A 116175-nucleotide genomic window follows, 5' to 3' on the forward strand; every position below is an offset into this window, starting at 1 on the left:
CTGAGACACGAAAGGGCAAAAAATAGGAAAAGAGGCCTTTTTAAAATACAAACTGCTAAAAGGGCTCTTGTGTCTGAAGTCTACCACAACCTCTTAACATTAATTCCAGGGACAAATACAGATCTTAAAAATCTCCACAAATATTAGTAACTATAAGGTATTTGTGTGTGTGTGTACACACACATGTTACAATGTATATATGTTATAAATGTGAGATATTTTTCTACCTCTGGGTGTTACTGATAAAATTAATTTGTAAAACAGTCCTTTGTAGTTGGTTTAAAAGCAAGCACTTGTAGGTTTGGGTATTCTAAAAATTTCAGAAAGATCTAAACTAATCCAAATGTTTTTCAGGTTCACATAATCTGGGAAAATATTCAGTATTAAAGCAAATTTAAGGTTGTTGGTTTGCCTACAATAGACATGTCTTTAGAGTTATCAGCATTAAATATAAAACGTTTATTCTGCCTGGATTTACTGAAAGTCAAAAAAGTTCATATTATTTATGTTGCAAAATTTGCCAGAAAAAATAACTTAGAATAATGGTTGACTTTGTCTAATGTGTAATGAAGTTTTTGTGAGTAACCTAAACATAAGAACAAGTAAATTAAATAGATGTAAATAAGATAAAAAGGTTTTAGATAAACTTTCTAAATAGTTTCCCCCAAATCTTTTTGGTAACCTGAAATCTAAAAGTTTCATTAAGGGATGAGTTAAGTTCATTAAATATCTAAATTATTTCCAAGTAAGATAATATAGTGAAACATTAATTATTGAACATTAGTTTATTTACTTTTGGTTTCCTTATTACAAAGAAACTAAAGATAAATCTTGAACTGTTGATAAACATGTTTTGTGCTTTTTCAGAGATGATACAATGAAGAAGCACATTTCTAGAAATTATAAAATGTATTTGTAAATTTATCTAAAGAATACTGGTGTAACAGTTCACAATTTCTTACTTCTTAGCTTCCACTAGAAATTAGTTTCTAAGGGTTAAGAATTCTAATTAATATATGTGGTTAAAGCAATTAGAAATAATAAGAGAAATATCTCTATCAAGAAAAGTAGGATGTGTGTTTTCTGTAAAAGAAGGTATGGGAAACGGAAATGCATTTTTGTTGAGGGAAAAGAAAGTAATTTTGTCCTGAAGTGAGGCTGGTTGTTTAAAGAGGGAAAACTTAGGACAAAATCTGAATGTAAAAAGAAAGTTGTAGAAGATTTAAGAAAAAGCAATCCTTGGAAAGAAGTCTTATGTATGGTCAGTACTGGCTAAGATTAAACTAAATTTAGTTAGGTAAAGGAGTTTTAATATCAAAAAAGTATACTGAGGCAAAATTAAAATTTTGTTTTCTCTTTGGTAAGAGGACAAAGTTTTCTTGAACTACTGGTCTGCTCTTAGTAAGAAATTGTAAACAATAGCTTTTCTTTACTTTTAAAGTTATCTGCTTAGAAAACAGGAATTCTGTGCTTTGCCAAAATAATTTCTTATGTTTATTAGGTCTTTGATTACTTAAGAAAATTAAGTCTTAATATTAAAAGAATTAAACTTTGTTCACAAATATATAACCTTCTGCATTTGCCTTTAAAATCTTTTATTGTCACTTAGATTAAATGGATAATTAGGTATTGTTTCATAATGATCTGTGATTCTATTTAATCAGATGTTGAGATCTTTTGCTATTTTTGACATACTTCCAAAATAAAATTCTAAAACGAAGTCTTTTGACCGCAGTCTAACTGAGGAGATCCAGAGGGCCCTGGAACATTTCAAGGTTTTGTTTTCATCGTAAGTGAGAGATAGTAAGCTAAATAGGCTTATTTAGTATGTTAAATTACATGGGAAACATTGCCAAATAAATGATGCTAAACCTTCTTTGACTATATTTGTGTAGGTATACGTCATTAAAATAAGTGTTCTAGAAATTGTATGAAACTCCCAGAAACCTGATCTTTCCTAATATGCTATTAACGTAAAGTGTTGTGTGTCATAGACATAATCAAATTTCCTTGTCAATTTCATTGTAATGAACTATCAGATCTTTAGCCATGGTCACTTTTAAGTCCCTTGTCATTTACAGTTATTGTTTTACTCTGATGCTTTTGCAAATGTGTCTTTTCCAGTGAAATTCATGGAAAGGAAGCTGACAAGTACTGTAGAATACAGATTTCTGATAACCTTCAGCTTATACAACGAACTGGCATTTAGAAACTCTCAAAGGCTGTCCTGGAATCTCCTTGGAAGGGACTCTACTGGGTCCTCTTCACTAACATATGGCAGCCCAACTTCAGGGACTTCACCTTGCCAATACACATCACAGCTGAAGAAGGCTCCACCTGACATCTACTACTATACAAGAGTTGAAAACCTCCAAATCAAACTGACCCGGAAGAGAAGTAGCTGACGTCAATGTAGACTGCTTCTGCCCCAGGTTCTGAGTCGACGTCATACTAACTAAACATGAAACCCTTGCTTCCCCTTCTTTCTTTTACTCTGACCCTGCCCTGGAAAGATCATGCCATCATCGGCATTTTCCAGGCTATTGCTAAAGGGGGTGAGCTTTGCCTTTCAGGCTGCTGGATTTGTCATCAAAAACTTCAATCCATCCATTAACAGGGCTGCATTAGTGAAGGTGCCTGGACAGGGTTTTGTCTGTGTCTGTGGTGGTTATCATTCCCCTTGGGTCTCTGAATGCCCGGTTGCTGGTGGCCAGGCTCAGCAATGATTCCTCCATTGTGCCCCTCACTTTTCACAAGCAAACTGAGACATCTCATGGGTCAACTCCCCTGGATTTACATTGTCTTGTTAAAAAAAAAAAAAAAAAACGGACTAGGAAAATTTTAAGACCCAGGATTTGCTTCCTTTGGCAGGGCCCTACTTCCTTGGTTAGGGGTAAATGCAAATGAGAATATGATCAGGAACTTCTCCTTCACGCTTAACTATATTGCAGAATCCATTGCTAAGACAATAGCTGCTGGACAAAGATCCTTAGATTTTTCTGGCCAAAGTTGTTCTTGATATTGGATAGCACCTGATGATCTTTTAGCCGAGCAAGGAGGTGTCTGTGCTCTGGCCAGCAGCACCTGCTGCACCTGCATGAACACTTCTGGGGAAGTTCAAACACAATTACATAAGATCGCCGAGCAAGCCACTTGGCTTGAAAAGGAGACTCCAACAGGGTCTTTCTTTTACTTCTTTGATTTTGATTGGTTTGGGTCTTGGAGACCATGGCTTCAAAATGTACTCCAGACATTGGGAACCATCCTGCTTTTAGTAATCATCCTAATCTCCCTGGTGCACTATATTCTCTCAAAAGCTTTAAATGCTTGTTCACAGCTGCTAACATCCAGGCAAATGATCTCCCTAAGACACGAACATCAGAAGAATGGAGAGGATGATGGACTTAAACATTGAGAGTGAGAAGTCATAATCTGTGACTCTTACAGAGATGAAGCAAAAATGTCATGACCTGTGAATAACGCACAAAACAAAAACAACAAAAGCTGGGAGAACTCTGGAACGGTAACTGAGGATGGTGTTAATGCCTTAAATTTTGATCACATTTCCAGTAGGCTGAGAGCCTGATCAAAAAGGAGGAATTATTAAAAAGAAAACCACAGGGCCATAATGGAGTTCCTTATGTTAAGGTTGCAGGGCAGTAAACCAAGACTTAATACCTAAGCTAACTGCAGTTCCAACCCCCCAGGAATGCAGCCTTTAACCAGTTAACATGGGAACTTCCTGGTCAGCACTAGGAAATGCACTGATAGACCCCTTCCACTCCCCTTAGGAGGGCAACCCCGCCTAAAACAATGGCTTCTTTGCTAATCACTTCCTTTTTTCTGCTCCCTCTCTACCTTTAAAAACCTTTCCTTTTCGGTTCTATTTGCTAGATGGGGATGCTGCCCCATTCATGAATCATTTAACAAAGCCAGTGAGATCTTTACATTTTACTTGTTTGAATTTTTGTTATTTAACAGTGTGAGCCACAGTCAGAACTGCTTCCCCAATAGCCCACAAACTGCAATATACCTTCCATGTTAGAAAAACTGTTTAACAAGAGACAATTCTACCGTTTCTGAGAATTTTTCCACTTTTCTAACAAACATAAATTGTCTCAAATCATGTGGAACTAGGAAAGATAAAATAAATTAATTAAAATAAAATAAACTTAAAGTCATAAATGTGTTTTACATGGGATATCCTTGTAATGGGAAATAGGAAAAGACCCCAAGAAGTTGGGTAATGATGAAGGAAATGGAAGAACTGCTCAGTAAGAAAACAATAATCAGTGTTTGTGTATGAGCACTAACCTAGGTCCAGGCAAAGCGGTAGGCTGTTTCCGTATTTAATCCTCTCAATAACCCTACCAGGTAGCTATCCTTACCTCCATTTAACAGATGGGGCAACTGAGCCTCAGAGCAGTTATGTGATTTGTCCAACCAAGGCCATGGAGTAAATAAGTGGCAGAAGCAGGCATGGAATCCAGGTCAGCCTGAACCCACAGCCCATGTGCCCAGAGCTGGTGAGAGGCCTGTGGGGGATCTGAGGCTTTCATTAAGTGCCTGCACAACATCTCCCTCTCAGAGAGAATGGAATAGCAACACCAGGCATGTGGAGGAAGGTTGGAATGGCCTGGGAGGAGAGTGAGGAGGTAGATTAAGGGGCATCAAGGCTTCACAACAACTGTGTATTGGGAAAACAATTTTGTTCAAGAGGGCTATTTATAGGGATGTTTTTCCTCAGCTCTCCCTTCCCCCATCTCCTCCCTTTTGTGTTAAAAGGCGCCTGGCAGATTGGTAGAGGGTTACAGGCAATGCACAGGAAACTCTGGAACACAATGCACGGGGCGGGGACAGATCCCCACCCACCTAAGAACATCGCTAGCTCCGGTATTCAGAGACCCTGCAGGGGGACAGCTGGAGCTCACAGACGGGTCTCTGCTCCTCTTATCATCTTTCTCCCAGACAGAAAGAAGGCACCATGCCCAAGGGGGTGCAGAACAGAGTAAAATTAGGAAGCAGAGGCAAAATAAGAGGCAACAGAACAAAGCAAACAAACACCAACATAACTGAAATCGGCCAGGTAGCCAAGTCATCCGCTATCCAGAGGACTCCTGAATTCTATGAGGAGTCCAGCTTTTTCCACCCAAGTCTCTGTTCAGCTTTCAAACTCCCAAGACACAGAGTGTGGAGTGGGAGAAGTGATCCCAAACCCAGCTGCTGAGAGGGACCCCAGAACCTCCTGGACCCTCGGGACAGACCCAGCCAGGCCTGTGGGGACAGCTGCTTACAGGAACAGCCTCTCACACTCTTCTCTCTGGGCCACCAGACAGGGGCCCCCAGCCAAATAGATCCACATTCAGACTTAGAGGTTAAGGCCAGACCCTAGGCAGATTCAAATGTCTGTCTACTAGTGATTCAACCCACAGCACTTGGCTCTCCCTCTGGCCTTGTGAAGTCTCTCTACATGAGACTGGGAAGGATGCTTCCTGCGGCTGTTTGGCAGCGTCCCGCGCCCCTGCTGGAGTGGGACAAGGCCGTCTTGTGCTGCCTGGTTTGCTCATCGCGTCTGAAATACTGAAGACTCATTTAGCGCTACGCTGTGCATCATGGGTCAAATGGCATTACAGTTTTCAAAACACTCTGCAGAACACAAAAGATTTCCAAACCTCTTGTGTTTGAACAACATTCAATGCAAAGAAATTAGAGTCTAACTAAAATACTGGTAGCAAAAGACATTTCTCAAATAATTTCAAACAGTGTGTGCAGATGTCTCATCTAATTTCTAGGCCTAACCTCTTCACTCCTACCCAGTCCTGCATTTTACACAAAGGGCATTTCCTCCTGAAAGCTCTGATAGTGTCACCAGCTGGACCCCAAGACCTAACCTTTACTGCCTACCTGCTTGGACTCACTGACTTTTGTCCCACATTTTTTCTTAAGCTCTTCTTTCCAGCTTATCTCTTAACTCAGGCAAAAGACCCAATGGGCATAACATCCTGTGATGGAAACCGAAAGTACTTCTCAAGCAATAAAGACTGGCTCAGACAAAGAGCTCCTGCTGGCCCAGACTACCCAGACCAGTATGAATTTAACCCCGACTCACACTTGCCCAGATGGACCGAGGGACTGACAGCTACCTTTACCTCATTCTAATAGTCAAATCTCCGCCCAAGGAGCACAAGCCTCCTTTACATAACATACAATTTATGTAAAGGCATGATTCCTTAAGGTGCATGCACCACCTTCTGCCTGCCTCTACATATGATGACAAGGCTCCCCGACCTAAATATTCATCCTAACCCTAAATAAAAGGAACCCATTCACCCTTGCTGGGGAGTCACGGCTTTGGAAATTATTCCCCATGATCTCCTTATTTCCTGCAAATAAAGTTTCCTTTGTGCAACAACTCACTTGGTGTAGTTTCTTTTTCTTTTTTCTTTTTTTTTTTTAGAGAGACGGAGTGCATGCAAGCACGGAAGCAGCATGGGGGAAAGGGCTGAGGGGGTGGGAGAGAGAGGAAGAATCTTCAGCAGCCTCCACACCCAGCACAGAGCCGACTAGGGGCGATCCCATGACCCTGATGAGCTGAAATCCAGAGTCAGATGCTGAACCGACTGAGCCACCCAGGCACCCCTGGCATAGTTTCTATCTGCGACTCACCACAGAGTGAACTCATGTTAGTTTGGTTACAGTAGGGCCCTTGACATATAGAGAAGTTTTATCTTTCTGCAAAAAAATAATTTTTACCCTCACCAGCCCCCAATCTTTTTTAAAGTTTTTATTTATCTATTTATTTAGAGAGAGAGAGAGAAAGTGCATGCACAAGCAGGAGGAGGGACAGAGGGAGAGAGAGGATTCCAAGCAGACTCCTCACTGAGCCTGGAGCCCAATGCTGGTCTTGATCTCACAACCCTGAGATCATGACTTGGGTGGAAACCAAGAGTCAGATGCTCAACCGACTGAGCCACCCAGATGCCCCACCAGCCTCCAATTTTATAAACTTGGGGTCATCTTAGACTCTACTCTCTCCTACATTTACTCTTTTATTTTATTTTTTTAAAGATTTATTTATTTATTTATTTGACAGATAGAGACACAGCGAGAGAGGGAACACAAGCAGGGGGAGTGGGAGAGGGAGAAGCAGGCTTCCCGCCGAGCAGGAATTCCGATGCGGGGCTCGATCCCAGGACCCTGAGCTCTAATTTATTTTGAGCTGAAGGCAGACGCTTAACCAACTGAGCCACCCAGGCGCCCCTACATTTACTCTTTTAAATAAAAGTCTGAGGTTCTTAAATATTAGGTAGGGGTACTAATCAATGCAATTGCTTTTATTTAAATTCAATTAGCCAACTTACAGTACATCATTAGTTTCAGATGTAGTGTTCAATGATTCATCAGTCTCATGTAACACCCAGTGCTCATCACATCACGTGCCCTCCTTAATGCCTGTCACCCAGTTACCCCATTCCCCCCACTGATCCAAGCAATTTTATTATAAAAAGTCAGTTAGACTTTATTTTTTTATAATTAAATCTTTTTTCTTTTTCATTATTCCCTCACTGTCTGCCCTTTCTATCCCGAAATGCCTAGCTGATGGTGAAGCCACTGAACCCCATTCTCAGCTGGGGAACTGGCTGCAAAGCAGGGTTTCCCCATGCTTTTTTCTCCACCTGAGTAATGCAGCTTTGCAGTTCTAGGAACTGAAGGGGAACTAAACTAGACAATGCTTCAGAGAGAGAGAGAGAGAGAGAATATCATGTGTAATAATAACTATGTCTGCTCTTCAACTTTTGAGCTAGGAGTAGGACCATGTAAGGCCCTCCTCCTCTGTTCTTCTCACTGCAACGGCTTGCTTTTGGAGGCCTACTTAGAGGCAAAACTGACTTTCGTGGGCATAGAGGTGGTGGAGCAACGGGAGCCCAGCTGGCATGTTTCAGGGTGTATTGCTAGCGGGCTGCCTCTGCTTCTGGGCCTGAGACACTGATTCTGGTTCCTGTTCCTTCTCATCCGTCAGGGGCCTCTCTTCCCCTCTGTTCTGTTTGATTCGACAATGGTAATGTGGACCTCTTCCAACCCTACTAGGGAACTTAGCCTACCTCATTTGAACACTTAGAGGCCACAGTTTGCAGCATAACCTAGATCTGGGAACTCATGGCATAGACAAATGCAGTAATGGAACTTGGGATATATAACTTTCTAGAAGTCCTTTTGCTCTGGCCATCCTCATCCTCTACTAGCTTTCAGACCCTCAGGGCACTGGCGTCCGGGCCCAGGGTGGGCACAAGACCTGTCTCATAGAAGAGCCTCACCCAATAGATTAGTCTGCTAGAGCTGCCGTAACAGAATACCATAGACTGGGGGGTGGAAACAACAGACGTTTATTTTCTCACAAGTTTTGGAGGCTGGAAGTCCAAGACTGAGGCATCACAGGTTAGGTTTCTCCTTGAGGCTTCTCTCCTTGCCTTGTGGACAGCCACCCTCCCACGGTGTCCTCACACGGTCTTTTCTCTGTGGTTCACATTCCTGGTGTCTCTCTGCATCTTCATCTCCCCTTCTCACAAGGACACTAGTCAGACTGGATTAGGACCTACTCTAAAAGCCTCGTTTTAACTTAATCTCCTCTTTAAAGGCTTTATCTCCAAATACAGTCAGATTCTGAAGTCCTGGAGGTTAGGGCTTTAATACATGAATCTGGCAGGGGAAGCACAATTCAGCTGAAAACACCCAACAACCGGTGATAAAACCAGCATTTTTAAGCTGGAAACAGGGAAGACGAAAGGAGAAGAGAAAACGTACCCAGCAGGAGGATGAGCTGACATTCTCTAACCCAGAACAGAGAATTCAGAACACTCTAAAACTGCTGATTGCTGGGGCGCCCGGGTGGCTCAGTCGGTTAAGCGTCCGACTCTTTTTTTTTTTTTTAAAGATTTTATTTATCTATTTGACAGAGAGAGAGATAGCGACAGCAGGAACACAAGCAGGGGGAGTGGGAGAGGGAGAAGCAGGCTTCCCGCCAAGCAGGGAGCCCGATGTGGGACTCGATCCCAGGACCCTGGGATCATGACCTGAGCCAAAGGCAGACGCTTAATGACTGAGCCACCCAGGCGCCCCTAAGCGTCCGACTCTTGATTCGGCTCAGGTCTTCATCTCAGGGTCCTGGGATGGAGTCCTGGGTCCTCATCGGGCTCTGCAGGAAGTCTGCTTGAGGATTTCTCTCCCTCTCCTGTGCCCCTCCCCCCACTCATGTGTGCATGCTCTCTCTCTCTCTAAAATAAATAAATAAATCATTTAAAAAATAAAATAAAATTGCTGATTGCCAATTCTAGTTTTATGGCCAAGTAAAAGAAAAGGCTACCCCACACATGACACTAAAATCTCCCCATACCCACTCTCTGTCTTCTGTATCTAATTTATTTATGGCAGAGAAAATTACTAACATCATTGGCGAGGGAAGCAGATGGCACCCTTTGATAGGCAGCAGTCTTAGTTGCCGATAAGATAAATCGTAGGCAACAGCAAAACCCAATGGTGGGAGCTCCATGTGAGTGCAGTGCTTTTTGTCCTATGATAATCTACTGAAGGGATCATTTATACTACCGTCAAACAGCTTAGTCCGTCCTCCTATTAGCGAACATTCTTATGCAATCTCCATATAATCTTACTTTCTAGGAAATCCCAAGCCCAACGGATAAACCCTTTGAAACCCAAATCTGATTTTCTTCATCAGACCCAGAAAAAGGCACACATCTTCGGGTAAGCAAGGAGAAAGAAAAATGAGAAGAGTAAGAGATAAGCAGAGGAAGGAAAGAGAAAGAAAAGTAGAGTGTCCAGAACAAGGGCTAGATTCAAGTTTGGCATCTATCACAGGGCATACTCAGCAATGAAAGGGGACAGGGACAAGTGGGGAGGGGGACAGTTTTCCAACTTCCTGAGTCTTGCTGTCACTATGTGGCTTCATTATCTGGCTTGAGAAATTGTGAGTTCTTCCAACCAGAAGTGTAGATAATTGAGAGTTATCAAATACAGACAAAGAACCACCATGAACATGTATCAGATGTTTGTTCAATCAGCCCAGGCATCATGGACACCTTGGCCAGCGCTCAGTTTTACCTCAACCCTGAACGCAAAACAACTTGAACCCAACTTAACATGACTTATCACTAAGCAGGGACCAAAAGGTCTCAGGCTGTTCTAGGATGAAACTTCTAGGATTGCGGCATCCCCCTGGGGAATCCTCAGTGAAGCACAGAAGAATCTTAGGGCTGTGTCAGGGTCACCAGCTTTCTCAGTTCACCTAGGCAGTTCTGTTTTGTGACAACCTACACTTCTGTGTTTGTTGGTGATTGAGGGGATCTGGTACACAGTTAATATACTGTGAAGTGTATGAGAATTATTTATAAATTACTGGTGGACTTTATTGTGAGAAAGATTATATTTAACAAAAACTATATGTAATTAAAAATTAATTGATATTTGAATAAGGGCTGTTGATTAGTTAATATTATGGTATCAGTATTAATTTCCTAATTTTGATAATCGTGCTCTGGTTATAGCAGATACTAATATTTGGGAAAGCAGAGTGAAGGGTAATGGGAATTCTTTGACTATTATTTGCAAATTTTTTATAAGCTGAAATTACTTCAAAATGAAAAGTTAAAAGATTTTCAAAGATTTAAGGAGGTAATTCAAGAACTTTATCCATATTTTGTGTTCTGGGGGCCTGGACCCAGGAAAAAAACACCTCTTTGGCCTCTCTCCTTTGCTGCCAAAGTGATGAAATCCACTGTAGGGTAGATGAAATGAACGAACATGAAAGTCCTCGCTAAAGTAAACTCCTAAACAAATGGTAATAGTAATAATTATTGTCTCATATGGAAATGCTTCTCTATAAATAGAGGGAGGAACAAGCCATCATACTGAATACCCTACCAGATAGTCTCTAAATAGCTTACAAAAAGCTTAGAAATTGCTGTCCTGGGGATCCATTGACCGGTTTTGAACAAAGCAGGCATATAACAACAATATTTCAGGAAGGGTCATCAAGCCTTTAGTACATAGGATGGATGGAGTGGGCAGAGCCCAGACTCAGCAAATGCCACTATGAGTTATTCTAATAACTGAGGAGTGAACAATCCTTACTGAATGGGCGTGGAAAAGAAGAAACCCAGAGGAGAGGCATTTTAAAGGACTAGCCTGGAGGTGGGGGTGAGAGGGAAGAAATGAGTCAGTGGTTACTTGAAGATGTCTAGCCAAGATGACTACAGCAATGCTGGTGTCACTGAGAGACGGATGGAAAATGGAAGGAAGGAGACCCCATACACAGAGCTTGGGTTGGGAACTCAAGTGGCTCCAGAAGCCAGGCAGGTGCAAAGGGGGGAAGACAGGCGGTGGGAGCTGCAAACCTGAAAGGGGGCTGTCACAGCTGGGCATCAGCAGTCCTTGCCCTGTGGGATTGCACTTTCTTTCCGTGTTACCAGATCTCCCATTTTTGCAAGAGAAGCTAGAAACTCAGATCTCTTAAATGAAATCTCTTAACCCTTTAAAGTTGGCAATTAACTTAAAAAAACTTTAAAGCATTGTGTTGCCAAACCAAACACATCTGTGGACCAGATTCGGAAGGCAGGCTGTCACTTGTGACCTTTGGCAAAGACAGAAGGTTAAGGGTCAAAGTTCACTGTCACTGTGATACATAGGGAGTTAGGTGACTGTAAAGGGATTCAGTAACTAAAATACTGTACTTAAAGTTTCCATCAGCAATCTGAGCTGTATGAATGTCCCTACCCTTCAAGTCTATATATGGATTTGAATTTATACAGGAAGTTTAATCTAATCTTCAAATGGTTAAATCACAAGAATTTGAGTGCTTACTGTGTGCTGAGTACACAGAAGTCAAGGAATTTCAGATCTAACTGGAGAAGAAAAAATCAAGTCCTCCTGAAAACTTGAGACAAATTTTGGAACAGCCCGGGAGACTCCTTTCTCCACATTATGCTAGAATATCAGTCACCTTAAATCCTGGATACCCCGCAAATCACTTCCATTTGGCAAACTTGGAATAATGCGTGTGTGGGATGTGGTGTGGGGGTGGTGTGTATGTGTTTGTGTGTGTGTGTGCGCGCGCGCGTGAATCTGTAACCAGAAATCTGATTTCCCGGGCAGTGGTTACCAGGCGGCAGCCCCCAGTCTTCCCTCAGCGTAGGAGAGGAGCTAACTGGGTTGGGGGTACCCGGGCGCAGGAGAGGAGGATGGGAGTGGCTGGCTGGCGGAAAACCGCTCGCCGTCAGGTTTCTCCGCTGGAATCCCAGTCTTTGTCTCTGTCACTACAAGTGTTTGTGTAGGTTCTCCTACCAAAATAGAAAGTGTCAAAGAGAAGGTGACAACGAGGATAAAAACAAGGCAGGACTTTTTCTCAGTTCCACCTAGCGCCCTCCGTCCAGAAGGCCAGCGCGCCTCCTCCTGCCGTCCTCCGAGAGCCGCGGTGGGGCAGGAAGCGGGCGGCTGGGGCTGCGGGTCCTCCTGGGAGCGCGGCGGTTTCCTCCCGAGCTGCCCAGTTATCTCCAGAGCCGCAGACCAGCTCTCGGAGGAGCGCGTCCTCCCGCCCCCCGCCCCCCCTCCCCGTACTCCTCAACCCACCCACCTACTTCCTCCGGCCCCGTACACACGCAGCACGGAGCTGCCAAAAATTTCCACCCTCCGCCCCCCTCCCTAGCTAACTTCCTTCCAGCATTTCCTGAGCTGGATGATCCTAGGATTTGTAAGACAGGAAAAAAAGGAAGGCGTGAGGGCGGGCGAGAGAGACAGGATGCTTGTTTGTCGCGTTCCCAAAGCCATCTGAAGGGAAGACAGCGGGCGCAGGGCAGAGGAGCCACGCAGCCCCGGGGCTGTCTCCTCGCCCCCCGGCTGCTGCCCGCTTCCCGCGCTCTCGTCCTCTGCTGGGCATCTGCAGAGGCGGAAAGGAGAGCTCGTCCTCCCTCCGAGGCGGAGGAAAACACCCGAAGACACCGCAGGAGCCCGTGAAAGTCCCTGGGACTCCAAGTGAGGAAGTGACACTCCCGCCGGCCGGCCCGCGGCCGCCAGCTCCGCCCGGCCTCCGGCCCCGCGGCCCTGGAGGAGCGCGCCGTGGACTGCAGGCTCCGCGGCCGCGCCGGGCTCAGCGCCCCGCGGGGTCCATGCGCGCTGCCCCGGGCCGCACTTCCTCCGCGCGCCCATGCGGCCCCCCAGAGCCGCGCCGCAGCCGGTGATCTGAGCCCGGAGACCATCCTAGGCGCGGTGCCAAGCACAGGGGAGGGGGAGACGGAGGGGCAACCTCTTTGGGACTAACTCATGAAGAACAAGGGTGCCAAGCAGAAGCTGAAACGAAAGGGAGCCGCCAGTGCCTTTGGCTGTGACCTGACCGAGTATCTGGAAAGCTCAGGACAGGATGGTAAAGTGCCTTCGCTTCCCCCCCCCCCCCCGCTTTTCTTTTTGTTTGAGGGCGAGATGCATTCAGTTCACAAGTTAATGTAGTCTAGGCCTGTGGGCGCAGTGTACTTTTTTTTTTCTTTTTAAAGAACACGTATGATTCCTAAGGTGCACGGCGCTGCCACCCCGACGTGCTGAGGTTGTGGCGGTCCTTCCGTTGGTCGCACACCAGCCGTTAATGGGCGGTGCTGCTTCAAGTTTAACCGGCTACCTCTGCGGGCTGGGGGTGGGAGCTCCAGAGGTCCTGATCGCAAGTTTTGGATGTCGGAGGGGAGGGATGCGGGCTGGACTTGTGGGATGGTGATCAGTGGGCTTCTCTGGGTACATAATTATGACCGCCTTGGGTGTCCTTCCCGGGATCTCCAATTTCATCTGCTCACATCTTTTTTTATTAATGTGCTGGAAGGCAGGGGGTGCGGTGGATCCTGGCTGGGGGAGTGGTTGCACAAACATTTTCTGAATTTCTGAACTGATGCCAGATATATATAGTACCTCCCTCCCTCCCCTTCCCAACCCCCCAGACCCTTTACCTCCTCTTGGCTTTCAGATTAGCATTTGGTGTGTCAGACAAGAAGAGTGCTGTAAAAAGGTCAGAGGGCCTGGATTTTAAAATAGTTTAGGGTATATAAAAGAAAAGGAGAGCCAGCGTCTCTGTTTTCAAGGTCAGATTGGATTTTTTTTTTTTTTTAAAGGGAATCCTGCAGAGTAGAGACAATTTAAACATTTGTTGGGGGAGAGGGAAAGAAAACAAGCTAGAATACAATAACAGCACTTGAAGTTAGAAGTTTTTAATCATAGGAAAGTTGTGGAAATTGAGCAGAAAATGACTCCTTTTGTAAGGTTGACTGGTCTTGTGCATACCGTGACAAAAAGGCCTTGTCTTCAGAAACTTAAGTGAGAGAGAAGATAGTCCACTATATAGGCCTTGTATTTACACATAGATAGCTATAACAAAGGAGGAAACTGGAGGGCTGTTTAACTGGGCAGAATAATTCTGCCTCCAGGAAAATCATCTCAAAAGCAATTTGATCAGCTCATATCAAACGTGCATCTCAAAAACGGTGCAATGATTTTGTTTCGATTCCGTTTTTGTTTTTTTTTTTTTTTTAAAGACTCAGCACCACCTAGTAATTTGCAGTGGTGTGATATTCCTGCGGTATTCTAGACTTCAGCCTCTGCTGTGTCATTAGGACAAATGGCTTAGTATCTTAGAGCTTGGGGGACCACAGGTTTCAAAACTGCCTCTTTTGAAACCAAGGTATAACAGTCAACTCATTTCATCCTCTCCAATAATCTGGGAGAGGGCAATTTGAAATAAAATTGGACTGAACTTTTTTGAATGTGATAGAACTCCAAGAGTGCATCTTAACCTCTGCCCTCAGAAGTTCAGAAGGAAATGTTTCCCTCCACCTGTTTTTGTGAGGAACTTCAAGTTTAAGTCCAGGTTCACTACAAATGCTCCTGGGATGCGCCTGCCTGCCATGTTGGTGTTATTCTGGTCCCCCCTTCAAGCATGAGAGATGCATGGGGGTGCTTGCTGGTCCCGCCCCATTCTTAGAATGTTATAAATCATAGGATGAGCCAGGAATCCCAGCATTCTGTGAAGACACCTCAAAGGCAGACTTTGGCAGCTCTTCTTTCACATGCTTTATAGTTTGGGCTTCCATACAGGTTTCGTTTGGAAAAAGAAAAAGGGAAGGGCGCTACTGCTTAAAGAAAAAAAATTGAAAACCAGTACCCAGTGTTCCCAGCCTTGAGTGGGGCGGGGGAAGCAAGGAAGCCCGAACAGGTAAATTGACCTGCCTAAGGCCATACAGTGAATGACAGAGGGTGCAGAGGGACCTGGCTTACCAGGCTCCTCTCCCCTCCCTAGTTTTCTCATCTAGGCCAACATTCTCCTCTAATGATTTTTTTTTTCCTAAATTGAAAGCAGACAGCCCCGTCACAGGATCAGCAAACTTTCAAGTCTGACATACCTGAATACAGTTTAGCTTTGAAACAAAAGGAAACTGACCCAGTTAATGATCTAGACACCATTCTTGTGCCACATGAGAATTAGGTGCGCAAAATAAACAGCTTATATAAATGAGAGTGATTAGGATTTCTTTTTTGCCACATCTAAAACTAGTTATGTAGTTGTCTCTTATTTTTCCTGTAGCATCAGTAAGCAAAATGCTAATGGTTTTTTCTCAAAAAATGTGTTTTCCTCACGGACTTTTTGAAACATGTATTGGTTAGTAGACAAGGCTTGGACTCTGCTTCCAGGGAGGAAAAGCTGATCTGGGCACTACCCCTCTGCCCACCACCTTGGAAGTTCAACCCAGAATCCTGAGGGTGACAAATCAGCATGGTAAAGAAACCAGAAGGCTGGGGAGGGCCTCACGAGATAGACATGATGATTACTGAATTCTGGAGTCAAGGGTAAGGTGATGATCCTGCAAAGAGACAGAGAAAAATGGATCCAGGTCTGGGAACATAAGGGCAGAAGAGGACAGAGATGTAGGATGCCAAGAGAGCCGTTGCGCTTGGCCAGGGAGGGAAAGCCCCAAGCTGGGGTGGAGGACAAAGCTGGTGACAATTCACTGTGCTCAGGCCGTCTGAAAATGGGGAAGCTACACCCCTGAGGCCAAGCATAAAGGATGAATGCCATCCACTTCCATCATTTGCTCTGGCCAGCCCTGCTACCTTCAGCTGGATAAATCTGCCAGGCCAGGGTGTGTGGGTGACAAATAGGTGTCCAGCTCAGAGCGGAAGCTGCTCAGGGCCAAGTGTCGTCTTTAATCTTTAGGAAGCTGATGAAAACCAGAAGCCCTTTCTCATAGAAATGTATGCTCGTGCGTGCATACACACACACACACACACACACACACACACAAATCGTGTATACAGTTTCTGTGGGCATCCACACAGATGCCAAGTTCAGACCCTGCTGTTGATCATCCCATCTGCACACAGGCCTGATGTGAAGGGTCAGTTTCCCCCTTTCGCTTCTTTGACCACTTTCCTCCCGCCTGGTAAGAACACTCAAGAATGGCACAGAGTTGCTCGTGGCCAGCTTGACCAGCAGAGTGCCTGCCACCCCAACCCTCAGCTCTCCCCTGGGAACCAGATAATGTTATCTTCCTGGCTGGAGTAGAGGGAGAAGAGCGTCCCTCCCTCACTGGTATGCTGAAAATAGTTTTGGGGGTCTTCTTTTTGACCACTGAATGAGAAGGCCATTGCTTGCATCTATGTAATAAAACCCCATCATTTTGTCACCTGTGGTTGGAAGCCTGCGAGTGAAGCCCTGTGAGGCCAGAGCGCATCCACAAGCGTTTCCCACCTCTCCATTCTCAGCCCAGTGCCCCGGGTCTCCCCACACGGCTTGGAAATGCTGGGGCCAGGAGCCAAGGGACCAGTAAGAGAACGTTATCGGAAAAGCTGTCCTCTGCCTCCATTTGTGTCAGCTGTCTCCACTCTGAAGGCTGAGGACTTTCTCACCCTTCCGAGCAAATCTGTCATTTTATCTGATCCCTGGGAAAAGGTGATACTGTCTGACGCAGTGGTTTGCCATGGTGGCGGCACATTAGAATCACCTGAGGAGCTTTAAAAAAAAAAAAAGGTGATGCAAGGTGTTGCCCAGGTCCCATCTCAGAACAATTAAATCAGAATCTCTTGGTGCCCAGGAAGCATGGGTATGTTTTAAAAGCTTCCTAGATGATTCTGATGTGCAGGCAGAGTTGGGATCCACTGTTTGCTGTATAGGGTTTTACGGACCATTTTCTCCCTGGATAAGGAACCTTGACTATTCAGAATGTTTGATAAGAACTGTGAGCCTTTTTATGACTAAGATGTTTTTCTAGTTCTTATCAGATATAAAAGGAAGAAAAAAAGATATATAAAATTTCTGAGGCTAAATCATTCTCTCAGTTTGTTTATTGGTTTATTTAACAAATAGGGATTGAGGCATGGTGGGGGTACTGTGAGAGAGAAAGAAACATGCACCCCAGACTCAAGAAATTTACAGTCTAAGGGATGTGAACAAACTTTCAGAAACGAATGGCTCAATGAAGCTTTGAAATTAGCTGTCATAACTGAAGGAGAACATGTAAAAGCTACTATCTACAATCAAATAGCTAAGATACCCAAACATAAATAGGAACAAAGTCTTTCTGTTCAAGGCAGGATTTAATACTGCCTGGAGAACCAGGGCAGGTACTCTCTTTGGCTTAGCCTTTTCCTCCCCAGCATCTTGCCGGGCACATCCTTATCACACCCTCCCTTACCTCCTTCTTCATTCTTTAGCTCTCAGCTCCTTCTGGAAACCTTCCCTCACCTCCCAAGTCAGGTGCCCCTGCTGGGGACTCCCATTAGGAGTTCTGGAAGCTTACTGTCTGGCACTGAATTCCAGCTTTGCCTGTTCCTGACCCTGGCGTAAGTTACTTACCCCCTAGGCCTCAGTTTCCTCACTTGTGAAATGGTGATAAGAGGGCTGATATGAAGATAAATGAGTTCATACCGGCAAAGCACTTGGCAGGGGACATATGGAAAGCTATGAATGTCGCTATTATTATCAGAAGACCCTGGACTTGCCCTAGTATAACCACATACCATCCATGACTGAATGAGGGAGGGCTCCAATGGAACAGGAAAATGATATGGTCAGTTGGGTTAATCAGTCATGAAGAGGGATGGCGAGCAGATTGATTGCCCCACTGAACGAAGAGGCCGTTTCATGCAGGCATTTCCCAGGGCCACAGGGGAGTGGACCATCAGTGCAGAGCGGTGGAATAGCAAAACGTCAACCTGAGTCGAAAGGGCCCTCAGAACACTCTGAGAAAGATACCCAGCCACTCCTGAAACCAAAGGGGACTGAAAGAGAGAAATCAGGTCCTGGAGGTAGAGCTTGTGGGAACAGAACAACAACCTCACAGGCTTGATTTCGAGGGGCATCCCCATATCTGGGTCTCAGAATTGAACAGGAAGAACCCAAAGAGAAGTAAGCAAACTGAAGCAAACGGACCGATAACACAAAGTCCGACTGTCACTGACTCTATATGGTCTGGACATGGCAAACAACCCTTACAGAGAATAGAAACAGCTACTTCCATCTGCCCACAGCCCTCCCTCCGGCCACCCTCCAGACCTATGCCAACAGCCCCTTGACCACAGGCACGGCCTCACCGTTCCACTTTCCCTCCCCACCCCCACCGGCAGCTACTCAGATGCCTTCTAGCCTCAGGAGGCTCGGGCTTTGGCCCTGCTGAGGAAGCCCACTCTCCTTTTACCCCAGACATTCGCTGGAGCCAAGTGAACCATCTGCTGTGGGGTAGTAGGGAGCTGGAGGCCTGGCCTTCTGCTGGGGCAGAGGGAAACCTGATGAAAGCGGGAACACATATTTCCATAGCCGATGCTGTCAATGGGGGTAAGCTCCCCGGTGCCATTGGAGCTGTAGTTTTTGCTGTATCCTTTTCCCCCCCCCACCCCCACCCCCACTCCATCAGGCATCTGTAGGCTAGCTGGAAAACTTTGCTGTGAGAGTGGGGAGGAGGGGAGAACGCATTCTGAATTCCAGAAGCTGATTGACCTAGGCCGTTCTGAAACACTTGGTGGGGACTGTTTGCTCCTGGGAATCACCTCACTGGAGAGCTTCCTGGGATCTTGTGGCAGTGTGTGTGACTGTGGGTGGGAGAAGCGGGTGGGCTGAAAGATCCAGGACTTAGTCTGGGGATAAGAAATGTGCCCCCCCCCCCCCCCGCTTTTCCATTAGATATTGTAGCTAAATATTTTTGGAACAAAGTAGTGACAGACCCTTCTAATTGGGGCGCCCTGGTCCTCATTTCCTCCAGAATAGACTGATCAAGCTGAGCTCTCCGCCCCCACTGGCCTCTGGGTTTCAGAACTCCACTGTCCCCTCTGTGGTGCCTTCACACCAGTCTTGAGGCCCGGGAACGTGGAGCCACTTGTTTTCTTATTGTTTTGTTTTTCACTCATGACTTGCCTTGAATTTAAGCCAATGTCGTTTTTTCCCACTTATCCCCACCCTTCAAATGACTTGTCTTTTTGCTTATGGGTGCATGTTCCACCCGATTTTCTGAATTATTTCTATGCCCCAGTACAAATGCCATGCTTAAGTTTAATTGGTCTTGATGCTCCTCTGCTTCAAGTCTTTCCTGAGGTGGGGCCACAGTCTGCTACAGCTTCAGGAGGCTAGAGCCTATCCCTCTAACTCTCCCCCACCCCAGGATAGTGTTTTAGGTAAGGCTTAAGATAAAGAGCACCCAGAGGAAAGAAGCTGACTGCAACTCAAAGAAGAGCAGATACTGGTATTAGATTTTTTTCTAAGAGCAACTTTTTATGGAGAAAGAGGAGAACATGATGGTGCTAGATGGCTAAAGGAAGAAGGAGGAAAAGAAGGTCTCTTGGAAAGAGAGAAGGGAACTCGAAATGAAGGCCGAGCCCCAAGTCAGACTTGCTTGTTATTATTATTATTTTTTAAAGATTTTATTTATTTATTTGACAGAGAGAGACACAGCAAGAGCAGGAACACAAGCAGGGGGAGTGGGAGTGGGAGAAGCAGGCTCCCCACCAAGCAGGGAGCCCAATGCGGAGCTCGATCCCAGGACCTTGAGGTCATGACCTGAGCCAAAGGCAGACGCTTAATGACTGAGCCACCCAGGCACCCCTTTGCTTGTTATTTTTATTAGGCGTTAGAGTTACTGTCTGCATTGATTGCTTCCTATGTGCCAGTCAATTTATACATACCAAGTAATGTTTTTGACATCTGTAAGAATCAGGCATTTTTTTATTCCCATTTTATAGAGGAGGAAACTTGATGAAAAAGGTTAAATATCTTACAAAGATTATAGAGATAGGAAAGGCAGGATTTAAATCCAGATCTCCCTGACTCCCAAGGCCATAGTCCTCGGCACAAACACAGTCTCCCAGAGTAGCACATTTTATAATTTGGCATTTACATTACAGTTTTGTCAAAACAAACAAACAAACAAAAACAAAAAACAAAACCCACAACCCTGCAAAAAAAAAGTAGCTTTTTCTCTCTTTGCTTCCTTCTCCGCACCCCCGCAACCCGCCATTAGATCATTAATAGTAATAACAACGGACATTTGCATGGCACTTTACCCTCTGCAAGGCGCTTTTCACACACATCTATTCTAAACCTACCAACTTTCAAGACCAACCAGACCCCACCTTTTCCTCCCAGGTCCCTCCCTGCCCACAGCAGCCACAGTCCTCTTCCCTCTTGGAACATCCTTTGCGTTAGAGTCAGAGACACCCAATTTGATCTTCATTCCCCTATTCTTGTATTTTCTGGCTGGCACATCAGTGGTGAGCTCTGCTGAAGGCAGGTGGCAGTCAGTGGCTTAGGCAGATTTGGTCGTGCTCTGTGCCTCTCAGGGTGAGCCCTGTGGCCGACACACAGCACTTGATTGACTGACCCTATTTCCTCCGCAGGAAGTCAGAGTTACAGCCCTTCCAGAAAGCTCAGGACCAGAGACATTGCTGATGTGCTAGAGCATCAGAAATCCAAGATTGTTTAAGGTTCCCCATGGGGGCTTCTAGCTACTCCAAGATAGAAACTGACCCAGACTTTGCACAGGACGCCCCAGAAACACTGCCTTTTCCTAGTGCCTCACCAATCACTCCTTGGTATGAACCACATTCTTGGCGGGGCCCCAGAACCAACTGAGTTTCTGGGATGGAGTCTCAGGCACTCGTTGTTCTAGTTCAAGCTTGGCTGATGCATACCAGGCCCTAGTACCACGCCCATGGCCTGATGCTGCCCCAGAATGCCTTTAGGGCCCCCCCCCCCCCCCCCCCCAGGGGGGGGGGGTGGAATGCCCCCCCCCCCCCCACCAAAGCAACATATCCCAGCTCTTACTGTTACAGACACTAGAAAACAATTTGACATATAAAGTAGGATTCTGGCAAACTATAAATATATCTATAGCTTTCGTGACAGGCAACTGAGCTAATTTGTGCAATTATGCATATTTCTTTCCCTGGCTCCTTTCATGTTTTTATTCAGAAACCATCTTGTGTGGGGTTTTTCATTTCAACACAAAAAGTATTTATGGGACTCTAATGTGCAGGACACTCTCAGATTTACAAAGATGCTCTCAAATTGCTGTCAGCGTAGTGGGGTCATGGGAGAGGAAGATAGCTAAAAGAGGTACAAAGAATGAAATGAGGGGTCCATGATAAATATCATCCGACCATGAGGAATGACAGAGATAGGGGGAGATGGGATGCTTGGTGTCTACAGACAGGAAACAACATGGTCTTGCCTGATACTTGTGATTGGTCACGCCTTCTTGCCCTCTGAGGGAGAAGACGATGAAATTCTGAGAAAGGTGGTTGAGAGTGACTTCTAGTGGCCAGGCTTGGGGGCGGGGGCTGTTTTCAGTGGCAGGAGAGTGAAGCTACCCTCAGGAGAATACAGAGTAGCGGATCATACCAAGAGTGGCAACTGGTTTAGCTGTTGTCTGTGCCCTGCCTAAGGGCAGGACAACGAGGGAGTCTGTTAAAAGAGAAAACTTTTTTTAATGATGTTAAGTGACCGTCCCAATTATGTGTCTTGATTCAGTCTAGCAGTGTGGTACCAGTGTACCTCGACCTCGCCCTATGGTGTGGAAAGTTCTTTTTGTCTCCCATTTTTTATATGAAAACCAACTCAGGCTGAGTAACTTGCCTAACATCACCCAGCCAGGAGGTAGAGGAACCAGGACTGAAAGCCTGTCTGTCCGACATTAAATTCCCATTCTACAGCTTTGTGTCCTCTGGACCCAAACAGGTCAGCTGGCGATAAATCAGGCTCTGAGATGCAGAGCTCCATTTTACCATGCAGTGCCAAGGTGATAAGTTCAGCAGGATTTAGCTAGACTTTAATAAAACTTCTGGCAATGGAGTTCTCATCCCCAGTTTTTCAAAGTAAAACATTGAGGTTCCAAACGGCAGGCTTCTAAACAGAGAGCATGCCCTGTTACCATAAGTAGTCCCTTCCACCACTTCTTTCCCATCTGTTTCCTGCATGCAGAGTATTATTGGGAAACAATGATGTCAGCCCTTCCATATAAATCTACACCTCCCTGCTTGCCCCTCCCCTACAATGCATATTTTTGTTCCTCTTTCTGGCTTTTGTCTTGCTGTTCTGTTCCTTAAGGACTCACGCTTTTGGCGTCAATTGTTGGCTTTCTTTTTTAATATGTTTTAGCTATTTAAGCATATTGTGGCCTTCAAAGTGCACATGCTTTTTGGGTCCATATTTGGAAAATCTTTTGTTTGGCTAATAGCTAGAACATGGGCCTGATGTTAATGGGGAGGAGCCATTTTGCTTTATGGCAAAGCAAAGCTAGATGCAGGGCCCTGAATGGGCTCAGAACTGAGGACACAAACACTACTTGGGGGCCCTTAGAGGGTGCATTAAAGCTCTTTGGACCCTGGGCACAGAGCCTGTAGCTGAAGGTCAGGAAAATATACTCATGGAGAAATCTGTTTTTTCTCACCCCAAGCCTGACTTTCAAATGGGACATGGTTTCCTCAGTTCCCCTTTCTCTACTGCCCCTAATGACAATTTGGTTTCAGAAAGGAAAGACCCGGGGGGGGGGGGGGAGGGCTGGGGGGGGGGGGGGGGGGGGGGGGAGGGGGGTTGGGGGGGGGGGGTGGGGGGGGGGGGGGGGGGGAGCATGAGTTTTGAATTCTGGGTTTAAGAATTCTGGACCTCTCTTTTTCAGCCTCAGGCAGTGATACTCAAACTCTACTGGGCATAAGAAGGACTAAAATTGGAGCTTTTACTTTTAAAATGGAATCTAAAATTGAATTTCAAAATGTAAAAAATATTAGTTAAAGTTAGTACACTTTAGTACACTATAAGGAGTATTAGAAATACTCCTTAAATTCCATTTCAGACACCTCGAAACAAAATGGACATCTAGTAAGAATTTCCGATAGGCACTTGCCTAGGTCCTGTAGTATCTGGGTCTGTGGAGAGCATGAGACTTCACTGAGTGAGTTCTACGGTTTCTAGGGCTGTGAGCTGAAAAGTACCCCTGCATAGCAACATTCTGAGGTCAGTTCCTCAGAGATTCTGCTTTTGTAGGTCTGAGATGGGGTCTCAAGGAATCCACATTTTAAAGATGAGCTCCAGGTGATTCTGATATCTTTCGTCTACTGATCTCATTTTCAGAAACATGGACTTAGCCCACAGAAAGAAGCAGCTGAGCGAAACCACATTTATTTTCTTCATTATATTTTACATATTGCTCAAATCTTCAGCAGTAAACATGCAGTTTTACTGCTCAAATTTGGGGGGGCGCAGTCTTTTAAAATTATAATAGGAATGGGATTGTCCTGATTCATTCAACTTTTCATAAAGCCTTTTTGTTTTAATCCTTATGAAAAATCTTCGTAAGTTCTGTTCGTTTGCTTTCCTGCCTTAATAGGTGCAGTTTAGTGAAATCAATTAACTTCTTCTCTGAGAAGCGGTGTGACAAGGTGGTTAGCATGTGGCTTTTTTGCTGATAATCTGCCTTGGTCCAGATTTCAGCTCTGCCACATGCTAGCTTTGTGACCCTGGACCAGCTACCAGATCTCTCTGTGCTTCTGCTTCCTCATCTGTAAAGTGGGGATTATGATATCATTGCGCAGGGTTATTATGAGGACCAAATGAACTAGTGCACTGCTTGGAATTTAGTAAATCTTCCGTAAGTGTTAACTATGGTTAGTATTTTCTTGGTGATTGGAAATCTTACCCTGTGTCAGCCTCATTACTCAGAATGTGGTTCCTGAGTAATGCTGCAGATATGGAAAGTTAAGGGAGCTGAGAACGAATACTATTCTGAGGCTCCCATATATCTCTAAGGGCTTCCTCTTTAAAAAAAAAAAAATTCTTTAATATACATCCAATTATTTATTTTCTTTGGTTGGATGCATAAAAATGCTAGTCTTAAGACTTTCATTTGTTGATAAATATTTCTGGGGGGTAGGACCGTGGCAGCCTTTCTAAATTTTACATTTCTTTAGTAATCAGAAAAAATAACCTAAACACAAAATCAAAAGGAAAAAAAAAATGAGAGGTATGGTACAAGGCTACAATCATAGTGATAGCCATCTAATCTTCTAGTTTCCATTTGTATTTCAGGAGGGCTATAAATCTGGAAAATGAGCCTGTTTTCATCACTGAGGGAACAACGTAAGGCCTGGGTTTTAGCTGGCCCAGATGCTATTTCACATCTGCCTATTTCTTTGTTCCACAGCCGCATTTTGACAGTTGACTGAATGCAGTAGATCTGACTCAATCTTAGGCTGTACGAACAGAATCTTAGGCTGTAAAATGTACGGATCCATCCTGTACTCTTCATGGGTTGAATCAAATATGGAGTCTGTGTTCATTTCTCAGTGCTGTATTTGAAGATGGAAGCTTGTACACAGAAGTATATTTAGGAAGGTAATCAGGGTGGTGAAGTGTAGACCTTCATTACTTCTCACTTTCAACGGCCACCTGTCCTAGTTTCCTAAATTATCTCCTCCCCTGTGTAGAAAGAAAATCTGCTCCTTGAAGACTGGGACCATGCCCTGTTTCTCTGTGTGTTCAATGTCTGCAGGACTGGTTCCTTTCTGGAGGCTCTCAAGGAGAATCCATTTTCTTGCCTTTTCTAGCTTCTAGAGACTGTTCTCATTCCCTGGTTTGTGGCCCCTCACCACATCTCTCTGATTTCCTGCCTCTTTCTTATAAAGACCCTGTGATTACATCAGATAATTCAAGATAATCTCCTCATCTTGAGATCCTTAGCTTGACCACATCTGCAAAAATCCTTCTAGACGTATGAGGCAACATTCACAGGTTCCAGAATAAGGACATGGACTTCTTTGGGGTGCCATTACTCAACCTACCACAGTCTGTTTTCCCCACAGCCCATTGGCTCAATAGATATTAATAATGTGAATGAAGGGAATAGGGTGTTGATTATGGGAGGGGAGGAAGAGATGGGCATCAGCATTTTAAACACTTACCATAAACCAGGCCCTGGGTTAGCTGGGACACAGGGATGAACATGCATTGTCTGTCCCTGTGGGATCTCACAGTCTCATGCAGGAGATGAACACATTCTCAACTGATTCTCACACAAACCACAATAGGAGGTGGATGACATTAATTCTGACTCAGAGGAGCTGGGTCTTCTAAGATGAGTGGAATCTGAGAGGTCTCTGCCTGAAAGGAAGATATTTCAGACAGAGGGAAGAATCTAAGCGGAGGCATTGGGTGTAAAACATTATGGCAGGATCAGCATTCTCAAAAGAAGAACAAAGAGAACAGGGATGAAGCATGAGCCATCCACCTGCCTGGACTAGGTTTATAAGAATAAATGGCTTATTAATGACTACTATAAATCTTCCAAAGAAAAAAAGAGCAATTGGCACAAATGTGCCAGTTTATATTCCAATTCGATAAAGGAAGAATCTTAAGCCACCTTTAAAGCTTTTGTGTCCTTTTTGCTGTTTCTGTTGTTGCTGGTAAGAAAAAAATTGCACCCCAGTCTAGGAATAAACTTCCTCCAGGGGGAGGAAAAATGAAGTGCCCCAAGCAGTTATATCCCAGAGTTTTAGTTTATTCCATCTATTTATAATCTTAGGAAATTTCACTTTTCTCTGTCTTGTGGATGATAACCAGAGCAATGTTTAATATTTCAAACCCAAGTTTTATTTGAGTTGAAAATTTCGTAATGTCCCTTCCCACCTACCTCCTGGCCACACTTCTACTCTATCCCATCTCTTTTTCTTCGGCGTTTCTCTTCATCCTTGTCATTCCTCCAGTTTAAGAAACCATGGAGTAGTTATCAGATCCATTGTTCTTGTCGGTTTTCCTCCCGGGTACCATTTTGAGCTTGGCCCAGTATGCTCCCACTCCACTGTAGGATAGCCATCCCCACCTCAGAGCAGTGTCCTCCCCACCCTGAGAGATCTCCATCTCTGAGGAGACCTCGGGGTCCCTTGGAGGTGGGCCTCCCTGTCCAGTGCCCACCTCGCCTCTGCCAGATTCCACAACCCCAAGAACTAAAAATACTTCAACCTCTGCTTTTCCCTCTGGCAGGCACTCAAACTGGTTTTGTTCCTTGTGACTGAAAAGCAGAGGACCAGAAGGAAGCAAGACTAGCTCGATGGTCAGCACCTGCTTGAGGGGCTCCCTCCCAGAGATGCATTCGCTCCCATTCCGGATGGCGGTGGTCTCCATTACCCCCTCACCAGAATAGCTCCTCTGGCAAAGCTCTGCTATCCCTTGACTCCTGAGTGGAATTGGCAGGAGTCATGAAAAAATACAGGATGTGATTTTAATGAGGCATAAACACCTGCCACAGATGCAAGCCATCGTCTTCTCTTGTAAAATTATAAAAGTATTTGTAAAAAAAAAAAAAAAGAAAGAAAGAAATTGAAACAATATGGAGATTTAGAAAGTACAGAGTCCCTTCTCACACCCTTGCAGTCCCATGTGTGAGTCAGGGCTGGATTCAACCAGACTAGTTCTGTATGGCGGAACTTTCTGAGGGAAATGTGCTCTGTCTGCACTGTCCGATTTGGCAACCACTGGCCACATGTGGCTGGTAGTACCCGAATGTGGCTAGCGCTACTGAGGAACTGAACTTTACATTTTAGTTAATTTAAATTTACATAGCCATTTGTGGCCAATGGCTATTGTATTGAACGGCCCAGAGAACTTTCTCTGTGTATATGCTAAAAAATATACACATAGAATGAGTTTCTTTGCCTTTTTTTTCCCCACAAAGTTACAACATATATATGTTTTGAGATAGGCTGTTATAAATAACAGAAGATCTTGCAGAACTACCCATTTTTGTAATTGTATATAGCTCAGTCTGACTCCTTTTCATCATTGCATGGGATTCTGCTGAATGGATGGGTTATTAAGTTTAATTTTATTTTTTTTAAATCAGGTATCACATTCCTGTGTTTCAAATGTAAAAGACTCTAACGGGCATAGTAAAAAAATCTCCCTCCCATCCCTGTCCTCAGCCTCCCTATTCCTCATCTCAGAAGTAACTAGTGTTAATTTTTTTGGAAATCTTTCCGTAGATATCCTGTGCATATATACAAGCAAATATATATATACTTTTAATAAAATATCATAATTTATTTAACCATTTCTTTCCCTTTTTACAAGTTCCTATAAAGCTTCTCTTATTGTCCAAATACTGATCAATTGATTTAGTATGTATCGAATATGTTGTATGAGCCATGCATCATTTTCATTAATAATTGTTATCATCTATAACTTATTGAATATTAATACTGCTTCCCTTTGCTTATAATGAGGGGAGAATTTGCTGGTCCACAGGCTTCTAGTTATATGTTAAACATGTGTTCCAATATTCCTTAGGGATGTTGGCTGGTCAATCCATAGTCTGTCAGCTGGAATCCAGGCCCTGGGTTAAGGCTGAGGCTGGGGGCAGGGAACAGTTAGAAGCTATTTGGCCCTCATGGTGGCAAAGCCACGGCATCTTGATCACAGTGCTCTGGTCATCTGAGCCATGTTAGCACAGGCCACAGGGACCCAAGAAGTGGCAATAACAGGGAAACAGGTGACAGCCTAAATAGGAATGTATCCCGAAGCTGAGCATCCATGTTTTTGCAAAAACTATATCTTATAGTAGGATTGGAAAAGAGAATGTCTGATAAGAGCCTTTCATCAGTATCACTCTCTACACCCTTGACTGGCTTCCCAGTGCCCTTAAGACAAACATCGGTTCCATAAATGCCAATAAGGTTTACCAGATGTCATCCTCAGAGACCTGCTTTCTCTGTGGCCTCAACGGACACGACCTACCCACCTGAGCATTACCCCCCACCACACTGTTCTTCTCATAGTTCTTCAAAAGTACTGTGCTCTTCTTGCCTTCAAGTGATTGTTTGTGTTCCCCTCTCTGTGCAGAATATTCACCCTATCTCCTATCTCTCTTAAGCTCCACCAGGGGTCTTGCCAACTCCAACTCATCACTTGGGTCTCAGAGCGGATGTCTCATCCTCCAGGATGCCTTCCCTGATCCCTCTGAGGAAGGGTCGGGTGCCTGTCCTATGTGCCGCCATTCTACCCTGTACTGCTCAAAGCTGCTCTTGTCACACTGAATGTACCATCCTCACATCCACCCTATCCCTGCCTCATTCTAGACTCTCGATGACTCTGGGTCAACTCTGTAAGATCAGGAGCCATGCCTCCTGGTTCACCACTTTATCACTGGTGCCTAGCATAATGCTCACAAATATGTGTTAAATGAGTAGATGGAGCCAGGGAAGGGCAATGCTTGCTGTCTTGGGTCCTAGTAGTGGTGGGGTGGGGATGGAGGAGTGGGTCTGTGTGAATATTTTGCACATATGTGTGCATCTGTCATGTGACTATGTATCCAAAGTGGAGACTGTGGAGGTGGAGGCGGAATCCACTGGTGGAGCGTGGGGTGGAATCTTCCTTCAGCAAATAATTGTCCACTGGACTTAGGCAAATCATCACACTCTCTGAATCTCAATTTCCTCACCTAAGAGACAAGAATTAGACTTAGATGAGAAAATATAGGCCAAAGAGCTTTTAAAATGGGAAACGAATTCCAGTATTTATGAATAGTTCTGCTGCAGTTTAGACACTTGTGCTCAGGAAAGACTGAACGGCCCCAAAGGCTGTGTTTACTGATATGCTGTGAATTTGATGCCTCCTTGTAGACATCACCCACTGCCATATTGGAAGGAAACCAGGAGGGCTATTTCCCTAGGCACCCTGTGCCTCCCCATCTCTGCCAGCTTCAAGCATCGGCCACCAACAGAGGTTCTTCTTCGGGGCCTTTAAGTAACTCATGCAGGTGCACAGCTGGGGCTCCCCTTCCATTCAGTGCCAGGGTCATCCTGTGCCAAGGCAAACACGGAGATAAATGAACTAGAAGCTAATGTGTCATTTTAGAGCTGAAAGAACCTCAGAAAATTGTTACCCAGACTTCTGGTTTCATACATGGAGAAACCTGAGGCCCTGGACAGGACAGTAATTTGCCTGAGAAAATGCAGCTGGCCAGTGGTGTTTTCTGGCTGCCAGGTGGTGTTAGCCAGAGAGAACAGGTCAGTGCATTTCTCAGAACCATCCAGCATCAGGAATCCCTGAAAGAGGAGAAGAGGCTCAGATGATAACTGCCACGGAGGATTCAGAAGACTGACTACCTCACAGCCTGAGAAAAAATATCCTGTATTATATGGCTGGCTACAAGGGGGACATCTGTTTGCTGGCATAGAAAGATGTCCAACAATATCTAAGTGAAAACACTTACAAAACGTATACTGTATAATTTTATTTTATAAAATTATATATATATATATTCTATATATATAAGAAAAAATCAGGGGGAATATACTCAAAACATTAACAATAGCTTTCTTCTGGATGGATGCTTTTCTCTTTCTTCTGCATACTTTGCTGTGTTGCTGTGGTTGTTCTTTTTTTTAATGATTTGGGGTTTTTTAATAATGTATATGTAGAGGGCGCCTGGGTGGCTCAGTTGGTTAAGCGACTGCCTTCGGCTCAGGTCATGATCCTGGAGTCCCGGGATCGAGTCCCGCATCGGGCTCCCTGCTCGGCAGGGAGTCTGCTTCTCCCTCTGACCCTCTTCCCTCTCGTGCTCTCTAACTCTCATTCTCTCTCTCTCAAATAAGTAAATAAAAAATCTTTAAAAAAGAAAATAATAATAATGTATATGTAGAATGTGTATACTTTGGAAAAACAATAAGGCATTTTCATTTTGTAAAACCATACAGATTCCCTAAATTATTCCAACTTTCTTTACTCTGGTTTTGTTTTTATCAACAACTTTTATCATCTGCACTTACCCTCCTGAGGGAGGCGCTCATCTATACAGAGGTTAGACCCAATTGTGAATTCCTATTAAAAAAAATTTTTTTTAAAGATGAAATTGCCATTAGATGTCACAAAGTCATCCCCACAGGACTTGGTTGCAGAGAATGGATCACTCTCAGGTGAACTTGCCAAATTCAGGTTCTGATTCTGCCAAGGAGAAGACAAGGAGCCTAGCTAGCTGTGATGATTCCACGAAGGTCCAGCTTCCCCCATGCACACACCCATTGAGGCCCTCCTTAACACATCAGCTGGACTCACAGTCCTTATGGCCACTGCTTGGGGTTCACGGTAAAGCACTCTTGGAAGCCTTTGGCAGCACATCCTTGAATCTCCAACATAGGGAGAGAGAACTTTGGTTTGAGTTTATGCAAAAGTATGGCTGGCTGGCTGTTCTAGTCACCTGCCGAATTTTGCAAGAGACTTGCACGATGCCATCAAACAGTGTGAGACAAATATTTTTTGGTTTGTAAAAGTAAAGTCCAAGTTAATAGGAGGACAGAGAACCTGCCAAGATTGTGCGGGGGTCGGGGGTGGGGGTAACGAACCCTTAGATGGTGCCTTACCAAGTGTTTTTACCAAATCCTCTCCTTTGTCCTTCATAATCCTGTGAGATGAAACAGGTTATTATTGCACCTGCTGTGTAATAAGGACACTGATGGTCCCCAAGGACACAGAACTGGTAACACCAAATCCATGGCCTTTACTTGCTGCTTACTAGGATGCAAGATTTATGTAGCTAGTATGCATGCGTAAAGCTCTGGATGAGGAATCAGAAGACCTATGTATTTGTCGTGTGACCTTGTGGGAGTCCCTTCATCTTTCTGAGCCTTAGCTTCCTCATCTGTAGAATGGGGATAATAATACCTGTCCAGCTTGCTTTATGGGGTGGGGATCTGACAAGAAAATGGACACAAAAATAGTGAATTGCTAAAGGAATAAAAAAGTATGACAATTTCCCCGGTGCAGGACTGAGGGATGTGTGTTTGAGAATAACTTTCTCTAAACGAAACTGTTATTTTAGAACTGGATAAACTTAATGCAGCCCCTGGCAATCCAACAACCCCCAGCGAGTTCCCTAGGAAGCCAAACCGTCTATTCTCATGCCTCCTATCCTGCTTCAGGTAGAATCTCAGCTTTGAAGATAAGCAATCGGGTTTCCAGGAAAAAGAAGCATCCCTGACCAGCTGCCGCTTTTCTCTGAAACCCCCCAGGGTTGGAGTGGGCTTGATTTAGGGACTCTTCCTGAAATACTTGCTTGGGAGTCCATACTTTTATCCTAAGAAATTGGGCTTGCTTACTTATTTTGAGGGATATTTAAATGCAAATAAACTTAGAGTTGTGGGGTGCCTGGGTGGCTCAGTTGATTAAGCGTCTGACTCTTGATTTTGACTGGGGTCGTGATCTCGGGGTTGTGGGATTGAGCCCCGCATCAGGCTCTGCGCTGGGCATGGAGCCTGCTTGGGGTTTGCACTTTCCCTCTGCCCACCCCTCCACCCCCTAAATAAATAAATAAATAAATAAAAAGCTTATTAAGTTTGTGCTATGCTTTTCCCATAGGAGGGACCACTGTAGGGGCCTGGAGTGAGACCCCTGGGGTCTCCCACTCTGCTTAAGCGGAGCACTCTTGCTTTCTTCAGTCCTATTTGTTTTATGCTTTGGGGTAAAATTTATCTGAACAAAACACTTCATGTTTAAAAAAATAAGTCTGAAAACCACTGCTACTTAAATCTGCAAATCAGCAAAACTTTTTTTTTTTTTTTTTTTGGTCTGAAAGTCACCCACCCAGCCAACCACTTATCTCCTGTGCCCCCTCCTGACCTCACTAATACCTCCTTTCTGAGATCTGTTGCCTGAGGTTTGCCCTGGAACCCTTCCTTTGGACAGTCCAGGTGTCATGTGTGTTTGGTTTGGTTTGGTGACATTTCACAAAGGGCCTGCATAATACCATGCAAATTCAGTTCTTTGGCAAAAAATGTCCATCACCCATATGTATTGTTCTGTTTTCTGTTTTATAGGATAGTGAAGTTTCCATTTTCAATGGGAACAGTATAGAAATAAGGCTGAGAGAGGGTGCCTGGGGGGCTCAGTGGATTAAGCATCTGACTTTGGCTCAGGTCATGATCCTGGGTCCTGGAACCCAGTCCCATGTGGGGCTCCCTGCTCATCTGGGAGTCTGCTTGTCCCTCTGCCCCTCCCCCTGCTCTTACTCTCTCTTTCTCTCAAATAAATAAATAAAATCTTAAAAAAAAAAAAAGAAATAAGAAATAAGGCAGAGAGAGAGGGCTAACATTCATGCCACTTCTCTAGATTTCTATGACTAATTCTTAGCCTTCTTGCCATTGTGGGTATAGTTTCTTATGTGAACACCAGCAACGTTGAATAATTTCTGGCACTAAAGAGGTATGCTCATTAATGTGGGAGAAAGGGGGAGAAAGAAGAAACTAGAGGGAAAAAGAAAGGAAGGGAGATCTGAAGGAAGAATGGAATTGGAAGGTGGTACAGAAGAGTAGCTTTAGAATTTTGGAAGTGGCCAACTTAAGTGGAAGACTAGCCTTTGCTAATGATGTTCTGTGTGACGGGGAGTAAGGAGCTTCAGTTTCCTTACCTGCAATAAGAGGGTAAAAATATTTACCTGATAGACTCACAGGGATGCTGTGAGGATCAGCTGAAATAGTGAATAGGAAAGGGACTTTCAGATCTCAGTTAAGAGGTCATTGTTCCCCCAGCTGAAGACTCTGTCATCATTTCTTTCACTGTTCTTTGAACAGATGGTTTGAGGGATTAGGATCTTTCCCTCTTTCAATTTAATTTTGGAGCTCTGAAACTAAACCCAGCTGTTTCTACAAAGTTTTCAAATGTTAGGCCTCAATGGTTTTTTTTACTGGGTAAAACTCAGAATCTTTATAAATGATCTCTGCTGGAAGTGTCGAATAACACTCTTATAAAAACAATAATTTAAAGATAGCACTAATGACAAAGAAGTTACAGTCTAATTTTTTTTTTAAATGTCATCTAATATTTTGAATTTTGCCTTAAATATAACTTTTCCATTCTGCAAAGGCAGGCCTGCTTGATTTTTCTTGAACCTCACATTATTTAGAAAAATGAAAAGATATTTTACTTACCGATCAACTAATTTAATCTGGTTTCACTGAGCCCAAGAAATAATAGTTCCTTCTTTTCTTGGCTAACATGGCAAATTTCCAAATGATATAGATTATTTACATATTTTACTTGGGTTTCCTAAGACAACTAGATTTTTTTTTTTATTCTTGCATACTCCTAATTGGATACTGTAGAATCAGTCTCTTGCTTATGATTATTTTTAAGTTAAACATTCAAATTTCTGTCTAAAAATTAAAAAAACTAAGCGTAGTAAGTGTGGAATGTAGTAATAAGTCAATGAACAAATATTTCTGGGAAGAAAATTTGAGAAGTGGTGAAAATAAGCTAAACTGCATTCCAGTATTGGATGGACATCCATCTCTTGGTCCAATGACCTGCCCCCCCTTTTTTTGAACATATAGGTCACATTACTAAAAAACAAACAAACAAACAAAAAACGCCTTTTCAAAATAAGCAGTGCCTCTGACCTAGTCTATCTTGGGACTCATTGTTAAAAATTCTTCCCTTCTGCTCTCTTCTTATGGGCCATACCAAACAAACATTACCAACTGTGGAATAGAAGATTCCAGAGCTGGGCTCAGACATATCACCAGCCAGAACAAGACACTGACCACAGAGATTAATCTGCTGGTATGGGTGTTATGAGATAAAAGCACCTTCTGGATTTCATCACATATTTTTATAAAACAGTCTCTAGAGGGTTGTGGTTTTTTTTTTTTAAGGGCAGCGTCAGAAAATTCTTCCATTTTGTGACCCAAGTGTCATCCCAATGCTTATTATTCAGTGTTTGGTATTTTAGGCAAAGTAACCCAAAATGCTTTCCGTTTCTCTATTATAATTTTTAAATAACATGATTTCTCTGCCACCTTCTTTGATTTTGATGGAAGGTATTAAGAATTCACTGCACAATGTAGCATAAGACACTTTAAGAAGATAACATTTCACTGCATTCCACGTGTTGTAGGATATCCAGCAGGATGGTCTCCCACCTTCCATCTAGGCACTGATACAAAGTTATATCCAACAACACATTGTGCTCTTTATTTCTTCATTTAACCAATAAGTATTTGTAGGAAGCCTAACATTGTCTTAGGACTGAAACATTCTATCTCCTGGCTCTAGTAGCCTTTAATTTTAAAAGGGTGGTTCCTCCTGCCCTCCTGTAGCCTACTTCAGTGATTAGAAAACAAAGTGATGAAATTGGGAAGAGTGGGGGGTGATAGTGTTGGGCCCTCAATCTAGTATGTCCTTCTGCCTCATCCCCAGTAAAGGGTGCACAGCCTTCAACAGCTGGGGGAGAAAAAGTGAGATCAGCAACAGAAGTGCCATCAGTAAGGTATCTCCCTTGTCAGGGGAAGAACCAAGGGAGGGGAATTGGAAATACCCAAGACATCCTTAAGCCCAAACAGGGAGCTTTTTGTATATGGTTTGTTAACCACTCAGAGAATCTTAGATTTCAATCCCAGAATAAGAATTTTGCCTTCTACCATAACATAGGTTCTCAATATGGTTTATGCTCCATCTGTGATTTTCATACCATATCTAGTATTAGATAACTTGAAGGATACTGCTGTATTCTTCATTCTACTAGGTCCTTACACAAGACTGGAAGTTGTCAAACCAAAGAAACCTGCTTTTATGAATTAGTGCGTATTTTCCTGCTGCTACATAAGGATCTCCAGGAACACGCAGAATATAGACATGTGGCTTTCTTGATTTTCTCCCCTTCCCTTCTCATAGAAAAGTTATGGGCCCCAAATAAGGGGCCATTTCATTGTTAGGCATTTTCTAACCCCAAATTAGCATAATTATCATCTACTTGGGTTGAGATACAAAATACTATACTGGTATCAACAATCTTGGGCCAAACATAAACATGTTAAGTTCATTCTGCACATCTAATCTTAATCTCTGTGATTAGAAAATATTCTTCTGATAAATACATTTATTGTAAAATAAACTTTTCATGATGTCATTACTTTACCTTTTACTCCTTTACCTCCTTTCCTAAATAATCATGTTTATGAATGTATTCTTTCCTTTGCCATTAAGAGTTCCATTCCAGGGCGCCTGGGTGGCTCAGTTGGTTAAGCGACTGCCTTCGGCTCAGGTCATGATCCTGGAGTCCCTGGATCGAGTCCCGCATCGGACTCCCTGCTCGGCGGGGAGTTTGCTTCTCCCTCTCCCACTCCCCCTGCTTGTGTTCCCTCTCTCGCTGTGTCTTTCTCTGTCAAATAAATAAATAAAATCTTTAAAAAAAAAAAAAAAAGAGTTCCATTCCAACTTGGTCCCTTCTGTCCATGAATGAGCATGTCCTTGCCAATCAGGAATCAGATGCGATCTCATCGTTTCCTTTTTATGTATTCTAAAGCTCAGATTTTGACCCCTCCTTTGGCCCAACAAGGCATGCTCTTCCCTTTCATTAATGTCTTGGACGTATAAAAATTGCCCCATCCCCTCTAACTTCCACATATCTTTTAAATTATGGAAAATCTTTCAATTGATGGAAAAACTGCTCAAGTACATCTTACCTTCTTTCATCCAAGCCTAGTGACTTCCTGTTCATTAGTGATTTCATATTTTGTATGTCTGTATGTGTGTGTGTATGTGGATATGATATGGAAAGTTTCTGAAATAAATATTTTAATATTTTAATTAATAATGCATGCTTGTCCACATTGTAGAGAAATTGGAAAATATATAAACATTTTAGGAAAAAAGATCTAATTTATTTCCAGGGTTTTTTTCTATGTATATTTTCCATATGGTTGTGATTACATTGTGTGTGTATGTATGTATGTGTGTATATATCTTATATTTCTTTTTTTTTTTTTTAAAGATTTTATTTTATTTATTTATTTGAAAGACAGAGAATGAGAGAGAGAGAGAGCACATGAGAGGGGGGAGGGTCAGAGGGAGAAGCAGACTCCCCTGCGAGCAGGGAGCCCGATGCGGGACTCGATCCCGGGACTCCAGGATCATGACCTGAGCTGAAGGCAGTCGCTTAACCAACTGAGCCACCCAGGCGCCCATCTTATATTTCTTTAGAATAGATACCCAGATGGGCGCCTGGGTGCCTCAGTCGGTTAAGCCTGGGACTCTTAGTTCAGCTCAGGTCATGAGCTCAGGGTCTTGAGATCAAGCCTTGCTTTGGGCTCCCTGCTCAGCAGGGAGTCTGCTTGAAGATTCTCTCCCCCTGCCCCTCCCCACTGCACTCTCTTTCTCTCTCAAATAAATAAATAAATCTTTAAAAAAAAAAAAAATCCCAGAAGTAAAGTGACTGGATTAAAAGGTGTTTTATTAGGACTTTTTTGGTTGAGAGTGAAGGAACTCAAACTACATAAGAATAAGAAGGGAGTAGGGGTGCCTGCATGGTTCAGTTGATTAAGCAGTTAAGTGTCTGCCTTTGGCTCAGGTCCTGATCTCAGGGTCTTGGGCTGAGCCATGTTGGGCTCCCTGCTCATCAGGGAGTCTGCTTCTCCCTCTCCCTCTGCCCCTCCCCTTACTTGTGCGTGGGCAGGCACGCACTTTCTCTCTCTAACAAATGAGTAAAATCTTAAAAAAAAAAAAAGAATAAAAGGGAGTGGTAGTGATTGATTCATAATATAAGTAGACCTTGGCACCAGGGGCATGGGGGCACTGGCTTTAGGGAGTTGGGACCTGAGACTGAAATTTTAACTTTCTGATGTTTCCCTTGTCTCTGGAATGGGATAATAGCATTTATCTTAACAAAGATAAATGAAAACAAAGATTATGCATTTAAAGTGCCTAACTCACAGAGACAACCTTGCACCACCTTACATCTTTTTTTTTAGAGCTAAGATTTTGTTTCTGACCTTGTCTTGCCTGGAGGTTGAGCTTTGCGCTCCATGACCCCTCATGGCACCTTTTCTCATTTTCACCAGCTTGTGTTCCAGATGGGTTTGTCATGGATGTCTCCCTTGTGCCCTACTGAAGCTACCCTGGGGGGTAGCTCCCCGACCTCACACCCCAAGCTTTGTTTCCGCTGCCCCAGCTCTGTCCAACCGTCTTCCTCCGCAGCCTCCCACCATAGGGCTGAGAGGCCAACGTTGGAAAACAAAGGAATCTCTGATGGAGAACCGGCTAGTCTGGGAAGGACAGGCTGGGAGGGGAGGTGGGCGGGGGTTCTTAGGGGGGGCCCTCACTTTGGCACTTCCCTCAAAGCCCTACTGGCTCTGGGTCCTGGCCGTCCTCAGCCTGCTCCTGTCTTTTGCTTGCTGAACTGTGTCTAGGTCAGACTCTGCGCCTAGCTCCGTGTGGGACGACGGGGAGAAGAGGACCAAGGTAGCGGGGTCCCGGGACAGCCTGCCATTTCCCGCCGCCCGCCTCTCCGCCCCCTGCCCCGCCCTGCCCCCACCTCCCAGCGCCGGGGGCGGGGGGCGGATCCTCCCAAACGGGGCCCGGGACCCCGCGTGCGCACGGCCGGCGCGCAGTCCCCTGGGGGCGACGTCTAAGGCTTTCATAAGGTCAAGGCCACATTCCCTCCGATCCGTTTCAAAAGGAATAGCGACGCTTGGCTTGTGCTCGGTGAGGCTCGGCTTCCTCCCGGGCCACTCCGCCCACGGGTTTCTGATCCCCATTTCGGCGTCAGGAACCCGACACCCTGCGGCTGCGGGGAAAGCCCTGCGCCCCCGCGCGCCTCCCGCCGCTTCCCGGAACGCCTCGGCCTGTCTGAGTCACCCGGAGCCCGGCGGCGCCCCCACCGTGCCCGCTCCGCTCCCGCAGCTGTCCCAGGGCTGGGGAACCCCCAAGGGGCCACCGAGGCGCAGACTCCCGCAGCAGCTGGGGTTGGTGGCATCCTCACACCCCGGGGCCAAGGTGCACACCCAGCCCGCACTGAGCGAGAGCACGCGGAGGAGGGGCACTCTGGACTGCAAACAGGGGGTTTGTTTGTCTTTTAACCACATCCAGGAAGAAGGGAAACCTGACTGATAACAGGAAAAGAAGAGAGAGAGGATACATCAAAACTTTAGGAAATTGTTTTAATTGCCTCACGTGATGTACTATCTGTGGAGAGCGGGAAGCCATGGAAACAGCCGTGGGGGCTGGGGCAAGCTTGGCTTTGCCATCTGGGGCTGGACGGTCTTGGGCAGATCCCCTGAGCTTCAGCTTCTCAGGCAAGATGAGCTCATCTTTAACAGAAAATGTTCATATCACTTTTGTGGCTCATATCCTTACTTTCAAAGGGAGGGATTCGGTTCATTGTGAAAGTTTTCAACTTCAATGAGAGAGTTCCTTTTCTTCTTCCTTCCTTGCATCTTAGTTACATTCTAGTTTATGTTTCCGATTGTTAACACTGTTTTCACATTTCCTTTCCTTCATCCTTGCTCTTTCCTCCAGGGAATGGAGAGGTGGATCCCCAGGGAGACAGCCAGGGTACCCTCGTGAATGAAAAAGAAAAGTTAGTCCCAGGGACCCTCTGCCACTGTGCGCTTGCTTTCTTCAGGTTAATATGTGGGGCTCCTGCACTCCCTGCTTTACAACCAAGGGATGAAGTTCCCTTCGGGTCCAACATGGTAGGGCTCTGTTGTCTATAGCTGTACACAATCCTAGGTCAAATTACTGCTATAGCGCATTCCTCTCTTCTCTCTTTCCCCCTTTCTAGAATACACCTTCTTCTTTAGCCCCTACCCATCTCCGGGACACTCAACATTCTCAATTCACTTCACATCTTCCTAGCTGTCTAGGATGGTAGCTCACAAATGGAGAGCCATGGAAAAAGTGGGAGGGATCATGTAATATATTTGTCTGTACATAATCATCACAGTTTTAAGATTACAATTGTCCTGTCTTGAAAAGAATGGTACTGGGGCACCTGGGTGGCTCAGTCGGTTAAGCGTCCGACTCGTGGTTTTGACTCAGGTCATAATCTTGGGGTTGTAAGATGGAGCCCCACGTAGGGTCCCATGCTCAGTGCAGAGTCTGCTTGAGATTCTCTCCCTCTCCCTCTGCCCCCCACCCCGTTCATGCTCTCTCTCTAACATAAATAAATAAAATCTAAAAAAACAAAAAAAATTATCTTTCTCCCTCTCCCTTTAAAAAAAGAAGAAAAGAACAGTACTTTATTATTAGATTATGTTCTTCCTGACTTTCTTTATTTTGAACTGTCCATTCTATTATGAAATGATGATAGTTTACTTGTTAGTTGATGTCTTCTCTCAGTAAAATAAAAAATTAGTGGGCGCCTGGGTGGCTCAGATGGTTGAGCGTCTGCCTTCGGCTCGGGTCATGATCCCGGGGTCCTGGGATCGAGTCCCGCATCGGGCTTTCTGCTCCTTGGGAGCCTGCTTCTCCCTCTGCCTCTCTCTCTCTCTCTCTCTGTCTCTCATGAATAAATAAATAAAATCTTTAAAAAAAAAAAATAAATAAAAAAAAATAAAAAAATAAAAAATAAAAAATTAGTAATCCCGTGTGAGTCCTCCAAAATCTTTTAAAACTGAATTACAGGGCTGTCTGGCTGGTTTAGTCAGTAGAGCATGCAACTCTTGATCTCGGGGTTGTGAGTTTGAGCCCCATCTTGGGTGTGGAGATTACTTAAAAAAGCAAAAATATTGTAAAAAAAAATTGATTTACAAAATCCAGAAATCCTTGGTACCATTGCTCTATTCAGCATCTGGTTCACACCAAAGTGCTGGGGCCTTCTTGTTGCCCTTCCCAAGGGCACTTGTATCCATTCAAAGAAACTGCACCATGAGAACCTCAAAGAATTTCTAGAGAGATGTGGGGAAAATATATTTGGGCAGAGGGGCCTTTCTATACTCACTCAACATCTCACGCTTGCTCTAGATAAAGGTAGTATGGTTGTGTCTAGTTTTAACTTCTGGCATTTAGCTTTTACCATGACTTTTAAGGGACTGTTCCTTTTAGTAAAACAAAGAACATATTTTGATTAAGCCAGGTTCTCTTGGCCTTTCAGTTTGCACATCAGCAGAACAGCTAAATGAAGGTGCTGTACTTTTCCTTAAAAGGTGAAAATTAGGTTCCTGTGGGTAAGAGATAAGTAGCACTCCTTACTTCAATAGTAGCGTGGTGTGGTCTTACCATTGTACCATCTTAAATTAGGCCTCACTAGTTAATATTTATTGAACACTCACAGGATGTTTGGTGCTAATCAACATATCCTCAAGTCACAGGATCACTTCCTTCTGGTAACCAATGGTGCAGCGAAGTGTAACTTGAATCACTTACCCACGTCAGTACAGATGCTACACAGGCATGTTCATCCCTTTTGGATGCTAAGATAAAATTTCACTTAAAATTCTTGCTTAGATTTGAGAAATAGGGGAAAGGCAAATTTTTAAAATTTGAAATGAGTCTCCTAAGACTACTGGACAGGAAGACATGGCAGCTTTCATGTACATTATATTCTACTATTTTAAAAGTACTTTCACAGATGACTTCTGTTGATCTTCCCCAAGCCCCTGTGCTCCACGAGGCACACTGGAGATATCCTGTTGTTCCCCCTTTACAGAGAAGGTATTGAAGAGTCTTGCCCAAGGCGCCTACTATAAGGCCACCCTGCTATGGGGTGTGGGGGGGGGAGGGCAGGATCCACTTTCTTTCTCCCACCGCCCTGCTGACTCCTTCCTACTTTCAGTCTTCACACCTATAAAGGAATCGGTGAGGCCAAGCCCAGAGTCCCCAAGTCAGGAGACAAAGGGTGGAGGGAAGCCTCTTCTCCTGGTTCTTACCTCTAGGGAAAAATGACCAGGCTGGAGGGCAGGCTGTTTGCCAATTAGGGAAAAAATGGTGGGGAGAGGAATTAGAAATGAAAGAGAATCTAGCAGTGATTCTCAAACTTTGCTGCATATTAGAATCATCTGGGAAGTTTTCAAAACTCTCAATACCCAGCACTCACCCCATACTGATTAAATCAGATTCTCTGAAGGTGGAACGAGGCATTGGTATTTTTTTAAAAGCTCCCCAGGGTTTCACAGTGTGCAGCCACATTTGAAGACGAGTGGCCTAGTGCTCCTTAAACTTTAGTGGGCCCGTGGATCACCTGTGGATGTTGCTAAGATGCAAGTTCTGATTCAGTAGGTTGGGAGGGAGACATGCTAGTGTTTGAATTCAGACAAATGGGTGCTGGGTGGTCAGGAAGAGCCCCGTGAAGGAGGACATGTTTGGGCTGGGCTTGGAAGGTGGCATAAGATCTAATGGGACGCCTCGGTGGCTCAGTCCATTTAATGTCTGACTGGATTTCGACTCAGGTCATGATCTCAGGGTCCTGGGATCGAGCCCCGGGTTGGACTCTGCCCTCAGCACTGAAGTCTGCTTGAGATTCTCTCCCTCCCTTTCTCTCTGCCCCTCCCCCACTTGTGAGCATTTTCTGTAAATAAGTTAATTAATTAATTAAATCTTTAAAAAAAAAAGATCTAATGCAGAAGTATGGGTAGAGCTTTCTGGCCTCTGTGACCAGTTCTAGGCCTACAGGTGGGAACATGCAAGGTGTATTTTGGGGGACAATGGCTGGTCCAGTATAACTAAAGAGGAAAATTTCAGTGATCTGATCTATGCTATTTAGCACGTGGCAGTTGACTGCCTATTGTTCTGAGTACAGATGTGTTCCTTTTCCCTCAAAATCCTGTGCACACAGACCTGTGTTTTACTTCTTTTTGTCGAACATGATGCTAAACACAGCTGATTTTGCACCTTTGACTGAGGTTTTACATTTGCACTTGATACCCCCTCTGCCTGGAATGTTCTTCTGATAGATAGTTATTTTGCTCACTCACTTCCTTTGAGACTTTAAATTTAACTGTTACTTTCTTTGTGGGGCTCCCATCATTTAAATAAATTGTAAAGGGACTTGACCAGCTTGTTTAAATGGAAACATCCTCTTTCTTTGCCCCACCCTCCCACACACTTCTCCCTGCTTTATTCTTCTGTTTAGTAAGTGTCACCATCTAGTATATATTTTGTTTATCTTGTATGTATTTACTTTCTTATCTTGCTTACTGTCTCCTCCATTAAAAGGCAGCTCCACAGGAGGAGAGCATTTCGTTTGTTATTCACTGCTGTTTCCCCAGTGCCTAGAACAATATTGGACATGCCACAAATGTTTATTGAATGAATGAATTAATGATCTGAATTGAATGCTTACATAGTACTATTGCCAATGTGAGTAAATTCGTCATTCAGGGGTATGAGAAACCAAAGGAATTCATCTTGCTACTGTTCCATCTGGAAGAGGAAATGATGACAGTATTTGGTCACTAGGTAGGAAAATTTGGAATAATGTGTTCATAAAAATAAATTTTCCTCCCTGATGGACAAGAGATTTGCTTAAATATCCCGTGTTAGAAATCTAGGACAAATGTTTGGCTGATCAGAAAGATCAAGTGTCTTTAAAATTTTCTTCAAGGAAATCTCATAAAACCGTCAATGATTAACTTAATATGGAAATATTTTAAGATACAATTGAGTCCAGTGAAGGGAAAAAGTAAAGTTTACCAAGCATAACAGATTAAATGCAAATGAGATATTAGGAAGAAGAAATACAGAATCTGAGAGGACACTTATGATGATGAATTTATTGATGAATTGTGGGATTTGGGGTCAGAAGGGACTTTAAAGGTCATGGAGTCCTAATGCTTGACTGTCCCCTATCTCCCAGTGACAGGAAACCCACTACCTCACAAAGCAGACTTCCATCTATGAACAGTTTCCACATACTGGAAAGCTTTTCTTTCTGTTGACAGTTAGCAACATCCTTATGCTAGTTTTATAAGTGAATAGAGCCATTCATTAACATCACATTGGAGAACTGCATTCTTCCTTTAGACAGCATTTCAAACTTCGGAGATACCCACTATGTCCCTTCTCCTGGCCACACACCCCAGCTCCTACATGGCACCAGAAACTCCCAACTCTTCTCCAAGCCAAATAACCTCAGTCTCTCTGTTTTTCTGCAAAGGACATTGTTTAGGTGCACTTCCTTTCAAGGTCAGACTCTTCTGAATGTGGCTCGGTTTGCCTGTGTCCCTTTTAAGCTGTGTTTCCAAGTATGGAACATATTGTTCCAGGTGTCGACTAAGGAGTGCAGAGTGGTATTCTCCTTCTTCTTTCTAGACACTATACTTCTGGTAATGCAGCCTGAGGATAATTAAATCACCCATGATGGGACTTGATGACATGATCATATAGCCACCTCACATACCTTGGAAGGAACCTAGAAACCCTATGGCAAGGAAGTCTGTCTGAGGATATGAGTCCGGCTTGCAGAGTCTACCCTGAGCTAGAGACTATGGCGGATCCTGTCATTTCACTGCCTTTTAGATCATGGTGGCATATGGTCACCAAGCTCACCTCTCTCTGCTGCTTATCTCCATCACACATCAGCACTGCCTGCATCAAGTCCCCGGCCCTGCCTGACGTGCCATTGCAGGACCACGCACACGCATGTGCCACATGGACACCCTGGGCTCCGGGTCCTTCTGTACAAAACCTTGCAGCCTGTGTGAGTGGGAGCAGCCGACAGGAAACATTCGAGAGGTGTTGAAGGGTGCTAGGAAAACTGGAGAGCTTATTACAGTGGATCCGCCCTGGCCTGGGTTCTTGGTTTGTGGGCCTGCAGTTCTGGGCCCTCTTTCCAGTTCTTTTTCCTCCTTCCTTGCCAGGCCCAGAACCCAGCTGCCCACACCCTCCTGCTAGAGAGTCTCCAGGGACAAACAAAGGCCCCTCACAGGGCCTTCCCACCCCCTGCAGCGTCTCCAAGGTTACAGCGGAGAACTTGGAAACAGGACTTGGCCCTCAGACAGAGGATGCCCTGCGTGCCCGCTCACAGAGCTCGCGCTCATTCCACAGTGGCCAGTGAAAGGACAGACTGTTCTGTGACTGAACCATGAGCGCATGGAGGGACTGCATGCGCCACGTCCCCACCGCAGTGTTAGCCAAGCCTCATTGTGTGGGTCTTCCCTGGTGCTGAGAAACGGGTAAATGAAGACCCTGTCTGGGTAAACAGAGACACTGATGAAGTCACATGGAGAGGAGAATGAGGCTGTGTCTTAAGCAGCTCTTCCACTATCATCTTCGACTCAGCCAACTGCTTCATAAAACCTACTGGTGTGGTAGATATTTCCGTTGAATTGACTGATTGTTTGAACTGATCTAATCACCCCAGTTAGTATTGTGGTCCAAGCCGTCAGGAAAGGAACAGACCAGGCTGAAAGGCAAGAGATACACACTGAGGAAATGTAGGAGATGGGGTTTCGGTATCTTCCCATTTGACTCCTCATATACTTGACGGATCAAAAGAGCAATGGTAGAGAACCCAGGGCTGCACAAGAGAGGGAGCGTGGCGTGGCTAGCTCTTCGCTTTGCAAGCAGGCTGGTGCCAGCAGCTGTTTCATAGGGACAACCAGCCATCTTGCATTCCACACCAGAGGCATGACTGCTCTGTGACCCAGTGTGAGGGCCCCATGGTTTTTGTGACAGTAGCCAAAAAATGGGACACGATGTGCCTTCCTTTGCTGGGATAAAAACCAGGGCTCCCGGCCCCCAGTGGCTTTGCCCATTTTTTAGAATTGTTTTGTGACTGACAGTGTGGATTATTTTCTTTCTACCATCACATAGTAAACTCTAGTTTTTAGAATCAAGAAACCTAGGCTCTAGGGCCTAACTTTCTGACAGCCCTAAAGCAAGTCACCTCTCTTCTTGGAATCCCAGTTTCTTCATCTGTCGAATGAGGAAGATGGGGGTGGCCTGGAAGATAGGGCATTCCACAGTTCTGTGGGGAGACGCTTTGCCTCCTTTATCTCTTTATCCTTCACCCCACAGCACTTAGGAGAAGCCATTACTAAATGGGCTTTGAAATGCTTTTAAATAGGCTGCGGTGTATACATGCCCTGCTTAGAAACAGACCTATGTTCTATATGTGCAATATGTTTATAAAGTGTGTGCCTTTGAAAGCTGCAGACATAATCTTCGCTGTCAAACTCTCTCCTCACCAGGGCACTTGAAAGCTGCTCTGCTTATCAATAGCTCCTTCAGATCTGCCACACTGCACATTCCTCAGGAGGTGGCAGGGCTGCTGGTGGGAGTGAGGTTGTTTATAATTTTTCAGATTAAAATGTCATTGGGTTCTCCTCTAAAACTGCTGATCTGTTTCAAATGTCCACTTCTCATGGTCTTGCCCTTGGTCTAATGAGTTCAAGGGGGGCTTGGCCAGGACCTTAGAGTCCCCAAAACTCCGTTAGCCCCCACGGTCCTCATGCTGAATAACTGAACATTGTTTGAGCACTGAGTCACATTTCTATGCCGTTCCGCGCTTGAGATGACATACACAGTGCCGTATCTGTGGCTTTCTTTAGAGGAAAAAGAGGATCAAAATCAGCCCAGCCCTTTAATTGTTCATTTCTATGTGTGCATGTAGTATTTCTACACAAATTCATTCTGAACTTTAGAACAATTGGAGAGAAAAGAAAACCATGGAAGGCGTTAAGAAAAGTGATATTAACCTTTTTAGACTTTAAGTTAAAAAATACTTTAACTTTTGGGCAGAGCACTAGTAAATAGGACTCTTTGATTCCAGGTTGGATTTTGAGGGTGGGAGGAGGAGTCAGGGAAGGTATGTAGAGAGTGCCTGGAAACTTTAGTAACTAATCATTAATTCTAGACCGGAGTGAAAATCATCCAAAAGCATTCTGAATTGAATGATGAAGCATAGTCACTAGTTCTTCATATGTCTCAGGAGGATCACCCTGAGGAACAATTTTGAAGAACTTGAGATTTATAAAATTTGATTTAATAATATAAAATATGAACAGGAAATGATAACAGAATTTTACAAACAGGGCTCTGTGAAAACAGGGCTTCTGTTGACTCAGAAGGGACCTCACAGGGCAGCTACTCTCAGTCCAGCCCAGGGCAGGAATCCTGGACCAGGGGAGTTGCCTGCCGTGACTTTCCCTGAGGTGAAGAGCTCCCCTGGATGGAGAATCTTTTCTGCTAATGAGCCAACTAGTGCTTCTCTCATTTCTGTCTCTGGGTTCTGGTTTGCTTTCTAGACCCAAAAAGAATATGTCTTCACCTGTGTCCGCATGAAACCCTTCAACTATTTGAGAACAGTTCTCGCTTTGCCCTAAGACTTCTCTTTTCCAGGTTAAACACCCCGGCTTCTTCAACCATTCTCCACATGAGGTAGTATTCAGGCCCTCTGGCCTCCTCTTCATCCTTCTGGAGTCCCTGTATTTTAAGACGAATCTCCACAAGTTGCCCCCGGACCTCCGGATGTGGTCTAACCAGAGTAGAATGCACAGAGATCAAACACACGCCCGAGTGCCAGGCCCTCCGCTCCCATGCACAAGGCCTGGGCTGGGTTAGCTCTCTTGGCAGCCTTGTCTCCCTGCTCACTGCCATTGACTAGTCACAGCTATTGCCATGGCCTTGGTCCCCGACTTCTCAGCAGTGCAAGGCAGAGGTCAAGGTGCTTTCATAGTGACAATATGGCAGGTGTGATTTAATTCGGTCTTCCCAGCAACCGCCCTCTGCATTCTCCAGGTGAGAGCACCTTGGCTCAGAGAGAATGAATACCTCAAGTCGCAGAGAAGCAGGAAGGGCTGGCCTGGAAAAGGGCCCGGGCTTGTCAGATTCCAGAGCCCACACTTTATTCTGTAACACCATGCTGCCTTGATCAAACGGCCATTTGTCCCATCTGTTGGGAATACTGGTCGAAAACAGCCCAACTCAGCAGTCTGGTTCAGACCAGGAGTGTTCGTTAGAAAGAAAAGATTGTCCTTCCTTCTTCAAAAGGGGACTCTGGATTTCCATTAATATTAATATTCCAGTGTGGGACTCTCATCCCTGTATCTATCCCAACCTTTTGGGAGGATATTTATAGTATCTGTTGTACGTTTCCAGAGGGAGGTGAGGTTAGCAACTCCCAGTAACATATTCAAAGAGCATGTAAAAGGAGCATTTCTGTAGTGTTTGAAGTTGCGATTCTAATATACTAGAATTTGTTTACTACATTCACCCCAGCTATATTTTTTTTAAGTAGGCTCCACACGTGTAGCCCAGTGTGGGCTTGAACTCACAATCCTGAGATCAAGACCTGAGCTGAGATCAAGAGTGAGACGCTTAACTGACTGAGCCACCCAGGAGCCCCAGCTACATATTTTTTAAATACAGTGTTATTTTTCTGAGCTTTTTTCTTTTTTCTTTGTAATTTTTTTTAAAGTAGGCTCCACGCCCAATGTGGGGCTTAAACTCATGACCCTGAGACCAAGAGTCACATGCTCTACAGACTGAGCCAGCCAGGCGCCCCTGAGCTTTTTTCTTAATACAAATGATAAATGCTTGTTTTATAAAATACTGCTACATTATTATTATATTGGATATTGTCCAGCTTATATGTATTTGTATATTTGTTAGCGCTCTACAATCTTTGTAATGCTTGCATACCCATACTCTCTATGTTCACAACTGTATTCATCATGGACAGTTGAGAAAAATGAGCTCAGGGAGGTGAGGTGACTTAGCTCAAGAGTCAGAGTCAGAAGGAAGCAGAACCAGGATAGAACCTCGTTCTGACTCCTACCCTGTTATTTCTTTTTGCCAACGAACCTTTGGATTAGTAGGGCTTTCAGTCATTGCACCCCATTTATGAGTTTTTTTCGACAGTCACTTTGTGAGAAAGACTCAGGTAAAATTGTAGTAAAGTGCCAGTTCTGTTTCTTCAACGTGGAAAAGTGACACAGGCAATGTCTCGGGAGGTGTGAGTGGCCCCACGCACGTTATCTTTGGTCCTTGTTATCACCAGCAGTCTTCTCAAAGTCACTGATTAACTGTGGCACATCTGTGGCATAGTGGAGGGAGCCACCCACATGCAGCCTGGACAGTGCCTCAGCCCCTTTAAAGACGAGGAAGGGTGGAGCCAGGTACTGGGGGGGACTGATGCCCAGCACCCCTTTCCACACACAGGGTGTCACCCTTCTGGCACTTTGCTGAGCTCCCTTACTGGTGTCCCTTGTCTCCTGGTTCATGCTCACCTCCTATTTAGCTTGCCATATTGACCCCCTCCCCAGCCCCCACCCTGCCCCTGTGGCCTGGCTCCTTGGCAGGGCTCCTGGCTGACCAGACACTTGCATGACTGTTAATTCCTTTGGCTGGACTCCCTAATCCTTGCAAGCTCTCTTCCTGGTTTTAGACCCTCAGCGGAACCCAGACTCAGCTTCTGGAAACATCCAAAGGGTAACTCTCAGCTCCCTGATGGTACACTCTTGACAAAGGCTGGATTTTCCTATGATTTGGGAGCTCTGGCCTTAGAGCTGTGCAGGCCCCTAAAATCCCAGTTCCTGGGCCCTGCCAGCCAGCCATCAGCAGGGAGGGTGATTTATCAGTTCTCATCCATATTGGGGCACCAGAAGAGTGGGAGGGATACTATTAATAATTTCACCTGCACGAGAAGATAAACAAGGGCCATCCCTGGCCAGTGAGGATATATTCTGTGTTGTAATCAGCCTGACTCCCCTGTTAAAACAACACCGCGTATCTACAGCAGATGGACTTTGCACCAAACATCGCCCCGCCCCGGGCACTTTACCTATGTGCCTTATTCATTTAATTCTTACAATATTCCTCTATGTGTAACGTTGCCCCTCTTTTACGGAGGAGGAAACTGAAGTTCAAAAAGGTTAAATAATCTGCTTGAGGTCACATCTAGGAAGTGGTGGGCCCAAGCCTGACTCCAAAGCTTTTGTTTTTAATCCTTTGGGTCTTGATCAGTGTAATAATGAAATCAATAAAAACAAAACCTTTGGTGGAGAGCTGATAGAGACAGCCCCCAGATTAAAAATGAGTTAAGCTCCAGAGAAACACTTGTACATTGATCACTTGGAATTCAAAGTGCATTTTCCCATGGAAAAAAAAAGTCTAAAATGGTGGTTAGGTTCCAAGACCAACCAACAAAAGTCTATGTAGACTATAATTTCACTGTGGTTTACTCCTCTATGTAATACTGAGCTGGAATAGGAAGCAGAAACCATAGGCCTCTGTCATAGTTCTTTCATTTGTTGGCTGTGTGACTTCGGGCAAGCTGCTTAACCTCTCTGAGCCTCGGTTTTATCATCAAAACTGAGAAAACAGGGGCATCTGAGTGGATCAGTCAGTAAGCAACTCTTGATTTCTGCTCAGGTTATGATCTCAGGGTCATGAGATAGAGCCCCACATCGGGTTCCATACTCTGTGGGGATTTGGCTTGAGATTCTCTCTCCCTCTCCCTCTGCCCCTCCTCCCGCTTATGCTCTCTCTCTCTCTCCCTATGTAAAATAAATAAATCTTTTAAAAATTTGAGAAAATATCTAGAAAATGTTCAGTTTCAAAAAATTACAAGAATCACAGGAGATAATGTGCATAAAACTCTTTTAAAAATAGCACTTGTAGGGGCGCCTGGGTGGCTCAGTTGGTTGAGCGACTGCCTTCGGCTCAGGTCATGATCCTGGAGTCCCGGGATCGAGTCCCGCATCGGGCTCCCTGCTCGGCGAGGAGCCTGCTTCTCTCTCTGACCCTCCCCCCTCTCATGTACTCTCTCTCATTCTCGCTCTCTCAAATAAATAAATAAAATCTTTTAAAAAAATAATAATAAATAAATAAAATAAATAAAAAAAATAAAAATAGCACTTGTAGTCCTATTGGAATGGACCACCACTCATGACATTGCCAGGAGGCAAGTTAGGTTTTCAAGAGCTCTAAGTAGAGACAACAGCTCCCTCCAGCCGGGGACGTAGTGGGAAGAGAGGTGACCACCAGGGCGAGAGACTTAGATGGAGCTGGTGGCCCTGTGAGTGGGGAGCAGAGGGATACAGAAGTGTGTGGAGGGAGGAGAGCACATAGGCTCCTACAGGGATTTGGGGCTCAGTTGGGAGAGGAGGGGTACGTGGCAGCAATGCTGTAGGGGAGGTCTGGACTCTGAGGTGCAGGAGCGTTGAGCCCTGGCTGGAAGGGGAGGTGACCTCAGGGACAGTGTCTCCACATGAGAATAGGGGCTCTTACTGCTTTGGGGGTTGGAAAGAGCAGCAGACACATATCTGTGGATTCAGTCACAGTTCATCAGTATAGGGTGCTCTCTGTTGGTCAAGTGTACAGGGAATCTAGATCCTTGGGTCAAATGAGTTTAAAAACCAACCGTCATTTCTGAGTAAAAAGTCTACAGAAGACTCACTTAACTATATAAAAGTTTTTGTTTCATTTGTAGGGGCTCTCAATTCCCCCCCAAAACAAGAGTATTCCTTCAGTTTTTTTAAATTTTAAGTCCCAAATTGTACTTTTTTAGAAGATTTTATTTATTTATTTGACACAGAGAGACACAGTGAGAGAGGGACCACAAGCAGGGGGCGTGGGAGAGGGAGAAGCAGGCTTCCCACGGAGCAGGGAGCCCGATGCGGGGCTCGGTCCCAGGACCCTGGGATCATGACCTGAGCCGAAGGCAGACGCTTAACGACTGAGCCACCCAGGTGCCCCCTCTTTTCTTTTTTTTTTAAGATTTTATTTATTTATTTGACAGAGAGAGACACAGCGAGAGAGGGAACACAAGCAGGGCGAGTGGGAGAGGGAGAAGCAGGCTTCCCGCGGAGCAGGGAGCCCGACGCGGGGCTGGATCCCAGGACCCTGGGATCATGACCTGAGCCAAATCAGATGCCTAACGACTGAGCCACCCAGGCGCCCCTAAACTGTTTTCTTTACATAAGCAATTTATATCAGCCAATCATCAGGTGGGCCCTGATGTAGCTATACATTGAACATATCAAGAGGGTGCAGTGGTGGGAGAGGTCCAGCCTATGTGCCCAAAATGAGGGGTACACTGTCTGCAGAGAAGTGAATGACAATAACACTAACTAAGAGTGGGATTGCTTTTCTTAATCGCCATGCGCTGGTAGTTCTAAGAATGACAGTGATAAAATATCCTTCCCCACAAAAGTCTTTTGTTGGTCTCAGTTCTAAACAAGTGCTATCGGGACGCCTGGGTGGCTCAGTCGTTAAGCGTCTGCCTTCGGCTCAGGTCCTGGTCCCGGGGTCCCGGGGTCGAGCCCCGCATCGGGCTCCCTGCTCGGCGGGAAGCCTGCTTCTCCCTCTCCCACTCCCCCTGCTTGTGTTCCCTCTCTCGCTGTGCCTCTCTCTGTCAAATAAATAAATAAAATCTTTAAAAAAAAAAAAAAAAAAAAGACAGACGGGTGGTCTATAGTGTATTCGGAGTTAGGCAGCCATCACCACAACGAATTTTAGAACATTTTCATCATCCTTAAAAGAAACTCTGTGCCCAGGAGCAGTCACTCCGCATTCCCTGACCTCTCTGCTTACCCCTCCCACGCTAGGCAGCCATGAGTGCAATTACACAATACACGGCTCCTTATGTCTGGCTTCTTGCACTTCACAAAATGTTTTCCAGGTCCGTCCATGTCATAGCATGCATCCATACTTCTTTCCTTTTCGTTGCCGAAGAATATTCCATTGTATGGATACACGAGAGCTCATTTACTCAACAGCTAATGGACATTTGGGTTGTTTCCTCTTTTTAGCTATTGTGAATAAGGCTACTATGAACATTCATGTGCAAGCTTTTGTGGAGATGTATGATTCTATTTCTTTTGGGTATATATAACTAGAAGTGGGATTGCTGGATCCTATGGTAACTCATTTTAACATTTTGAGGGACCGTGAGTTTTAATAATGTATATGCAAATATATTTAGTGTGTTAGTACATTTTTATGACTTATCCTTTCATAAACATTGTATTCTACATGGATGTTGACTTGAAGACCTCCCACTTAAGCCTTCCCCAATCCATGTGGACTCAACTGTAGGTATTCAGTTTAATGACCATTCATACTGGCTTGAATAGTTTGAGCTCATTTCAGGTGCAGTTTGTGCCTCCAACCCCCATGGTGCTATACATATTCTTGCATTTAAACAATGGATGTGAAATAACTAATGATAGCACAATGCTTACAAAGAGGGAAAAACAGAACATAAGTCATTATATGACCACTCGAGTTTTTTTATTTGTGGTTAAAACTCGAAATAGTGAAACAGTATAAACTGCAAGGTATGATATTTTTGTTTTACAAGTGTAAATTTTAGTTCATACCTGAAATATTTGACTGAATTTGATTATCTTTAACATACAATTTTATTTTCCCTTTTTAAGTGATTGATTCAAAACTGAAGAACAAAATAAGAAAATACAACAATTACTATACTACTATTTATTGTATGCTAATTACTAAAAATAATTTCATTATATAAAGGAAGGTGGTATTAAAAGTGATCTGCTCTGGGGGCACCTGGGTGGCTCAGTCGTTAAGCGTCTGCCTTCGGCTCGGGTCGTGGTCCCAGGGTCCTGGGATGGAGCCCCAAATCAGGCTCCCTGCTCAGCGGGGAGCCTGCTTCTCCCTCTGCCTCTGCCTGCCACTCTGTCTACTTGTGCTCTCTCTATCTCTCTGTCAAATAAATAAATAAAATCTTTAAAAAAAAAGTGATCTGCTCTGGATGTCAGATTATTTTTGTTGATCTGACACTAGGCATGGCACTTTGTATGAACAAGTACAAGACGACCCGATTATTTAGGGTATGTTTCTTGCATAGAGTAAACTTGAATTGGCTTTCCATGAAAGATGGAAACAGATTAGCCCGGTAGTGTGGAAGGAATTCCTAGCTAAGTTACAGGAATAGAGAATGATACAGAGTCATGAATTACCTGGGTATATAAAAAATGAATGGAAAGTGGAAATTTGGGGAGTTTGAAGAAGAGAGTAAACCTGGGTTTGGGTCTGGAGTAGAAAGCCGTTTGAGACTCCCAAACAAAAACTTTGTGGAAGAGGGTTTGAGTTCATTATTTTGGCAGCAATATGTAAGATGAATGGGAACAACAGAAGACCACAATTCAAAGTCGAGTTACAAGGTTGGTCAAGTAATTGGGACATGAGCTAATGACATTGTCCTTTGGGTAGAAGTTACAGGAATGGTGAAGGAACAAATAAAGAAGATCTTGTAAACTCAACATAGGAAAGATATGAATTTCCCCCCTAAATTGCCCTAAAGGCTTAAAGCAATTCTTCTTAAAATCCCTGCAAGGTTTTTTGTAGACATAGGCAAGCTTATTCTAAAATTTATATGGAAAGGCATAGGCCTTAAAATACCTAGAGCAAACTTGAAAAAGAAGAAAATCGGAAGAATCAGTCTACCCAATATTAAAGCCTAATACATAGCTACAGTATGAAGGCAGTGTGGTGTTGGCAGAGGGTGGACACATAGAGCAATGGAACAGAATGGAGAACCTTGTAAGAGCCCCATGCAAGTACACCCCAACTAATTTTTGCCGAAGTTTCAAAAATAATGCAATGTAGAAAGGATAGCCTTTCAAAAAAAAAAAAATGGTACTGGAGCAACTGGATATCCACAGGTCAAAAAACGAACCTGGACCTAAACTTTGTACAAAAGTTAACTCAAGGGGCACCTGGGTGGCACGGTTGGTTAAGCGTCCGACTCTCGGTTTCGGCTCAGGTCATGATCTCAGGGTCGTGAGGTCGAGCCCCACATCAGGCTCCATGCTCAGTGTGGAGTCTGCTTAAGACTCTCTCTTCCTCTACCCCACCCCACCCTCAAATAAATAAATAAATCTTTTTAAAAAGTTAACTCAAAATAGGTCATGGACTTAAATATAAAAGGCAAAGCTATAAAACTTTTAGGAAAAAAAAAATCTTTGGGATCTTAGACTAGGAAAGAGTTCCTAGACTTGACACCAAAAGCATGATCCATAAAAGGAAAAATTGATTAACTGGACCTCATCAAACTTAAAAACTTATGCTCTGCAAAAGACCCTGGTTACAAGGTAAATAAGCTACAGAGGGGGAGAAAAAATTTGCAAACCACATTTGACAAAGGACTTTCAAACCTTCGCAGTAAATAAAACAACAACAGATAATCCAATTAGAAAATAGACCAAAGACACGAGCAGGCATTTTATTGAAGAGGATATACAGATGGATAAACACATGAAAAGATGTTCATCATCATTTAGCCACTGGAGAAATGCAAATTAAAACCAGAGTGAGATACACGTCATGCAGTCATTTCAGATTTTGCTGAGCCACACATTTATGGCACACATCGAGGGTCTGGCATATAGAGATCAATAATTTAGCCAGCAAAAGAGCTTAGCTGACCCCAGTCGCCATCTCCTAAGGTAAATTGTTCTGTTCTCATTTTATCATATAAATTAAGTGCTCTAGTGGTATTCACAAATTTTGGGATCCACAAAGGTCTCCAGAGGTATTGCTCCCAAATGCCGTATATAATTCCAGCAGGATTTAGCGACTAAGTAGAGAGAGGAGTAACTCTAGTGTCTATGAAACTTGGCACCAATCGGCCATATCAGCAGCAGCTACGTGAGGTGCACAACACCTGGGCCACTTACCAGCTGTGTGATGTGACAAGGGACCTCTTTCTTTGAGACTCAGTTGCTGCCTCTGGAAATGAGGATGATAATTCTTACCTTGGAAGGCGTTGGAAGGATCAGACTGAAATCCATGAATGGATTTGAGGTACTCAGCCTTGTTCTCAGCATGGGGGTGGATATTGTTTCTACACACAGCCAAGATCCAAGTCTCCAGGAGGAGTTTAAGGGACTTTCTGAAGCAGTTTAATTTGGTTGACCATATGGCCAGAATTATCTGAGACAATTCCGTATTTATTATTCCGCCTTGTTCTTCTCTCAAGTATTCTCATGTTTGTCCGAGCACATATCTTGATTGAAAAGCCCATCGCTGATATTATATAACCAGCAGAAATCTGTGCACAAGACATTCCTGCTATCTCTCAGGGCTCTTCCAGATGTCTTCCCACTTTCTGACACACACTTAGGAGTTCTGGGCACTCCTGGAATGTTGATCTAAACCATTCCAAGCTGCACATCACAGCTTGTACCCCACCGGTCCCCACCACTTGTTTCTTAAGACAGTGATTGTTTTACTTTTTCATATTCATGGTCACATTCCTCAAAGTAAAATCCCTCTGTGTTTCACAGCCTGATGTCCTGTGACCCAGTGTGTGTGTGTGCACGCGTGTGTGTAACAGAATGTGTGGTATAAATGTATGGGCTTTGAAAAAACGATTCTAGGGCGCCTGGGTGGCTCAGATAGTTAAGCGTCTGCCTACAGCTCAGGTCATGATCCCAGGGTCCTGGGATCGAGTCCCGCTTCGGGCTCTCTGCTCCTTGGGAGCCTGCTTCTCCCTCTGCCTCTCTCTCTCTGTCTCTCATGAATAAATAAATAAAATCTTAAAAAAAAAAAAAAAAAACAATTCTATCCTAGGCCAGCAGCTTCGAGGACTTTTCTCTTAATAAGCCCTGCATCTTCATCCAACTCGAGCAGGGCTCTGCTAAAAACAGACTGAGGTCATTCATGTGTAAATGGAAACATACCAAGAAAAAAATCAATACCAAATGTACATCAAGATCAAAAGAAAAAATAAATTTCTCAATGGAATACTCAGAGCTATGCAGAGACCACTGGTTACTGCTGGTTCACATAAAATTGAAGGTCAGAGCATGTTTTAGTGAAGTTCTTTAAAAGGCAGGGACCAGCCAGAGGCTGTGATTTGAGTATCCCACAAGGATGATTTCCCAAAAAGCCAGCTGAATCCTGAATTACACAGGGAATATGTTCCCCCCAAACATTATAATAAATGTAAAATATGACTAGGAGCATCAAAGTCTGTGGAACCCAGGACCACAGTATTTTCATTTAAAAACAAAGATTGCAATGGTATTAGCTGTCATGAAAGACTTGATCACAAATTATACTTTGATGAATCTCCAAAATAAAAAATATATTAAATCCATCATGACAAATCATTCTCCTGCTGAGCATTGTCTATAGAGGTAAGTGTAGACACATTTATTTAAATATTCAGTTGTGCACTCATTCAGGAAATAGTTACTGAGCACCTAGAAGGTACCAGGGTGAATTCTCCAAGAGGAGCAGAGTGGGAGGCCGGTTAAAGAATGGGATTTGGAGTCAGAGAGACTCAGGTTATATACTGGCTCCATCACTTGCAAACTGACTGAGGTTCAGCACGGGAGTCAACCCTTAGCCCCTGATTTCTCATCTGTGAAATGAGGATACGTATACTTACCTTGCAGATATGCATTGAATGAAGTAATACATAGGAGATACTTAACCCAGTGCCTGGCATGCAGTAAAGGTCTTAAGGAAAAGGAGGAGCAAGGGGAAGTGGTACTCCAAACATTTATACTTCCTAAACTCAGAGATACCCAGGTTTCTTGCTCCCTCCTTTTCTGAAAGAATGCTGCCAAGATACCCCCACCCACCCACAGACTCATACAATCAAAAATATACTTGGTCACCAAGAAAAAGGGCCACCAGGAGGTGGGAACATGCAGAGATAGGCTTAGAAGACAAACCTGTGGGAAGAGAAATCCTAATTAGATATCAAGATGGCTTTACCCTTGCCATCCCTTTTCTCCCAGAGACCAGGTGGAAAAATAGCTTTCCCTTACCTCTACAGGGAGGAGAACCCACAGACACTTGTGGACATCCAGAGTCCTCTGACCAGTGAGAATTCTGGCTCCCCGACACACCCGTGCCTGCTGCCCACCCCTTTCTCAGTTCCTCCTTATGTCAGAGTGAGCTCAGTCGTGAGCAGGGTCTCACATATAGGCCCAGGCTTGGCCAATAGGGCAGATAGGAGTCAGGGGAGATTTGTGGCAGTGGCTTCGTGGCTATGAGGCTTCAAGGGAACAGGGGCAGGCAGCGGGGCAGGCAGCAGCCAAGAGTGGGAGATGGACTCAGGAAATAAGGTTACCATATTTAGCCAATAAAAATACAAGACCCTCAACTAAATTTGAATTGCACGTAAACAGTAAATCATGTTTTAATGTTTGTCCCATGCAATATTGGAGACTAGTTACACTAACAATTATTTGTTGTTTATCTGAAATTCAAATGTAACCGGGTGTTCTGTAGTTTCGCTGGCAGCCCTACTCAGAAAGGGAATGAGGATGACATCGTCCATTTTCCTGTGTTTCTGTCTGAGGCCACATGGGAGGCAGCATCTCTGGACAGACCATCGATCTGCTATTCGGCAGGTTCACCCTGCTATGGCTAAAGCCTGTGGCCTGGTGCCTTTGAGTAGACTTTGGGTCAGAATCTCTGTGCAGGGCACGGTGCTGGGTGCGAGGAATTCAGAGAGAAGTAAAACAGTCCCTGACATAAGGACCCACTCACTCTAGAGGACCAACGTCCAAAGGGACCATAATCACAATAAAAGTAACAATGGCAAGTGTTAATATTTACTGGGAGCTTACTGAGATATTGTTCCAAACACTTTGCAGATTATTTTATTTAAATCTTACAACTACCCTCTGAGGTAGATTTTATTAACTCCAGTTTATAAGTAAGGAAACTGAACATTAAAAGTGAGGTAACCAGGGGCGCCTGGGTGGCTTAGTCGGTTAAACATCTGACTCTTGATTTCCGCTCGGGTCATGATCGCAGGGTTGTGAGATAGAGCCCTGCATGGGGCTAGGCACTGAGTGGATCCTGCTTAAGAATCTCTCTCTCCCTCTCCCTCTGCCCCCTGAAGTAACCGTATAATTTTTCACCCAGATTGGGAAATGTTTTTAAGTGAAAGGGATTACTATTTGTTCTGTAATTATACAGAACAACAGGCATAAACTGGAACCAACCAAGGACACCAGGATTATGGCATCAACTTATAGGAGACATGCCCAGGTCTCACTGGTAGAAAGGTGCAGTGGAAGGATTTGAACCCAGGCAGAGTGGCTTGAGAACTTGTCCCCTTCACCAGGAACAGTAGAGGAGGAGGTTAATTTCGATGAATTCCTTCCCACTACACTCAAATCCCTGAAGATGAGGCCTCTTGTTTTGCTTTCCATTGTGTCCTTGACACGAGCACCCACCACCCAAGTATAGAGTGGGTGCCAAAAAATACTTGATTGACAGCTGAATCTGGGAAGCTTTCATGGAGAGGGTGGGACATGAGCATAGATTGAATAATGGAGAGGACTAGGGCAGGGACTACTTTCTCTTTCTTGATCTGTCCCTCTTTCCCGGATGTTTGAAGGAAGGTAAGTGAGAGATGGCCATTAAGTGAGCTAAGCGAGCGATTCCAAACCAAAATGTTGGGACATGATCAAGGAGAAGTGTGCGCTTGAGACTAAGCCATGAAGGGCTCTCTGTCAGCCTTTGCCCACCCCGTTTATGCGGTCACCCAGGCGTGGCCAGCCTGCCCTCGCCAGTCTCTCGGATCCCATGGATTGAGAACTGCTCGCATCACCTGGGACCTGTGGCACCAGGGCTGCTCTGTCCTCCGCATAGAGCTGATCTTCTCAGTTAAGTCCCCCAGAATTTCCCCAGCCAGCTCAGGCCTGCTTTCCTGTGTGTTCCTAGCAGAGCCCCGGACCTGAGGCTCCCCTCCCACGCCCACACTGCGGCGACAGGCTGCTTGGAGAGTGCCTTCACAGCCTGCAACTTCCACCTCTCTTCAGGGAACTTAAGCCTGGGACAATTCACTGCCAGCCTACATCCTCTTTCAACAGGAATCAGGAGGTCTTTAGAACAATAAACAAACCCCTCCTCCTTGCTGAGGATCAGCTACTCACTTTTTAAGAAGAGAGAGCAGATTTGTAGAAGAGGAGAGAGCCTCTGGTGGCTGACTCCCTTTCCTCTCTTTCCAGAAAGATACCATTAAACCCAACTGACTCCTGCCTGACAGCGGTAGAACGAACGAGAAAGGGCTCTTCCTGACATTTTTGTTTTACCCACAATTTCACTGCATGTAACTGAACTAACTAGAGTGTCAGCTGAGGTCATGGGCAGTGTCTTATAAGTACAAGATACTTCTTTCAATCCCAAAAGTTTGGCACACGATTTTACATGTGGGGATTCAATAAACACACTTAATTTGGTTTGACTGCTCAGGGTGTGCCTAAGCTTAAATATCATAAATTGCTTCTGGCACTGAAGTGTGTGTTAATCCGGGCCAGAGAGAGGCCTACCAGGTATTTAAACCCTAAGCCTCAAAATTTAAAAGAGAGGAAATCCTGCTCCCTTTTCAGTACTCCTGCCCCCTTTTCTCAGGCTCGCTCCAATTCTAATCTTTGCCACCATAGAGCTGAGGGACCTTGAGTAGGTCCCCAAACTTCCTAGAGCCTTGCGTACCTGGCACTGAATCAAGCAGCTTCAACAAGAAGATCTTAAGGCCCCTCGCAGCTTTGACATCCCAGAATCCCAGGATGCTGGTTGCCCAAGCAGTGAGGAGCACAAATAGAGTATGGAGGCAATGGTTGGGGGTGGGGATGGGGTGGCCAGAAAGGAGAAAATAAATATGGAGCTGGGAAGGAACAAAGCCCGGGAGACAAAGGTGCACTTGGCCTCTACTTTGGTCTTCGCTAAGACGATGGCACCTTGCCATGTGCCCCATAGGGTCCAGTTGATGCCTGCATGTGCGGGCCCAGCCTTTCCTTTCACTCCTTCGTCGGCGAGCGCACGCCTTGTTCCAGGGCCGCTCGGGAATGGGCCCGATCACGAGCCTACCAGCTGAGCTCATGAGCAGTGTCTTCTAAGTGGGGTAGGATGGAATAGCTCCTCATGGAGTTTACAGAATAGATAAAAAGTAGTTGTTTAACAGCACAAAAACAAAACCACTCGATTGAGTATCAAGTGTCTATCAGTTACTCTAAAACTGTATAACAAGTCCTCCCTCCTTTTTGGGATCAGAGATGGCTTCCCAGAGGAAGCGACCTGGATGTGAGTCCCTCAGTGCCTGGATCCTTCCCAGAAGGTCTCTCCACCTCTTGATTCTCCTCACTATAATTGATCCTGATGGATCTTGTAAAACACCAATTTCTTACCATTGTTTCCTTGATGGAAGCTTTACAGTGGCCTCGTTGTATACAAATTTGAGTAGAGACTTAGTCTCCCTTTGAAGCCTCTTCTAGGCTGTTACACCCAGGCCTAGCTGCTGCCTTCTGGCACCCAGAATGCCCCGGAGGCATCCCCGACCCCTTCCTTGACCCCTTCTGAGTACCCAGGAAAGGGATCAGGACCTGAGCCTTAGCATTTAAAAGCTGCCCTTCCCTGCGCTACCCTTGGATCAGATCTGACGCTCGCATTTTCTATTGCAAACAGCGAACTGCAGAAAATTCCAATCCTGAAGCTGTTACAGAAAAAGTGAGAACAAAATTTAGAAATTTAAAGCAAAAGAGATCCGTTTGATATTTAGCTCCTCGTACTCTAGACATGAGGGTATCTAAGTGGTACACTAGCATTTTCTTCACTAGTTGTCTGCATCCTTCATATATTCTGACTGCCTCGTCCTCTAAGAAGGTGTTCGGAAATCTGACAGTAGTCCTCTGTGCCATCTTCATTACAGAGCCGTAATCCTAGGTATACCTGGTGGAAATCATTTGTAAAGACAGGGGTATAACGGTTTTGAGTGTAGAGAAAAGTGAGCACGTTCTGGTAATTGTAATATCTAGTCTCTGAATGAATGCTGGTTCCTCATAGAAGACATTCAGAGAATAGGAGGTCATTTTTGAGCTGCAGAGCCTCAAGATAAAAGCTTGAATATCATCATCCCTTGCTGTTTTTAGAAACCACAGATTGCTACTAATTTTTGCCTGATTTTATGTGAAGGATAATACATTACCTGCAAAGGTAAAGATGAAGTCTTTCTGCAGGAGCACATCTTTCGTTGGGAATCTGTCTGATTCACAGAAAAAGTTGGGGAAGGGGAGTGTGTTAGTCTCCGAAATACTCTACATCACATGCCTCGGCTGTGTTCCTTGGGACCGCAAAACGGAAACTCCCAGCAATTAGGATATCTTGATTTGCATCATAAAATAATGTCCAGAATTCTAGACAAGAGAGCAGAGATTTGTGTCCTGTGTTGGGCGGTTTATTCTGTTTGAGATCACAGGAAAGTCGTGGGATAGCGCACTTCGGTAGGAGGAAGGAGGATGCAAAGGCAGGAGCGGTGGTCTTTGTAGAACTTCCATGGGGCTGCAGAAAGTACTGTCACGAAGACCCCGCTAGCCCTGCGATGGACCTTGGTCTTCGCAAGGGAGAAACACAGTCAGATCTGTGCTTTTGAAGTCTCATCCTGGCAGCCGGCAGTGAGATGGATTGGGTAGACTCTGATTCCTAAAAACCCCAACGATGTCATCCCTCTGCCACCTCCCCAATCCTTTCAGGTTCAATTGCTCCAGGAGCTCCTCCCAAAGTCTTTTAACAAAATTCTTAAAGAGGACCTCTCTCTGAATTTCTCTAAGAGTAGTCCTGAGAATTTGCAGGGGAATCACCTAGAGTTTATACTTCCCTGAAGCTGCCAAGGGCTTTTGCATGCTAATATGTGAGAACCTCAAGAGACTGGTTTCCAGGCAGTCCTCCTTGCCTGTCTCAACCATCGGGAACGAGCATCTCTTCAAGCCCTGGGTCCCGTGGTAAATTCTGTGTATGTAGATGCCTGATGCAGAGTCTTAGCATATGAACACCCAAGAGATTTTAAGTGCTAACAGAATGGGTGAGATTTGGTGATTTTTTTTCTTTTGCTCAGCTATATTTTTATATTTGCATTTATAAATGATAATAATCCTTTTTTAAAAGTTAAAGAAAATAAATTTAATGAGCACCTAGTACTTGCAAGCACCGAGCAAGCTCATGTAAGAAATGAGTTGCCCCAAAAGGGTTACATGCGGCAGGGAAGTGCCCTTGTTTTCAGCAGGAAAGAGAGGCCTTGTAACAACAGGAAGCGCTGGGAGGCTGAGGAACCCAGGCTTCCAAGCAGAGCTGTTCTGGAAACAATGGCTGCCTGTGGCTCGGGAATATTGGGCAGGAAATGAAAGGATGCTGGGACAGGGGGTACAGCGAGGAGCTGATAAGCACTACCTGGCTGTTCTTCACGTGGACCTAGAGGGACAACGATAAAGTTGTTTTTTCTAAATGCTCCTCATCTTTCATCAGCAAATTTGGTTTTAGAAAAACACAGAAATGAAGAGAACCCATGGTGCCATAGGTCTGGAAACTATTAGGAAGCTGAGCCTCTAGGGAAACCAGAAGGTACAATAAGCAAGAGAAGGTATTTCTCACCCTCAGGGCACGGTCACCTCAGGTGGGGGTGGGGGTGGGGCCTTCAGATGGACTCACACCGTTTCAAGCTAAGTCCCCAGAGGACTCTCACATCCATAATAATATAAATAGCACTGAGCTAATAGGAGCTCAGTTATACCAAGGGAGGTACGCATAAACCTTCTGAGATTGAAGTTTATATTTATTTAACACAAATTTCCATTCATATGGGAAGGGTAAGCTCGGCAGACATTCATACAAGTGAGAAACAAAAACAAAAGTAACAAAAACGGAAGAGAGCGATTTGCCCTGGAAGACCTAGATAGAAACCAGCAGGGGTGAGGACTTGAACACTGCCGGGAAAAGTCAAGTCGGCCTTCTCAATCTCGAGCCCAGCTTCATCCAGGAAGTTCACGCGTCACAGGATGTTAGACCTGGAAGGAACTTTAGTGGTCATCTAGATCCAAAACTTGCTCCTGGTACAGATGAAAGTCTGAGGCTGGGAGTGCCTATTTTTTTTCCCCCCTGGAAGAAATACAGCTGATTCATGTGGCTTTAGCTGATAAGAACCCAGCCCCTAGTACCTGTGGGAGAATTCAAAAGGCGAATAGTCACTCTCCTCAAAGGTCTGACATCTGGTACCTGGGGATCCAGGCGAAAACTCAGCTTTCTTAGTTCATTGTTTTACATCCTTGTCCATCATCAGGTTGCTCTTGGACAGGAAATCACCTCTGCTTCCTGCTGCTTTCTGGTCTTCCCCGTGCCTGGGCTGTGCCTCAGTTTCCCTAGCTTGGAGGTCATGTTTATAAAATGTACTGGAAAGTGCATGAACTTTGGACTTGAACAGGCTTGTGATGGCACCCTAGTTTTGCCACTAGCTGTTCGGCCGTGGACAAGTCATCCAGCTACACTGCATCTTAGTTGCCCTCTATAAAATAGGAATAGGAATGCCTACCAGTCGGGGTTGTAAGAATTAAATAAAATAATGATCGTTAAGCATGATACTCCACACAGCATTTGATGAGTGCATCCCATGACCACCCACTAGGCATGCAAAAAAAAAAAAAAAAATGTGGCCTGGATACACTCAGCTGAGAAAAAAAGTCCCATTGTCCTCGTTCTTAAGATGACTGGTGTTAGTGAAGCATACCATTCAAGAAACAGGTTTATTTTCCCTGTTTATCTTTTGTTAACCTGCTCAGCAACCATCCGTTCTCCCCCTGGGACTCTCCCTGGAGGCATATGTGATCACATTCTTTATCTGTTACCAAGATAGAGCCTCTATCCATGGCATCCCTAGAAGCAGGTGGCAAGGAAGAGGGGCTGCTGGTCCAGGAACTAAAACCTTGATTAGGTGACCAAAACTGACTGTGGCCTTCACACAGTTAAATGGAGGATTTAAATGATTTCTTGGCAATGAAAAGGAAAGTGATGCTCACAAGCTGGGCCTGGGAGTATACGGAAAGGTCAGCCCCCCATGGAGTGAGTGATGCCTGCCTCACAAATACCCTGGGAACAAAGTCAAACAGTAGGAAGGATGAGCATTTAAAAAGTCTACAAATGACACACAACCCAGAAGCCTCCATTTTCAGCAACAGGACAAGGTCCTTCTGTACTGTTCCTGAGTACAAGGTGAACCGGGCCACCTAAGCCCCAGGCAATGGAGGGGCTCCTGGGAGGCTTGTTTTCCCCCAGTGCAGGCTCCTCCCTCCCACCCCTCGTCTCTACCCAGCACTGTCCTTCCTCGGGGGCCAGAGCCACCTCCCTCCTCCACTCCACCACCAGCTCTTCTGAGGTTGTTTCCACTTGCCCACTAACTCGCTGACAATGTGTGGTCCCAGATACTTCCCTGCCCTGAACCAGCCTTTTACCTCTGCGTCAGAAAGGCACTAGAGAAAATTCAGGAATCAGCTAGAAAAGAGTGAGCCTTCTCCCCTTCTCTTTCATCCTCAACAAAGCATAAAAGGTCCTCTCCACTGACCTTCATCTTCTTCTTTTTGGAGCAATAGGTTTGGGGTAAGTCTTTTCCCTCATAGTATCTCCTCTCCCTGCCCAGTTTTCTCGAAGGACTATTTCTTGACAGGAAGAATTCCTGGTGAGGCAGCTAAGAGTCTGGTCCTAGAGCTGATGATGTCCAAACATCATCCTGCAGGCAACAGGGAGCCACTGAATGTTCCAGAGGAAGGGAGCTTTATCATCAAGTTAGTGTTTTAGAAAGATTTGTCTGGCAGTGGAGATCAAGATAGAACACAATCTTCCTGGGCTGTCATTAAAAACTCCCCCAATTTACCTGAACGCTTCTCCACCAGACTGGTCTGGTCAGCATTCCTGGAATTCACCACATTGTTTCTTGCTTTCCCACCTTGTTTATCCCATTCCCTGCACCAGAAAGTGGGTGGCATTTATTAAGTGCTTATTATATGCCAGGCACTTAACCAAGCGTTCTGCTTGTGTCATGGTATATGTTATATACTTTGCCTCACGTTGTACCAGATCACATCAGAGCATCTCCCGTCACTCCCTCAAACCAGCGTCAAGAGTTCTAATGGCCTAGCCTGGATTTGTCCTTCTTTATCCACCGATGTCACACATGTGAGCCCTTCGGGGTGAGGGTCCCGTCCCAGCAGCCTCTAGTGTGGTCCCCCTGTACCGTCAGCACCCTATAAATGCACACGATCTCCTCTTTTGTACAGCACCCCAAAGCCCTGCCTGACCTCCCCCACTGTGTGTAATCTCTTTAGGAGGACTTCTATCACATTTTTTGTGCCGCTGTAGAGCCCTTAACATAGTTTGCTTGATATTCTCACACTGGCCAAGTTACTTAACACTGCTGAGCTTTAGCTTCCTCATTTATCAAGTAGGGATGAATACCTCCCTCATAAGGTGGCCGTGCATTGGGTACAAATAATGGATGAAAGTGTAGAGCTCAGGGATCAGCACAAAGTAGGTGCCCAGGAATTCCCATTCCTTTCTTGTCTTCCTGAGGACAAAGGTCTTACTCACCTTTTTGTCCTTGGGGCTAGATGGCTTCTCTATACATTTTACAGAGAATCATTGTGACTGGGAAGGACGGGGTGCATTGATAGCAGCTGGGGCAAGTTAGGGTATGCACCAGAGGGAGGATCTGGACACTTCTACAAGAAAGAGCTGACTTGACTTGGTATCTGAGACAGAGAAAGCGCGTAGAGGAGGGACCTCCAAGATGCAGCCCGCCATCGCGAGCCCAGCTCTGGAACAGAGCTAGTCCTTGGCCACACCAGGCCAGCAGGTCAGGCACATACTTGTATTTAACAAGGAATAATTATCTCAGTGGGGTCATCGGAGAGGATTTCAACGTTTAGAAATTGCCTCACTAACTTCAGCAGGCCCTCTGGCTTTTTTAATGAAACTTGTTTTGCGAAAACCTAGGTCTTTCTTTAAAAAAATTCTTTCTACCCCATCCTCATTACAGAAAATTCAGAAAAGCAAAATTTTAAATATAACAAAGCAAAAGGCTTTTTGGTTTCTACCACCTAGAGGTAACTGCTATTAACATTTCAGTGTGTGTTATTTTTTATCATTTAAGATTTGGGGAAGGGTGGTATAAAAGAGAGACCGTCACTATATGGTCTTTAGATTTGTTTCTTGCTTTCCAGCTTATTTATACCATCGGGGTTTTTTTTTTTTTATTATTCATTAGAAATTTTTTCTAGTTTTATGGAGATACCATTGACATTACTGTATGAGTTTAAGCTGTACAGAATAATGGTTTGACTTACATATATTGTGAAATGATAACAGCAATACGTTTAGTTAGCATCTATCATCTCCTATAGTTAGGATAAAAAGAGAAAGCAAAAAAGAAAAAATATATTTTCTCTGTGATGAGAGCCCTTAGGATTTACTCTCTTACCAACTTTCCTCATGTCATATAACAGCTTTACTAGAGTCTTCATGCTGAACATTATATCCCTAGTACTTATTTATCTTGTAACTGGAAGTCTTTTGACCACCTTTCTCCAATTTCCTCTTCCCCTACTTTCTGCCTCTGGTAACTTCAATTCTGATCTCTCTGTGAGTTTTGTTTTGTTTCGTTTTGTTTTGTTTTTAAGATTCCACAGGTAAGTGGGATCATACAGTATTTGTCCTCTGCTGTTGACTAATTTCACTTGGCGTCATGCTCTCCAGGTCTACCTATGTTGTTGCAAATGGCAGGATTTCCTTCCTTCTTATGGCTGAAAAATATTCCTCTGTGTGTGTGTGTGTGTGTGTGTGTGTGTACAATCCATTGATGGACACTTGGGTTGTTTTCATGTCTTGGCTATTGTAAATAATGCTGCTATGAACAGGCAGGTGCAGATATCTTTCTGAAGTTAGTATTTTCATTTCCTTTGGAAATATTCCCCAAAGTGGAATTGCTGGATCATAGGGTAGTTCTATTTTTTTAAAACCCCCCACATTGTTTTCCATAGTGGCTGTACCAATTTGCAATCCCACTAGCAGTGCACAAGTTTCTTTTTTCTCCGCATCCACACCAGCATTTGTTATCTCTTATCTTTTTCATGTTGGCCATTCTGACAAGCATGAGGTGATACTTCATTGTGGTGTTGATTTGCATTTCCTTAATGACGAGTGATGTTGAATATCTTTTCATCTGTCTGTTGGCCTTTTATATATCTTCTTGGAGAAATGTCTATTCAGGGCTTTTATCCATTTTTTAATTGAATTTTTTGGTGTTTTGGTTTTTAGTTTATTTATTTTTGGTTTTGTTTTATTTTTTGCTTTTGAGTTATTGAGTTCTTTGCATACTTTGGATATTAACCCCTAATCAGATATAAGACTGCAAATATTTTTTCCCATTCGGTTGGTTGTCTTTTCACTTGATTATTTCTTTTGCTGTACAGAAGATTTTAGCTTTATGTAGTCCTACTTGCTTATTTTTTATGTTGTTTATGCTTTACGTATCATCTCTAAAAACTCATTGCCAAGACCCATGCCAAGGAACTTTTTCCCTATGTTTTCTTCTAAGAGTTTCAGGTCTTAACATTTAAACTTAATTCATTTCAAGTTAATTTTTGTAAGTAATGTAAGATAGGGGTCTGGTTTCACTCTTTTACATGTGAGTATCTGATATTATCAGCACCATTTATTGAAGAAACTGTCTTTTCTCTATTAAGTATTCTTGGCTCCCCTGTCAAATATTAGTTGGCTATATGTACTTGGGTTTATTCTAGGCTCTCGATTCTGTTCCATTGATCTATCTGTTTTTATGCCAGTACCATACTGTTTTGGTTACTATTGCTTTACAGTATAGCTTAAAATCAGGAAGTGTTTTTCATTTTTTTATCAACATATATTGCCTGTGTAACTTTTTCAAGAAGAATTTTGGAATAGATATTAACCATGAGGTACTGAATGCCTAAGGCCTGCAGTAGTAGAATTTCAGGCATTTGGGCTGTTAAGGGCAAGGAACCCATCAGCTCTTCTCAAATGGATCTCCATACTTGGCCACCAACTCATGATGGGGAGGCTTTTCTTATTCCTCCCCAACTGTAATACTATGAAAAAAGCATGGGCTTTGGAGTCCATCACACCTGGTTTTGGAGCCCAGCTCTGGCATTTACTAGCTGTGTGATGTTAGGTAGCTTACCTAACCTATCAGAATCAACTTTCACATTTTCAAAAGGGAGAATTTCACCTATTTCATGGATTGGCTATGATTATAGAATGGAGAATGCTGTTTTGTTTTTTTTTAAAAAAAAAAAAAAAACATCTAATGTGGTGCTTGACACATGATAAGTGTGGGGTCCAGGTATCCATGGAGCTTGGAAAACCCATCTGGAGAAAAATGACCAATCGCCTGTTCAGCAAAATATTTGAGTGCTTGTGTTTTCAGTGCCATTCTGGATGAATGAGACACAGTACTGTCTTCAGTGCCCCCAAGGAGCTCACAACTTAGTGTTGGATAAGAGTAGGCTTGCAGTAAATATTTGTTGAATTTCATTTTTTTGTTGTTGTTAAATTTCATTTTTTATGACATTTTTTTTCCTTATAGTTCAAAATTCAAAAGTATAAAAGAATATTTAGTGAGAAGTCTCCCTCTTACACCCCTAGCCCACCCCTTAGGTCCTTCTCCTGTAGGCAGCTAAATTTAATGACTTTATTATGTGTCCTTCCATAAATATTGAATGCATATACAAATGAATTGCATATCTATTCTTCTATTCTCTCTTTTTAAAAAACAGACGCTAGCATACTGTCATGCTTGTCTGCATCTTGTTCTTTTTGCTTGACAATATACCTTGGAGACCACTCTATATCTGTACATGAAAGTTTTCTCATTCTTTTGAATAACTATATAGTATTTCATGGCATGGATGTTCTATATTTATATAAGCAGTCTCCTACTGATGGACAATCTTGTGCTATCACAAAAATTGCTGCAATGAAATAAGCTTGCCTACATGGAAATATCCTGGAATTGAGGTAATGAGAATGTTCTGAAATGTGATGGTTGCTTAACTCTGTAATATACTCAAAACCACTTAACTATATGCTTTGAAAGGGTGAGTTTTACAGCATTTGAATTATATCAGAATATTTTAAACATAAAAATTAAAAAAAACAAACAAAACTTTCTTCTGAGGAAAACATGCCAAAGCCTGAATATATTTAAATTTTTTTCCTTAGAAAATTAGAAAGCAGTTAATTTCCTTTTTTAAAGAACAGAGAACATTATACTTCTTAAAATTAATACCACACAGGTGTGCCTGGGTGGCTCAGTAGGTTGAGCATCTGACTCTAGGTTTTGGCTCAGGTCATGATCTCAGGGTCGTGAGATCAAGCCCCGGTTGGCTCCGTGGTCAGGGCAGAGTCTGCATGAGATTCTGTTCCTCTGTCCCTACCCCCCACCCTGAGCTCTCTTTCTCTCTCTTTCTCAAATAAATAAATAATAAAACCTTTTTTAAAAGATAAGAATAAATAAAATCAATATCGCACATTTTCAAACGTTGCTTTAACTCCACACTAGGCCAGGAGGAAGAGAGTAGAAAGAAGTTACAAGAGGAGGAAGAAGAATCAGAGGGGAAATGGGGCGGGGGGGGGGGGGAACGGCGACTTCTAGGCAAGCTGAGACTCCCAGAGGCTAGAGGGGAGCGTGGGACAAAAAGCCTGAGCTGCAGGACAGAAAGGGTGGGACACAAAGAAAGCAGGAGTTAGCAGAGAGAGAAATTTCCGGGAGCCACTGGGACAGCTCTTAGAGTCCCCGGGGGTGGAGGGGGGTTCTCTGCTGATAGCCAAGAATAATGGAAAAGTAATTGAATTCTTTACTCCATCTCATGAAAAAATGCCATAGGACCACCTCATTCACAGCACAGCAATGCTGCTTAAAGACCTCACTCTCTGCCCAATGCACAGCAGCAGAGTCTCAGAGAATTTCTTCCCTGTGCAGGGGCTTGTCTCCCTTACCCTTTTACCTTACTCCTGCAAGTATCAATTCTTCTTCACCCACCCGTGGCCCTTGGTCCTTTCTAGCACCTCAGTCAAGATGATGAAAATATCCTTCATTCCTGAAAGTTTCCCTGACCCCTTCCCAATTCCTACCTCCTGCCTCTCCCCTGCTTTCTCCGACTATAAATTAGTGTGCATTTGCTAATGTAAATGGAAGTGTACAGTATGTACTCTTTTATAGTCTGGCTTCTGTCATGCATATGCTATATCATTCTTTTTTTTATGGCTGAGCAGGATTCCACTGTATGTATACACCATTAGACTTCACTTTAAAGATTAGGAATGCAGGACCCAGAGAGGGGATGAAATCTGATTAGTAGAAGACCTTAACAAAAATCCAGAACAGGGAGGAAAGAGGACCATGTTTTCCTAAAACCCAAAAGCACTTTGCACTATGACATCATATGGCTGCCATGAGCACATCAGTAACCAAGCAAAACTGTGCTTGTTCCAATCTCTGTCTCCAGATCTGATCAGGTCCTGGGCCACAAGGGGAACCGGGGCAGCTTAGCAGACATTACTTCTGGGGGGACTCAGAGAAATGATTTAACTGCTGGTCTTTTCTGTACTGAGCCCTTGAAGAGGTTAGGAATTGAGGAAAGAAGTGCCCCCCATTATGTATAAGTATAAAATGTCTTTTAGTTGTACCAGGTTGGATCAAATGAGACAAAGGACTTTAAAATGTTGTGTCACCTGTAAGGCATAAATCAAAGGCAGAGTTTTCTTTTCCATCAGAAACTACTTCAAGATTTATTTTGTGCTCAGATTAAAATTTAACATCTAAGATTGCTCATCCAGGAAAAACAAAACAAACAAGGGTCTTTGAGAACCTTCAGTGAAACAGTTCAAAGAAGTTATAACATTATATCACAATCAGCAACTGTGTGGACCTCTGTAGGAGGGGACTTCAAGTTCTTTGGGTCCATGATAAATCCTACAGAACTAGCTCTGTGACTCTGACCTCTAGCATCACTCCTTCCCATGCCCAAAGTGACAGTGAAAGCTTTCTTTCCATCTATCACCATTCAGCTATTTGGTGTCAAACTTCTACCCTGTCCAGAATCCTAGGGTGTCCCCAATTTGGTTGGACTCCAGGGACAACAGTCTAAAGAAATCTGAGACTGAGACTAAACTCTTGGTAGCCCCTGCAGCACCACACACCAGTATTACTGTTAGACCCTGGCTACCCTAAGTGTGGGCAGCAAGGTGGGCAGTGTTTCCATCATCTGGGAATTTCTTTAAAATGCAAATTCTTGACACTCTTCCCCCATTGGAACCCACAAGTAACAAGATCCCGGGGATTTGTGTCACATTAAAAAGTATGTGAAGCTCATGTCTAGACTAGTGTTTCTTCAACCTTAGCACGTATCAGAATCTTCTGGATGCAGCTGCTGCTGGTGCACCTGGCCAGGGGGGCCCCAGTCTGAGAACCACTGCTCTGGCTCTAGAGCTAGATGATTACAGAGATGAAGTGGATCCTTTCCCATTTGCTGGGTTGATGGAGAATCCCTACATCTCCAACTCAGCCCGAGAGAAGAAGCCAGGGAAGCTAACACTCCTCAGAGACTGGGACCATGGCCTCCTCCCCTGAGTTGTTTTAATATTGCCTCTTGTTTAGACAGAGCTGTGGACGAAAGGTTCTAGGGCCCCTGTATCAAAGCCAGAGTAAATTTATGGCAGAGGCTCCATCCGGGAATGTGTTTTCTCCACCTTTAAAACAAACAGACCCGAGGTGCTACAGCTAAGAGCTATGGTCCTGGGAGGGCCCTACCTGAGAATGGGATAGGACGGGTTGGTGACCCTGCACCACCCCTTCTGTAGAGTGTTTTGTAAAGGCCCTTCAAGGCCAGGGCTTTTGTCTTGAGTCCTTCTTGGGAATGCTCAGAGCTCTTAAGTCCACTTGTGCCCTGCACGGCCCAGCAACCATATACCTCGGCACGGGGACACACTGCAGAACACACCAAGGCCAACCATAGCCATGGGACTCTAATTCAAAGTCTGTACTGTGGGATCCTGCTGCCTTTGTGTTATGAAGACACACCTAAATGCATAGAAAAGAGACTTCAGACAAGCAAAATTATCTTCAAGTAGAAATATTTAACCAAAGAAGGACACAAAAGCCATTCCAAATAGTAGAGATGAGTGTCAGCTGGTAAGAGGTTGATCCACTCTACCCTAATCACCCACTGGATGAGAGGAGGCAAAATATTTTCACCAAGATTACTTCTCACAAATTATGAATTTAAATCACAAACAGGCTTCAAATAGGAATAATAACTGTCATTGTAGAATGCTTTTTATATGTCAGGATCCATTATCCTCATTTTGCAGATGTCGACTCTGACAGAATTATGACATAAGTATTTTGCTCAAGTTTACAGAGGCAGTTTGATATCCAAACATGTATTCTCAACCATAAACCAAATGTGGCAGGTTACAAAAACAACAGCTTGGCGTGGTAGGGAAAGAGTTGACCATTATTGTGCATGATAGGGGTTAAAAACAGAAACAAAAACAAAACGAAAAAACCCAAAACAATTTTTTTAAGCATTGGAACTCTCTTTGCCTATTTATTTATTTATTTATTTATTTATTATTTAGAGGCATGGGGTGAGAGACAAAAATCTCACGAGGAACACTACCTCATACAACAGATCCAAGTAGAGCTTTTCTGGTGGAAGCCAGGCAGAGGCCCTGGACCCCTTCCCATCCTCACAACCCCTCCTCCACCGCACTCTGGTCCCGCCCTGTATTCATTCGTAGTGAGCAGTACCACCATGCACGTCTCTGCTCTCAATATTTCCAAACCCAAGTCCATTCCTTGCCTGCTACCCACCTGGGATAACGAAGAAGTTCTTCCCCAGTTCCGGTCATGAGAGACCAGGGCCAAACGTGGATGTGTCCTGGAGGGGAATGGTCCTGGGGGTGCACAGCCTTTGAAAGATGGGTGGAATACTTGAAGTAGACAAGTTTTACTGAGCATCCAAAGTTACAGTTAGTAGTCAAAAAAAAAGGTCGGAGAATTGTTTAGAAAATGTTGTAATAGGGACTCCAGGGAGAGTGTTGTATCTAAATACCTGGTGTCTACTTACATAAAAGCCCAGCCCAACTTGGAATTATGTGCAGGCACCATCATGTACATTAAGCATTAATGGGTTGGCATTAACTCTAAGCCTAAGGCATTCATGGATTGGGTGTATTTTCGGGGGAGGGAGCACAGTGCCAACCCAGCTCTAGCTCATGGAGTTCCTACACCCCACCGCCTCCACAACTGAAGACTTCGGTGCCCAAGGCTTTGGTAGCTCCATAAAAAACCACCATCCACAGCACTCTCTATGGAGGGACCTCAGGTGGACCCCTATCCAGGGACCAAAGTGGCAAGTAACTCGCTGCTCTCTCCATGCCATCCAAAAGGCCTGCAGCTGCCATTCTATGGCACTGAATTGGCTGGGCCAATCGGGGTCAGTGTTGAGAGGTCGGCATATCCAGACTTTTCTACCTGGGCATTGAACTTCTGGAGTGGCAGGAATTCAAAGGGCCATGTTGGCCCCTTTTAGGTGGTCCATTCAATCAATGGCTGGTTTGACCCATTCAGTGGTGTTGGTGGAGGGTGGTTCTCACCTTTACTTTTTTTTTAAAGATTTTATTTATTTATTTGACAGAGAGATAGAGAGAGAGCACAAGTAGGCAGAGCAGCAGGCAGAGGGAGAGGGAGAAGCAGGCTCTCCGCTGAGCAGGGAGCCGGATGTGGGGCTCGATCCCAGGACCCTGGGATCATGACCTGAGCCGAAGGCAGATGCTTAACTGACGGAGCCATCCAGGCACCCCTGGTTCTCACCCTTAAAAAAAAACACTTTAGCCTGTAATCACTTTTGACATTCTAGTAGACATCTTCAGTCTCTTTTCCTTTGCATCTTTTGTAACATAGCTAAATTCACAATGTATATTTGAATTTGTGCCTTGTTTTTCTTTTACTGACTTCTATCATAAGCATTTTCCCATGTATTAATTACTTTTTATAAGCAACAGGTAATCTTGAGTGAGGTAAGTAAGCTTATCTGCACCCTTGGTTTCTTCATGTGTAGAATATAGACAATTGTATCATGCAACAGTCACCTGGAAAGCTTTTAAAACACATATTGCTGGGCCCCACCTCCAGAATTTCTGATTCAGTGGGTCTGGAGTAGGGCCTGGGAATTTGCACGCCCAACAAGTTCCCAGGAGATGCTGATGCTGCCAGTCAGGAGACCACACTTGGAGAACCAGTGAAATGTGGAGATCGAGTTGTGGGATTTCCAAGGTCACTGCTGGTTTCAAAATCTAAGTGTTTGCATATTTTTCAAATTCTTTGAAAAAACCCAACCAACTTTTAAAACACATGACTTTTCTAAACTTTAACAAAACCTCATGATTTTTTTTAAATACAGAAGAGTATCATCTACCATTTAAAAGTAATTGTTTCCACTTGTAACTCATATGCATTCCTTACTTGCTTTTCTTTGAAGTTACCTGTATTTTTAAAAGGATATCTTTAAAGGACAGTTAGACTTATATCTAATACTTTATTGTTTTTCTTTACATAGTTCCATATGTATTGAAGAGCTGTGCAGAATTTATAGAGACTCATGGCATTGTGGATGGAATTTATCGGCTTTCAGGAGTCACCTCAAATATACAAAAGCTAAGGTAAGCTGAAAGAATAGCCCCCAAAAGAATTCTCCCGCAATCCTTCCTCTGTGCATAACTCCGCCAGTGCTGGGACTATTAAAAACCTGAAGGGGTTGAGGGAAGGCTGGCAGAGCAGATCAGTGTGATGTTTTCAGATGCCAAAGTGTTCTTAATCTAATCAGGAAATCCTCTAGTCTGATGTAATTCTTTCCAACAAAAGCTCCTGAGGGTTTTTAATCTGTTTCTTTGTCTTGCACCAGGTTTATCCTTCTTAGGTGGATTCAGTTGAACTCAAATGATTTAGACCACAAGTTAGAACAATGTGATTTATTATTCACTTGCCTACCCAGAGTTCAGTTAGGTCCCTGTTCAGAACTTGGAGATGATGCGAGTTTTTCTGTTGACACAGACTCAACATTTGACAGTTCACTTGGTCAGGAGGTAAAAAATCTGCATGATAGTGCATTTCTCTCAAGGAGGTTGATATTTTAAAAAATTATGGGTAGATGAACTATTTCCAATTCTACAGATTTATCCTAAACAATTCTAAAATATATCCTAGAATTTGGGGGAAGAAATTTCTATCACATTGAATTAAGAGTACAATAACCTTGGGGCGCCTGGGTGGCTCAGTCGCTAAGCGGCTGCCTTCGGCTCGGGTCATGATCCCAGGGTCCTGGGATGGAGCCCCGCATCGGGCTCCCTGCTCCGCGGGAAGCCTGCTTCTCCCTCTCCCTCTGCCTGCCGCTCTGCCTACTTGTGCTATCTCTCTGTCAAATAAATAAATAAAATCTTTAAAAAATAAAAAAAAAAGAGTACAATAACCTTCATGCAAAACACAGATACGTACGTGTGTGTTTTATATGTATTATATATATAAAATAAAGGGAGTAGATATATAGTATATTTACAGAGTGTTTTATCAGGTGTTATTTTTATATATTTCTATGTTTAATTATAAGTGTAGACTTTTAAAACAATAAAAACATTCATGTACCATTAAATTGAATGGATTGTACAGTTAATTCATCTTCTGTCTTCTTCCTCTGATTGGGTTTTCGGCCCCTCCTCCCCCCATCGCAATTGTAATGACATTCCACGAAAGGAGTAAGACATCCTTTTTACTCCTGGAGAAGTGGTGACTGTTAAAAACTAATTGCTTTGTTGCAACCATCAATTTTAACAGATCTATGTACTTACATAATTTCACTAGTTTACCTGCGTGAGTGTTTTAGAGTTTCAGCAGCAAATACTTTCTCATGTTTTACCCTTAGCTCTGAAGTAGACGACACAGTAGTTGGTATGGTGCGAGAACACTTAGGGATAGCCAAATTCTTTTTCATTAAAGGACAGACCTAAGCCCCCGCTACATAAATGGATAAGCTCCAACTTTGTTCTTGTTCTGCTCTTCTGCTCTCTTAAAAACAAAAACAAAAACAACAAAAAGCCGAAGAAACAAAAAACACACTGGTGAATCTATAAGGCGCTGCAAGGTTTTCTTTTCAGGGCCCCACCCAGCTCCTTTCAGGTTCAGACAGCATCAGGCATTTCCCCACTCTTTGTTAAAGGGCCAGAGCCAGGTGACAGGAAGCCGGGCAGGGGCCGTTTTTGAAATGCTGGCTCTGTGAGTCCCGTTGAGTTTGCCACTATTCGGCTGACCAGATGAATTCGCTCAAGAAACTTAACTTCTCCTCCATATGAAAGCTCCAATTTGTCACCTCTTTAAACAGGTTTTTAACTTGTAAGTATATATTATTTGAAGCAGTGTATTCACATCACCTTGGTCAAGAAATATTTTTCAGTTAGAAACAAGGCCTGGAATCTGATGTTGTTCCCAAACACCTCACTGTACATTGTTCATAAGAAGATATTTATAATCTCATCTATCCTGTGAGAGTCACTATCAGGCAGCTTGGAAGGGTTCGAGTCTCCAGATAAACAAGTTTGTTGACATGAGTATACGGAGATGAATGATACAATCTGACTCACCCTGGTTTTGGTCTCTCCTCCAAGAAAGAGAAGTTCATTTAGAACAATCTTTTGGAAGAACTGAAATCTCAACAGGCTTTTTTTGGCAACAAAAATTCATATTTCCCCACTGTTCATAACTGAGACTGGGACATAATGCCCTGAGAAATCCATTTGTAAATGGGCATGTTTTTCCAGTGACAGCAGCTTTCACAGAGAAGATCCAGACCTGAAGTGGAAGACTTCCCGGAGCTTCCTTGTGCCGGGAAGAGAAGGTCATCTTGATGGAGGTCAAAAACGGAGTCAGATCAGCAGTTTAGGGTCTTTTTACCCTTAAGCAGCCAAGCAGCTGCTGACATGGAACACATGCTCTCGGGATTGTTATGTCTCTGTCTGTGTTGTTTCAGGCAAGAGTTTGGCTCAGATCAATGTCCAGATCTGACAAGGGAAGTGTACCTCCAGGACATCCACTGTGTGGGCTCACTCTGCAAGCTCTACTTTAGGGAGCTGCCCAACCCCCTCCTGACTTATGAGCTCTATGAGAAATTCACGGTGAGTGTTTGGATTTCCATTATGGTTATTGGGTGGGACTCCTAGATGGGCCAAGGAGAGTTTCAACACTAAAATAACAATAATAAAATTCACTAGATGGTTGACATTATCTTAGCCAGGTAATGGAAGTAGGATACTATAGTGAGGAAAGTAAGGTAGTGGGTCCATTGGCTAAATTTTTCCTTTCTTAGATTTTCAGAATCATGTTTATTTGTTTCAAGAGCTGGATTGGAATTATCTCCGTGTTTACTTAACCAAATGTGCCTCATTGTATAGGGGGAAGCTAAGTGCCAGAGATGTGAAATGACTGGCCCAAGGTCACACAGCAGGACAGGAACCTAAGACTCCAGATGTACACCTACAGCTAGTTCATTTTCATCAGGCTTCTCCTTTTGTAGTTCTTTTGGGGGTTGGGGAATGAGGTAGGCAGGTAGAGAAGGGAGAGAGAACAAACCCAAGTCAAGGGAGAGATCAGGAAGCTGGAAAGAGAAAAGAATCTGGGAAATGCAGCCAAGAGGAAGAGCAGGCTGGGCCCATGAGTTGGGTTGGTGGAGAGTGGATGGGTAGAATCCCTTACTAGCACCTGTGTGGTCACCAAATAGGGGCACCTGTAGGAAAAGTAGAAAGAATAAATGCTTACAGGATGTCTGTAGAGATAGCATTAAAAATCAGGCTTGAACGTTTGGCTGCTGGGGTGGAGGTGCAGAGTAGGTGGAGAGATGGGTTTAACCAAGATTGAAGTTCATCTAATGAAGGGGGGTGAGGAAGATGAGGGTGTATGCAGGAGAGTGATTGAAATAGTTGACCATGGAATTTTGTCTGGATAACAGGGGAAGTGAGGCCATAGGCACTGAGTGACAGTGAAAAAGTATTATCGATGGATTATTCATCCAATGAGGTCAATAGACTGTTAGAGTCGGATGGTCAGGGGGGTGCTTGCAATTAAGATTATGGAGGAATTGCAATTATTGATAAGGACCAGGTCTAGGCTCTAACATGGGAAGCAATCTTTCTCATGGCTCCTGTAATAAACTTGTTCTGAGCATATAAAAGTTTGTTCACTTCCAAACGATATAGGAATAAGTGGATGCATTTCAAAAGTTGGGTTTGGACCATTAAAATATATTTAAGAGTTTTCGATAATAGAGGGAAACACTCATAATGATAACCGGAAAAGAAAAGATGCATAATTTTACATTAAAATATGATTAAAAAGAAAGATGTTCAAAGGATTAATAGCCATTTATTTCAATGATGAGATTATAGTTTTCCCTGCTTCTTCAGACTTTTACTTTCAAAATCTCACCTACTAAAAGTATGTTAATTTTTTAATGAAAAAAAATTAGGCCAAAACACAAAGAACTTGGGCCTAGAGGTTGACTACTGGAGAAGCCACATATGCAAGCTGATGTGAAGTGTCAGGGGTTTGTGGACCCTAAGGCTGAAGGCAAATGAGCCTCCACTCTGAGTGGCTAAGTCAAAAATAATGGCAGCCTCTAGCCATTGAAACGATAGAGGAGTCTTTCCTGGGAACCAGGAGGAAAAGTTGTGGGTCTCACGTGAGTCGGCCAGATTATAATCTGTGATTATTTCCTCATTTTAAAAGTAATCATATTTGGTAACAGTTTGGAAAATGGAAGGAAGTAGAAAAGAACCCTTTGTCTCCTCTCTTAAAAACCAAGGACAGCTACTGTTAACATGTGGGTATTTCTTTCACTCTTTTATTCCTCGCTTAGCGTTTTTGTTGTATTTTGTTTTCCCAAATCAAAATGGGATTTTATTGCAAAAATAAAGCAATACAGGAGAGTGTAAAGGAGAAAGTATAAATCGCTGGAAATCCCACACCCCAGGCATATCATCCCTGCTAACATTTCAGGAGACATCATTACAGATCTCTCTCCTTTTCCCTCTCTCTCTTTCTCTCTCCCCACTTTCTCTTCTCAGTACTATATATATATCGCTGCTTTGGAATGTTAACTCAACAATGTGACCAACTTTCTGTGTTAACAAATAGAGAAACACTGTTTTTACAGAGTATTTTCTCATATGCGCAATGAATTTCTGAAGCCAGTTTCCTACTGATGAACATTTTGACTTTTTGTTTCTCAACACTTTGATTTTATAATAATAAATATTTTTGTATATATATCTTTATCCTTTTCTCTGTTTATATCTTTAGGAAAAAAATCATAGATTTGGATTTATTGAGTAAAAAGCTCTTACTTAAAATTTTGTTATGTATTGTCAAATTGTTCTCCAGAGAGATAAGAATGGTCTTTTCCCTGCAGCCTCACTAACACTCAGTATTTCTAATTTGTTAAATTATTTGCCAATCTGAATCAACCAAAAATATCTTATTTTTGTTTTAATTTGCGCATAAGACTTCATTGTCTTTTTCTACATAGCTTTAATCCTTTTCTCAGTATAATAATACATCTTAGAATATGATAGAATAGAATAGCATCATGTTAAAGAACAGAATGAGTCTAATTTATTTTAACTAAATTTCATTTTATGATAGTTGGGAGTAGATAAGAATTCTTATCTGGAAACTTCAGAAATATGTTTTTTTGTTAAATCTTGCTTATAGGCTCAGAACAAAACCCAGATTTATCTCTTCCCACTTTTGTTCCCTAAAATTCTTAATCGTTCTCTTCTCCCACAGCAACAGAGTAATACCAAAGCAACATTATTTTCAACTTGTCATCAGATTTCCAGGAAATCTAACATGGTATTAATACTAAAAAATAAAATAAATGTTCTGCTGTGCAACTGATTTCTACATAAGTAGGACCTAGTGAAGTTAACTATGTTGAAAAATTTATCATTTAATTGATTTCTTTGGTCACAATAACAAATTATGATAATATAAGCAACCTTCAGGAATATGGAAATAGCTCTGTTAACATTGTCACACATTCTTAAAATGATTTATTAAAACCCACTTGCACAGCTAAAGTAGAATACTATCTCAGTGGAATAACAGATAATAATGAGTTTATTTATTGAGTACTTAACTATATGATAAGCTTTTTAAAATATTATTTCATTTAATCTTCAGAATAACTCTATAAAGTAGGTTTTATAGTCTCTTACAGATGAGTGTATTACAGATCAGGCTCAGAGACACTCTTGTCTGGGTTTGTACAGTTAGTAAATAGAAGGAAAGATTTAATATTCTGTCTCAAAACTACCATACTATTTTAAAACAGAGTTAACAGCTCCTAAGTAGGCCCAGGTAGTCAGTAACTTAATATGAGATAAAGAAAGCATCCCAGGCTAACAAAGAATTCAATAAACAGTATTAGGAAAATTGACTATTGGGAAAGGAGGAAAGTCAAGTTACATTCTTACCATTTAACAGATTTCAGGGGAAAGCTTTCTAACAACAAAAGCAAAAGGAAAAAGATCACCAGAGACAAATGTAACAAACTAAACTACACGTAATTTTTTTCTATATAAAAAACACATTAACAAAATTAAAAGGCAAATGGTCAACTATAAAAAATATTTACAATAAAGATGACAGGAGATTAATGTTCTTTAATTATACAGAACTCCTACCTATTGATAAAAAGAAAAAAGCCCCACATAACAAAAACCACCTGCTAAACAAATGAGCAAAGAACCTCAACAAACAATTCATAGAAGAAATATAGTTTTTAAAAAATTATAAATGCACCTGAAACTGATATAACATGGTGTATAACTAATCAATTTAAAAAAGAAAAGTCAGATAGGTAGACAGGTTTTTTTAAAATTTTATTTATTTGAGAGAGAGGGAGAAAGAGAAAGAGTACGACCAGGGGAGAGGGGCAGAGGGAGAAGCAGGCTCCCCACTGAGCAGGGAGCCTGATGTGAAACTCCATCCCAGGACTCTGGGATCATGATCTGAGCCAAAGGCAGATGCTTAACTGACTGAGCCACCCAGGCACTGTAGATAGACAGTTTTGAAATGTGAAAAAAATTTTTAATTTAAAAATAAAAATTATAAATGTATTAGAAAAATATATTTGCATATTAAATAATTTTTTAACATTAGTATTTCATGCAGCAATCCTGTGTTGACACTGGCTCTTTTATGGTGTTTTGTTGTTATCTTTTTAAGATTTTATTTTCAAATAATCTCTACACCAGCATGGGATCTGAATTCACAACCCCTAGATCAAGAGTGGCATGATTGGGGCGCCTGGGTGGCTCAGTCGTTAAGTGTCTGCCTTCGGCTCAGGTCATGGTCCCAGGGTCCTGGGATCGAGTCCCGCATCGGGCTCCCTGCTCTGCGGGGAGCCTGCTTCTCCCTCTCCCAGTCCCCCTGCTTGTGTTCCCTCTCTCGCTGTGTCTCTCTCTGTCAAATAAATAAATAAAATCTAAAAACACAAAAACAAAAAAGGGTGGCATGATCTACCAACTGAGCCAGCAGGTGCTCCTCTATGGTTTTCTATGTTGGAAAGTGTGAATTGGCTGGACACCTCAGAAAGTCATTTGAAATTACTACTGAGAATCCTAAAGTGCTCATATTTTTTTAAATATAGTACCTCTATTTCTAGGACTACATTCTAAGATAATAATCAGGTGTGTATACAAGTAACGGACTTCTAAATGCTTCATTGCAATAGTATAATACCAAAATATGGGGAGTATCTATGTGTCTAACGACAAGGGATATGTTAAAAAAATGATAATAAATCTATTATTTTTGGTCCTGGGTAGCCATGAAAAGTTGCATTTCTGAAGAGTATTTATCGGCCACAATGTAAAGTGAAATGGAAGAAAGCAGTATATGCAACTGAATAGGAAGTGATGCATGGTCATATTTGGTGCTGGGAAGTCAGGCAGATTGCTTCTTATATGCTTCGAATGTGAGGAGGTTAATAGTAGTATGTCTGGCTGGTAGGATAGCAAGTGATTGTTAATTCCTTTGTATTTCATATTTTAATTTTGAATACACGTATTAGTTTCCTGTAGCTGCTGTAACAAATCACCACAAACTTAGTGGCTTAAACAACAGAAATTTGTACTCTCCCAGTTCAAGAGCCCGGGGCGGGGGGGCGGGGGGGGGAGGCAGTCAGGGGGGGCGCTCGGAAGTGCTGCTCACTTTTTCCAGCTTCCGGTGGCTGCCTGCACTCAAGGCTTGTGGCCACATCACTCCCATCTCTGCCTCTGTGATGGCGTGGTCCTCTCGTCTTCTGTCTGTGTCAGATCTCCCTCTGCCTCCCTCTTACAAGTATAGCTCTGATTGCATTTAGGGCCCATCAAGTTAATCCAGGATCATCTCATCTCAAAATCTTTAATTGAATCACATCTGCCAAGACTCCTTTCCCAAATAAAGTAACATTGATAGGTTCCAGAGATTTGGACCTGATATCTTCGGGAGCAATTGTTCAGCCTACTATATTACATTTTATTTTTATCAGAAAAAAGTTCATTTTAGGAAAAATTCAATTTTGATCCCATTGATTCAGCTGGAATTATTACACCCAAAAGAAAAGTTGCTGATTTGGGATTTTTAGAGAAGGCAGTTTAGAGAGGTGTTTAATTTTATACTGAGTTTATATTGAAATAACTTCTTTGTGTATCAGTCTCCCTCATTCAGTTGTAAGCTTCCTGAGGGCAGAAACAGTGTTCATTTTGTTCATTGTTGTGTTTCCTTTTCCTGCTCTCCAGCTGCTGGAAAATGTTTACCTAGTAAGCCTCTGCTGACAGGATTGTGGACCCACACATATCATTTGAAAGGTCCCTTGGGGTGGGCTACTAGTGTGTGGCAGTAGGCAAAAGCAGACTGGGAGCTCAAGATAGCTGCAAGGTTGGGGGGGGGGGCAGGGGCCAGCTGCCCTTGGTTTGCCTAGGACCACCCCAGTTTTAACACTGAAAGTCCTATGTCCCAGGAAACCCTTAATCTCAGGCAAACCAGGATGATGGGAAATTGCAGATGGGCCAGGTCACGTAATTCTAGCCGGGGTGCAGGGCTGCAAGAGCACCTGACTCCTGGGGTGCCACAGGGGCCAGGTTCCATCACTCGCCACTGACGAAATCCAAAGGCAGAGACGTGAGTGGTGGTGAAACAAGAAAGGAATTTATTTCAGTGAGGCCAACAATGGGGAGACTGCGGACTAGTGTCTCCAAGACTGTCTCCAAAGTCCCGAAGATACTTTCCAGGTTTATATAAGGAAAATGTGGGGCAAAGGTGGGTGGGAACATGCAGGTGGGCAGTGAAGGTCAAACAGATCTTTGTCTTGGGGTCAGTCACACAGGGTCTTGCCCTTATGGCTTGAGGGGTAGTTTCATTCCCCTCAGGGGATGCTTTGCCTATAGGGTCTTCTGCCTAAATTAAGAGATAAGCTAGAAAGAAGAACTGGAAAGAAGAACCTAATCAACTGAAAGTTTGAGGTCAAATGGAGGTAGTTCAAGTTCTCTGTCACAATCAGGCTTGTTTCACGTGTGTGACAAGGATGGAAAGGTAAGGACTGTCTGGAAGGACACACAGAGGTTGCCTCTGGAGACAACCTCCGAAGATCTGCGGTCGGCAGGAAGGCTTACTTTCCTCTGTGTACTCCTCTGAATGCTTTCGTTTTTTAAATGATGGGCGTGAATTACTTTCTAGTCTAACTGCTTAAAATAATTTACTGAGTTGTAGCTGGGGCGCAACTGGAAAGGAGAGACATGGGTTGTTTGTCCCCCCCTGGTGACACGGCTGCCCCAGCAGCAGGACTTGAGCTCTAAGGGTGACAGTAGTGTTCAGGTAAACAGATAAAACAAGAGCAAGGGCCCACCAGAAGGAGGGAGAGTCCAGTCTTGGACCAAGTCCTCAAAGGGCAGGCAGGAAGCCGGTCTTATTGATATGGATTGGAAGAGAACGAATAGTCAACAGATTCATCCTAGGTCTTTTAAGATTTAACTCTTAGCCAGATTAGCTTGGCAAAAGTTGAGTGAAATTCTCTTTCAGGCAAAATATTGGGGTAGGCAAAGCTTCAACTCCCCTCCCCCAACTCCCTGATGATAGGTTCAGCCAACCTAATGGGGGAACAGAGAGCTAAAAATAAGTTTGTAGGACTGGACCCCTGGAGGAGAAACTACAGGATCTAGAGGGCTTCTGAAGGTGGGGGGGGCGGGGGAAGAGGCTGTGAACAATGAAATAAACAAGAATCCCAAATGGGACCTGCAGGCATTAGGGGGAGGACCGGCCCAGCCTCTCAGAACAAAGATGCCTAACAGCTTCCTAAAATATCAAAGAAACTTTCCATGAGGGCTATTAAATTGACCTGCACCTTTATTCCCCAGACACACTTTTAGAAAATGGGGAGCACTGTACAAAGTTTGCTGAAAGGAAGAGAGGCTTCCCACCCTTCCCCCTTTGCAGGACAGAATGTGGGAGGGTCCACACAGCATTACACAGCCCCTCCTTCCTCAGGAGCTTCTCTCTCCTGGCTCCCTTGTGAGTTTCTCAGGAAGAAAGTAGCGGTGTTGGTGTTCCTACTCCAGGCCCCGATCTTACTCCCTCCCTCCACCTCCTCCATATCTCAAAAATTGAGGGTTGCAACAGAGATCATGCTTCTGCTGGTTCTATTCTCAGGCTTGCACCCCCACCTGAAGATTGGGACACCTGTGACCGTGACCCTCCCCGTGCCTCATTTCTCCCACCAATGCTTGGGAAGCAAAATCTCAAGTTTTCCCCTGTGGAGAATTTTGACAGCCTTTGAAAAAATAGTTGGTGTCTTTGTTTTACTTCAATTAAAGTAAAAGGGGAGGGGAGAGGGGAGAGAAGGAAAGGGGGAAAAAATGGGTGGACAAAGCCCTGGCATGATGTCCCACTTAGATGGAGTATGACAAATCCAACAAATATGGAGGGAGTCCCTACTGGGTGCCGGGCACTGCTCTAGGCGCTAGGACTCATCACACCTGCAGAGCTTCCATCTAGCATGGGAGACTGACAGTAAGCAACAGGCCTAATTACTAAGTACGTGCTGTAGTGTCTGTAATGGTGGGGAGGGCTGTGGGAAACAATGGAGACAAGTAAGGGAGTTGGGAAGTCCAGGCTGGGGCAGCACTTAGGACCTCTTCTCTTAAGTTAAAGCAGACCAGACACCGCCAATGTGGCCTAGAACAGGGCCTGGCATAACAGAAAGTGCCCAATCAACTTCCTTCTTTTCTGTGCCTAAAAATTCTCACTACTGAGAGTCAAAGTAAAGAATGCATGTCCTGATTTGACTTTTCCTTATATACAAATGTAAAGTAAGTTTCTGGCACTGGGAGGAAATTCAAGACTGTAAGTCACATATGCCTGTGAATTCGGGGTTATTAAGGATTGACATGAGCTCAGGAACTGTCTTTAAAGTGTGTCTTGATCTAGGTGGGGTTACAACGGTATATGCATATGAAAGAAAAAAAAGATGTGATTACCATTGACCTTGCACTTAGGTACTGCTCCCACACTGCAGTTCCTGAGCGTTCGGCCACTGCACTGGAAGGGGCCACCTTGAGCCTGGGCACAGGCAGGACAGCTTCTCAGGACAGGGCACTGGCATCTGCCCAGGGACATCTACATCAGGCAGAAGTTCTGGGCAAGCCTGTGATCACACTGCCTTTACAAATGCCCTTGGCTCTCCTTGAAGGACCCAGGCAGACGGAAGTGATGCAGGCTGCCTGGGTCCTCCGACCCAGAGTGGGGAGTCCCATAGGACCAGCCAAGAGGGTCCTTGGCTTGTCACAGGATGGAAATCAAATGCAAGCCAAGAAGAAGTGAGAGTAGAGTTTATTGAAGACATGGAGAGAGTAGAAACAGAGCATTTTCCAGAAGACTCAGAAAGGAGAAAAGAGTGAGTCTCATCTTTACTTGGGGCCTGAGGTTTTTATTGAGGTGTGGTGCATGTGTCCTCTCAGTAATCCAGGAACAAAGACTCCGTAAGTCACTTATGCCCTGGAGCCAAGGGGTCTTGATGAGTCAGTGGTCTTGGAAACTGGTCATGACAACCCAGGTCACTCCTTAGATGTCATCTATTGTGCTGGAAGCCTCCAAAGAGATCATTAACTTCTCTTCCTTTGCAAGGAGGACATATGTTATCTGTTCTGTAAGGCCTGTGTAAGGCAAGGGGTGCAGGTCCTAGCAAGAACAGAAGCAGGAAAAGGAGCAAAGAGAAAAACAAACAAACAGCTTTTTTTTTTTTTTTCATGGGATCCCTTTGGTTTCCCTGTCTCAGGAGAACAAATACCCACACAGGAAACAACCAGAGAGCACGTCCAGGTGAGACCATGAGGTTTCAGGGACAAGGTTCTTACTCTGCTGAGAAGGCTCGTCTTCCCTGCTTCCTCACATCAGCATCTATAACGGTAGATGAGCCACTGAATAGTGAGGTCATGGAATTGTGTCAGGCCAGGTAGGAAGCAGCTGTTTGCACCCAAGAAGACAGCTGACTGAGTAAACATGGAGCCACCCTGTCATCCCTGTCTCTCTCTGTCTCTGTCTCTTTATCTCTCCCAGTGTGAACCTCCATCCCTCTCTCTGCCACACCACACACCCAAGATTCTACACCTGTGTCAGATACCTAACAACCTTCTGAGGACGCACAGAGACCCGAGCAATCCACATGTCCCCGTGTGCACTCACTGTTAGACGCTTCGCATCACGAACCCTCAGGTTTTAGTTGTTTGTTTTTACTAGAAAAGCATGCCTCTTGGAAGGATGATCTCTAGGCCTGGTTGGGAGGCTGGAGTACCAGAAACCTAAATAAAGCCAGGAGACAAGGTGGGCATCCACCCTCTCAAGCACTCACTGGGCTGCTTCATGTTCTTCCCCACAGGAGGCAGTGTCACCTTGCCCGGAAGAAGGCCAACTGGCCCGCATCCAGAATGTCATCCAGGAGCTTCCCCCATCCCATTATAGGTAAGAATCCTTGGTAAAAGATGTCCGCGACCTCTCAAGGTGGTATAATACCAGAGATGCAGGCTGGTGTCATAAAAGGGAACAAGTTCATAACTTTCCTGTGGTATTTTGAGGTGGGTGAACAGGTCAACTTTTCTCAGAATGCGTCGGTGCCTGCCCGGGGACATTGGCGGGAAGGGGCAGCCCATGTCCTATTCACTTGTGGGGCCCCCCTCAGAGTCTCGCAGGAAGTCATTCTGATCACACAAGCCAGCCTCACTGGCTGTGGTATCCTAGGTTCTTACCCAGATTCATAGCATAAACAAATCTCTGGAATTCGGGAGGGTTTTTATTTTTATTTTTTTAATTTTATTTTTTTTTAAAGATTTTATTTATTTATTTGACAGAGAGAGACACAGCGAGAGAGCGAACATAAGCAGGGGGAGTGGGAGAGGGAGAAGCAGGCTTCCCGCTGAGCAGAGAGCCCGATGTGGGCCTCGATCCCAGGACCCCGGGATCATGACCTGAGCCGAAGGCAGACGCTTAACGACTGAGCCACCCAGGCGCCCCCGGGAAGGGTTTTTAAAAAGAGTTTGGCTTGAGCTCTTGAGTTTCTGGCTGACTGATCTCTCTGTTGGCTCACCAATACCATCTCTCACATCTTCCCATCCTTCCATTTTGTTCTCACAGTTTAGTCCCTCATCTTACCACCTTTCCCAGGGTTCTCTAAGCCTCTTTTACAAGGGGGCAGATTTTGATGCGGTATAAGAAAGAACTTCCTACAGTAACAGATGTCATTCATCCATGAGATGAGCTCTCCAACTAACAAGGACCAAGTTACCCGTAGCTGGGATAATTCCAGAAAGAGCAGAGATAAGAACCAGTTTCAAGATTGTGTGGCAGCAGTGGTGGCCTGGGTAAAAGGAGGCCCAGGGAACTGCCTCTGGCTCTCCAAGGGCCTCGACTGACTTCTGACAAAACCATTCCCCTTCTCCACCCTGGGCCAGCATGCCTAGGGCCAAGAAGATTATTTCCATCAGTCTTGATACCTTCCTGATATTCCTTCAAAATTCATGAGATAGAAATATTTAGAATCTCTTAAATCCAAACATAGAAATCATCTCCAGATGTCAGGCTTTACACAGGCACTAAAGTTTCTTTGTTAAAAAAAATTAAAAAAAAAAAAAATGAACCATTACAGGACCTTGGAATACCTGATTCGACACCTGGCCCACATTGCCTCCTTCAGCAGCAAGACCAACATGCATGCCAGGAACCTGGCCTTGGTGTGGGCGCCAAACCTGCTCAGGTAACCACCGTACCCTCACCTTCTCACCACCCCCATGGGCTCAAAGCAGCCCACCAACCGAAACGAAGGCCCTTGAAGACACACCTGTAGCTAAGTGGTCATTTGTAACACATATAAATTAGGATGATTGTAATAGCCTGAGCTCTTTGTCTACTATCCTGGAAACTCTGGGTTCCAAAGGCGTTTTCTGGCTACAACCAGCATGTGGCTAAAGTTACGGGTCTGTATGTTATAAGTTCTTGAAAAGGCCTTTCTGGTCTTTAGGGCTCGTTGGCTTTTGTTAGTTTTGGTGGGGTCACTGCTTCATAGGTCTTCACAAATGATGACCTGACCCACAGAACAATTGGGTGGGGGTGGAAGGAGATCCTATGCAGAAAAAAAATCAATTCGTGTATATTCACAAATACAGTGTTTATAGTCTAGCGATGCATGGTACCTGGTCATTGCTTTCAAATTTGTTCAGTGTGTTGGGCTTCACAGCCTTTGGGGAGGCCTTTTAATAGGTCTTAAATAGTTAAAATAGTCTAGAGATTAACTAACTGTATACATTTAGGAAATGGGGCTTGTACAAAAGGCCCACGGGCTCCCCCTGACCGCTTTCTGTTGTGGGGCAGACTCACTCACTGACTGTGTTTCATTCATGATTTAGATCCAAAGAAATCGAAGCCACTGGGTGCAATGGAGACGCGGCTTTCCTTGCAGTTCGGGTCCAGCAAGTGGTGATTGAGTTCATACTGAATCATGTGGATCAAATCTTTAACAACAGCACACCTGGGTCTTTGGAGAACAATGGTAATGGCTGCTTCTGGCATACTCCCCAGCAGGCTATCCTTCTTCCTTGCCTTAGTGCTGGGGCCCAAGAAGAAGTTAGGGTGGGCTTGCTTCGAGCTCTGGGCATTGGCTGTGTGCGTGTGTGCTGACTACTTCGTGTGTCAGCATCCGGGGATCGTGCATATGTGTACATTGGTCTGTGTGCAGCAAGATGTGTTCGTGGGCGGCTGTAGCATGTTTCTGAGCATTGTATACATGACCTATCCCTTGAATGCAGAGTTCTGTGCTAGAATAATCTGTTGGTTTTAGTGAGTTATTAAACTCTCTGGGTTATTATCTACAGGAAACATTCCTCCCTCACCTTTACTTTCATTGTGCTATTTCAGAAGACCCTTAGGTCTTCGTCTTGGAGTTTTATGTGAATGGGTTAAGAGGCAGCGTGGTCATACGCACGTGTATATTCAGAATGTGTTCTCTTCGCAAGCATTTCTTGAGTGCTTACTTTGTTCTACCCCGCACCAGGCACTAGGCCTACAAAAATGAGTGTGTATTGTGGGCATGCGTATGCAGAAACTGGTTAGTGCTGAAACCCTCTGTGGCCATGTTGGTGAGAAAGACATAGCTCTTTGAGGCTGGATGTGATAAGATGCAAGACTATGATTTCCGATAGCTCTCATAATGATATAATGAACACTAGGAATGAATTGGTTTCTGTTGCTTGAACTCCTGTGAGCTTAATTTGTAAAAATCAAAAGTCTAGCTGGTCAAGAAGCCTTTTTTTTTTTTTAAAGATTTTATTTATTTATTTGAGAGAGAGAATGAGATAGAGCATGAGAGGGGGAAGGGTCAGAGGGAGAAGCAGACTCCCTGCTCAGCAGGGAGCGCGATGCAGGACTCGATCCCGGGACTCCAGGATCATGACCTGAGCCGAAGGCAGTCGCTTAAACAACTGAGCCACCCAGGCGCCCCGGTCAAGAAGCCTTGTAACTACCACTTGTGTGAGTTTTCCAACATTAGCATACGTCAAAATCACCTGGAGGGCTGTTCAAACACAGATTACTGGACCTAATCCCCAGAACTCCTGATTCAGTCTGTCTGGAATGCTGCTGAGAATTTGTATTTCTTTTTTTTTTTTTTATGTTATGTTAGTCACCATACAGTACATCATTAGTTTTTGATGTAGTGTTCCATGATTCATTGTTTGCGTATAACACCCAGTGCTCCATGCAGTACGTGCCCTCCTTAATACCCATCACCCCACCCCCCTCCCCAGAATTTGTATTTCTAATGAGTTTTCAGGTGATGTTGCTGCTGCTCATCAGGGTCTACACTTGGAGAACCAGTGGTATATGAGAACCCTATCTGCAAAATATTTGTGTTAGCTGATTAAAGCATTCTTTTCTAGTTTAGCTAATGTATTTGGAACAAACAAGCATAACCATCAGAATAATCAATTGCAACTAACATCCAATTTTGATTCCTGGCATAATTGTGCCCACCCCTACCCTGTCCTCTATGTGGTTTATAACCTTCCTTTGAAAAAAAATTTTTATTGAAATAAATTTCACATAGCATAAAATTCACCATTTTAATCATTTTAAAGTACACAGTTCAGTGGCTTTTAGTGTTTTCACAGAATTGTGCAACCATCACCACCATCTAATTTCAGAACATTGCATCACTCCAGAAAGAAACCCCATACACATGAAGCCGTCTCCGCACATTTCGCCCTCCCCTGAGACCCTGGCAACCACAAAGCTACTTTCTATTTCTAGGGATTTGCCTCTTCTGGACATTTTATATAAATGGAATCATACAACATGTGGTCTTTTGTGACTGACTTCTTTCACTTAGCACATGTTCTCTGAGGTTGATCCATATTGTTACATAATGTCAGTGTTTCCTCCCTTTTTATGGATGAATAATATTTCTTCTGTTGTATACCTATACGACATTTTGTTTATCCATTCATCAGTTGATGGCCATTTGGGTTGTTTCTACTTTTTGGTTATTATGAATAATGCTGTTGTGAATTCAAGTTTTTGTGTGAACACATGTTTTTATTCTCTTGGTTATATACTTAGGAGTGGCTAATGTTTCTTTTATCTTTATTTTAACTCTCCCACTAGAGATGTATTTTTTATCATAAGCTATATAAATCCTTTTTGAAGGTAGGTGAGAAGATGCATTCATTCATTCATTCATTCATTCATTCATTCTTTTGAATCAACCAGTAAATGGTTGGGGACTTAGTCTATGCCAGGAATGCGCGCTCCCCATACATCATCTCATGGACTTATCACAACAACCAATAATGTCATCAACCTTATTTTATATGTGAAGAACCGGAGAACCAGAAAAGCTTAGTAATGGCCCCAAGCCACACAACTAGTAACTTTGAGACTGAATGTTGAACCTAGTTTTTCAGCCCATTGCTCTTTCCTTAACTCTATGCTGCCTCTATGAGGAGAAAAAAATAGGAAAACAGACCAATAAACCATTGTAGAGAATAAACGACTTTTGGGAAATGTTCTACTCGACAGCAAATCCTATCCGTGACTGTTAGTGTTAAAGCCGTTCCTGATTGTAACCTGGAAATGCCTTTTCTCTTTGTGACCATTGCCTCGATCATCTTTTGTACTGTATGTTGAAATCCAGTTTACTCATGAGACTTTAACTCTTGATTGCCTCTAATGCTTATTATACAGTGCATTTCATTTAAATGTTCTTGTCATGAATTCGTATGGACTTCGGTAAGATCGCATAGTTAATGTTTACACAAAATGGAAGAAGCCATACCCTCTGGAATTTTAGATTTGGAAATAGGGCTCTATTTCAAATTGGAAAGATTTTAGTAGTCATAGAATCCAATACTTTGGTTTAATAAATGAGAGCAATAAGGCCAGAGAGATTGTGATATACCCAAGATTCATTAAAACATAAATATGCATTGAGCAACTTCTAGGTGCCAGGCCCTATTCTACACACTGTGGACACAACAGTGTGCAAAATGGCAAAGATCCTGCCCTGCAGGTAGCGATGGTTTAGTTGGGAAGGCAGGCAATATACAAGATTACAAATAAATACATTATCACTTCAAAGACAAATACTGTGAAGAAAACACAGCAGGTTAATGCAATGGTCAATGATTTGGTGGTGTTATTTTGGTACAGAGTGGCCATGGTCTCTGAGGAAGTGATCTTTGAACTGAGACCTTTTGACAAAAGGAACCAGTCATGTGAGGATCTGGGGGACGAATGTTCCAAACACAGAGAACAGAGATTATAAAAGCTCTGAAGTGGAAAGGGGCTCATAGTGGTACAGAAAGTAGGCCAATGTGGCTAGAGCCAGTGGGGTCTCCAAAGTGGGGTGCCCCACCCTGGGGGGCACCAAGGACTGAAGTACCGAACCACAGGTGTTGGAAGAAACTATTAGCATTTCTTTTTCATTTCTTTCTATTGTATATTTTGTAATTTCTATGATTTTGTATGTTTTCTGTTATATATAACAGAAATTATATATAATTATATATAATACAGTGGTATATGTGTATAATTTACACATGTGTAATTATATACATGTGTATATGTGTATAATTTATAATGAGAATATATATTCAAAAAATTTTTACTGTATATTTTTGTAGACCACTGGGTCTGTGGGCAAAGAGGAGAAGGAAAGCAAATGGAAGGTCAAGCTAGGAGTTTGGTTTGTTCTCAGTGCCATGGGAAAGCATTTGAGGATTTTGAGCAGGGAGTGCAGGGTCTGAGCATTCTGACAGTGGTGTGAAGGAGAGATGGAAAGGCAGCAAGTCTGGAAGCAGGGAGACCAGCGAAGGAGCAATGGCAGAAATGAGGTGGGCAATCATGGTGGCCTGGACTAGCATGTTAGCAGTGGGTGGAAGGAAGGTGGCTGGATTCAGGATGCATTTTGGAGGTAAGAATCATAGGACTTGCTTATGGGCTGGATGTGGGAGGAGGTGGTGCATCAAAAAAAAAAAGGAATGAATGAAAAAGAACTCTTCCAGGTTTCGGCTTACAGCTGGGTGGTCCATGGTGCCATTTACTGACTTGATGAAGATGGGAGAAGGTAGCAGTTTAGAGGTGAAGAGCAGCAATCACAAGGTCTGTTATGAAATGATAAGTTAGAGATACCTGTTAAACATCTAAGCAGAGACAATGAGCAGGCCTTTTAGGATACTGCAGCCTGAAACTAGGGGTAAGTGCTATACCAACTGAGGTCTCCTGACCCTACAGTGTAGGTTCTTCCCATTGATCGAGTTGCTCCCAGAATGATTGAATTTTTTAAGTAAATAAATAATTAACAAATCATAAATAATCTAGAATGCAAATATTAAGAGTATATAAAATTTAAATATTTTAAACTCCTTGGGATTGAGTTGGAAAACTGGGTTAAAGTTGGAAACTTTACTGAAAAGATTTTAGGATCGCGGATTTACTTAATTGCAGTCCTGCCGAGTGACTGCCATGTGCTCTCCTGCCTGGAAGAACCCCAGTATTGCCCACCATCTCTGTTTTCTACAAGGCCCTTGTTCAGTGGTTTTATTTTCCTCCTCCCAGAGAGGGTCATGCTCTGCAAAGAGAAATGGTGCCATCAAGATGCTTTCTGAAAATTAGGTGAGTCCTATACAAAAAAAGATTGCTTTAGTCTCAGTTGGTCCAAGTTATCTTTGAGTCTTTCCACACCTTCTGAAGTTACAGAAAACTGGCCAGGTTGCCAGAGGCTACACAGAGCCCAACCTGGACCTCCTCTTCTTTTACTTAGATCAAGGTTTCTCAGTCTTGGCACTACTGACGTTTCGTGCCGGATAGTTCTTTTTGGTTTTTTTGTTTGTGTGTGTGGTTGGGTTTTTTTCCCTTTTTACTTTTCCACACTGGACAGCCCCCTTCAGTGCTCACAGCCCACCAGTGAGGAGGTTGGGCAATGGTTCGGGACTGCCCACTCCTCTGGCATGGGTCCACTATGAGAGGCCCACAGAGAAGGGCCCGCCATTAGCGTATCCCCATGTGCTAGTGCCGGAGAGTTCTTGTTGTGATGTGCATTCACGTGCTGTGCATTGTAGGATGGTTAGCAGCAACCTTGGCCTCTAGATGCCAGTAGTACTCCCACACATGCTTATGACAACCAAAAATGTCCTCAGACACTGCTAGGTGTCCCTGGGGAAGGGGGGAGGGTGGGGGCTGCAAAAGTGCCCCAGGTTGAGAACCAATGACTTGGAGAAAAGAGATGCCCTTCGACACCATTGATCTATCATCATCACTTCCATTTCTTTAAACAAAAAATAAAAACAAAAAACAAAATAAAACCCAAAACCATAGAAAGAAAAGATTAGCTTGCATACACTTAACACCACTGAGTAGTGAGTAAAAAGCCAGCTATCTTTTAGGGAATAGTGGAGGCCATAAAATGTCTTTTCACTGTAGGGATATAAACCTTAGTGATCTAGGGAAAGTATAGGCTCCCGCGTTAAATCGTCTTGGAGCGTGTGTTCTGTGGCGGCAGAGAGCAGGAACGGTCTCCTGCCTTGTTCTGGCCGAGTGAGGCCACGTCTGTGGCTGGACGTACATTCCAACCTGGCCAAAGTACTAGGGAGTAAATGCTCAGTAAGTGTCCTAGGAAGGAAGGAAGGAAGGAAGGAAAGGAGGAAGAAGGGAGGGAGGGAGGGAGGGAGGGAGAGAGGGAGGGTCCCTCTCTGAAAAGTACAAGAAGTACAGGTTACCTCCTGAAGCCCTACATGCTTGCTGGCTGTCTGGCCATGAGGTGGTCAGTTTCCTATGTTCGGCCTCTGCCCCCAACCCCCAAATCCCCCAGAAGCCTCCTGTCGGGGTCAGGAATGGAGGCGCTGTGGATGAGGAATCTGGCTACACCCGATGCACAGGCCTCCTTCCATGACTGAGCTCTTTTCTTTTTTGTATAGAAAACCCGCCCATCACCAAGAGCCTGACCTTGCCAGCCCTCTCCTTGCCCATGAAGCTGGTAAGCCTAGAGGAAGCTCAGGCCCGGAGCCTGGCTACTAACCATCCTGCTCGGAAGGAAAGGAGGGAGAATAGCTTGCCTGAAATTGTCCCTCCCATGGGGACCCTCTTCCACACTGTTCTTGAGTTACCAGACAACAAGTAAGCAGCGTTCTCTTAAATTCTGGGGAACGTTTGGGTGGAGGGGGACAGAGGAAGTAGTTATGCAGTCTCAGGGTCACAATGACAGCATGGGTTGGGGGTACTGGCTGGGTCAGGATGTGAGGGAACATTCCAGAAGAGAAGGGAGCTGTCTCCACAGCTCTCTCTCACTGGTGATTGATGTCTTCCCTCCCTGCCGCCAAGTTATCAAGACCAGCTCTCCCACCAGAGATCCCTAAGTACCATGATGGGGGTGGCGCTCATAGGGGTCAAGAGTCATGGCTAAAATCCCTTACTCCTTAGTTTAGACAAAACAGTCTTGACATTTTCAGAAGGAAGTTTGCTGCAATCAACAACTTGACCCCCTCCCACCAGCCTCCGCCTCCAGGTGACATTATAAAAGTCATAGAGACGAGTGGAAGATAAGCTAACAAGAAGTGCCACTCTAGACCAAGAGCTCTGGGCAGGCGGCTTGGGGACACACTTGCCTGGCTTCCGTTCCTCCTTCCATACCTGTCAGGGCCCTCCTTCGCCTCCAAAACCAAACCGAACATCAGTTTTATTCATAGGATATTTTCTTTCTTTGTTGCTTTCTCTGTTGGAACCCTGGTCTCCACTCAGCCCCCTTTCCTTCTCAGCTTCACAGCCCACTCTAAAAAGTCAACAGTGATTGAGAGGAGTCCCAAACTCCAGGCAGACAGTAGGTGGTGGGGCTGGAAGGCAAACTTTTCACGGGAGACTGTCATCCTCAATGTTTGGTCAATAGAAAGAGGTATGAAAAGAGGCACCTCGGTCTTCTTGTCAGCATGATCCCCAAGATGGTGGGGCTATTTCCCTTTGGGGAGGGAGGAGGAGTGCTGCCACATTACACACCAGTAGGGGTGTCTGTCACAGTGCATATATATGCATTATGGGAATGGCACACGTAGACCTCACCTGGCAAGAAACCCCTCCGTTTCCTGAAGTACATGGATCATGCTCTCTCTAGACTGAGCCCCATTACTTCACTCCCTAAATCCCTGGAGAATAAGACTTCCACCCAGGGATCAGAAAGAAGAGTACCCCAGGAGGACCATCAAGTGCATTTTCTCTGTGCCTTAGCCACACTTGGGGTGCACCATACCCCAACGTACGCAAGCCTATAAAATACATCCCAGGCCAAGTGCTTGGAAAAAAACTGGGCCAGATTCAAAAGAAACCACCAAGCGTTGCAGATCCATCTCTGATTGATTGTAAAAACATGTTGGGCTTGAGATCTGGGGTGTTCTATGAGAACCCTGTGGAGAAAAGGTCCTTTGTGGAACCCACAAGTTGGAGGGTTTCATCGTGGAACTTTATGAAGTCTGATAGCTGGGCGAGCCCAAGTGGGGCAAGGCTTCTGGTGACCTCTGGTGGCCCCAGGCCCTCCGGACCCAGTCTAGCACTCTCCTTTCCTTGCCTCCTACTGAGGCAGCCTGGCGAGAGGCATCAGGGAAATGGGAGTGAAGCCAGAGACACACTAATTACCCTCTGCCTTTCTCTGCAGTGATCTTTGGCCACACCCAGCAGCCTCTGACTCTCCCAGGCCAAACTCTTCCATTCTCATCCACCCCTTTTTCAGTCCACAGAAGTCTTCGCCAGCCCTTTCCTCACCTGTGGATGACCCAGCAGGATGGCCAAAGTGCAGGGGGCTTATCGGCACTGAGTTCTTTGGTCTTTAGTGTTTACTCCTGCAAAAAATTAGATGTCTTTGAAAACCCAGGACTGTGGTGCTTACCAGAATTCCTAGAACTGTGTGCTTGCTTGTGACCTCCGGGTCTCCCACCCATCTTGCTTCTGTCTGCCCTCACACCTGCCCTTAATAGCACACCTTTGCCCCTTCCCCTGAGGAATGTGAAAGCCTAGCTTGGTCGTCCAGGGCATCCCCAGATAGGGGCAGACTCAGGCTCAAACTGAATTTTAGAGAGGAATTTCCTGAAATGTCAGAGCCATTCATAACCAAGAATATGACTGGGGTATTCCTTCTCAATGTAAAGGTCCCACTGAAATGACCAGTCACCAAACTAACCCTTTATTATGGCTTGGCTCTTTTAGAAGAAAGCTCTCCAGTAAATCGAAGAAGTGGAAATCAATATTTAACCTGGGACGTTCTGGATCAGACTCCAAATCAAAGCTGAGTAGAAACGGGAGTGTATTTGTGAGAGGACAGAGGCTCTCAGGTAAGAATTACTAGCAGTTATGTTTTATGAGATGTATATTGTATTAGAAAAACTCTGTTCAATCCACCTCCTGGTCATTTTCTGTTTCCATGATTCCTTCTACATTGATTAATTGAACTATACTATAAGGAAGATCTGTCCCTTCTCCCTCATGACTCATGCCAGGGTTATAATTTTTAAATAGGAGTGTTGCGTTGTGGGAATGATATCTGAATAATTAATGGGAATTAGTGCAGGAAGGAACTGAGGTAATCACGGTACAATGGGGAATATAACCAATTCAGCTGAATACTGTCATAAAGGGGAGTCCAGAGAAATCTGCCACAATGACCTTTAGTGTGATAGACTGAAACTCTTGATTTTTTTTTTAAATGGGGGGCAAGCATTATGAAAACAAGCTGTAAAAGGTAAATGTACAAATGCAATGAGCAAACTTTGGATCCTTTGAAAAAAGGGGCTACAAATGATAATTTTGGGGACAGGTAAGTTATTAGATGATATTAAGGAATTGTAAATTTTCATAGGGTGCTAATGGTTCTTAGGAGGTCTATGCTAAGGTTGAAGTATCTATTTATTTATTATTTTTAATATTTATTTATTTGAGAGAGAGAGAGCACGAGCGGGGTGAGGGGCAGAGGGAGAAGCAGGCTCCCTGCTGAGCGAGGAGCCCAATGTGGGGCTCAACCCCAGGACCCCGGGATCATGACCCAAGCTGAAGTCAGATGCTTAACCAACTAAGCCACCTGGCACCCCAAGGTTGAAGTATGTAAAGATGAAGGGTCAAAATACTGAAACTCACTTTCATATGATTCAGCAAAATTTAAGTACATAGGTAGATACAGATACAGAAATAGAGAAAGCAAATATATGGCAAATGTCAGCCTGGGTGGTAGGTTTAGAGATCTTCAAATTTTGTGAATGGTTGAAGTTTGGGTTTTTTTTTTTAAGATTTTATTTGAGAGAGAGAGAGGGAGCGCACACACGAGTGGGGTGGGGGGGGGGAGAGGATCTCAAGCAGATGCAGGGAACCATCCCATGACCTGGAGATCATGACCTGAGCAGAAACCAAGAGTCCAACTCTTAACCGACTACGCCACCCAGGTGCCCCTGAAGTTTTTAGTAATAAAGATTTTGGGGGAAAATGAATGCTTATAGGAAAAATGAGAGAAAATATTTTGAAGGACTTTCCCTGAAGCCAGTGATAACTGTGTGCCAAAGATAGACATTAGAAACCTTCACATTTGCCTCCTGGAGTAATGAGGCATGTTATGGGTTATAGCAGGTCCAGCGACTGGAAGTAAGAGGACATCCAGTTCAACTGGCTTATGCAGCGAGGGAACTTACTGGGCTCTGTAACTGGACACCCAGACGTAGGGGAGGCTGCAGGGTTTAACACAGTGGCTCTGTCTCCAGTCCCCCGTTTTGCTCAGCTGTTGGGTCATCTTCACCCCCAGTCTGGCTTCTTTGCCGCAGCAAAGTGGCTATAGTACTTCTAGGCTTTACCTTTGACTGTCACTACATCCAGAAGGAGAAAGAACATCATTTCTGGTAGCTTGCTCCTCAGAGCAGGGACTCTTCCTTCCCAGCAGCCACCCATCAGAAACACCCCCAACCCACCCCCATCTCAGTTGCCTTCACTGAGTCATATGGATCAATCCCTATGGCCAAGGCAGTGCCCTGTGCTGACCGGCTTCGGCCTGGCTTCCTAAACCCATCACTGGCATGAGGAATGGGATGCAGCCAAGAAGTACGAGGGTTCTGTGAGAAGGAGGAAGGGAACTGATCCTGGGTAGGCATCTACAACCTTCACTGTATGAGGAAACATGGCTTTCACCAACTGGAAGTATCTCCGGTGAAAAGGGCAGGTTGCCACAGGTATGCTAGATCAGATACAAATCAGAAATTAGGATTCTCAAAGGAGAATTTGAGGAGAGGAGTACCTGGCAAGAAACTCCTGATCTAATAGTAAAGAGATTTGCTTAAGCACATCAAAGAGCGTTTCAGTTACAGAATCGGTGATACAATGAAAGAAGTTTACCACATAACAAAAAGTCCAGAACAATAGAGCAAAACAATGAATAAATGATCTGCTTTGATCCTGCCTTAGGAAGATTTCCAACACCCCCCACCGCCACCCCCCGCCGTGTGGTTTTCAAAAGGAAGAAGTCCAAGGTGCTGGATCAAATGCTAGTCTACTCACAGAATGCACAGGATGGCCCTGGCCAGGGGGTCTCAGCCTGGCTGCACCTCAGAGGCTCACACGCATAGCACTTTTGCCTCAGGAGGTCTGTGGGGAAGCCAGAGTCTTGGTGATTTTTAGAAAGTTCCCCAGGTGATTCTGAAATGCAGCCAGGGTTGGAAGCCACTGGTCTAAGGCCTCGTGAACAAACTAATCAGAGACGGATCACTGCAATGGCTGAATTCTGATGGGCTGCGGGGGTGAAATGAAAGAGCCATCAGTGTCAGTACAAGTGGCTCTCTGACCTTGACCGGGGGTCCTAAGTGCCCACTTTGCACCAGAGGAGTGTTGCTGGGACCCTCAAAACTAAAGACCAGGGGTGGGGCCCGCTTGTGGTCACATCCGCCAGCATGCTGTCTGTAAGTGACACGAACTCACTATTTGTGGAAATATGCATGTGAAAAAAGTGAGTCAGTGGATTAGCATATTTAAATAATTTTTAAAGTCTTTTCTAAACTCCATAACTAAGGGAATTTTAAAAATTGATTCACCATGTATAGCTCTGGGGATTTTTTTGGAGGGGGGCAGATGAAGGGGTTGTACTGGAATTGATGCATTATCCCGCAGGGAGAGTCCAGGGAACTCTCCAAAGTAAAGGCCTTTCAGCAGGGAAGTCCCAAAGCCATAGGGATAATCTAAGAGAGGGGACTTGAGGACCCCAAAGCTGCCGGAAAACTGGGAGATGTACCTCCACGAGGCCAGGACAAGGTCCCAGACAGAAAACTATGAGCTAAATATAGTCCTGGGCCAAGGAGCCCTGAGTGCTCAGTTACTTAGATGGAGCCAGGGAATCCTTGGGGACTGTTCCCAAAAGCAGCTGCTATGGCCACCAAGGTCACAAGAAGCCGCATCGTCAGAAAGAGGGTCCAACGTGAAATGTGAACACTGGTGGCCGTGCAGAGAGAACTGTCACCCATCCTTTATCATGACACTTAGTGTCATCAGGTCACGGCCCTCAAGGCTGACACATGAGACCCAGAGAAAGTCCAGAAATACAGCCTCTGGAACACAAGGGCTCCCACTCAGCTCCCAGACTGCTCTCATTCCCCTCCTGGCAAGCTCGCTAGGAGGAACCACCTTTCAGCCACTTCAGCTCCCTGAGAAGAAGCGATATTTTGAAGTGCCTAATCCCGTGCCTGGAATAAGTGTTTACTTATTTAAGCCACACTCTTCCCCAAAGCTGCCTCGGTGGCTTATCAAGGTGCACAGAGGACACCAGGCGCATAGTAGGTGCTCAAAAAAGGTTTGTTTGATTTGGATCTGCTCCAGGGTGAGGCCATTTGGAGGAGCAACCAGCCCGCAGACCTCAGGAGCAGAGCTGCACGTGGGAGAAAGGGGCCTTCTGTCCCTGGGGCCCCCTCCCTTGCTGTACCAAATTCCTGGATGCTGTCAGTTGCGGCTGCAGCCAAGAATCCTGCTCTCCAGCCTGCAAGATAGGGGGGATTGCCTTGAGCCTCATGGACCCTACCCCCTGGATGAATCTTTGTATCATAAAATTTGGTTCAGGACTCCTCATTTGCTAACAGCTATTTGACAAAATTGGAGTTTACCTTTATCTGTAAAATATTCATTAAACTTTGATCTAGAAATGCCCTGTTTTTATAAGCTCAGTCCCATTATGAAAGTAGGAGCATCCAGGGTGGAATGGAGGAATGTTTTCCAAAGGGGAAAATTATAAATACTTGAAACACTTTACTAAAGAACGTTCTCTTGTGTCCTTACAGCCTGACTTTTGTTCTGAATGCTTCCTCTCAATATGCATTCATCAGGGATATTTTTTCTTTTGTCTTTAGTGGAAAAGGCTACTATCCGACCGGCTAAAAGCATGGACTCACTGTGCTCAGTGCCTGTGGAAGGTGAGCTCTCACAGCCGCTTTCAGACCTGGGGATTACCACTGGGAGACAGGAGCTCCTGTACCAGACCTGCCTTCACAAGCTACCTGCCTTCTGGGCTCGTCACAGTCCCCCCTGACCCTTCCTGAACCCAATGGGTTCACACCGCCCTTGCATTAACCACCCCCCCCCCCCCCCCCCCGCCCCACATTACACCACAAGTCTTGGCCTCAAGGGCCATCCTCCTCCTCCCGCCTCCCTCTAACCACACCTGGAACCGGCAGCCATTGTTCACGCAAATCTGAACCGGGTAAAAGGGCAACACCTGAGAACCAAGGCAGACGAGGCCTCCCCATTGGGCATAAAGAAGAGCCCAGCACTGGTTTTTACCTCCTCCTTCGGTGCCTAGATTCGTATGTGTCTTGAATTTGCATGGTTCTTCACATCGATGGGCACTGGGCAGGTTCTCTGCCTCTCCGAGTCTCGGTTTCCTCGCATGTTAAAGGAGGTCATTACACTTCTCCTCCATAAGCAGCCATGGGAATTTTAAACCTAATGTTAACAGAAGATGCCCAGCAGAGCCCTTAGTACCTCGTGGGGAGTTTTTCTCCCGATCCCAGGCGACTCACGTGTTATCTCGCAGCTTGTTTATTTCCCATCGGGATTTTTCTCCTCTTTGCTTTCACTTTTAAGTCCGTTGGGAACTTGCTCCTCACAACTGGGCTTTCTAACTTGTAGTTAATTTACATTTCTAGTTTCTCACCCCCTGAATCAGCAGCAGGAAGCCTGGGAAAAGGGAGAAAGGTCTAGCTGAGAACAGCATTTGTCTCCTTGCTGGGAAATCAAACCCCTGTTTGGGTCCATCTGCCAGAGGAGGCTTGAAACAACACATTTTAAAGTTTTAAAGTAAAACAAAATTCTGTTATTTTGCCCTTTTTGTCTTCTTCCTTCATTTTGAGCAAACATCATTCTGCCATCTGGCATCTTTTTATTTTTTCTTGATCTACATTTACTGCTGCGTGGACGACTGCTCCGCCTAGCACCCTTAGCCTTTTGGAAACTGCTCCCCCTGCAGAGTTTAAAACAAATGCATGCATACGACGGCATCCTGCCAACATTCTGTGGACATGAGAATGTTCTTACTGTCTCGCCAACCAAATGTTATCTGTCTCTCTTCGGAGGGCTGTGCCCTTATGACAATGCTATGCCTTTCTAGTGCTCAGGTGTTGGGCACCGTCCCTCACTGGAAGGCTGTGTCACGGTGGGTGCGCCCAGGCTGCTGACCGTGTGTGTGTTTGCTTTTTCACTAGGGAAAGAAACCAAAGGGAATTTCAATCGAACGGTCACGACCGGTGGATTCTTCATCCCAGCGGCAAAATTGCATTCAACCAACACTGGCAGCTCATGTGACCTCAGCAAGCAGGAGGGCGAATGGGGCCAGGAGGGGATGCCGGCGGGGGCGGAGGGGGGCTTTGACACGAGCAGTGACCGAAGCCAACTTCAGGGTGCCCAGGCCCGGCCTCCACCTGAGCAGCTGAAGGTGTTCCGGCCGCTCGAGGATCCGGAGAGCGAGCAGACAGCCCCGAAGATGCTGGGTATGTTCTACACTTCGAACGACAGCCCCAGCAAATCTGTCTTTACCAGCAGTCTCTTCCAGATGGAGCCCTCTCCCCGCCACCAGCGCAAGGCCCTGAACATCTCCGAGCCCTTCGCCGTGTCGGTTCCACTGCGCGTGTCGGCGGTCATCAGCACCAACAGCACCCCGTGCAGAACACCCCCGAAGGAGCTCCAGTCGCTTTCCAGCCTGGAGGAGTTTTCTTTCCAGGGGTCAGAGAGTGGAGGTTGGCCTGAAGACGACAAGCCGCTGGGAGCTGAGACCTCTACAGGTAAAGCAGGGGAGGGAGGGTTTCTTTCCATTGCAAGTGATTAAAAAACAGACGTAAACTTGTTTAAACAGAGTTTGCAGGACAGTGCAGTGAAGTGGTTAACACTGTGGGCTCTGGAGCCAGATTGCCCCAGTCTAGTCTCAGCCATTTCACTGCCCGATCTTTAGCAGCTGTGTGCCTCAGCTGCTTGAGCTGTAAAATGGGAATGATGTTCCTAATCATATCTTCTTCATAAGTTTGCTGGGAATATTAAGTTAGTTAATACACGTGAAGCTAACGGAACAGTGAGTAATACATAGTAAGTACTCAGTAAATGTTGCCTATTCTTTTATTCACTCATATAGTGAGAAGACAGGAGGAAAAGCTCAAAGAATTAAACTCTTCTAGACTCAACCTCTCTCCATCCATCCCTTCCTCCCTTCTACCTCACATCTGCAGAGAACATGGCTAGCAACCCTAGCAGTGAGAAAGGGTGTCTTGCTCCCAATTTCCATATATCAAATGCAGGGAAGACTCTGATTGGGCCTCCTTGGGTCACATGCCCAGCCTTGGACCAATCATGGTTGCCAGGCACTTAGGGTTCTAAGATTGGCTAAGCCCGAGTCTCTGAACCATCTCTGGAGTTAGAAGGGCTTCTATGGTCAACAGCCAACTGTGAGCCACATGAAACAGAAGTAGGGAGAACCTCAAAGGGAAGGATGACTGACAGACACACCAGCAAATGCTCAGTGTGGTTTAAGCATATTTTCATTATTAATATTAGATAACTTTTTTTTGAACAACTGTTATGATATCAGGCACTGTCCTAAGTGTTCTATATGTATTATCTCCATTCTCCTCGCAACAGCCCTGTGAGGTGTAGGTAGTTATTATTATCCCCATTTGCTTAGAGAGGAAATCGGTTCACTTGCCAGATGACTCAGAGCAAGGAAGTGGAAGAACCAGGATTTTATTTTATTTTTTATTTTTTTAAAGATTTTATTTATTTATTTGACAGAGAGAGAGATAGCGAGAGCAGGGACACAAGCAGGGGGAGTGGGAGAGGGAGAAGCAGGCTTCCCGCCAAGCAGGGAGCCCGATGAGGGCCTTGATCCCAGGGCCCTGGGACCATGACCTGAGCCGAAGGCAGACACTTAATGACTGAGCCACCCAGGCGCCCCAGAACCAGGATTTTAATCCAGATTTTAAAACCCCTGCTTTAAAACACGCCACCATGCACCTTCACGTGTTTACAAGGGGCTGTGGAGTTACAGAGATTGTTAGAACACGATCCTTGCACCCAGCGAGCTCATGAACTAGGAAGAGAAACTAAAACCATACCAAAGTGTAGCAGAGGGTCAGCCTGCAGAAGTAGCATAAGACTCTCCTTGGGCTTTTTTTTTTAAAGAGATTTTTAATTTATTTTTAGAGAAAACGAGAGAGCACGAAGGGGAGGGGCAGAGGGAGAAGGAGCGAGAATCTCAAGCAGACTCCGAGCTCAGCATGGAGCCTGACGTGGGGCTCGATCTCACGACCCTGAGATCATGGTATGAGTCGGTCACTTAACCGACTGCATGACCCAGGCGCCCCTCCTCCCTGGGCTTTTTGAATGAGGGAGGACTTCGGTCCCTGAAACATAATGAAAGAGGTGTTCAGAAAGGATTGCAAGGGCATCAACAAGAGGCAGTACTCTCAGGAGGATTCTAGGAAGGCTTCCCAGAAGAGGTGACATTTGTGCAGGCCTTCATAAATGGGTAGGCTTTCTCCATACAGAAAAGATGGGGAAGGCATTCTGGGCTGAGAGGCAGCTGAATATTGTGGGAAGACTGTAGGTTTTGGACTTCACCTGGGCTGATTCGAATCCTAACTTCAGCACTTTGGGGCTGTGTGACGGTGGACAGTGGTTGACATCTCTGAGCCGGGGGGGTGGGGGGAGTTGGTGGGAATGTCCTTAAGATGCCTGTTCATGGTCTGGCTCACAGACGATGTTCAATAAGTATTTGTCCTTTTCTCCTCCCTTTCCCTTCAGGATAGGGGGCGGAAGATGAGCAAAAACTCAGGGGCGTCAAGTGATGCCCTGTGTGGAGAATGCTTGTGGGGGGTTGGTGGGATGAAGCAGGGTGAGGGCTGGAAGAGGAAGGGAAGCCTTTGAGGAAAAAGTGTTTCCAGAGGCTTTTGTGTGATCAGTTCCTGTCCTAGGTATTTAGTCTTCACTCTACCCTGTGAAAACAGTGTTATACAATGAGGTAGGACCTTCTGCATGGAGGTAGTAGAGGTCAAACTTGGGGTCTCCAATGCCTTGGTGGATGTTTAAGACCAGAGCTTAATCACTTGAGATATATCCGAATTGGTATGGAGTTAACCTGGGGGAAGAGTCACACAGGAAGCTGTCAGTCATAATCCTAACACATCTTTGTAGCTTGGTGTAAATCACAGATTCTGTGAAGTAAAAGATTAGAAAAGGGTTTTTCAACTGGGTACTATTGACATTGTGGGCCAGGCAATTCTTTACTGGGGGCAGGGGCTATTTTATGCTTTGTAGGATCTTGAGTAGCTTCCCTGGCTTCTGCCTCACTAAAGGCCAATCGCCACCTTGTCCCCACCCGAATGTCTCCTGGGGAGGGGAAGAGCAAGTGGTCCCCAGTTGCGAACCCCTGGACGAGAGGATCTTCAAGACCCCTCCATCTCTGACAGTCTGTGACTCTGGGAACTAAAGGCAGGACACGGCTGGGGGAAAGGGTCGAAAATGTGAGGGGCAGTGAGCTGGGAGAATTCCCTCCACCCTTGTGAAGCGGGACTAGCCCAGGACAGTGGCTGTGCAGGGCAAGGCCTCTCTGCAAATGACGTCTTCAATGGCTAACTCTCATCCATTGCAGCTTCCATACCTAAGAAGGTGGTTCTCGAGGATGCCAAGCCAGGACCAGAGGCAATTAGGATGGTGGAATGCAACAAAGACCTCTCCCTGGAGCCAGGCCCCCAACAGGAGGAAAAGAAGGCCTCGGAAACCTCCCTGGGCTCTCAACATTCAAGTGAATTAGAGAAGAGGCTGGACCCGGAGAAAGCAGAGGAGGAGGGTCGAGAGGCTGGCCAGGTGGAGCCCAGCACTCTGCAGAAGAGCCCCAGTGTCCAAGCGGGGCTTCTCCATGACATGGTAAGATGGACTCACTGCTGGGTTCAGCCAGTAGAGTCCTCTTTGTCCCAAGGGCTCTTGGTACAGCTGAAAGCAGGGATTGGGGGGGGGGGGTTGTTTGTTTTAAGAACTAATTTCTGCCAAAGGGACTTGAGGAGACAACCTTCACAACCATGTGCTGGGAGTTAGGCAGCACGGGAGTGCTGTAGCGGCCTCAAGAGGGCTGTTAGCAACTGTAGAAAGAGAAGGATACAGAGATTCTTACAGGGATTGAATTGGGGGGGGAGGCGGGGGGAGCCCAAGTATAAATAGTGCCACCCAGGCTCCCCTGGAATTTTATGCTTTAAAGGTCACTATTTTGTGAGGAGAATGGCTTGGAAAAGGCAGGAGAGGAGACAGGGATGCCAGTTAGAAGGCTAGTATATGACAGGCCAGACAAGAAAACATGGTGGCTTGGAGGAGAGTGGGGGCAACAAGGATAGAAATGGAAGGCTCCAAGACTATTTAGAAACTAGAATGGGGGCGCCTGGGTGGCTCAGTCATGAAGCGCCTGCCTTCGGCTCAGGTCATGGTCCCACGGTCCTGGGATCGAGCCCCGCATCGGGCTCCCTGCTCCGCGGGAAGCCTGCTTCTCCCTCTCCCACTCCCCTGCTTGTGTTCCCTCTCTCGCTGTGTCTCTCTCTGTCAAATAAATAAAAAAAATCTCAAAAAAAAAGAAACTAGAATGGTGCTTGCTTCGGCAGCACATATACTAAAATTGGAACAATACAGAGAAGATTAGCATGGCCCTGTGCAAGGATGACACACAAATTCGTGAAGCATTCCATATTTTTGGGGGGATTCCTGGCTGGCTCAGCCAGGAGGGCATGTGACTCTCAATCTCAGCGTCGTGAGTTCAAGCCCCACATTGGGCACGGAGCCCAGTAAAATGAAATGAAATGAAATGAAATAAATAAAAAGCTGTGTCTGAAATAATATTTATCACACACACAAAAAAGCTAGAATGAACAGGACTTGGTGAAGGATTGGATAAGAGAGGAAGAAGGAAGAGTCAAGACATCTCATAGATTTCTGATCTAAGCAGAAAGTAATATGTAACTGTAATATGTAATAAGTAACTGGTCCACTTACTGAGATGGTGGGGGAGGGGAGTTTACGTGCTCATTTATTTATCTAAATTTATTGATTTCTTAGTAAGAGATCAATTAGTGTAGGTGCTGAGGAGAGTAAAGAGATGAGTAAAAGGCTGCCTCTGCCCTGAAGGTGAAATGGAAATAGACACAAATAAGTGTGATACAGTAGAATCAGATCTCAAAAACATCCCTGCCTTTTGACCAAGGAATCCTGCTCCTGGAGAGTTCTCTGAAGGAAACAATCAAATAGAAATACCGCAAAAGAAAACCTCTCATTGAGCAACCACTCACAGTATACCAGGCACCATTTGGCCTTGAGGAATCAAAGATGAACAGACACAATTCCTTACCTCAAGAAGCTCATAGTCCATTGGGAAAAATAAGCATCAAATTAATTGTAATATGAAACATGTGATCAGAGCCAGGTGGGAAGTGATGTCAGGTTGGCGGCAGGTCAGGTTTCTCATAAAGGCCTAAACCCCCCACAGGATGGATATGCCTCCTGGAACTGCGGCTCCTTGGGACAGACAGGTCTTGAGCCAAGAAATGAAGGCCACTGAAATGTTTCCCTGGCCCTGACCGGGCCTCCTTTCATCCCTTTCCTGTCTGCAGTTTGGGGCTTTGTGTAGGGGAAGGAAGGAGTCAAAGAGAAACTAGACTTGAGGAGAGACAAGGGGCAGCAAACAAGATGGAGGAGGAGGCACCCCTTTAGATCAACAGCGGTTATCTGTGGGTAGTCGGAATATAAGATGTTGCTGTTTTTGTATTCTCCTTTCTTTTAACACGTGTTAAGTATTTTTTTTCCATGGGAAATATGTATTTCTTTAGTAATAAGAAAAGCTGTATTTATTTATTTGGAAAGCAGATGTCAGGGCAAGAGTTAACACTTACATTCCACCGGGAGAATCTCATTCTTTTGTGCCATCTGGTAAACCTGAGGTTAACTGAGACCAGGGGTTGGCTGGTTTTATAAGTCAACAGTGCGCAGGGATTAAGTGTTTCTGTTCTGATGTGGACATAGCTGGATTTCAGTCCCAGGCTGCTGCTGTGTAATTTAGGTAAATTGTTTAATCTGTTTGAACATAGGTCTCCTCACCTCTAAAATGGGAGTCATTGGAGTAGTATTTATCTCTTAGATCTAAGTTGTTGGGACAGTTAAACAAGAGCATGCAGTTAGAATGTGCTGGGGCATGCAGTAAGCCCTGAATAAACATCCACAATTATGAGTAATGTGGTGGCCTTTATTTGCTGGGATAATGCAGCCTGTCCCGGCGCCAGTCCCTTCACTGTTACTGGGAAATGGTGCCGTTGTCAAGGCTGCGAGTCCTTGGCTCTAAAATAATCCATTTCTCGGTGTTTTTCAGGATGAAGATGATCTGGCCAATGCCCTGATCTGGCCCGAGATTCAACAGGAGCTGAAGATCATCGAATCTGAGGAGGAGCTCTCCTCATTGCCACCACCTACTCTAAAGGTCAGCCCCACTCAGCCGATCCTGGAGTCCAGTCCAGGGCCTTTCGCTTCCCAGGAGCCTCCTGGGAGCTGGTCTTGCGGCCCAACACCAGGCTCCACCCCTGCGGAGGAGGGGACTACGGATCTAACCAATCAGAGTGCAGAGGGGACTTCCCCGGCAGCCAATAGGGAAAAGCTGGAGACAACAAGCATCCTCCAGAGACCGGAGCCCGAGAAGCGTCCGGACCCCACCAGCTTGACTCCTCTGGAAATTGTTCCATTTGAGACGGCTTCCGCACAAGCAAAGGTGGACCAGGAAGGCCCAGGAAATCTGTCCCCTCTTCTCCCGCTTGCTGCCCCTCCTCCAACTCCCCTGGAGGAGGCACCTCGAGTCCAGCTATCAAAGGGCAGTCCTGAGAGAGAAGACTCATCTAGGAATTTGAGGACAAATCCATACACAGACCAGCTGAAGTCCAAGGGCAGCCCTGGGCCCCCCAGCCTGTGTCAGGAGGAGGAGGAGACCTCTCTAGGACAAAGTGAAGAGCAAAATTCAAAGAATGCTGCTCCTGAGGGAAAAGGCTCTGGTTTTCAAAGCCCAACAAGAGAGGTTGAGATCTCCCCCCAAGGAGAGGGGGATGTAGCCCATGCAGTGCAGGAGCCCTCAGACTGTGATGAAGACGAAACTGTGACGGACATTGCCCAGCAGGGCCTGGAGATGGTGGAGCCCTGGGAGGAGCCCCAGTGGGTAACGAGTCCCCTTCACTCTCCCACCCTGAAGGATGTGCAAGAGGCCCAGGTGCAGGGCCCCCAGGGCCACCGACTGGAGAAGAGGCTCCCCCACAGGCCCAGCCTTCGTCAGAGCCGTTCTCTAGATAGCAAAACCACCACGGTTGAGAGCCAGTGGACTCTTGAGGCTCCCTCCTCCAGCAGCTGTGCTAACCTTGAAGCAGAGAGGAATTCCGACCCTCTGCAGCCCCTGGCACCCAGGAAAGAGATTACTGGATGGGATGAGAAAACCCTGAGGTCCTTCAGAGAGTTCTCTGGCCCAGAAGGGACAGAGGCTGTTCCCAGCCAGAAGGGACCAGGTGGTTTGCAGCCCAAATCAGCAGAAATCAGCCCTGTCAGCCTAGCAGAGGGAAAGGAACTGGGGACACACCAAGGGCACAGCAGCCCTCAGATTGAGCAAGGTAGTGTTCTTGGGCCAGACAATAGCAAGGAGAGTTCACCTCGTGTGCAAGACAGCACCTCACGTGGAGAGCATCCCCCAAAGTTACAGCTGAAGAGCCCTGAGTGTGGGCCTCCAAAAGGGAAAAATAGGCCTTCTTCCCTCAATTTGGACTCTGCCAGTCCCATCACTGACCTCTTCCGGTTTGACAATGTGGCCTCATTTGTTTCACCTGGAATGCAGCTCTCTGAGCCAGGAGACACAAAAGTCACATGGATGACCTCATCCCACTGTAAAGGAGACCCGTGGAGCATTTGCTCCCAGGACCCTCAGGACCTGGACATTGTTGCTCATGCCCTGACAGGCCGCCGTAACTCAGCTCCTGTGAGTGTGTCAGCTGTGAGAACCTCCTTCATGGTCAAAATGTGCCAGGCTAGGGCAGTCCCAGTCATCCCACCCAAGATTCAATACACACAGATCCCACAGCCCCTGCCCTCTCAGAGCTCAGGGGACAGTGGAGTCCAGCCTCTGGAGAGGAGCCAAGAGGAACCCAGCTCAACTGGTGAGACCTCACAGAAATCTGCCAGAGATGATTCTCTCTCCTTGGAAAGCCCAAAAGAAGAGAAACCAAAGCAAGATACAGGAGCCATTGAGTCCTTGCCAATGGATACCACTACATCCCACATGTGTGAGGGACCCACCCTTCCTCCAGAACCAGTCTTGGCTAACCTGCTCTCCACCCAGGATGCAACAGTGCAATGCAGAAAGCGCACATCAGAGACAGAGCCGTCCGGAGACAACCTTCTTTCTTCAAAAATGGAGCGACCATCAGGGGGTTCTAAACCTTTCCACAGGTCAAGGCCAGGAAGACCTCAGAGCCTAATCTTATTCAGTCCTCCTTTCCCCATTATGGACCACCCACCCCCTTCATCCACAGTGACAGATTCCAAGGTTCTCCTGTCCCCTATCAGAAGTCCCACCCAGACAGTTTCCCCTGGCCTTCTTTGTGGGGATTTGGCAGAAAACACGTGGGTCACACCAGAAGGGGTTACGCTTAGGAATAAAATGACCATCCCTAAGAATGGCCAAAGACTAGAGACCTCAACCAGCTGTTTTTACCAGCCCCAGCGCAGATCAGTGATTCTGGATGGAAGAAGTGGGAGGCAAATAGAATGACATCAGTTCACCTGCTGGTGTCAGGAAAAAAAAAATGTCATGATTCATCATCTGGAAGTTATTACAGGGCTGACTTGCCATTATCCCAGGCATAGGTTATCCAAGTTTGGGCTTATTTTGGCCTCTTATTTCTTCAGCTTTTTGACCATTTATTAATTAGTCCATTTGCCAGAAGAGAGGTCAAGGGAAGGACCAATAGATGAAATTTAGATAAGTCCATAACAGCAGGTGGGAAAAAGTCAGGTAAGGGAAGAAGCTGAAATGCCTGCTTCCAATGAGATTTGGGGTTGTTTGTGAGTTGCATTTCTCCCATATTGTCATTATCTATTACTGTTGAGAGCTGGCTAAAATAACGTCTTTTGAAAGAAAGAGAAATCCTTTGCCTGTGCTGGAAAATGTTGCTGTTGAGGTTTGAAGGCCTCCTTTTTACTTCACGCTTTTTAATGCTCCTTAAAGCATGTGTTCTTTTAGACCAGATTTCTGATAAGTTTTGTAAATGTGTACACTCCAGAATAGAAGCAGATTTGGAAGTACAAACTAATGTACACTTAAAGATCCAAGTGGGTGAAGTTACCCGTGCTCTTTCCCTGGAATCTCTCTGCAGACCTGTCAGAGATGGTTGTGTCTATCAGCGTAGAAAATCAGAATCTATACGCAAGAGCAAATTCTGAGACTGGCAAAATCTAAGAAGACTGGCTGTAGCTTTCGTTAATTTGGGACTCTACTATTATCCTGACCTCTGATTTATAAATCCAGTGGCTGGGCAGGGTGGGGGCTGAGCCGAGGGTTACCTCAATGAAATGTGCTGCATTTTCACTTAGGTATGCAATAGTGAAGTGATCTGTTTTCTTTCCAAATCAGAGCCCATGAACAGGATATCTTTGTAGAGAAAAACCTCACGCATGGGTAGAACTACGCTCCAAAGTCAGTGTGTTTAAATTGATGGGGCATTAATAGAAAACACTTCTAGCTCAGCTTCTTTGTCCTTCCACACTAGGCTGGGAGTGCAGGAGAGGATAAGGAGGGAACCCTAGCAGGGTGGCCATCTCTACCACTTGGGGAGAGCTGCCCTTTGGAAAATATTTCATTTTAGCCAGGTGGTGCCTCCCTTTCTCCCTCTCCTTCCATTACTCAGAGCAGATTTGAGGCATCTTTCTCCCTCCCATAATCCCCCTCATCTGTCACGCACCCCAGACACTCCGACTTGCCTTTCTCCTGTCTATATGCAAGCAGAAGCAATAAACCAATCTGATTTTATTTCCGTTATTTAGAACTTCCAATGGTTCTTTCTTTTTCAGCTGGTGAGAGGAAAAAGAACTAATAGAACCTGCTGGCAGATTTTTGGTCCTCCTCCAAAAAGGGGCTTCACAGGAGCCCTTCTCAAGGCAAAACTCATTAGGGTATCTACAGTTTCAAATCTTCTAAGACAATAATCTTATTTAAAAAACAAATTAAAATAGACCTGTTTCTAGCCCTGTGCACGTCATCTCAGGTTCAAGTCTGGCCGAACTCTGTCCACAAGCTCCGTCATTGCAGAAATTTCTCTAGGGGCTAGCAGTACCTCTCGGCAGACCTCACAACCAAGGCTGCTGCTGGAGTGGGTAGGGGCTGAACTGAAGTTACCTCGACCGGGGAGAAATTGGAAGCTGATGCCCTGCAACAGATCCATATTCCTCTCTCCCTTCTCCCCTGATAAACCTTACAGTTTTGAAATCTTGTGCTGGACATTTTAAGCCAGTGTCTGTGGCAGGGGTAACTGGTAGGCCAGCTGATGAGTTCTACTTTCAGAGGACACTGAGGTGAGTGAGCAAGGGGAGCGGTTAATAGGAAGTTCAGTGTCTTGCATTCTCACTAGGTGAACGAGACCCTGGACCAATGGGATGTCAACCCATAAAAAAAGTCCTAGGGTATGCCATTTTTCCTCCTTGGCAAGCAAGGTGAAGAAATATAGTGGTGACAGATGAGAAAGGCCATGTTCAGGAGATTTGAAAAGTACATTCCTGCCTTATCAGAAAATGTGGGCAGATAGGCTTTATCCCAATCGCAGTGCACTATGGTGTCTATGCTTTGATAAAGACCATGTTCCAGTTAGAATGTGAGAGAAGAAAAAACTGGACTTTGCTTCACCATCAGAACTCTGAGCCGAGTAATGAAATATTTAAACTATTTTATAATTATTTTGAATTTTTGTAACACTTAGAGGATAGATTTTATTTGGGGATAGACTGAGAAGCCACTTAGTACACATGAATGAGTTTGCTCGAGGCGCCTAGGCAGATTCTTAAATGGCTGCCACACTCCTTAGACTCTGACATCTTTTGTTTGTAGCATCGTCTTCAGGAGTGTGGGTGTGTGGATGCCGTCATGAGACACAATGATAACTGTCTGGAGATACTCTCTACTCTGAGCTTTCCTAAGCCAGTCAATCCGGAAGGCTGTGGAAGCTGACTCACCTTCTTGATCAGTGTCCCGTGGCTAAAGTGTGGACTTCTTCACTATAGGCCAGCCTGTCAACTGTCACAAACACATTCATAAGCTTCCTGTGGGCTAACCCAGCACTGAGGAAATTCCGTTTCATGACAAAGAGAACTCAGATTTCCCCCCTGAAATTGTTCCCTCAAATGCCCCGAGATTACCTATTTGGTCATTCATTTGGGACTGAAAAATGACCCCCCTGAGAATGGCTGGATGGAAATCAAATTGCCCGCTTCCATCCAGAGGAGGGACAGGACAAGGGCTGGTGTTTTTAGGAGGATCTGCATGGTGCCCTAGAAAGGGCTGCAAAATCAAATTCTCAAAGTGCTCCTTCAAATCAGTTACCAGTCCTCAAAATGGGGATGGTCGATTTTAAACGTTAAATTTGAAATGAAATGCATGCATCTTCTAATGTTTTCTTTCAATGTTAGTGTTTGCTTAAGAAGATAATAATCTATATTTATTGGCAAAATGGCCCTCTCAGGCCAAATATTTTTTCCTTTTTTTTTTTTTTTGCCAAAATGGACCAAATAGAGGAAATTTGGTTTTTATTCTTTGCTTCAAATGGAATGTGAAGAGATCTGACCAAGAACCCCGTTAAGACAGCCTGAGCTAAGCCCTAAAATTAAAAATATTGGCCAAGTCAAAATTCTGGGTTCTGGGGAAATTAAAAATGTAAGCATCATCCTCCTCAACAATATTTATCAAGAGCTTAGTAATATTGCCCTGGGTACCTTAGTACTCTTAAATCCTTGAAGAGTCTAATGAAAAAAGGGATAGGGGTGGTAGCAAATGAAACAGTCCATAAACAAACAGGAGGAAGATTTAGAACCATTACATTACCAAATGAAAGCTGAAAGGGAAAAATGTAGCAACTAGCATCTTTTAATAGGATTTTTAATAGTGTTCAGGTTACCTACTGACTTCACTCAAATTAAACACAATTGCAAATCCAATAAAAGGTGCCAGGGAGACACTCAGGCATTGAGAATTTTGCTTTAATTGCTTAAAAAATATGAGAGTGATAATTAAGAACAAAGAGTTCTGAAGTTGTGTGTGGTCTTAATTGGTTTGGCTGTGAAGTCCTGCTGGATCGCTGCTAATGAGCCAGGTAATATCAGCATTCCATGCTCCTGGGGAGGGGGCTTTAGAGACTTACATCATCACAAGACGGGTTAACTTGTGTTGATGATGAAGTCATAGGTCCAAGATAAGCTGTTACTTTTGTGTCTAATGTGCAGCATACTGATCACATTTTATTAAAATTGGGTGGTACAGTCATTGGTCTACACAGGTCTCGTGTTCCTGCCTGAAGACGTAGTGGGAACATAAGATTCACTGGTCTGGAATTGGAGTGGGAGAGGTTCAGGACAGGTCCAATTCCCACCATGATTGACTAGGACCACATTCTACCCCGGCTTGTCCTATCTGATGACAAAATAAATCCTGGAGTTAAATGTTGTCAGGAGTATGATTTTAGACACTTCCAGCAGAAGGTCAGCTCAAAATGTAGAATGACAAAGAATGTGTCCTCCTTTGTCAACACCTTCTCTAGCAAAGTCGGGCCAGAAGAGGGAGCAGGCACCTTTCCTAGCATGGAGAGGCATAGGAGATGGAAGAAGGGTGATTGCCTGAGATCAGTGTTGGTCCAGATAGTATAAAACTGGGGGCTACCACAGATGGATGGGCATACAGTAGGTCATTTAGCAGCCTTGATGTTCATGAGCAGTGCAAAATCACTTCTCTGTGAGGATGAAGGAGGATGTAGCTAAGTATAAGAAACCCACGCAGTCTGTAGCCATGTCTTTTACTGGATGGATCACAATGCTTTGCAATAACTTAATGCCATACTAATTCTTGGCTGATAATTCTGCAAGGTAAAGAACTTTGTCAAAGGCATCTGTTAGAAATCCACATGGTTTCAGCTTGTTTGTTGAGCTCGACAAATATGTTTCCAAAGATATAATCAAATTTTTTCTATTGATTAAAAAAGTATAAATATTAAACCTATCCATAGAGACATTTAAGTGTAATTAAAACAGATTGTTAAGCTTTAAAAATGTATTCTAATAAATGATATAAAGGATAATGCTTATGATGGCACTATGAACTGGAGGAGGACCTGGGGTCACCAAAATCAAT

The 116175-nt window shown here is 44.5% G+C and overlaps 1 protein-coding gene and 2 non-coding genes across 3 annotated transcripts; 2 read left to right on the forward strand and 1 right to left on the reverse strand.

Moving 5' to 3' along the window:
* The first annotated feature begins 13318 nt into the window (after positions 1-13318).
* ARHGAP31 (Rho GTPase activating protein 31) lies at positions 13319-112308 on the forward strand. The gene is made up of 12 exons (XM_021692673.2): positions 13319-13429; positions 74692-74794; positions 77152-77296; positions 87091-87173; positions 88354-88461; positions 89111-89253; positions 95171-95369; positions 97443-97567; positions 101600-101662; positions 102950-103525; positions 106381-106655; positions 109132-112308. The coding sequence occupies exons 1-12, from the start codon at positions 13330-13332 to the stop codon at positions 111556-111558; spliced, it is 4347 nt and encodes a 1448-aa protein (XP_021548348.1). The 5' UTR covers positions 13319-13329; the 3' UTR covers positions 111559-112308.
* On the reverse strand, positions 94125-94261 carry LOC123323203. Its single transcript, XR_006539275.1, has one exon. It is a non-coding gene; the product is annotated as a small nucleolar RNA SNORA42/SNORA80 family (small nucleolar RNA).
* On the forward strand, positions 107362-107467 carry LOC123326924. Its single transcript, XR_006541395.1, has one exon. It is a non-coding gene; the product is annotated as a U6 spliceosomal RNA (small nuclear RNA).
* Positions 112309-116175: the final 3867 nt, after the last annotated feature.

Source organism: Neomonachus schauinslandi, chromosome 1 (assembly GCF_002201575.2).
Source record: "Neomonachus schauinslandi chromosome 1, ASM220157v2, whole genome shotgun sequence".
In the NCBI taxonomy this organism is placed as follows: domain Eukaryota; kingdom Metazoa; phylum Chordata; class Mammalia; order Carnivora; family Phocidae; genus Neomonachus; species Neomonachus schauinslandi.

Excerpts from the sequence above, each read along its gene's own strand:
- ARHGAP31 (XM_021692673.2), top strand. The coding sequence starts at position 13,330 with ATGAAGAACAAGGGTGCCAAGCAGAAGCTGAAACGAAAGGGAGCCGCC. Across the intron at positions 101,663-102,949 it reads GTGCTCAGTGCCTGTGGAAG|GGAAAGAAACCAAAGGGAAT; the intron begins GTGAGCTCTCAC and ends CTTTTTCACTAG. Across the intron at positions 106,656-109,131 it reads CGGGGCTTCTCCATGACATG|GATGAAGATGATCTGGCCAA; the intron begins GTAAGATGGACT and ends GGTGTTTTTCAG.